At 40.8% G+C, this 128156-nt stretch overlaps 1 protein-coding gene across 1 annotated transcript; it reads left to right on the forward strand.

The window, feature by feature from the left end:
• Positions 1 to 27419: 27419 nt before the first annotated feature.
• On the forward strand, positions 27420 to 119382 carry LOC126278729 (glutamate receptor 3-like). Its single transcript, XM_049979005.1, has 7 exons — positions 27420 to 27569; positions 60382 to 60488; positions 80077 to 80256; positions 92698 to 92900; positions 102543 to 102754; positions 107919 to 108199; positions 119001 to 119382. The coding sequence occupies exons 1-7, from the start codon at positions 27420 to 27422 to the stop codon at positions 119266 to 119268; spliced, it is 1401 nt and encodes a 466-aa protein (XP_049834962.1). The 3' UTR covers positions 119269 to 119382.
• Positions 119383 to 128156: the final 8774 nt, after the last annotated feature.

The following is a 128156-nucleotide window of genomic DNA, read 5'->3' on the forward strand; positions in this document are numbered from 1 at the left end:
TTTGTGGTTGGTTAGTGGGTGTGGCTATAGTATTAGGTCCATAGGAAGTTATAGCACAGAAAATTAGTTTTACAGATAAAAAATGAGTGACAGTGCCTGTCTGGGTGTTCTTCAGTATATTGGGCTGCTAGTTCTGTAGGCAACAGTGACTCATGTTACTGAATGATGTGTAATAAGTTAAGAATAATTGCAACTTTACTGTGTTTATCAGCTCCATATATACATATTGTTGCATTATTTTCTGTTTATTCATTAGAGATTCACCTGGCAGGTGAGTAGTACATTTTTTTTTTCTAAATTTTCATGTCTCATCCAGTGTTGTCTGTTGAAATTCGCTTTCTGTTTGTTTGCTTTCTGTTTGCATTATCATCATTTGACACTTCATATTTACTATTTTTTGTCATTTACTCATGTGTTTCAAGCTCTTGCTATGGCCACCACATTTGTTATGGTAACTGACAGTTCTATATACATAATGCGAGCTAATTGGAAGGTGCTTGAAATCTGTACAGTCCAGTTATTCTCTGCTCAATGAGTATAGAATTTCTTGAAGAAAGCTACTTAATGTTGCAATGGAAGTACCACTTATTTGTTTATTTCTATGTTTCTGTACTAACATGAGAATATGGTTTTTTTTGTTTTGAAGGTTTGACTGCAGTTACTCTGATGAAAAGGTTATCATCACACCTCATATTTAATCAGTGGTATGAAGTTAATAAAGGTTGTAGTATACATATGATTGTAAGTGGTATCACAAATCTGTATATTCTACTATACAAGGGAACCAGGGCACAAAATCATTTCATCAAAGAGGTATGACAATTTTAAAATATTAGATGAGATATATTAGTGTGGCCATAATATCACATCAATACTTGAGATAATGATGTAGCTCAAAATTCTTGTAATTTAGAACTTACACACAGTTTTTTTCCAACAGTGTGCAGCTAAAAACCACTTTAGCTATCACAAATACTGGCTCTTCCCGACAACAAACAGCCATGAACAGGAACTTACAGAATTGATTTATAAGACAGAAATTCGATTTGACAGTAATGTTAATATAGCAGCCAGTGATGGGAGAGGAAATGTTAAGGTAGTGTACAAATATCTGCCATGCACTTCATAGTGGTTTGCAGAGTATAGCTTTAGATGTAGATGTAAGCAGACTTATTGATATGACTTATTAAGCAATACTGACAATCCCCGATGTTCAGTCTTTCCTTCTTATCCCATCCGGTAAATTTCCCCTGACCAGGGGCCCTGGCCAACTTTTCCAAGCTCTCCTCATTTCTTAAACCTTGCTGTACCTTTTTCTTCATTGCTATTCCTTCCCCTTCAATATCCTGGTGGAAGAAGGAGCCACTATCACCAAAAGCTTCCAAATTTCCTTAACAGTTATATGTACATTTTCTCCAGCTGCCACTTGGTGAGCATATTTTTTGTCTATTCAGTTACATTATATATTCCATTACTGAGGATTCTTCAGATATTTAACATATAATCTTCATGATTTCAAATGCCCATTATAAAATTTGATCATGTTATTCTTCTTTGACTGCAGCCCAGTTGTCTCATGTTAATTTCAATTTTTCAAACTGTATTTGCAGAATGAAATTTTCACACTGCAGTGGAGTGTGTACTGATATGAAACTTCCTGGCAGATTAAAATTGTGTGCCAGACAAGACTCGAACTTGGGACTTTTGCCTTTCATGAATAAGTGCTCTTCCAACTGAGCTACCCAAGAACAACTCACAACCCTTCCTCACAGCTTTATTCCTGCCAGTGCCTTGTCTTCTGCCTTTCAAACTTCACAGAAGCCCACCTATGAACCTTGCAGAACTAGCACTCCTGGAAGAAGGGATACTGCAGAGACATGACTTAGACATGGCCTGGGTGTTGTTTCCAGAAAGAAATTTTCATGCTGCAATGAAGCGTGCACTGATATGAAACTGCAAGGTTTGCAGAAGAGCTGTCCAATACACTTGTTGAAGTAACCTGCTGCTACTACTACCTGATACTAAGGTGGGAGCAGGGTATGGGGCATCAAATTGAACATAGTTTTCCTGACAACTATAGCCTGGAAATCCACCAATATGAAGAACCAGCCATAAAATGTTATCCAACCAGTGATGAATATGCTGAAGTGTTTACATTTAAACTAAGTTGCCCCAGCTAAAACCTGTTACACAGAATGGTGTGGTTATTATCTAAATTAGCTGAAGTTGTTGGTTTCAGACAAACAGTAAAAGCTATGCAAACTTTACATTACTATTCATGGCTGGCTACATTAGATGCAATTTTTTTGTGTTGTTTACTTGTCGAAGCTTGAATATTAAATTAAGAATGTAAAAAGTACTATAATGCCATTAATTTAGAAACATAATAAGCTGCACTGCAGAAACAGCACTGCAATAAGATAGGCATGTGGTACTGTAGGGCGAAATGCTATTAATAATGAAATCTAAAGCCATATATTTTAATTTTTGCTAACACAGAGAGAGCATGAGTGAACATTTATTCTACCAAATTCAGGGGATCAGTAGGGATGAGGTGAGGCAGTAATGAAAAATAAAATAGGATTTCCATATCCCACAAGTGCATTACAGACGCATCATAATTCAATAGCAATTGGTCAGACAAAAACATGCTGTCAGACATGCCCAAACAAATTCAAACATCAAAAAATTTCTATGTACTCACCACTGATTAGTTGTCATGTTATGGCCACAGCTCTACAGTGGCTCATATCTGCCCTATGGCTTGAAAAATTTTGTTCAATTTGTCTCCCCATACCCTTGGTCTTAGGAGCAAGTTATTTTACTCCAGCCTGTATAGTTGGTTCCCTCCTTTTTCAACAACTGAGCCTTGAAATATCTGATATTGACTCCTAACTTTTCTCTAATGTTGACCATGTTTTGAGATGTAAATCTGAATATAGGACAGATGACTGGACTGTGGTCAAACCTGCAAACAAAATGGTAATGCACAACCAAACTAGTTTTGAAGAAGATTCTTATTTCCAGGAAGCATAACTCAAATTTTGACTGGGTTTTTATATGTAACGAAATTTAATAACCAGGCATACATGTCAATTTGATGTTCTGTTTATTCTTTCCAGTTGCACCAAAGTATAACAGCAACTTTGTACATTAAATGCTACATGCTGACAACCTTTTACATAGAGTAGTACTGCATTGTAGCTATTATGAACTTCAACTAAATGTAGACTGATCTGACTGGCTTCTTCACTGGCATATAAACTGGTTACAATAATTAAAACTGCATGTTGTACTGTTAGTACATACACATAATTAAACTTATAATTAAAGATTACACTTGTTCCTAAGTCAAAGTATTGAGATATGTTCGGCAAAAAATGTAAATTCCCTTGACATAAAGTGCATCATTGTTAAATTTGATTTTATGTACAAAATTTTATGAGTTATTTAATGTTGACAGTTAGTTTCGAAAAATATTGATTTGTTTATCAATTATGAAATTATTTTTATTTTCAATACTTTGTCTGAATCTTGACTTTGTACTGACCATTATAAATCTAACATTTCCTACCTAAACAACTTGGGAAAGCAATTTCTGGAACTGACATCAAACCAGTTTTCTGGATTTTTTTGTGAAACTAAATTAATGTAAAGTAATGATAACTTGAAATCCAGAAAGTATAAAGGTAATTATAGAAGTATATTCAAGTGAAATCAAGAATGGTCATATTAGCAGTCATCTAGAAACTATAAATTCCATACACAAACTGTGTATCACAGTGCTCATCAGTCCCAGTATCTATAATGTCACAATATTTTTTCCTGATAAACTGCATCACAAGGTCCAAGAGATGCTGCAGGACTGCTAATATCAGTTAGATGCCCCAAATACCTTCACTTCTCTAGAAACTATGAACAAAAAGAGAGCAGTGAACCCAAGGACACTAGAGGCAGTCCACTCAGACAGAGAAAAGAATCCAAGTTAGGACTAATAACAGTCAGAGGCTCACAACGACAAAAACAAGTCCTTCTGCTATGTAGCAGTCAATGGAGAGGAAAGTCAGAACTACTACAGAGATCTATGAGTAGGGAATATTAAGTAAATAGTGTTTTTAAACCAAATGATGGTCTCAGTGATGTCGTTCATGATTTAGGCATTCCAGAGTAAGGAAGAGCATGCTGTGATTACCTGGGTGGAGGGTGGTGGTGGTGGTGGTGGTGGTGGTGGTGGAGGTGGTGGTGGTGGGGGGGGGGGGCTATTTTGAACTGTGACCAAATACATGCAATTAATGATAACATCAGTCTTCACACACAAATCTGAAGACTGTGTCACCATTTGAGAGATGCAAAAAGCCTTTGATATAATGGTCCATCAAAGTGTAAATACAGAGCTTTAGGAATTGCTGTACTGAATGGGTCAATTACACATATGTATGACTGGTGCATCGCCTCTAGCATATTTCCACCACACAGGGCATGGTCTACATCTGAATGTTTTCCATATGAGTTTAACATTCCATCCCTTCTAACTAAACTAAATATAATAATAATATAATGTCAGAATAATAAGATGGTGTGCTGTTATGGATTATTACCAATATCACAGCGCTATATGCTAGAAGAGGAGATAGGAATGGAAAGTTATCGAATTACAATTCACTCAAAATATCTTTCCAGCTCTTTTCAATAGATGAAACTTGCTACTTTTTAACTTACATTTAGTTGAGAAGTGCATAAATGAAACAGTACAGTTTGCTTTATAAATCAGTACTAAAAAAATAGTCAGCCTTGGTCTCTGGCTACTGGACTTGGACATATTTAGATCTATAACAGTCAAATCAGTACTTGTCATTATCACGAAGTTCTTACTGTCAGCTCTACTACATGTCATTAATTTCATATGCATCTTCACATTGAAAGTTGCTTATTTTTTCTTTTACTTTACTCCTATTTAAGTGTCTTAATATTTTATAAAAGCGAAACGTTTGCTATTGTAAATCAATATTGTTTTCATGAGCCCTAATTCAGGTCTCCCATAACTTTCTTTCTCCTATTGGTATTCAGCATTTTTCCACAAAGGTTAAAAAATCAGATACAGATTTTTGTCTATTTACATGGTTGTTTTACTAAATATTTCACTTACTGCATAAAGCATACCAAATTTCATGAATTTAAACAATGGTGTGGACATTATTGATATGGCATTATTTGCTACACAGAATATCAAAAAATATTCTTTCAGGCCCTGAAGCAGACTAATACATGTCAACTGTCTAGTAGTTATAATTTTTTGAAAATAGGATTTTGTTACCTCACACAGTCAGTCAGAAAAAGAAAAAAAACAAAAGTAAAGTTTAAAAATAACACATTTGCAAATATAAAATAGTTCAGCAACATCTGAAGATCTTTCCTACAGGTCTAATTTCCAGAAGCATCAGGAATAACTAGAACACTCTCGGATACAGCTGATTTTCAATATTTTCACCTTGCCTCTTTAGAGCAAATGTTTCTGAAAGTCAGAGCTGCAATTGAAACAGACAGTGCAGAACCAATAACTGACAGCTTGGAAGGTTTAAAGACTAACATTCATAATAGATTTCAAGGTTTGCCTCAAAACATAAGATGCCTATTAAAGAAATAAAGTAATAATAATAATAAAATGAACTTGGCATATCAATACAGGATACTGGTGAATCTAAATATATTTTTGTGAATGTGGAATGTTTAATAGGAGAACATTTGAAAGTCTCATAAAGTGAATATATCGACAAAAATATAATATAATGGGATAGATAAAAAAAATCTATTCTGTCTGGTGGCAGGAGACAACACATACAAAAGTTAGGGAATCATTCTTGTTTTTAGAGCAGTGGCTTCTTCTTCTGGCACAAGGGGTGAAGGAAAAAGGAAGAGGATTGAAGGAAAAGGACTCCCTAGGTTAAGAAATGGGGAAAGTCTGGAAAAATTACCTGGACCCTGGGCCAGGGGTGACTTATTGGATGGGATGAGAAGGAAAGACTGGTTGTTGGTGCCTGGACTGGAAAATATTTGAAAACCTACGAACCTGGAGGTGGAATATAGGTTAATAAGCAAGACAAAGATTACCAAAAATCATCATACCAGCAACAATAAGTGTGGAAATCTAAGTGCATTATACACAGTAGAGAGCTGCAAGATGGAGGCGTGTGTAGATATCCGCGATTTTACTCCAAAAATAAATTACAGTGAAACCGTTAAAAATTTGTGTGTAAGGTGCAAAAGTGAATTCTTAAAGTATAATGAGCGTATTGCTAGTTTACAATGTGTAATCAGGAGTCTAAGAATAGAAATCGACAGACTGAAGTCCAAAAATATGGAACTGAAGTCGAAGCGAAACATGGATCCATTGCTTCAAGACAGACAGAAGGACAAAAACTTTCGCCAGAACATGGCTACATTGCCGCAAAATGACACTGATAAATCATCAGAATGGATGGTAGTATATAACAAGCATCAAACATTAGGCACTAAAACTTCGTCTACAGCAAATGTTTTGAGGTTCGAGAATGTAAACAATTTTGATGTACTTTGTTCTAGTAATAGTCTCACAGAAAGTGAAAACAATCGTAAGAATTGTGTTCCGATAAACTATCGGAAAAAGGTTAGGTTTGATCTTCCAAAGCCACAATGTTCAGTAAACAGCAATGAATGTGGCAGTGGTGTGATCCAGTCTGCTGTGAGTGAACATCAACAAATCGTCTTCACATTTTCACTGATAGTCATGGTAGAGGCATGGCTGATATAGTGAAAAGCAGATGTTTGTGGAATTTTAAAGCCAGGTGCTAAACTTCAAGAAGTTGTAGCGGGCTGTGATCCTGAAAAAGAGTGTGTGATCTTAATAGGTGGCTCAAACAACGTTGCCTGCAACGAAGGGAATGATGTCATACAGTCATTCAGGATGAAAATATCGGCACTTCATCAGTCTAAGGTATTTGTTGTGAACATTCCAAAGAGACATGACTTAAACCCACAGTCCTGTGTAAATGAGGCTATCTCACAAACTAACTCTAAGTTAGCTAAGTTGTGTAAGCATTTTAACAATACTTGTGTTGTAGATATAAGCAGTTTTGGACGAGAATTATTTACAAGACACGGTATGCACCTGAACAGATCAGGAAAAAAACCATTAGGTACCCTCTTAAAAACAAAAATATTGGAAGAAGTCCACAAATGTACCCCAAAGTTGGAACCAATCACACTTAAATGGCTCCAGCCCTCAAGTCAGACTCGGTTTCAAACTCAAATGTTTCAAGAAATTGTTAGTAATGAACGTACTGTCTGTAGTTACAGATAATTTTTTTAGGCAAAAGTTTACATCTGTCTCTAATTCCAAAGAAATGACGATTTTTCACCAGAATGTGGGAGGACTTGGTAATAAAGTAAATGACATTACTGTCCTGTTAGAGGAACCACAAGGAATAAAAGATACTGATGTATTATGTTTTAGTGAACATCATGTGAAAGACATTGAAAGGTTACAGTTAAGTGGTTACTGTCAGGCAGCGCATTAGTCAAGAACCATCATGGAAAAAGGTGGAGTGGTAATTTATGTAAAAAATAACATATCTTACAATGCATTAGATTTAAAGAGCCATTGTATAGAGCAACAAATTGAAGTGTGTGGTGTCGAGATTACTGTAAATGACTTCACGGCTGTAGTGTTAGCACTGTATAGGTCTCCCTTAGGGAATTTGAATGTATTTCTTAAGCACTTAGATTCTTTATTATCCATTCTGTACTCAGAGTCCAAGGACTTGAAAATTACTGGTGACTTTAATGTTAATTTCCTAAATGAGAGCAATAGTAAAGCTGATTTAGTACATTTAAGGGAGTCTTATAATCTGATGGCAATAGTAGATTTCCCAACTAGGGTTACTGTTAACAGTAAAAGTCTTATAGATAATATATTTATAGATAAGTCTAAATGCAATAAGATCACTGTACATCAAATCCCTGGCCTTTCTGATCATGGTAGTCAATTGCTTACGCTCAATTACATCAGTGTGTGCAACAGTTCCGAGCATTCTTGGAAATCTTTTAGGATAATAAATGAACAGGGCCTTAAAAATTCAATGCCAGCCCAAAGGAGATAAATTGGAGCCCAGTTTATAGGGAAACATATATATACAAAAAGTACAATTCATTTTTAGATGAATTCATGTCTGTATTTGAGTCCGTCTTTCCCAAAAAAGTAGTTAGAAATAGTCATATAGGCAATGCCAAGAAGTCTTGGATCATTACAGGGATAATAACATCTTGTAGAACAAAGAGGATGTTATACAGTTCTCTCTGGACTTGCAATGATCCAAAGAAACAACAACACTACAAACTTTACTGTAGTATTCTCAAGAAGGTTATAAATAAATCTAAAAGTATGTGCATAAAATCAGAAATTTAAAGCTCAGAAAATAAAATTAAAACTATTTGGAATGTAATAAAGAGGGAAACTGGCAGAACAACAGGGAAAATGTCTCAGGTAGAGATTAAAATAGGGGACAGTATCATAAAGGAACCTGAGTTGCTTGCAGAAATATTTAATAACCAGTTTTTGGGAGCAGCAGAGAAGACAGGCTGTAATGGTTCTATGGAAGAATCATTGTCCCTCCTATAGAAAGCTATTAGCAACAGAATCCCACAGTTATCTTTATCTCCAGTTACTGTAAGCGAAAAGAGTAATTAGATCATTAAAAAATAAAAATTCTGCTGGTGTGGACAATATTTCTAGTAAAATACTGAAACACTGTTATAAATTTGTTAGTCCCGTCTTATGCAACATATACAATACATCCCTACAAGAAGGGATTGTCCTTGACAGACTAAAGTTGGCTGTAGTGATTCCTCTCTTTAAAAAAGGTGATAAAAGCATTGTTATAAACTATCGCCCAATATCCCTATTAACTACCTTCTCGAAAATTCTAGAAAACTCATGCACAGGAGGATAGTAGACCATCTCAACTTCCATTGTATCTTAAGCAAAAATCAGTTTGGTTTTCGTGCTGAACAGGCAATATTCTCTTTCAGCAACCAAGTTTTAGAAGCCATTAAAAAAAAAAAAAGTCTCCAGTGGGTATTTTTTGTGATCTTACGAAAGCCTTTGACTGTGTAAACCACCAAATTCTCTTGAAAAATGCAGAATACTATGGTTTAGGTGGTACTGTTGGCTTGTGGCTATAATCATATCTACAGGATCGGAAGCAGACTGTAATGCTAAATGGCTCTTCTGGAGAACCTGCCTCGTCTTAAGGGGGAACAATAACTTGTGGTGTGCCTCAAGGCTCCGTTTTGGGCCCACTGCTTTCTCTCATATTTATTAATGACCTTCCTCTTTGTTCTGAGACAAACAGCAAATTTACCCTGTTTGCCGATGATACAACAATTCTAATTGATGATTTGATTGATCAAGATCTTGAACAAACTACAAATACTGTTTTTAATGACATCTTAAATTGGTTCTCCTCAAATGGTCTCTCACTCAATGCACATAAAACTCATTATATGAGGTTCCATACATCACAAAGCAATCTCGATGAAATTAACATAAAATGTAGAGATCAACAAATACAGAAAGTTGAAGATACAAAATTCCTGGGTGCTTACATAGAGAGTAAATGAAATTGGTTAGTTCACATTCTTCATCTATGTAAAAAAACTTAGCTCGGCAACATTTGCATAATGGGTAATTTCTTCAGTGGCCTACTTTGGCTACTTCCACTCATATGCTATCATATTCTGGGGGAACCAACCACTTGCAAAAAAAGTTTTCACCATCCAGAAAAAAGCAATCAGAATAATGTGTGGGGTCCATCAAAGACACTCTTGCACACACTTGTTTCGGAAGATAGGCATCCTAACAACTGCCTCACAGTATATTTTTACCTTGCTGACCTTTGTGTGCAAAAATTATTCTATCCACCAAGACAACAGTAAATTCCATGGCTATAACACCAGAAACAAAAACAATCTACATTTCGAAATGAAACATCTCACTCTGGTACAAAAAGGAGTTTACTACGCCAGAATTAAGGTGTTCAATACTCTACCACTACATATCAAATCTGTTCATACAGAACTGTCAAAATTTAAACAAGCTCTCAAAGATTACCTGACAGAGAAATCTTTTTATACTGTGGATGAATATCTGAAAGAAAATGTATACCATCACTAAACTTGTGTCTAGAAGTAGTTCAATTGATTTTATTGTGCACTGAGCGTTAGCACAGTTTTTGTAACAACAAATTGGCTGTACCTGTATTTACTCTTGTAGGCCTAATATCTGATTTAACTTTGTGCTCTTATCTTTAACCTTTATTTGAAACTCCTTTTTCTGTTAAATGGTTGTTATGTTATCTAGCTGATGTTGTATCTGTATTTATAGTATGTCTTACTTAAACTATGTACAATTTGGCATTGAATTGCCCTTTGTATTTATTGTAAGTTTAAATTGAAACCTGTACAATTTTACACGCTCCATATCCTTGTGATTGACTCACTAACTGGATCTATGGAACAATAAATAAATAAATAAATAAATCGACAGGGGTTGGGGTTAGACAGATCAGAAAATAAAAGATGTAGAAAAAAAACATGAAAGAAAACGAATGGTTATTGAAAAGAGACGCTGAGATCACAGAAATTAATGCAAATTGAGGATAGGTGGGTGGCAAGAACCAAGCACATTTTGTAATGCCAGTTCCTAACTCTGGAGTACTGAGAAACTGGTGTCCTGAGGGAAAATATGGATGGCACATGCAGTGAAACAGACACTGAAGTCACGTCTGTCATGTTTTAGAGCATGCTCTACAACAGGATATTGTGTGTTGCCAGTATACACCCTCTGTCCATACTTACTCATCCTACATAATAACTTGGTGCTGATCATACTAATTTAGATGAACAAACAATGTTTATATAATAGCTGGTAAATGACATGTGTCATTATGCAGGTGGCTCTTGCTTTGATGGTATATGTTTTACAAGTTACAGGGTTGGTATAGTTGGTGATAGGAGTACGCACACAGCAAGTCTTACAGAGGGAACGATCACAGCCATAGGAGCTATAGCATAGGGAAATGGTTGCATCAGGAACATAGGATCTGACCAGGATATTGCTGAGATTGGGGGGGGGGGGGGGGGGGATGAAAAGCCACTCCAGGTGGGGTGACCAAATATCAGACTGAATGGACCTCATTTGAGGAAATGATTTTAGGAAATCATAGCCTTGTTGAAGTAGTTGATTAATACATTGAAGACCAGGATAGCACTAAGTGACAAGTGGTGTATTCTCGGGCTGTTTTTTGGAGGAATCAGAAGCACCAGGATTGTATGTGATCATCCAGGAAATTTGCTTTCGAACTAGGCTGGTGGGGTAATTACATCCAGCTTTCCAGCCTAGTTTAAAAGCAGTGTTCTTGCAGCATCACATCCAATATTGGTATGGCTGATCCCTCCAAAAAAAAAAAAACAATACTGCCTGCTGGAGAATGTATTAATCAACTAGGGTTATGTCACCTAGACACATACAAAACCAACAAACTTTAGAAATTGAACTCACATTTAGTTAACCACTTTTACAGCAAGAGACAGTGTGTAAGTTCTACAGCTTGACTGAAGTGAGAGGTTGCATGAAGTGGGGTGAGTGAGGAAAAAAAGGGGAGAGTAAGTGGGAGAGAAGGTTGGATAAGCGTGGCTGATGGCTGAGAGGGAGGTAGTAGATGCACAGTATAGGAAATAGGAACATGGCTGGGAGGGAATCTGTATGCAAGGACTTAAACCAGTGAGCTTGTGTGGTGCACAGTGACAGACACATGAAAGAGTGAACTGAGAATGAGGTGACAACATAGGAAAAGGAGAGTGTGGGAGAGATATGGGTGCAGGATGAGTGAAGTTTGAGCCTTGGAGGTGTATGCATTGGTATTAGCAGAGACTGAGGCCAAAAGGATTTGGGGATACTTGCCAGTCTCCTATCCTGCATCTACACCCTCTTCCCTGCAGTCTCCTGTCCATTTTCTATTTTTATTTTACACATCTAGTTCCATAGGTCCAACTTGTGGAGCAAATCTCCAAGATCATGGAAGGTGTTAGTACATTAAATTACAACATAAAAGTAGTATCAGAGAAAATAAAATGTTTATGAACCCAAAAAAAGACAAGCCATAAGTTTAAGTAAACACAATCAACAATATAACATAGGAATCAGCTTAATTTTTCAAGGAACTCCTCAACAGAATAGAAGGAGTGAAACATGAGGAAACTCTTCAGTTTTGATTGGAAAGCACATGGATTACTGCTAAGATTTTTGAATTTTTGTGGTGGCTTATTGAAAATGGATGCAGCAGTATACTGCACACCTTTCTGCACAGGAGTCAAGGAAGTGTGATCCAAATACAGATTGGATTTCTGCCTAGTATTATCTCAGTGAAAGCTGCTAATTCTTGGGAATAAGCTGATACTGTTAACAAGAAATGACAGTAAAGAATATATACATTGAAAGTCTAATGTCAGAATACCCAGACTATTGAACAGAGGTCAACAAGAAGATCACAAACTTACACCACTTACTGCATCCTTAGAGAATGGGAAGAGTTACCCCGAAATACACTCCTGGAAATGGAAAAAAGAACGCATTGACACCGGTGTGTCAGACCCACCATACTTGCTCCGGACACTGCGAGAGGGCTGTACAAGCAATGGTCACACGCACGGCACAGCGGACGCACCAGGAACCGCGGTTTTGGCCGTCGAATGGCACTAGCTGCGCAATATTTGTGCACCGCCGCCGTCAGTGTCAGCCAGTTTGCCGTGGCATACGGAGCTCCATCGCAGTCTTTAACACTGGTAGCATGCCGCGACAGTGTGGACGTGAATCGTATGTGCAGTTGACGGACTTTGAGCGAGGACGTATAGTGGGCATGCGAGAGGCCGGGTGGACGTATCGCCGAATTGCTCAACACGTGGGGCGTGAGGTCTCCACAGTACATCGATGTTGTCGCCAGTGGTCGGCGGAAGGTGCACGTGCCCGTCGACCTGGGACCGGACCGCAGCGACGCACGGATGCATGCCAAGACCGTAGGATCCTACGCAGTGCCGTAGGGGACCGCACCGACACTTCCCAGCAAATTAGGGACACTGTTGCTCCTGGGGTATCGGCAAGGACCATTCGCAACCGTCTCCATGAAGCTGGGCTACGGTCCCGCACACCGTTAGGCCGTCTTCCGCTGACGCCCCAACATCGTGCAGCCCGCCTCCAGTGGTGTCGCGACAGGCGTGAATGGAGGGACGAATGTACACGTGTCGTCTTCAGCGATGAGAGTCGCTTCTGCCTTGGTGCCAATGATGGTCGTATGCCTGTTTGGTGCCATGCAGGTGAGCGCCACAATCAGGACTGCATACGACCAAGGCACACAGGGCCAACACCCGGCATCATGGTGTGGGGAGCGATCTCCTACACTGGCCGTACACCTCTGGTGATCGTCGAGGGGACACTGAATAGTGCACGGTACATCCAAACCGTCATCGAACCCATCGTTCTACCATTCCTAGACCGGCAAGGGAACTTGCTGTTCCAACAGGACAATGCACGTCCATATGTATCCCGTGCCACCCAACGTGCTCTAGAAGGTGTAAGTCAACTACCCTGGCCAGCAAGATCTCCGGATCTGTCCCCCATTGAGCATGTTTGGGACTGGATGAAGCGTCGTCTCAGGCGGTCTGCACGTCCAGCACGAACGCTGGTCCAACTGAGGCGCCAGGTGGAAATGGCATGGCAAGCTGTTCCACAGGACTACATCCAGCATCTCTACGATCGCCCCCATGGGAGAATAGCAGGCTGCATTGCTGCGAAAGGTGGATATACACTGTACTAGTGCCGACATTGTGCATGCTCTGTTGCCTGTGTCTCTGTGCCTGTGGTTCTGTCAGTGTGATCATGTGATGTATCTGACCCCAGGAATGTGTCAATAAAGTTTCCTCTTCCTGGGACAATGAATTCATGATGTTCTTATTTCAATTTCCAGGAGTGTATAATACAATACAACATATGCAAATGAAAATGAGCAAAGTAGACTAATTTTCATGTCAAATGGTCAGTTACTTCAGATGGCGTTTGAATAGTAAAAACAGTAGCATTAAGTCTTTGAACAAGATCCTGAATGTGGGCTTTCCATGACAGCTTACTATCTATCTGAACACCTAAAAATTTGAACTGTTCAGTTTCACTAATCATAGGCCCGTTCTGTGAAATTAAAATTTGAGGTTTTGTTGAAATGTATGTTAGAAACTGCAAAAACTGTGTCTTATTGTGATTTAGCATTAGTTCATTTTCTACAGGCCATGAATTTATGTCATAAACTGCACTATTTGAAATAGAACCAATGCTGCACAGAACATTATTTACTACCAACCTAGTATCATAAGCAAACAGAAGTATTTTAGAATCATCTGTAATACTAGAGAGCATATCATTTATATAAATAAGGAACAGGAGTGACCCAAACACTGATCCCTGGGGAACCCCCCCCCCCCCCCCCCCCATTTGACAGTGCCCCACTCAGACCCCACATCATAGCCATTATCAACATTGTTAATAATGAGATTTTGCTGTCTGTTGTTAAAGTAAGAGGTGAACCAATTGTGAGCTACTCCTCGTGTTCCATAATGGTCCAACTTCTGGAACAATATTTTGTGATCAACACAATCAAACAACACAGCTAAATCAAAAAATATTCCTAGCGTACAAAACCTTTTCTTTAATCCATCCAGTATCCAATCAGTTGAGTCTATCAGTAGATCAGGTTTCACTAGGTATGGCCTGCATCTCAACAGATACGAGAAAGGGAGGCTGGCAAAGCTTATAGGTGACAGTTGTGTGGGGGGAGATCACTCATGGAAAAGTTCCTGTAGTAGTTGTCATTAGAGCTGCACCTTTTTTAGACTGAAGTCAGCTGATAGGTATACTTGCTTAAAAGAAGTCCCTCTAACAAAGGATTCCCCTTCAGAGGAGGTCAGGTATCCAAGTAGAGAAGGAATTAGCATATTTCATCAAAATATAATAGGTATTAGGATTAAAGTTAGTGAACTGGTTGTAGATATTGACTCTGACATTATTGGTATTTCAGAGCACCACTTAAATAATTTGACAATTCAGAGCTTTCCTTTACCAGGATACAGATTAGCTGGCTGTTTTTCAAGGAGTTCTTTGCAGAGAGGGGAGAGGACATGTACATAAAAAACAGTATTCCATTTGACTCCATAGATGTATCACTGCAATGCACTGAACAGGTATTTGAATGTTGTGCAGGAACAGTTGAATTTAGTGAACCTAAACTTCTAATTGTTGTTGTTTATAAGTCCCCTAACTCTAACTTTAGAGCATTTGTGGTCAAGTTAGAGAGGGTTCTTGATTCACTTTATATGTGGTGACTTCAATAGTAAGTTTGTGTGTGATTGTGCAAGGCAAAGAATGTTGATAGATCTTCTAAACTTATTTGATCTGATGCAGATTGTGTTTTTTCCAATCAGGGCATAGGGAACACTAGCACAGCTATAGACAATATTTTTTTTCATTCATTACTAGATCGGCATTCAGTTAGTAAAAGAGTGAATGGCCTTTCAGAAAATGATGCAGAAATATTGACTCAAAAAGGTTATTGTACTCAAACAAATTCTACATATAATTACAGACTATGTAGGAAAGCTAATCCAAGGGAAATAGAGAGTTTTTAAAACTCATTAAGGAGCAAGTGTGGCAGGATGTTTATTGTGCCAACAACATTGATGACGAATATAATGCTTTCCTTAACACTTTTCTCATGCTTGTTGGGAGTTGCTTTCCATTAGAATGTTCTAAACTGGGTACTAGCAGTAAAAGGCAGCCTGGGTGGCTGACTAGTGGGATAAGGATATTATGTAGAACAAAGTGTGAATTATATCAAAATGTTAGAAGAAGTGATAATCAAGCTACAGTAGCTCATTACAAACAATATAGTAAGGTGCTTAAAAACATTATTAGGAAGGCAAAGAGGGTGTGGTATGCAAATTGAATTCACAAGATAAAATTAAAACCATATGGTCAGTTATGAAGGAAGTGTCTGCTCAATGTCAACAACATAAAGTCAGTTTGTTGAAAAAAATATTTCTGTTACTGATAACAATATTCTGAGAAGAAAAGTTGCTACTCACCATGCAGTGGGGATGCTAAGTCACAGATAGGCACAACAAAAAGATTTTCACACTTAAAGCTTTTGGCCAATGGCCTTTGTCAACAATAGACACACAGACACAGACAGACAGACACACACACACACACACACACACACACACACACACACACACACACACACACACATAGACACACACACACACATACCCTCATGCAACTCACATGTTGCACATGATTGCATACGCATTACTTCTTATAACTGCCTTTATAATGAATGACTTGTGGCATGGTATGTCCCTATGTACTACTTATTAACCCATTAAATATAATATGTATACTGCTTATGACCCATGTCACTACCTGGCTGCTACATACAGCCTTTTCGTTCTTATTAGTAGCATCGGGTATTTCCCAATTATACACTGCATATTTAATACACTAACCTATGTTCAATGCTGTTTCACAATTTGTTACACATCAAATGGTGTATTCATATTCAAGAGCTTCATAAAGTTTGCATATAATTCCACTGGCTACACTGTCTTCATAATGTTTTGCGGTGCTGCATGCACCTATTATCCGATAAATCCATCACTTTATATGATCTTCTTCCTATGACATACAGCCTACTGGTTTTCTTATGTATTAATTGCTGATCACATGTTGTATATCTAACCACTAAACTGTATGAGACAATTGTCCTTATTATCATTCACACGCATTAATTCTTAGCTAAGTTCACATATTTCAGGCACTGTTAACCTCAACTTATGGCCTTTTTTTTTTTATTAAAAGCTTCCTTTATGCTATATGATGTCATTTGCCTTTCATAGAACTGTAACTTCAGTTATTATGGTTTATTTGCCAGTAACATTTTAAGCTGTTGTAACAAATAATGTTATCAATTAATGTTTATTCTTACTTATGTACAGGACACTTGTTATGTGTCTTTTGCCTTTTATGGAACAGTAATTTCAGTGAATTAGGGTTTTAATGCCATTAATAGTCTGAACTAATCTAATAACCTATTTTCCATAATAATCTCAGTTGACATTTTCTGGTTTTAAGTCAAGATCACTCTGCACGCACATGCGCGCGAGCACCAGCTGAGCTCGATGCATTGCTGCCCACAGCACCCAGTTATAACTCAGCCTGTGGCCCACCTGTCTGGCTCATTGTGTGGCCTATTGTCAAAACATCAGTAGAAGTGACACAGTCTAATGACTATGTACTGTAGTACTAACATTTTAAGTTCGACAAGGCCAGTATTTGGCATGTTTTAATTTTAATTTTATATTGTGACATTTCTGAAGAAGGCTACATTATTATAGCCAAACCCTAGGTAAAGTTTCTTTGCTTATGTAACTGGAGGCTGAAAGTTAATATAATTACATTCTACAGTTGCTGACTGTGTTGCACCATGCTAAAAATATTCAAATTTCCATCTTCTCCCACTCATTGACCAGTCTGTTCTAAGGAAGTATTCAATAGTTTATCATCTAGATGTAGGTAAAGCTCCTACAATGTTCATTGTTGTGGTGTATAAATGCCTCAAGTATCATCTTCTCCCATGGATACTGTGTCATCTACACTAAATACTGGGCCTATCATGAATCATCAACTTCATTGTGAGTTGCATACCATGGAAGCAGTAGATGGGAGGTAGGGACCCGGGAGATGTCAGGCTACTACACAAATTCCTGTAACCAACATGTTTGAGATGCTCTCTCCCACTGAAACTGAAACCAAATCACTGAAACACAAATAACCTGTTGGGAAGTCTGCTGGGTTCCATGTTAGTGTAAGACAAGTGCAGAAGCACCATAACTGTGTTGGAATTTGAAATAAACAGAAAATTATGGTACATCTTAGGGATATGGCCACAAAAGAAGAGAAGGATCTTCTTGTGCACTCACTGTGCATGCATCAGAGCCACATTCAGTATTTTGAAGAACCTGTTCTGCCAACCACTGAGTAAACAGAGTGGCATGGCGGAACAAACAATGTCTGTTGTGTGGGCTATGAGGTCATACCTGCCTCATTCTGATGATTGTGAGCTTTGTTGAAATTCTGTGAACAAGGTCAGTCTTGTCAAACTTCTCTTCAGTCTTCAGCATTGCCCAATGACTGGTCGTGCCTGTTTCATTCTGAGTCAGGTGGAAGGCACCAGATGCTTTGAAGGTTCTGTGACAATCTAGGCTGCCGCTACATAGATTTTAAGTACTTGTTAAAAATGAATTTTGCTTTCTTTTTATTTATTACTAGTTTTTTACCCACAGCTTTGCCCATTCATAAGTATGTCACATATTTTGCAGGAATGTAAATATTTTCTCACTGCTGGCCTCTGTGTCAATTTCCTCTTTCTCCCTCTTTTCATTTACTTCACGCCCCATCTCTCTGTTCATATCTTTCTCCTCCCTCCTAGTCCCTGTCCACCTCCTCCTGCTCCCTCTCTCTGTCGATCTCCTCCTCCCCTCTTCCATTTCCACCTGTTTCCTACATCTCCCACTCCTCCTCTTTCCCCCTGTCCATTTCCTCCATGCCTGCCTCTGTCCATCTCCTCCTCCCCTCTCTCTGCAAATCCGTTCCTCCCCCTCTATCCATCCATCCCCTCCTCCCCTTCTCTCTGCACATCACCTCTCCCCTGTCTCTTAGTCTACTCACTCCTCCCCTCTCTCTATCCATTTCTGCTGCCCTGTATCTGTACCTCCCCTCCTCCCATTCTCTGTGTCCATTCTCTGCTCCCCCTCACTCTGTCAGCTCCTTCCTCCTCTCTCTGTAGTGTTAAAAAATACCATGCTTAAAAAATTGTGCATCAAAACAAGTGTGTAGCAAAAAAGATTATCTAAATGAGGAAAATGTCAGTGGGTGCAAGGAGTGTTACAGTGCTGATGTCTGTTCTACTGTGTCAGAGCAAGTTCCAGTGTATAAAATTAGCATCATTAAACAAGTGGATAATGATGCCTGGGTTGTGGAGCTAGTTGTGGATGGTAAGAAAATTCCTTTTGAGTTGGATACAGATGCACATGACACTTGTATGACGTATCAGGAATGGTGTAAATATATCCTCGATGATAAGTTGTGCAAAGTCAATACAAAAATTATTCACTATGGTAACAAACATGTGAGGCATTCTGTGTATTTGATTAATGTTGCTGTTGAAGTTGGCAAAGTAGCAAGCTATTCATTGCCTCTGTATGTTGTAGAATCATCAGCCAGCTCCACTGTACTGGAAACTGGCAAAGATCCATTCCACTTAACTGGGACAATATTGTCAAAATAAACCAAGTTCAACAATTAGAAGTTATCCACCCAGAGATAGAGTCTGTAGAAAAACTTGTGAAGGCATATCCTGACATTTTCACAATGAAGCCAGGGACCTTAAAAGGTGCCAAAGATACCCTAGTGCAAAAAGAAGGGCCTCGTGCCATTACCCTTCATTCCAGGTCAGTTTCCTTAGCTCACCAAATGCTTGCAGAAAATAAAATACAGAATGTGGCTGAGGGAAAAACCTCATCAGGTAGCCAGATAAGGAGTTAGCGTAAGCCAGATGGGCTACACCTATTGTGCCATCATTCAGCAGCTAAAACTAAACACCTAATTTAATAATTTGTGGGGATTTTAAGGTAACTGTGAACTCAAACCTTGTCATTCCTAAATATACCTCACCAAAGACAGGAGAGATTTTTGCTAAGCTAGAAGGAGGTAAGAAATTCACCAAACTTTACTTAAACAGTACCTATCTACAATTAGAAATGGATGAGCCATCATGGTCTACAAACCACTGTTACTTCTTGAATGATGTATAAGTTTACTAGAATTGCTTTTGTAATTGTTTCTATCTCAGCTACATGGCAAGCAAAAATGGATAACATTCATGTTGATCTTGGGAAAACATATTGTGACCTTGACGATGCTATCATAAGAGGCTTCTCCCTATCAGATCATTAGTTCCATTTAGTTGTGTTAATGGAAAGGTACAGGAACACAGGACTAACTGTGAATATTGAGAATAGTAAGAGTTTTCAAAATTAGGTAGAATATTGTGGTCACATTATTGATAAGGATTGATTGAATACTAGTGATGGAAAAGCGGAAGCTGTGCAAAACCCCCAAAGCCAACAACTGAAAGTCAGATGTTGTTGTTTTATGGTATGATGGACTATTAATGAATATTTTTACCAAACTTGTCTAGAACTCTAAGTCCTCTGTACTCATGTACCAGCAAAGCAAAATTTGAATGGAATGCTAAATCTGACAAAGCATTTAAAGAAGCTAAATGTTTGTTGTTGTCACACAAAGTTTCGTATCATTATGAGCCATCATTGCCACCAGTTTCAGCTTGTGATGCTGCTAAGTCAGGCATGGGTGCATCTCTTTCTCATGTGTTTCCTGATTGAACTGAAAGACCTTGAATGTTTGCTAGGTCCACTAGGAGCAAAGCAGAACAATATTATTGTATCTTGGATAAGGAAGCTAGAGCCATTGTATGCAATATAAAAAAGTATGGCCTGTACCTAAGAGGGTTTCATTTTACTGTGATAACAGATCATAAACCACTAATCTATAATTTCAACCCCACAATTTCAATGACTTCCATTTGTGATTGGAGATGGCAAGGACAGGCTGAATTTTCATCTCAGTATGGTTATGACATTAAATATTGTATAAAGGGTGAAAATTGTAACATGACTGTTTATTAAGATTGTCGTTACTTGGACAGATTGAACCTGATGATCACACTATATGCGTAAATTTTCTCATGCTTGATAGTGCCTCTGTCATTGCTAAGGAAATTTCCAAAGAGACAGTTATAGATAAAATACTAACTGTTGTGTTGAACTATGTCAAAAGTAACCAATGCCCAAATAAAGTGTAAGACATTCTTAAAGAGTATTCAATGCATTGAAATTATCATAGCTGTATCATTAGAGAGGAATAAATGTAGTTCACAGTAGTTTAAAACCTCAGATTTTAAAAGAAATACACTTGGGCCATTTCGGAATCACAAAAATGAAATCTGTAGCTGAAAGCTTCACATGGTGATCTGGACTGAATGAAGAAATAGGACAAATGACAATTGTTTGCAATGGATGTTGTAGAGTCAGTAGGACTCCAGCCAAGGCCCCTTACTACCCATGGGAATGGCGTAAAGAGCCATAGGAGAGGTTTCATATTTATTTTGTGGAGTTTTGTAAGACCATGTATCTAATCATAGTGGATGGCCACAGCAAGTGGCCGTAAGTTATCAAGATGCTCCCTACCAATACTTCTGCTCTAGGGGATGCATTAATCCCTTTCTTTGCTCAGTTTGTTCAGCTTAAGGTGATTCTGCCAGACAGTGGGCCCCTACTGGTTAGCAAAACTTTGTATCATTTTGTGTGAAAAATAAAATTAATGGAAAATCTCATATAAAGATGTGAAACAATTACTAACAATTACTAACAAAGAGATAGAGGGGCTGGCCAGTACTTACCTCAGCTCAGTACAGCCGATAGAAACACAAAAACCAACCGAAAATTTAAGTTCCTAGCTTTCGGAATAAATGTTCCTTCATCAGGGAGGAGAGAGGAGAAAGAAAGGGAAAGTGGATTTAGTTACTCACAACCCAAGTTATGAAGCAACAGGGAAAGGAAAACAGGGAAGGTAGCAAGGATGGAGGCATGGTTGTCAGAGAGAAGCCAAAGATATTCTACTGTAGGTACTGTGCCAGCTTAAATAAATAAATCAATAAATAGAAAACGAGAGGTGGACTATAAGCATTTTGCCATTGCACCTTATGATCCCAATTTGAATGTCCAAGCTGAGTGATATATCCAAACTTTTAAGCAAGCACCAAAAACTAGTATGTTTGATGAAATATCTGACATTGATAAATTGCATATATGATTACTCACATATCAGAATGCAGAACACACATTCACAGGCCAAAGCACTGCCATGCTTATGTTTGGGAAGGATATAAGGACTCAATTAAGCCTGACCAAATCATATGACATTCAACCAAAGATCAGAGCCACATTAATACCCGAGAAGACTTGTACATTCAGTGTGGCAGATTTTTTATGTATGAGGAAAGGTATTGACCCTGATGTATGGGGAAATGGCATAGGTTTGAAAAGAGAAGGAAATGGTATGTAAAATATCTGAATGGTGGTTCATGGTGTGGGTTCCTGTAGTCATGTCCTAGTTCATGAACCATGGGCAACGTATGAGTGGCCAAGTAAGTGGTCCCGACAGTCGGGATACCAGTTACTTTGGAATAAGGCTGGGCATCTCAGACATATTCTGAGTCGTGGTCACCTTTGTGCTCACACGGCAAAGACTACCAAATCCACCGGTTAGTCCCTCAACCGTTAGGGGTAATACCCAATGGGTCTCAGGGCAAGTAAGGCTAGTAACCTGCTTCCCTGGTACTTTAAATATGATGCTGGCAACAATCAGAGCAAAATGCCTCGGACCTTTGGAGGTGACGGAGTCCCACCTCTAACTGATAAATCAGGGGCTCCTAAGATACGACTTGGCAAACAAATGGTAATGAGATGGGGAGCTATTAATATCAATGGGGGCTACTCTGGGAAGAAGGTAGAGCTGACAGAGGCTGCAAGTAAGATGTGGCTGGACGTTTTAGCTGTTAGTGACATTCGGGTAAGGGGTGAGAAAGAAGAGGAAGTGGGAGAATACAAGGTCTATCTGTCAGGAGTCAAAGCAGGAATAGCACAATGGGGTGTAGGGCTTTACATCAGGAAAGAAATGGAACCCAGCGTAGTTGCAATAAGGTATGTAAACGAACGATTGATGTGGATAGATTTGACACTGTCTAGCAAGAAAATTACACTCAGTGATGTAGTTGTTAGAGTAAAGGACAAAGACAGTGTTCTGCTCACAGGTGATTTTTAACGCCAGGATTGGAAATCGAACAGAAGGGTATGAAAAAGTTATGGGTAAATTTGGAGAGGATATGGAGGCCTACAGGAATGGGAAACAACTCTTGGATTTCTGTGCCAGTATGGGCTTAGTAATCACAACCTCCTTTTTTAAACATAAGAACATTCACCGGTGTACTTGGTAAGGTAGGGGAACCAGATCTGTCACTGACTATATAATAACAGATCAGGAATTCAGGAAGGCTGTGAGGGACACACGTGTATTCAGGGGATTCTTTGATGACACTGATCATTATTTAATCTGCAGTGAAATTGGGATTGTGAGGCCGAAAGTGCAGGTGATCAGGTCCATATGTAGGAGGATAAGAGTGGAGAAACTTCAGGATAAGGAAATCAGGCACAAGTACATAACAGCGATCTCAGAAAGGTACCAGGTAGTTGAATGTAGTCAATTACAGTCATTGGAAAAGGAATGGACAAGGTACAGGGACACAGTACTAGAAGTGGCTAAAGAATGTCTTGGAACAGTAGTGTGTAAAATCAGGAAGAAGCAAACAGCTTGGTGGAATGACACAGTCAAGGCAGCCTGTAAAAGGAAAAAGAAGGCGTATCAAAAATGGCTACATACTAGAACTCAGGTAGACAGAGAAAGTTATGTTGAAGAAAGAAACAAAGCCAAACAGATAATTGCAGCATCCTAGAAGAAATCTTGGTAAGACTTTGCAAACAGGTTGGAGACTATGGGTCAAGTTGCTGGAAAACCATTCTGGAGTGTAATTAGCAGTCTTCGAAAGGGAGGTAAGAAGGAAATGAAAAGTATTTTGGACACATCAGGAAAACTGCTGGTGAATCCTGTGGATGCCTTGGGCAGATGGAAGGAATATTTTGAAGAGTTGCTCAATGTAGGTGAAAATACAATCAGTAATGTTCCAGATTTTGAGGTAGAATGGGATAGGAATGATGACAGAAATAGGATCACATTTGAGGAAGTGGAGAAAATGGTCAGTAGATTGCAGTGCAATAAAGCAGCTGGGGTGGATGAAATTAAGTCGGAACTCATCAAATACAGTGGAATGTCAGGTCTTAAATGGCTACACAGGATAATTGAAATGGCCTGGGAGTTGGGACAGGTTCCATCAGACTGGACAAAAGCAGTAATCACACCAATCTTTAAACATGGAAACAGAAAAGATTGTAACTACTACAGAGGTATCTCTTTAATCAGCATTGTGGGTAAAATCTTCTCAGGTATTATTGAAAGGAAAGTGCGAGTATTAGTTGAGGACCAACTGGATGAAAATCAGTGTGGGTTTAGGCCTCTTAGAGGTTGTCAGGACCAGATCTTTAGCTTACGGCAAATAATGGAGAAGTGTTATGAGTGGAACAGGGAATTGTATCTATGCTTTATAGATCTAGAAAAGGCATATGACCGGGTTCCTAGGAGGACGTTATTGTCTGTCCTACGAGATTATGGAATAGGAGGCAAACTTTTGCAAGCAATTAAAGGTCTTTACATGGATAGTCAGGCAGCAGTTAGAGTTGACGGTAAATTGGGTTCATGGTTCAGAGTAGTTTCAGGGGTAAGACAAGGCTGCAACCTGTTGCCACTGTTGTTCATATTATTTATGGATCATATGTTGAAAACAATAGACTGGCTGGGTGAGATTAAAATATGTGAACACAAAATAAGCAGTCTTGCATATGCGGATGACTTAGTTGTGATGGCAGATTCGATTGAAAGTTTGCAAAGTAATATTTCAGAGCTAGATCAGAAATGTAAGAACTATGGTATGAAGATTAGCATCTCCAAAACGAAAGTAATGTCAGTGGGAAAGAAATATAAACGGATTGATTGCCAAATAGGAGGAACGAAGTTAGAACAGGTGGACGGTTTCAAGTACTTAGGATGCATTTTCTCACAGGATGGCAACATAGTGAAAGAACTGGAAGCGAGGTGTAGCAAAGCTAATGCAGTGAGCACTCAGCTACGATCTACTCTCTTCTGCAAGAAGGAAGTCAGTACCAAGACTAAGCTATCTGTGCACCGTTCAATCTTTCGACCAACTTTGTTGTATGGGAGCAAAAGATGGGTGGATTCAGGTTACCTTATCAACAAGGTTGAGGTTATGGATATGAAAGTAGCTAGGATGATTGCAGGTACTAGTAGATGGGAACAATGGCAGGAGGGTGTCCACAATGGGGAAATCAAAGAAAAACTGGGAATGAGCTCTATAGATGTAGCAGTCAGGGCGAACAGGCTTAGATGGTGGGGTCATGTTACACGCATGGGAGAAGCAAGGTTACCCAAGAGACTCATGGGTTCAGCAGTAGAGGGTAGGAGGAGTCGGGGCAGACCAAGGGGAAGGTACCTGGATTCGGTTAAGAATGATTTTGAAGTAATAGGTTTAACATCAGAAGAGGCACCAATGTTAGCACTGAATAGGGGATCGTGGAGGAATTTTATAAGGGGGCTATGCTCCAGACTGAACGCTGAAAGGCATAATCAGTCTTAAATGATGATGATGATGATGGTAATATTCATAGGAAACCTGTGGACCAACTCTTCTCATCCATTTCTAGTGATAAGAGTGCCACTTTTGAAACTAATCCAGTGCCAATACTTGATGATGATGTAGCTGATTTCATCTCTTGTTCTGAAACCAACAACATTCCTGAGAGTCAATGATAACCATCACCATTCCAATGTTTCACCATAGCTCGAGGATTATTACAAATCCCGAGAGACTTAATCTTAAGTTGTCCCTGTCTTAAAAGGGGGAGTTGTTGTACCTGCTAGTTAAGCTGGCAATGATACCCTAGTTTATGTTGCTTTCTTATGTTCTTTGTCATGGTATTATCATCTGTGTTGTAGTGTTTTGTGTGTGTACAAGGATGTAGTTAACAAAACAAAGTGCATGGTTTTTATACCCTTGTACAAAGGTATTACTGAGCAATTCAGTGTAGAACCTAACAGTTACTATGCTCAATTTTCTGGAGAGTTTCTGTATCTGTAGACTCACCATGAGCAGTACCTGTAAAAAAGTGACCTCAAAACCACAAAAGGAAACAGTAAATTCAGGCATAGCCTGGAGTTATATGGTGGCTTCACATTATGAGGCTGGACAAGACTGGAGAAAGAACAACTTTCACACTTGCAAGAAGAGCTATAAGACATATTAGGGACCTACAAATGCAAAACTCATCACATATTGATTGTAATTTTCGTCAACAAGCAGTATATATGGCAGGTGAAGGAACTGTAGTGTGAAATATGGCTCCCAATCCTCTGGCAAAAACACAACTGGCAATGTTCCTTCCGGAGAACCCTGAACTACTGGTTGCAATGTTACAGTTAACATCTACACAGAACAATGTCATGAACAACTATGCAAAGTGTGCACTGGCAATTAATAGCCTGGTTGCTTGAGTGATGGAGATGGTGGAAGACATAATTTTGAAGACACAGTTGATATTGACACTAGTAGGACATAATGGTCCAGTGTATGGGTAACTCTTTAAACCACAGATGCAGGAGGTCCTACAATTTGAATATACTGGTGACAGGATTCCTTCTGAACCCTGCCAGCGTCTCCAGAGTGTTATGGAGGGGGCAGTAATATCAGAAATGACACTTTGTCACATGTGATTCATGCAGCTGTCACTTGTCAGGACAGACAACATTAGTTCTGTACTGTCACTTGCTGACAAGGTGCACATGATAGTGGGGCAGACAAGAACCTCAGCAATATCAAAGACAGCCAACAACTACAACACAGTAGAAGCCACAGCTATATAGCAGGAGCTGAGGAAGTCCATTGATGAGCAACTCTGCAGTCTAAAATTATAGTTGAACACATTACAAAAACATTGATCAGCATTGGAGTTGAACAAACAAGAAAATGTGTGCTGAAGTAAAGTAGAGGGGCTAGATGGTGAAATAGGTTGGTACCACAAAAGGTTTGGTGTGCAGGGCACAAGATGAATAGGGAATTTCCCTGTGCATCGCCAAATGGCCCCAGTGGCCTGCAGCAAGCACAGCAGGCTCTGTGGCTTCACAAAGAATGCCAGAGTAGCTACAAAGGTATGGCCGTTATGTCCACAGACACTGATTGATGGTGGAGTGATAGAAGACAGAGAGGGTGTGGCACTCAAGATCACCCCAGTTATTTTGGCCACTTATATTATGATGCTACTTATATGTGACAGGCAGAAAGGCAAACTGGTGTTAGCCTGTCAACTCAGCCTTGGACATTAGTGCACTTCCATTTCATTGAAACAGGAAAGAGGTGGTGGGTTCATCGCTTTACCTAACGCCTGTTAACGACTTGCCCATCATGACTTATGGTGAGAAGGAGGTGACAGTGGACATGTGTTTCAGCAAAGTTTTTGAATGGATGTTTGTACTGGTTGATGTACATGAACCTACTCTAGGTGCAGATTTTAACCACCACCACAGTCTGGGGTTACAGCTGAGCACAACACAAGTTAGGTGGGAGAGTAAGATGATAACAGGCATGATAGGCAGAAGTGCAAGCAAGGCAGTTGCTTTACCTGTTGGATCAGTTAAACCTGAATCGAGGCAAGAGGTTCCAAGTAGAGGGTAGAAGATGTTGCATACCATGGTGCACTACATCAAGACTACTGCAGGCCAACTGGTCTCCCAATGACTGAGGAGTCTAGCACCCAACCAGTTTGTGGAAGCAAAAGCAGAATTTGGCAACACACTGCCAATAGGAATTGTACAAAGTACCCAAGCACATCACCACTACACACAGATAGGGACAAAAATGGCACATGGAAGACCTGTGGGGATTATCAGCCTCTGAATGCACAAACAGTACTTGAGCACTATCTCATACCTAACTTCCGAGTTTCTACAAATGTCTTAGCAGGGGCTACAGTCTTCAGTGTGGTGGACTGCAAGATGAAGTACAATCATATTCCTGTCACTGAAGAGGGTATCACCATTCAGACTCTTTGAATACCTCCGCATGTCATTTGGAGTGACCTAGTAGAGATTTGCAGTAGTAGTGCTCAGGGGCCTGGATTTCTGCTTTGTATATTTGGATGTTAAAAAATTTCTCTTTATTAAAGAGAATAAGAGAAATTTGTTAACATTGAATGTACATTTAAGTGTTAGGAAATCTTTTCTGAAAGGAGGTATAAGATGAACATCAACAAAAGCAATATAGTCACATTAAATCAGGTGATGCTGAGGGACTCAGATTTGGAAATGGGACACTTAAAGTAGTAGATGAGTTTTGCTATTTTGGGAGTGAGATAACTGATGATGGTCAAAGTAGAGAGGATATAAAATGTAGACTGGCAATGGCAAGAAAAGCGTTTCTGAAAAAGAAAAATTTGTTAACATCAAGTATAGATTTAAGTGTCAGGAAGTCTTTTCTGAAAGTATTTGTATGGAATGTAGCAATGTATGAAAGTGAAACATGGACAATAAACAGTTTAGACAAGAAGAGAATAGAGGCCATGGAAATGTGGTGCTACAGAAGAAAGGTTGAAGAATGCATGAGTAGATTACATAATTGATGAGGAGGTACTGAATAGAATTGGCAAGAAGAGGAATTTGTGGCACAACTTGACTAGAAGAAGTGATTGGTTGTTAGGACATATTATGAGGCATCAAGGTATTACCAACATAGTATTGGAGGTAAGCATCAAACATAAAAATTGTAAAGTAAGACCAAGAGGCGAATATACTAAGCAGACTCAGAAGAATTTAGGTTGCAGTAGTTACTAGGAGATAATGAGGCTTGCACTAGATAGACTAGCGTAGAGAGCTGCAACAAACCAGTCTTTGAACTGAACACCACAAGATATCAGGATTACATTTTAGTATTTCCATGTACTGCTCAGCTATGCGAAGTCAGTATCTGACAGCATAAAGAAATATGGGTAAATGAAGTACAGTGTGTTTTCCACCAAAACCAAGTGACATTTCTTGGTCACATGGTATTGACATCTGGTATCTGCCCACCCAAGGAGATGGTGGAGGCCTTAAGAAAGATTCCTCAGCTGACTGGTTGTGAGCAGTTACAAAGTCTCCCCAGGATTGTCAACTTTTATAGACACCAGCAAACTGGACTTAATGGAGGTGCAAGTACCACTGATGGACCCACTAGCAGATAACAACATTATGGCCAAACAGCCCCTACCATAAACACCCACCACACAGCAAGCCTTCATAAGGGTAAGAGCTGGTTTACAAGAAGCTGTACTGTCATCTCATTCAGTTCATAATGCCCCTTTGGTGATTGTCATAGGTGCCAGCGAATTGTCTATTAGTGCAGCACTTCATCAAAACATGAATGGCAGCTGGAAGCATTTAGGGTTTTTCTCCCTAAAGCTATCAGAAGCCCAGACTAAGTGGATTGTGTACTATCAGGAATTACTGGCCATTTATGAGGCCATGTAACACTTTTCTCCTTATTTCAATGCTCTGCCATTTACGATATACACCAATCACTTTATAAGGCTAGAAAGAAGGTTGTTCTCATTGGCAATTGCACCAGCTGTAAATTATCATACAATTTACTACTGGTATATGGATCACTAGAAGGGTAGAGAACATATAGCTGATTTTTTATCAAGAACTGGTACAATTTCTCTCTTGATGTTTTTTGACCAAGAAGAGCATGACCAATTGAGAGTGGAGCAAGCCACAGAAGGGCAGCTACAACAGTTGTTGCAAAGCAATCCAATATCCCTTAAGCTCAAGTAAGGGCAGTCACTGGGCATACATACACACCATGGTATGACATGTCCAATACCACGCCTAGGTCATTTGTGACTCAGTCATTGTGGAAGTCAGATTTTGTCAGCATCCAAAACCTCATGTATCTCAGTGAGAACACCACTGTGAAGCTGATGATATACAAATTTGTATGTCCCAGTATGAAGAAAGATTGTTGTATGTGAGTGAAGGCATGTTGGACAGATATACACATTGGGTAGAAGCAGATCCTATCAGTGGAGATGACAGCAAGGGTAGTCCTGAATACATGGATTTCCTACTTTGCATGTTCTGCTTACATCACCACAGACCAAGGGTGACAATTTGAGTCAGTGTTGTTTCTTGAGCTATGTAAATTATGTGGGTTCCAGTACCACCATATCTTTAAGGGCTGCACTAATGTGCCATGATAGTTGCTGGACAGTTGCTCTACCACTAGTCTTGGTAGGACTTTGTACAGCAGTTAAGTCATTCTCTGGTTTATGAGAAAAGTTGCATCTGCTGCCGGTTTCTTTTTTTTTTTTTTTAACAGAGCAGGCATAAATGGAGCTGGAACTGACATATATGCTACACTCCATAGGTGAAGCTCCAGGTTGTCAGGCTACACCCGACCCTGGCAACATGTCATAGGGTTCCAAAAGTGTACATAAAGACATTGTGACATGTTATCATGTAAAGCTGTTCACAGATTCTGTATGCATGCTGCTACAACCACCATAGTTGGGACCCTTCTGAGCATTAAAAGCATAATGAACGTATGGTCAAAATAATGTACAATGAGCAGCCTATGATAGTGCCATGGGAGTGGGTTATACAATCATACGTACCTACCATGGATATGCCTATGCAACAGAAAGAGAATATGAGACGTATACCATCAACTTTGAAATCACCTGATATGGAGATCATACATCCTTCAACATGACAAACAAGTCCACAAGAGCAGCCAGAAAGTTCAGTGACTTACACAAGGGCAAGTCGAAAATTATGGCCCAAATTCCCACACCACATGTTCTAGAAGCTCTGCTCTACTGCTACAGAAGGTGATGAGGTGGCAGGAGGGGGGGGGGGGGGGGTTATGTAGGAAGTATCAGTTATGGAAATTGAGTGAAAGACTTAGTTATTCTTTGGCCAACCTGCTGAGTTGTGTTTCTCTATTTATTTCTTTGCTTTAATGTTTTTGGAAGTGTCCATTGCTGAATGATGAGTTTTGTGTAATTAAGAAAATAATTATTACTCAGTATACAGGGTAATTTCTGCATCTGTAGGCTACACCATGACCAATACCTTCAGAAGAAATAAATTAAAACTTCATGCTTGGTGGGGCACTTTTCACACATCTCAGTGTCTATGACATCATATCTCCTGAACTAAGTGTCATCCAATATATCATTCTGCAGGTACATTCAGTGGCATATTTCGATACTGTGTGTAAAATATTTTGTAAACAAAGTTTGTAGTAATGAAGTAATAAATTAAAATGCCATGCCTGATGGGGCTATTTTTGCTGCATGAATAGCAAGAATGTAGTAAGTGATACTTTTTTTTTGTGGTGGTGGGGTGGGATGGGGGATGGGAAGGGTGACAGTGAGAAAAAGTTCTGTAAAAGTTTGAAACTTTGTGTAAAGTTTGTTACAAGTCACTAAGTGCTTTCATTCTCAGATACTGGATGAATATAGCCTGTATATTTGTGTGCAGTTGGTTACTCTTCTATTTCAAACTCACCTCCACCTCATCCCACCTCTTTGAGAGGTAGGTTGTTCTTACTACCATAACGCATCTTTCCAGGCAGTAAGCAATATGTGTACCAAGTCTGGTTAAAATTGATTTAGTGCTTTAGCAGGAGATGTGAATGATAGATATCTAATGATGACAGACCTGATTACAAAAGAACCAACTTCTCTAGCACCGTCTGTCTTTGAAATAATGGAAAGAGAAAAAAGTGTAGTGAGTAATGTAAATAACTCACTACACAAATTAATATAAATTAAAATATATTTTATTTTCATATTCAATATGGCTCATTGTTACATTGGAGGCAGAAGGGAAGATTCTATAACTTGCACTATTGAATTAACAACAGTAGTGTCTCACAGTGAAGCACAACCCATCACAGGCTTCTACGCAGGTAGCTGACTGCAAGTGAGGTGCACATGTTTCTCTTCTTAGAATAGGGGATTCTCCATTCAGTCTACTCACATATAACTGACCCCAGAGTAATTAGTGTTCAGCACTAAACAAATGCTCTGAACAATGGTATTATTAAAATTCTAGAGAACACCTGCTGCAGCATTCATAACAAAATGGCACAGTTTGAAGAATCGCTAAGAAGCTGTGGTAGTACTTTAACACTAACTATAGAAAGGAAGCTAAAACCTGACATTTACAGAAGTGAAATGTTTTGAGTGAAACTAACTGTTTATCAGAAGAATAGGCAAATGGAAAATGGATATGTTATATTTGTCTCAGTAAACAAGGAGCTCAAGTCAGCTGTGGCAGAAACTGATGCTACATGCAATAGCAATATCACAGCTCTCTATCGAACTGAAGAAGATACAATGTAAAGTACCCTCCACCATGTATTTCTCAGTGGTTTGCAGCATACAAGTGTAGGTGTACATATAGTTGATGCAAATGTACTGATAACAGGCTCAAACACATCCATATTGGACACAGGTAGGAGGAAATTGTAGCAGGCTTACTACTGGTTCATGGTAAACAGCTTAACCCTCCATCTTAAAAATGTTCATATAATGTATTTACAAAGAAATTGATTATTTTATTTACAGATCATGTTTTGTATCCTAGCTACAAGTAATACTTTCAACAATGCAGAATGAGTAAAGTTATTCAAAAACAATTAGAAGCAACCACTACAGGCTATTTCTGTAAAGCAGAATATCAACAAATCATGACTAGTAGTAATATATTTATAGTACTGGGAAGTACTTCCATTTGTTTCATGCATAAAATAATGCTCCATTTTGTCTTTACTTTGATTTTAGATTTTGTTCTCACCTGGTGCATGGATTAAGCCTTTTTGGTAATGTCCTGATTAATTTTGCAACACTGCTTTTAGTCCAGCTTTAAGACTTGATCTGGGCTACTGCTCTGCATGAAATAAAGCTCTTTCTTCCTGGCAGAAGATACTTTGATTCAGATGTTACCCACTCTTTCCTCTTGGATTCTTGTGTAGTGCTCATTTTAAAGGAAAACTGGATTCATAGTGTTCCATGAATGTATTAAATTTGTCTTCTCCCTTGTGTTCCTTGTATACTTTTTCCATACCAGTCCATTAAATTCTCTCTAAGTAATGTAACTGTATTTATGATTATGTGAAACTGTCCTTCTTTCTTCTCAGCTGAACCTGACTGATGACCATAATGACCAGATAAACTATTTATTACTGGAATCATCTATTTCATGGAAAACAATCGATTTATAAATATATTTTCAATTCATTATAAATATATTTTCAACTGCTGTTGAGCTGTGCTCTATTTTTTATGGGTATGGTACTGTGAGGACCAAATCTAACCTGGATACCAGGAAAGAGATAGAGGGGCTGGCCAGTACTTACCTCAGCTCAGTATAGCCGATAGAAACACAAAAAACAACCGAAAATTTAAGTTCCTAGCTTTCGGAATAAATGTTCCTTCATCAGGGAGGAGAGAGGGGAAAGAAAGGGAAGAAGGGAAAGTGGATTTAGTTACTCACAACCCAGGTTATGAAGCAACAGGGAAAGGAAAACAGGGAAGGTAGCAAGGATGGAGGCATGGTTGTCAGAGTACCCAGTAGCGGAGCATGCCCTCCAGCATAATTCTAGGGACCTAGGAACCTGCTACACTGTATGTGCCATTTGGCTTCTCCCACCCAACACCAGTCCCTCTGAACTGCGGAGATGGGAACTTGCACTCCAGCACATCCTTTCATCCCGCCATCCCCCTGGACTGAACCTACGTTGAACAACCTCACTCCCATTTACTTTTCAGTCTTCTCCTCTTTCCCTTTCCTCTTTAGCCATTCATGCATCTTTCCATCCTACATCTTTATACTATACACCTCTTTACTTCTGTATGCATCCTCTTTGGTTTGAAGCTGGCACAGTACCTGCAGTAGAATATCTTTGGCTTCCCTCTGACAACCATGCCTCCATCCTTGCTACCTTCCCTGTTTTCCTTTCCCTGTTGCTTCATAACCAGGGTTGTGAGTAACTAAATCCACTTTCCCTTCTTCCCTTTCTTTCCCCTCTCTCCTCCCTGATGAAGGAACATTTATTCCGAAAGCTAGGAACTTAAATTTTCGGTTGTTTTTTGTGTTTCTATCGGCTGTACTGAGCTGAGGTAAGTACTGGCCAGCCCCTCTATCTCTTTGTTAGTAATTGTTTCACATCTTTATATGAGATTTTCCATTAATTAGCTGGATACCAGGAATTCTGTTATGCAGAAACATGCAGTGTTGGGATACTACATCTCCACTAATGATTACACAAACCTTAAACTAGCAGCTTCTGTAACATAAGGGACATAAATGGTTCAATTGACTTTGAGTTAAACTTGGATCTGATATAAAAAACTGTATAGTTCTTGAAGTAATAATTACTATGCAACTATATTGACCAGTGAAAACCTTGTTTCAGATTCAATCTCTGACTATTTTATTTGTGAATAATGTACAGCACACCAAATCCTTTGCCACAAGTAAGAAAATTAATTTATTAAACATAATGAAACTGTGGAAAAGCCAATTCTTCCATAAAATATTCTATCTGAGTCCTATGAATGTTGGTGGAGAGTACCTCTATGAAGTATGGAATGAATGGAGGGAGTTTGTTATAGACTGAGGAGCAGAAGTTCTAGGGCTTAGTCTCTCATTATTGACATTAAAGATGGAACTCAGGTCCAGATAGGTCAAGGACGGGACAGCAAATCAGCCATGGTGTTTCCAAATGAACCATCCCAGCATTAACCAATTTTGGTGAGCTAAATTTGTTTGATTAAGTGGAGCTTTTGTAACCAACTTGGTAACTGCAGTTCAAAATGATTGTGCAGTTAGGTTTGCCAAAAGCCTATGACAAAGCATTGTGAGCACCAGAAACATATTGCTGCACATGTGTTTCATCTTTACATATCTCATTGCATACATCTTGCATTGCTTGTTGTGTTTATGAGCAACTGATCTGCAATTTGTATAATACACCATTCTTTCATTTAAATCGATCGCACCAGTGCTGTGGATTGTGTTCCCTGTTGTGGGGCAGTGTGCCTATACATGCTTTCCTCCATCTGGCAGTGCTGCTTTTCCTGTTTCTTGCTGTGGGGCAGCGGCCATATTCAGACACCTGATGTTACCATTTTAGTATATTGAACTTCCATCCTGGATTTTCCATCTTTAAACTTTTATTTTTAAAACAATAAGAGAGTACTAACAATAATTTTACACTGATTTAATCACCAATTATTTTATTTGTCATTTGTCCAGAAAGCTCTTTTGTGGTAGGGCCACACAAAATTGCATTCAGAGCTATTCATTGTGCCTGGCTGATAGGTAAGACATTACAAGTTACGGTACTGCTGTTAGCATAATTGGTAGACTCAAGTATGTGCCACCAGTGGTATATGCTGGGGCAAACATGTTAATGTTTCCAGAATGAGATTTTCACTCTGCAGCGGAGTGTGCACTGATCTGAAACTTCCTGGCAGATTGAAACTGTGTGCCTGACCGGTCGGTCGGTCACACAGTTTTAATCTGCCAGGAAGTTTCATATCACCGCACACTCTCATTCTGGGAACATCCCCCAGGCTGTGGCTAAGCCATGTCCCCACAGTATCCTTTCTTTCAGGATTGCTAGTTCTGCAGGGTTCGCAGGAGAGCTTCTGCAAAGTTTGGAAGGTAGGAGACGAGATACTGGCAGACATAAAGCTGTGAGTACCGGGAGTGAGTCATGCTTCAGTAGCTCAGATGGTAGAGCACTTGACCGCGAAAGGCAAAGGTCCTGAGTTCGTGTCTTGGTTCGGCACACAGTTTTAATCTGCCAGGAAGTTTCATATCAGCACACACTCTGCTGCAGAGTGAAAATCTCATCCTGGAAACATCCCCCAGGCTGTGGCTAAGCCATGTCTCTACAGTATCCTTTCTTTCAGGATTGCTAGTTCTGCAAGGTTTGCAGGAGATCTTCTGTAACGTTTGGAAGGTAGGAGATGAGATACTGGCATGTTAATGTTTGTTTCGGAGAAAAGTAATAAAGAAACAGGAATTAGGGATGAAACTTTTGCTTACTACTTATTAAATCTTCACTGTTTTGTAATTAATCAAACAAACTTCCATATCATATGCAATGACTTCTGACAGGTTGTTGGTATTTACACCACTGGACGAAAAAATCCGCTCATAGCTGTCAATATAGGTCAATGGTCACTTGAGAATGGGTTTATCAGCCAGAACACTGATTATATCAGAGTAATAAGACAAAGAAACCTCTCTGGATATGAGATTCGTGCTGCAGTTGTATCGGTAATGTAAAGGAATATCTATTTTTCTGTAATACTAAAATTAATATTGCCACTATTAAAATGATAATATTGATGATGTAGTGATTGATATTATTATTATTATTATTAACATTATTATTATTGTTATTGGCCAATTCTCTCCAGAAATGGAAGGCATTGAGCAAATAAGTCGATCAATTTTTCTTGCAGTTCTTCTTGTTCTAATTCTTTGGTATTACTATTACTATTATTATTATTATTATTACATTAAGGAACTGCTGGCATTAATACCTTTTCTACATACACCCCAAAAGGTAGCATACAAGCCATATGTAAGGAGACTGGAGATAATCTCTTTATACTTAGAGATGGGCAACAAGCTAGGAAATCTTTATCTTGTGAGACAGTAATAGTTTTGAGCTAAATGGGAATGTAGATTTTGAATTACAGTTGAAAGAAAACAGTAGAAAGAGCTTGTAATGCCTGATTTCATCCTCATCATAAATATGAGGTCACATTTTGGGGAAACTCTAAATCAATTATCACCACATTTGAACTGCAAAAAAAGAGACTAATGTAAAGCATTGTTTGAGATCTCTGGCATTCCTGCACTACCATTTATCCTGGAAAATCTTTAAAGTCATGTTTACAATGTCACTGCTTTTATTCCACAGAAGAACATTTAAATGTATGAGGTGTATTATATAAATATTTCAGTGCATTAAGTTTTATTTCTTATTTTAAATATGTATGCTTAGAAATCATTTTCACTGTATATGTATAAACTGGTAGGCATGTGCTTTATGTCTATCTTGGCTGCAATAGTGTGTTCACTATGATATTTGTAGTAGCTCATCCATGTTCCTGTTTTTCAATTCATTATTAAACCTGGATAGTGACCACCATTTGTGGTGATGAACCTGAGAGGGACTAAGGATAATAAAGGGACAGAAAACCAAGAAAGACATATAAGGGTATGGAAGTTGAAGGAGGCTGCAGTACCTACAAGAAGTAAAGGAAAGCATCCCAAAGGATGAACCAAAAATGGTAGGAGGGGAATGGGGTAGTACAGAAGAAGAATAGAGCCTTTAGGGTATGGTTCCAAAAGAGAACAGTAGAAGAAAGAGAAGAGCATCAAGCAAGAAAGCAAAAATCAAAAAGAGTGATGGCAGAGGAGAGAAGAACGTGGTTGGAACTGTGAACCAGAATGACGGAGAAGGTTAGTGAAGGTTCAAAAAAGGTGTTATATGGGGTGATTAAAAGTAAGAGGAAGAACAGTATGACAGATTATGCCCAAATGGTGAACAAAAGTGGCCAAGATGTAGAGAATAAGGAGCAACTCAAGAATACATGGAAGGAGTATTTTGAAGAACTCCTGAACCTGAATGGAGACCTGGATGAGGAGGAACAAGCTGAGGAGAAAAAAGAGGAGGAACAGCAAATAGAAAAAGACCTTACATGAGGAGAAGTGGAAGAGGCATTGGGCAAGATGAAGGGAAGGAAGTCACCAGGTCTGGATGAGGTAAGTATAGAGATGGTGAGAGCAGCAGAAAAGGTGGGGGATACAATGGCTATATCGAGTAATGAAAATTGTGTGGAGACAGAAGATGATCCCAGAAGACTGGATGAAGGGAATAATTGTCCTGATCTTTAAGAAGGGAATTAGAAAAGAGTACAAGAACTATTGGGGGGATAACATTGATGAGTCACTGTGCAAAGATTTTTGAGAAAATTTGGGAGTACAAATTTGGGAAAAATTAGAAGGAGGGATGAGAGAAGAGCAACATGGCTTCAGAACAGGAAGGTCCATGGTGGATGTAATTTTTGCTGTAAGACAACTGCAGGAAGAGAACTATGAATATGGAATAGATCTACTAAAGGCCTTCCTGGACATTGAAAAAGTGTATGATAGTATAAGTAGAAGCAAAGTGTGGAAAGCCCTGGAGAACAGAGGAGAAGCAAAACAGATTATTTGTAGGATAAGGGGAATGTACCATGGAAGTGTGAGCTGTGTGAAAGTGGGAGGAGAGAGATCAGCTTAGATTGAACAGAAGAATGGCTTGAGGCAGGGAAGTGCACTTCCACCATAACTCTTCATTGTAGTGATGGATGATATAATGAGTAAAGTAGCATAGTAATTGGTGAAGGAAAGATGAAAACTATGGTGTTTACAGATGATCTGATGATTTGGGGGAACAAACAGTACAAGAGTATGGGATGAAAGTTATTGTAAGTAAGAGTGAGATGATTATCACAATTAAAACAAAGGAGAGAGGAGAAACTGGAATAACAATTGGTGGGGAACAATTGAGGAGAGTGGAGAGTTTCAAGTACATAGCCTGATACAGGAAGACTGAAAAGACGACAGAGAAATGAACGAGCAGGGGAGAAAAGCAGAAGCATTTCAGAAGAGTGTCAGAAGCCAGATATAGAGCAAGGATGTACCACAAATCAGTAAAAAGGTTATATACCGGTCTTACTATGTCCAAGTGTTGACGTATGCATCTGAATCCTGGGTTATGAAAGGAAAACAGAAAAGCAAAGTACAAGCTAGTGAGATGAAATTCTTGAAGAACAGTATTGGAGTGACAAAGATAGACAGGTTAAGAAATGAGAGGATCAGAGAGTTAATGAAGGTGGAACCATTACAGGAAGAGAGAGAGAAACCAAGGCTGAGATGGTATGGGCATGCCAAGCAAATGGATAAGAAGAGGATACCAAGAAGAATACACGAGATGAAACTGGAGGAAAGAGACCAAGAGGAAGACCGAGAGACAGATGGCTGAATGAATCGAGGAATGCATCCAGAAGAAAGGAGAGCAGTGGACCAAGGTGAAGACAGAGAGATGGTGGCAAGACAGAAGATGACGGAGAGGCCTATGTTCCAAATGGACCTGGCCAGAGGCTGGAAACTGTCCAAGATGATGATGATTAAATCTACTCCTGCATTACCCACATTTTATATAGTATATATAACCCTGTATTCACCTGACCAGAAGTCTTGTTCCTCTTGCCACTGAAATTCACTGACTCCCACTATATCTAACTTCAACCTATCCATTTTCAACCTACCTGCCTGATTATAGGACCTGATATTCCACGCTCTGATCTGTAGAATGCCAGTCTTGTTTTTCCTGATAATGACATCCTCCTGAGTAGGAGAAGGAGGGATGAGAGAAGAGCAAAAAGGTTTAAGAACGGGCAGGTCCCACCCCAATATGGATGCCGACTTCCTTGGTCATTACAGTCATTACAGCCTACTGGCTGACATAGTGAAGTGCTATTTAGTTTATGACACCTCTGACAGGACTGTCTGTTGCAGCTCCCACCCTGCCAAATGCTTCACTTTGAAACAGCGAGCAGTTTCCGGCCTATATGCCAAGCTTCTTGCAGAATTCTCCCTCCTCACCCAGCCACCCTGTGTCTGCCAGAAAGTTCAGTGTGACACTAAGCATTACATCGTCACTACCCCTGGTCCCCCGGTGTTCTGCTGTGCCTGCCCCCCACCTCCTCACAAGCACAAAATCACACAAAAGGAGTTTGAAGAGCTGCCCACTTCACCCTTCCAATAGCCCCTGGGATTCAGCTCTTTATCTTGCCCCCAAGAAGGACGGTTCTTAGCACTGTTGCAGCAATCACCATGAACTCAGTGCCTGCACCAACCTCTATCGCAAACACATCCCACTTCTCTGCACCTACAACGATGCCACTTCAGGAGCAACTATCTTCAGTAAGAGAGATTGTACTAAAGCCTACACACAAATCACAGTTGCCTCAGAGGACTTTGAGAAAACACTCATAATCACACATTTTGGCCTGTATGAGTCTACATTCACGACATTCAGCCTCTGCAATTCCACACAAATGTGTCAGCAATTTTTGGACAACATCCTCTGGGTTGCATTGGAGTGTTTCACCAACCTGGATGATATACTCATCTACTCCAGAGACTCTGCTGAGCATCACCAACACCTATTCAAAAATGTTTCCTGCCTACAGGAAGTTGGAGTGATACTCAAATCAGCAAAATGCATTTTTGGGTGAGCGAGGTCAAATTCCTTAGTCTCTGCCGCCTGCTCCCACCCCTTCCTGAGACAATAAAGGTAGTAGCAGACTTTCCATGTCCTACTACCTTCAAGGAACTATTGCATTTCATTGGCACTGTCAACTTTTTCTGTTGCCATCTTAAGGGCACTGCTGCCACCCAAAAGCTGCTTGCTACAGCACTCTGTGATGATAAAAACAAAGGTACCAAGCTGGTTCCTAGTATCAAGGCAACGATCAAGAGCATAAAAAAAAAGGGACCTCATCAATGTGGCCCTATTGGTCCAGCCCCACCCTAATACTCCCCTCGCACTAGTGATGGATATGAGCCTAACAGCCATCAGAGCCATCCTACTCAATACATGGACAACATTTGCCAACTGCTTGCCTTCTTCACATCCAAGCTTTCTGATACACAATACCTCTAGGGTGCCTACGACTGCAACCTGCTCATCGCCCATGAAGCTGTCCACTGCTTCCAATCTTCAGTCAAGGGACTTGTCTTTATGATCTTCACAGACAACTGCCCCCTCACCTCTGGTTTTTGCAGACCAGATCTCAGCTCAACAGTTTAGGTTACAGGAGCATAGTACACAATTCACTACCAACATCCAGCATGTTTCTGGCATCCACAACATTGCAGGAGATTGCCTGTGCCATCACCCAACCCTCAGACTACAGTGCCCTGATAGCTGCTCAATAGGAGGACCCAGACCTGACCCATGCCCTTCGGAATGCAGACTCTGGACTCAACCTCCAGCTAAGATCCATACCTGGTTCCAACCATAAGATCTGATGTGATGTCCTCATGGATCTTTCACGACCTGATGGTTCCAACAATTGCCCCTGCCCCTTTCTCCCTCCTACCTTCCAAAAAGTGCTATTTGACCATCTTCAAGGACTTGAATGCCTACGCATCCTCACTTCTACTAACCTCATGAAGGAGTGCCGTGCACCAAGGTAAGACAACATGTTCACTCCCTTGTGGTTGCCATTCCCCCCACACAACACCTGTTCACACACGTTCACCTTGACGTCGTTGGTCCACTATCCCCTGATAGTTGCTGGCAATTACTGACAGCTTTACTAGCTGGTCAGAGGCCACACAATCCCCAACATTACAGCTGAAAGTGTGGCTGCAACCTTTGTTCAGATCTAGGTGTCTTGCTTCCATTGCCCACACAACATCAATACTGATCATGGGCACCAGTTCACCTCGACCCTCTTCTGATCTCTGACAGCCACCTGTGGCTCCAATTTCCACCATACTACCAGCTACCACCCTGGAGCAAATGGTATGATGGAGGTGTCCACTGCACACTTCAAGCTCCCTTACATGTTATTCTCCTGAATGGCCACTGCCCTTCCCCTGGTACTTCTAGACCTGCAGATTGCACACAACACTGACCTGGGAACTTTTGCTGCGAAGCTGGTTTATAGACAACCACTTGCCATTCCTCATTCCTGGCAGTTTTTGGAAGTGTTCGCACTCCCTCCTCACTGCACCATCCCAGGTTTCACGCAGCAGCTCTAGGGCTACATGGTCCAGCTGCAACCAACTCCTCCACAATGCCATGGTGAGCACAGTACCTTCATCCACCATGACCTCACACAGTGCACACATGTCATGCTATGGGTGGATGCATACCAACCATCACTCTGCCATCAGTATTCAGGCATGCACCAGATGCTGTGACATGGGGACAAGACATTCTCCAGTTGTCTGAATGGGACTGTGACAACCATCTCCATGGACAGGCTAAAGCCAGCCTGCATCCTAGAGCCCCCTTCAACGAAAGAGAAAGTACCATGGAGGAGGAGTTGCTACCACCTGCCACTGGATCCAGCTGCAGGACAATGAGCACCACACCCAATATGATGCAGGTCAACACTGTCCCTTCTGCTGCCCCGATGTGCCACCAGCATTGCCACTCCTGACGCCTTGTTCGACACACTACCAGCCGACACTGCCTCTGGTTCACCACTAACCGACTTCATGAGTGACACATGTCGCACTGCCTTGGACACTGATGCAACATCACATTACCCTTTTTGCAGCTGCCAGCCAATGTAGACAGCACCATGCCTCCACAGGCAAATGCCACACCCAAGAGAGTGTTGACACCACTGACACTAGCACCTGCACCTCTGGGGCAATGATGCTACTTCACACACTCCCCACGCCATGTGCAGGAGTTGCCCATGCCCCTCCTCTCATGTGAAACTGTAGCACAAGCATAAGGATGCCCCCTCCTCGGCAAGCATCGTCATTCGGCTTCAAACACCCCTCTGTGCGGTTTGGTTGACATTGGTGTTATCCTCTCAAAAGGGGGAACTGTGTGGTAACTCCTTCCAATATTTCCATCTATAGCAGCAGAAAGTGGGCTATGCAGACTGGAAACCAGCCCTCCAACATCCTCACTGGTCACTTCCACTGGAGGAAGAACTTAGATGGTCACACTTTCTGGATGTGAGGCATGCTGAATCATTGCTCGAGCATTCTCTTGTTCTGCTCAGATGAGGTAACACCCACAGCTGTGCTCTCAGCATATCACCCACCCAATGTCACATGGTATGTGTTGCCATCTGCCACTTTTTGCCGGGGTATGCATGAACTGCAGAATTCATATCTTACATTTGGTGTCAGTATTCTGTCACACTTTGTTTACCAAGAGGAGTGCTACCATATTTTTACATGACAGCTTCCCAAGTTGCATCTCCTTGAGCTGCTTCTATTGACTATGGGTTTAAGAAGCCTGATTATAACAGGTTTTCCTGGGCCATCAGATGATGCCAAACAAGTACTGTAAAGCATTTGTGGCCTACCCAATCCAGACTCCCCCAGCCATGGTCTTGGCAGCTCGTCCGCCCAATGCCATGTGGCTTGAGTTGTTGAATGCCAAATTTTGTGGCAGTATGCAAAAACTGCAGGATTCTTATCCCATATTTGGTGTCAGTGTTCTGTCACAGTTTTTTTTTAACAAGAGGAGTGCTACTGGGTTTTTCCAAGCCAGCTTCACCAGCTGTGTCTCCTTGAGCTGCTTCTATTGCCTATAGGTGAATGAAACCTGATGCTGGGAGCCTAGTTCACCCTCCCAGTATCAGCAATTGGAATACTTCATGCAGTGCAGTACAAATAATGCAGCGAAGTGCTGTGAGTGCCAGGTGTACCTAGCAGGTTTATTACTATTCTGTCCCCAGCCCTTTTGGCACCCCATTTGCCACTAAGCTCGCCATTGTAGTGGGTTTTCCTGAGCCACCAGATGATTCCAAACAAGGGCTGTAAACCATTAGTGGCCCACCTAGTCCATAGTCCCAAACCTTAAGAGAGTCCTCCTTGATTAAAACACATTACCTTGTTTAATTTTTACTGTAGTCATTAGCTTCTACATATACATCCATACTACGCAAGCCACCTGACGGTGTGTGGTGGAGGGTACCTTGAGTACCTGTATCAGTTCTCCCTTCTATTCCAGTCTCGTATTGTTCATGGAAAGAAGGATTGATAGTATGCATCTGTGTGGGCTCTAATCTCTCTGATTTTATCCTCATGGTCTCTTCGCGAGATATACATGGGAGGGAGCAATATACTGCTTGACTTCTCGGTGAAGGTATGTTCTCAAAAATTGAACAAAAGCCCGTACCGAGCTACTGAGCGTCTCTCCTGCACAGTCTTCCACTGGAGTTTATCTATCATCTCCATAATGCTTTCATGATTACTAAATGATCCTGTAATGAAGTGCACTGCTCTCCATTGGATCTTCTCTATCTCTTCTATCAACTTTATCTGGTACGGAGACCACACTGCTGAGCAGTATTCAAGCAGTGGGCGAACAAATGTACTGTAACCTACTTCCTTTGTTTTCAGATTGCATTTTACTAGGATTCTTCCAATGAATCTCAGTCTGGCATCTGATTTACCGATGATTCACTTGTCTACATTAAGATTCAATTGCTATTCCCTGCACCATGCGTCAATACGCTGCCGATCCTCCTGCCTTTCAGTACACTTTTCCATTGTTACAACCTCTCAATATACCACAGCATCATCCGCAAAAAGCCCCAGTGAACTTCTGATGTCATCCACAAGGTCATTTATGTATATAGCAATGGTCCTACAACACTCCCCTGTGGCACACCTGAAATCACTCTTACTTCAGAAGACTTCTCTCCATTGAGAATGACATGCTGCATTCTGTTATCTAGAAACTCTTCAATCCAGTCACACAATTGGTCTGATAGTCTATGTGCTCTTACTTTGTTCATTAAACGACTGTGGGGAACTGTATCCAACGCCTTGCGGAAGTCGAAAAACATGGCATCCATCTGGTAACCCGCGTCTATGGCCCTCTGTGTTTCGTGGACAAATAGCGCGAGCTGGGTTTCACACGATCGTCTTTTCCAAAACCCATGCTGATTCCTACATAGTAGATTTCTAGTCTCCAGAAAAGTCATTATACTCGAACATAATACATGTTCCAAAATTCTACAACTGATCGACGTTAGAGATATAGGTCTGTAGTTCTGCACATCTGTTTGACATCCCTTCTTGAAAATGAGTATGACCTGTGCCCTTTTCCAATCCTTTGGGACGCTACGCTCTTCTAGAGACCTACGGTACACCGCTGCAAGAAGGGGGCCAAGTTCTTTCACATACTCTGTGTAAAATTGAACTGGTATCCCATCAGGTCCAGCGGCCTTTTGAGTGATTTTAATTGTTTCTCTACCCTCTGTCATCTATTTCAATATCTACCATTTTGTCATCTGTGCGACAATCTAGAGAAGGGACTACAGTGCAGTCTTCCACTGTGAAACAGCTTTGGAAAAAGACATTTAGTATTTTGGCATTTAGTCTGTCATCCTCTGTTTCAATACCATTTTGGTCCCAGAGTGTCTGGACTTTTTGTTTTGATCCACCTACCACTTTGACATAAGACCAAAATTTCTTAGGATTTTCTGCCAAGTCAGTACATAGAACTTTACTTTTGAATTCATTGAACGCCGCTCGCATAGCCCTCCTCACACTACATTTCGCTTTGTGTAATTTTTGTTTGTCTGCAAGGCTTTGGCTATGTTTATGTTTGCTGTGAAGTTACCTTTGCTACTGTAGCAGTTTTCTAACTTGGTTGTTGTACCATGGTGGCACATACTCATCTAACGCATATTGTACAATGATTTTGAACTTTGTCCACTGATTGTCAACACTATCTTTACTTGAGACAAAACTTTTGTGTTGAGCCATCAGGTACTCTGAAATCTGCTTTTTTGTTGCTTTTGCTAAACAGAAAAATCTTCCTACCTTTTTTTAATATTTCTATTTACAGCTGAAATCATCAATGCAGTAACTGCTTTATGATCGCTGATTCCCTGTTCTGTGTTAACTTTTTCAAATAGTTCAGGTGTGTTTGTCACCAGAAGATCTAATATGTTATCACCATGAGTTCTCTGTTTAACTAGCTTTTAGGTATAATATGTTAGAACCAGCCCACACAGCTCGTCCAGCACACTCCACCATTTATTGTCATCTTCCTTAACTAGCACACCACTGAGCCATGTCTGCCCCTTAGGAGTATAGAAGGAAATATAAATCATTCCTTCAATATCATTACTCACATTGTTCAGGATACTACAATTGTCGTATGAATATGGGGTCAGTTGTTCAAGAGGATAATGCTCAGCATCATGCAGAATCTTGACAATCCTGAGCATCTAGGGCAAGAAAGGATGGACACATTGTTTGTTTGGCTGTGTATGACTGTACAGGCACATAACATAACTTAAGTCAGGTAATGAGTTTGCAGAAAGACAAGTACCTGCAGGAAAAGTGCAATGTCATGTGGACAACCACAGGCTGTTAGAACAATGACCACCATTACAAGTTCCCTTGATGCAGCAACAGAGTGTGGTGGGCCAACAGTGGTGCACCCAGAGACAAATCTAGATATAGGAATGGCACCAGTGTCTTCTCTGTTGAGTTCTGATTCTGTATAAACCAATCACAATGGATTTATTCATGTGTAAAAGCCTTGAGGGGAACAAACATGGACAGATTGCTTTAATTGTCATTACACAGGCTCGGCACCTGGCATGAAGGTATGAGGTGGTGTTTGGTGTGTTACATGATCACTCTGGTTCACATAGCTCCTTTTTTTGGCAACAGGCATCATACACTGTTGAGAAAACGAGTTTAGTAAATCTGGAAAGATGATGTTGATTTTAATCCAGAGACAGCAATTTATTTGTACCTGTTAATAGGGAATGCTCTCAGCCAGAAGGCTCCATGTGATGTAATGTGTGAAGGAAGCAGGCAACCATGCCTAGAGATGCACTTGTGCTTCCTACAGCCAACCAAGTGACTTTGAAAATGATCACTTTGTGACCCTCCAAATGGTAGGATTTTCCTTTTGGAAAATTGCCACACAGGTTGCCCATGCTATGTCAGTTGTGCAACAATGGTGGTATCAGTGGTTGCATGAACATTCTCACACCTGCAGATGAGGTTCTGGATGACCACACAGTGCAGATGTCCACCAGGGTCATTGTATTGTAAGGGCAGCAGTGGCAGATTGTACAGCTACCGCAGCACAGATAAGAGGAGTTGTGAGCCCAGATGTGTCAACACAAAATGGTGTGAACTAACTGATTATTAGCAGTAGGACTACTGGCACACACACCTCTAGCTCATGTTCCACTCATGCCACAGCATTGAGATGCACATCTTGACTGGTGCCATTGCAGGATCACTTGGAAGATGAAATGGTGCACCGTGTTCTTCAGCAATGAAAGCAGATTCTGCCTGCCTGCGGCTGTTGGTTGTTTGCATGTATGACATGTACCTGACGAGTGCTGTCTCATAGAGTTCATTTGTCTATGACACACTGCCTTTACCCTTATGGTCTGGGATGTGATAAGCTACAACTCTTTTTCACCTTTGGTGTTCCTGGAGGAGATGCCAATCAGTGTTCAGTATATACAGAATGTTTGTAGATGACATGTTGTTCCAACAAATAATGCTTTCCCACAAACTGCCCATGGAGCCCAGTGTGCTCTGCAAGATGTGCAGTAACTTTCCTGTCCAGCACAACCTCCAGACTCATTTCTAATTGAGCAATGTGAGATACGATGGGATGAGAAGCGCCTTGTGCGACTCGTCAGCTGACAACTTCTACAGAGCTACATGAACAGGTTGAGCAGGCATGGCATAATGTACCCAGGGCAGTTCTTGCCATCTGTATTATCAACAGGATGCTAGAGTCAGTGCCTGAGCTGCCACCCATGGAGGCTACACCACATAATAATATGGATGTTTCAGCATGGGTCGATACCTGGGACGTCAGAACCACTTGTGCTATTGATCTGTAAATGTAATCATTTTATTACACTTAGAGGTCAATAGCACTTCATATATTTCTTGAGTGAAATGGAAACCTCTAAAAGAGTGAAATAAGTTGATTTTCTGACAGTGTATTTTTGATGTGTTAAGGCCAGTCACTGTGCCCTATCTTTAAGGTCTCCGACATCTTATCTTTCCATGAGGTTATACAAGTGTGTGTGTTGCCCACACTGTCATGATCTGCCCAAATGCAGAGGATGTTCAACTGTTGCTGCAGCCAGCATTTTCTCCTGGATTTCCAATCACTGAAGACATCTGGTCATAGCTTCCCAAGAGCATGGCACACCAGTACTTACCAGCCACTATAGCTTGCAACTCTGGCATAGAGTTGAAGCAGCGAATAATAATGTCTGTATCTATTAACTCAATGCTGAGATAAGTTGGAACTATTCTCTATGCCATAGTTGACAGCTGTATGTAGTACATGTTGCACCCTGTATACCCCAAAATCATCTACGAATTTATTCATGTGTCATTCTGGCTACTCTGTCTATGGACAATAAGTAAAATTTTGTAATTTTCTGTTCTTCCTGGTGCTACAGTTTTAATAAATAGTGGTTTATATACATTTCTATAATGCTGAACTATTTTCCATTACCATACTATAGCTAATGTTTTTCATGTTTTAGTAAATATGAAGGATCTTCCAAAAATTGCTAGCATAGAACTCAAAATTGCAGTGGAGGAAACACAGTGATGGGAAGAATGAGCTAGCAGCAAGAACTTTATTAATCTAGCAAGTGTCAAGACATATAAAAATACCAATGGCAGGGATGAAATTGAAACATAGAGCTCTCTCTATAAGAACTGAGTATTATAACTGTTTATGTTAGTGGATTAAATTAACTACAATGGGCTTGAATGACAATCTAAAATGTTTACTTTTGCTTTAAATCCGAACATTTTAGGTTAGCCTTTACTGTGACTGTTATTGACATTAAATGAAACAACAAGTTTACTGTTACCAGTCACCATTTTATTTATTTCCATGATATGTTTCAAAGGTTTAAACATCCATCATTGGGTGAATTTACGTTAGTTAGTATGACATTTGTGTGTGTGTTGTGTTACGATTTTTGGAGGAACTTGTGGCACTGCCTCCAGTGGTCACAGGTTCCTTTCGGTGTCGTAACACATCACATGTATACTGTTACATTTGTAAACAAATATTTACAAATGTGACAGTATACATGCGATTTGTTACAACAGCGAAAGGAACCTGTGACCACTATGTGACCACTGTGTGTAAACAAATGTTTACAAATGTGACAGTGATGTGTTGCAACAGCGAAAGGAACCTGTGACCACTGGAGGCAGCACCACAATTTCCTCCAAAAAATCGTAACACAACACACACACAAATGTCATACTAACTAATGTAAATCCACCCAATGATGGAGGTTTAAACCTTTGAAACGCATTGTGGAAATAAATAAAATGGTGACTGGTAACAGTAAACTTGTTGTTTCATTTAATGGTTACTTTTGCTCACTTACCTTTCACCCTATCTTACCTTTTTCCATATCTCTTACCTTACACTTTACATTATTTAACATTTTATCTTACCTTACCTTTTATGTTACTGTAACTATTACTTTACTTTCTACCTTTTATTTTACGTTTCCTAAGTACTCAGGGATGGTTCTATCTGGCTGTACTGTTCTCACAGCCCTGATGCCAGAAGCTTGTGCCTTCTGCAGTTATGTTTGCCAGCTTCACAGGACGTGTGAGAAATTCTCTACAAGGACAACTTCTCAGAGAGAAAAGTAAAGTAGTGGGCAGTGGAAAGAGCGAAGATGGAACAAGACATCAAATGTAATGTTTGGCTTCTGATGCGGCTATTTAAAAAAAAAAAAATGGTGGATGGAAGAGACAGACAGCACCATGAATTGGCTCTTAGACACTGCCTGCCCCCCCCCCCCCCCCCTCCCCCAAACTACGTCCCAGGCCAGGATCGCATTTCCAGAGATATACAGTTGGTCTGACATATTCGTTAGGCAAAGGAGGAGCACAGTCCATAGAGAAATCTCGGCTTTTCCTGAACACAGAAAGTAGGGAGCTTGTCAAAATATTTTTTCAAGACAATGAAGCAATGATGTTACTGACAATCTGAAAAAGTTTCACTACAATGTGAGCTGGTTTTTAGGTAACTATCATGATGATGGATAGGTTGTAGCCATGTGATAAGAACTTGAGAAAGTATGGTGAAGCAATGCTGTATGTCAAGCACTATTACAAAGCTGGTAAGAGGTGGTCTTGTGTGAGTGGTGCTGTCTCAGACTGTGTTTATGGATGGAACTGTATGTGACACGGTTCAATCTTAGGTCTAATGTTCAAAAGGTTAATTGATATGGTAGAGAATTAATACTTTCATTTGATATTATCTGTTTGGTTATCCCTAGTGAAATTCTCCTATGCACCCTTCTTAAAACTACCTTTGCTCTTTTATGAGAAAAATGTACTATCAAAGGAAGAGGTCCTTGTGAAAAAATCATGTCTTATACCAATTTATGTGTGACTATCATCCAGCATTTTAAATTTCAGTGGCAACCACCAGGTACGTCATGTGCATAACATGCAGGCAGCATATGTATAGAATATATAAACCATGGACCTTGCCGTTGGTGGGGAGGCTTGTGTGCCTCAGTGATACAGATAGCCGTACCGTAGGTGCAACCTCAACGGAGGGGTATCTGTTGAGAGGCCAGACAAATGTGTGGTTCCTGAAGAGGGGCAGCAGCCTTTTCAGTAGTTGCAGGGGCAACAGTCTGGATGATTGACTGATCTGGCCTTGTAACACTAACCAAAACGGCCTTGCTGTGCTGGTACTGCGAATGGTTGAAAGCAATGGGAAACTACAGCCGTAATTTTTCCCGAGGGCATGCAGTTTTACTGTATGGTTAATTATGATGGTGTCCTCTTGGGTAAAATATCCGGAGGTAAAATAGTCCCCCATTCGGATCTCCAGGTGGGGACTACTCAGGAGGATGTCATTATCAGGAGAAAGAAAACTGGCGTTCTACGGATCGGAGTGTGGAATGTCAGATCCCTTAATTGGGCAGGTAGGTCAGAAAATTTAAAAAGGGAAATGGATAGATTAAAGTTAAATATAGTGGGAATTAGTGAAGTTCGGTGGCAGGAGGAACAAGACTTCTGGTCAGGTGAATACAGGATCATAAATACAAAATCAAATAGGGGTAATGCAGGAGTAGGTTTAATAATGAATAAAAAAATAGGAGTGTGGGTAAGCTACTACAAACAGCATAGTCAACACATTACTGTGGCTGAGATAAACACGAAGCCCATGCCTACAAGTTTATATGCCAACTAGCTCTGCAGATGACGAAGAAATTGAAGAAATGTATGATGAAATAAAAGAAATTATCAAGATAGTGAAGGGAGATGAAAATTTAATAGTCATGGGTGACTGGAATTCAGTAGTAGGAAAAGGGAGAGAAGGAAACGTAGTAGGTGAATGTGGATTGGGGGTAAGAAATGAAAGAGGAAGCCGCCTGGTAGAATTTTGCACAGAGCACAACTTAATCATAGCTAACACTTGGTTCAAGAATCATAAAAGAAGATTGTATACATGGAAGAACCCTGGAGATACTAAAAGGTTTCAGATCGATTAAATAATGGTAAGACAGAGATTTAGGAACCAGGTTTTCAATTGTAAGACATTTCCAGGGGCAGATGTGGACTCTGACCACAATCTATTTGTTATGAACTGCAGATTAAAACTGAAGAAACTGCAGAAAGGTGGGAATTAAAGGAGATGGGACATGGATAAACTGAAAGAACCAGAGGCTGTACAGAGCTTCAAGGAGAGCATAAGGGAACAATTGACAGGAATGGGGGAAAGAAATACAGTAGATGAAGAATGGGTAGCTTTGAGGGATGAAGTAGTGAAGGCAGCAGAGGAGAAAGTAGGTAAAAAGACAAGAGCTAGTAGAAATCCTTGGGTAACAGAAGAAAAATTGAATTTAACTGATGAAAGGAGAAAATATAAAAATGCAGCAAATGAAGCAGGCAAAAGGGAATACAAACGTCTGAAAAATGAGATCAACAGGAAGTGCAAAATGGCTAAGCAGGGATGGCTAGAGGACAAATTTAAGGATGTAGAGGCTTATCTCACTAGGGGTAAGATAGATACTGCCTACAGGAAAATTAAAGAGACCTTTGGAGAAAAGAGAACCACTTGTATGAATATCAAAAGCTCAGATGGAAACCCAGTTTTAAGCAAAGAAGGGAAAGAAGAAAGGTGGAAGGAGTATACAGAGGGTCTATACAAGGGCGATATACTTGAGGACAATATTATGGAAAGGGAAGAGGATGTAGATGAAGATGAAATGGGAGATATGATACTGCGTGAAGAGTTTGACAGAGCACTGAAAGACCTGAGTCGAAACAAGGCCCCGAGAGTAGACAACATTCCATTAGAACTACTGACGGCCTTGGGAGAGCCAGTCCTGACAAAACTCTACCATCTGGTGACCAAGATGTATGAGACAGGCGAAATACCCTAAGACTTCAAGAAGAATGTAATAATTCCAATCCCAAAGAAAGTAGATGTTGACAGATGTGAAAATTACTGAACTATCAGTTTAATAAGTCACAGCTGCAAAATACTAACACGAATTCTTTACAGATGAATGGAGAAACTGGTAGAAGCTGACCTCGGGGAAGATTAGTTTAGATTCCGTAGAAATGTTGGAACACGTGAGGCAATACTGACCCTACAACTTATCTTAGAAGGAAGATTAAGGAAAGGCAAACCTACGTTTCTAGCATTTGTAGACTTAGAGAAAGCTTTTGACAATGTTGACTGGAACACTCTCTTTTAAATTCTAAAGGTAGCAGGAGTAAAATACAGGGAGTGAAAGGCTATTTACAATTTGTACATAAACCAGATGGCAGTTATAAGAGTCGAGGGGCATGAAAGGGAAGCAGTGGTTGGGAAGGGAGTGAGACAGGGTTGTAGCCTCTCCTAGATGTTATTCAATCTGTATATTGAGCAAGCAGTAAAGAAAACAGAAGAAAAATTTGGAGTAGCTATTAAAATCCAGGGACAAGAAATAAAAACTTTGAGGTTCGCCAATCACATTGTAATTCTGTCAGAGACAGCAAAGGACTTGGAAGAGCTGCTGAACGGAATGGACAGTGTCTTGAAAGGAGGACATAAGATGAACATCAACAAAAGCTAAACAAGGATAATGGAATGTAGTCGAATTAAGTCGGGTGATGCTGAGGGAACTAGATTAGGAAATGAGACACTTAAAGTAGTAAAGGAGTTTTGCTATTTGGAGAGCAAAATAACTGATGATGGTCGAAGTAGAGAGGATATAAAATGTAGACTGGCAATGGGAAGGAAAGTGTTTCTGAAGAAGTGAAATTTGTTAACATTCAGTATTGATTTAAGTGTCAGGAAGTCGTTTCTGAAAGTATTTGTATGGAAGTGAAACATGGACAATAAATAGTTTAGACAAAGAGAGAATAGAAGCTTTTGAAATGTTGTGCTACTGAAGAATGTTGAAGATTAGGTGGGTAGATCACGTACCTAATGAGGAGGTATTGAATAGGATTGGGGAGAAGAGAAGTTTGTGGCACAACTTGACTAGAAGAAGGGATTGGTTGGTAGGACATGTCCTGAGGCATCAAGGGATCAGAAATTTAGCATTGGTTGTCAGTGTGGAGGGTAAAAATCGTAGAGGGAGACCAAGACATGAATACACTAAGCAGATTCAGAAGGATGTGGGTTGCAGTAGGTACTGGGAGACGAACGAGCTTGCACAGGATAGATTAGCATGGAGAGCTGCATCAAACCAGTCTCAGGACTGAAGACCACAACAAGAACAACAACAACAACAACATGAGTAACCAGTAACAATTTTGTTTTGCTTTACTTTATTGAAACAGCAGCTAATTTAAACATCCACTGTTAGATGTCTTGCATACTTGTTTCAAAACAAATTGTACATTGATTTACATGTGACCTGTCCCATGATCAAATGAAATTCAGTTTGAAATCGTTATTTTTTGTTTATGATAGGGTAAACAACCTGTAAATCAACACATCATGTTGTGGGAACATTTTACTGACAAACATCATCACTGGCAGTCAACCAGGACCTTGCACAAAACTCTCTGACTCTTGCTCACCTTATAAATGTGTTGCATTTGGATGTTCCACTCCTTTTGTTAATAAAAGTATGCTACACTGTATCAGTATTGTGTGATTATTCATCATAACTGCATAACACTGTAGTACTACCATATGATTTATTGGTCCTAGGGCAACACACATACAAATAAATCAAATACAGTGTGCTCTGATAAAATCATGTGAGCCATATGATGACAAATGTGCATATTTGAAACCAGTAATGGTGATTTTTCATTAAGGTAAACCAAAACTAAATTGTGGTTGGTTGCTTCTGTATGTTATAAACACTCTGTGACACATAACAGCACTGGCTCTTCAAAAATGTCACTATTTGACAAAATAATGACCAGCTTGTCTATGATGAACTTGGTGTTGTATTTGTTGACCCAAATAAATTTCTCGATGACAAATGTCTGGGTAGGGATGGCCTGCACCTAAACAGACTAGGTGCAATGACTTTCAGCAAAATGCTCCTGGACTTATGTAAAATTATAAAAAATAAGGGAAACTGATACGGTCTGCAGGGGGTTACTATCCAAGAATACCATATGCAAACAAAAAATGCGGGTGTAATCATAATAAGGAAGCAGTTGAACCAACACAGAACGACATTAAAACCAAAAAAGGTGGGAATGCAAATAGTGTTGGCAAAAATTACTTAACAGTTGTTCACCAAAATACACTCCTGGAAATTGAAATAAGAACACTGTGAATTCATTGTCCCAGGAAGGGGAAACTTTATTGACACATTCCTGGGGTCAGATACATCACATGATCACACTGACAGAACCACAGGCACATAGACACAGGCAACAGACCACGCACAATGTCGGCACTAGTACAGTGTATATCCACCTTTCGCAGCAATGCAGCCTGCTATTCTCCCATGGAGACGATCGTAGAGATGCTGCATGTAGTCCTGTGGAACGGCTTGCCATGCCATTTACACCTGGCACCTCAGTTGGACCAGCGTTCGTGCTAGACGAGCAGACCGCGTGAGACGATGCTTCATCCAGTCCCAAACATGCTCAATAGGGGACATATCTGGAGATCTTGCTGGCCAGGGTAGTTGACTTACACCTTCTAGAGCACGTTGGGTGGCACGGGATACATGAGGACGTGCATTGTCCTGTTGGAACAGCAAGTTCCCTTGCCGGTCTAGGAATGGTAGAACGATGGGTTCGATGACGGTTTGGATGTACCGTGCACTATTCAGTGTCCCCTCGACGATCACCAGAGGTGTACGGCCAGTGTAGGAGATCGCTCCCCACACCATGATGCCGGGTGTTGGCCCTGTATGCCTCGGTCGTATGCAGTACTGATTGTGGCGCTCACCTGTACGGCGCCAAACACGCATACGACCATCATTGGCGCCAAGGCAGAAGCGACTGTCATCGCTGAAGATGACATGTCTCCATTCGTCCCTCCATTCACGCCTGTCGCGACACCACTGGAGGTGGGCTGCACGATGTTGGGGCGTGAGCAGAAGACGGCCTAACGGTGTGTGGGACCGTAGCCCAGCTTCATGGAGATGGTTGCGAATGGTCCTCGCCGATACCCCAGGAGCAACAGTGTCCCTAATTTGTTGGGAAGTGGTGGTGCGGTCCCCTACGGCACTGCGTAGGATCCTACGGTCTTGGCGTGCATCCGTGTGTCGCTGCGGTCCGGTCCCAGGTCGACGGGCACGTGCACCTTCCGCCGACCACTGGCGACAACATCGATGTACTGTGGAGACCTTACGCCCCACGTGTTGAGCAATTCGGCGGTACGTCCACCCGGCCTCCCGAATGCCCACTATACGCCCTTGCTCAAAGTCCGTCAACTGCACATACGGTTCACGTCCACGCTGTCGCGGCATGCTACCAGTGTTAAAGACTGTGATGGAGCTCTGTATGCGACGGCAAACTGGCTGACACTGACGGCGGCGGTGCACGAATGCTGCGCAGCTAGCACCATTCGACGGCCAACACCGCGGTTCCTGGTGTGTCTGCTGTGCCGTGCGTGTGATCATTGCTTGTACAGCCCTCTCGCAGTGTCCAGAGCAAGTATGGTGGGTCTGACACACCGGTGTCAATGTGTTCTTTTTTCCATTTCCAGGAGTGTATATGTTCCCTAGCAAATAAGACCCAACAGCTAGAAGTGGAGCTGGAGTCTACAGAGTGCTCAGTTGTGTGTCTCACTGAGCATTGGTGCAATGAGGCTGAAATTAATCAATTAGTCTTGCAGTCTTATAATTTAGCGTGTGCATACTGTAGGACTTCTATGAAGTGTGGAGGGTGTTGTATTTATGTAAAACAAAATTATCAGTATAAGACCAGAAGCAATTTAGGTGTAATCAGTGAAGAGCAACATTTTGAACTGGTGGCAGTTGAAATCAGGGACCAATACAGGTGTAGGAATTTGATTATCTTATGAATATACAGATCTCCTAATGGAGACTTCAATATCTTTTTCTCCATGTTCTTGATAAGATATCCACTCCAAAGAACCACATTCTCTTATGTGGAGACCTAAATGTAGATAAACTGAATCCTGATTCTACATGGGACTCATTACAAAGTCTTTATCAAAGGTTCAATCTAGTTCCAATGGTTAACAGTGCAACCAGAATAGCAAAATACTCAAAGGCAACTGTTGATCAGGTATGAACAGATTTAGGCAAAGAAAACTGTGAGGTGGTGGTAGCAGAGATAGGATTATCTGATCACTCAGGTCAAATCATTAATATAAAAGTGGCTCCAGAAGAAACAAAGAAAATGCATATTTACAGAAGAATTTTTTCGAAACAAAATAGATATGAGTTTGCCAAACAGATAGCAGGACAAAAATGGGACTCAGTATATTCAGAGGTAGATGCAAATGAAAAATTCAAAAATTTCATGACATTGTTTACATTAAATTCTGAAGAAACATTTCCTGAAGTATTATGTCCATTATCAACAGCAGGAAATAACACGTGGGTCACAAAAGGCATCAAAAATCATCTGAAACACTAAAGTACCTGAGCTCCATTAAACACAGCCAAACTAATTCTGCTTTCTCACTCTTTTGTAAAAGATATAGGAAAATAATATAGGAAAATATTGCTTGCAGCACAGAGAGCTCGTAACCCCAAACTGGTGCTCTCTGCTGAAAAAAAAAAGGCAGTATGGAAGATTGTGAAGCAGGAAACTGGTACCAGGAAAATGAATCTGTCAAACTTGAAAATCAAAGATGAAGGGACTCTAATAAAAGATCCAATATATTTGGCAAACTATATAAATGATTACTTTAATAGCATAGGAATTACAGGAAAATTTTCTAACAGCCCATCAGGTCAAAAAGCCAAATAATGGTGTATCACACTCAATGGTTTTATTCCCTACAACACAGGAAGAAGTCTATAAAGCAGTCAGTAAACTGAAAAACAAAAACTCAGCTGGTCTGGATGAAGTCCCCATTTTTATACTTAAGGACTATATCAAGAGCCTACTTCCACCTTCACTTGATATTATAAATCAATCTTTCAAGCATGGCTACTTTCCAGACTATTTAAAATATGCTAAATTACTACCTCTCTTCAAAAAAGGTGATGCAGGAAAAACTGAAAATTATAGGCCAATTTCTCTACTCTCATGTTCTGCAAAAATATTAGAAACTATTGTGAAAGATAGGCTAACGAATTATTTAAATAAATACAACTTACTGTCTGTTGACTAGTTTGGATTTTGATAAGGGAAAAGCACAGAATCAACAACAGCACACCTCACAAAACACATTCTAGAAGCATTAGATAAAAGGAACTACACAACAGGTATATTTCTTGACCTAACTAAAACGTTTGATTCAGTAGACCACAACATATTGTTAAATAAATCAGATGAACTGGGAATAAGAGGGCTTGTGAAAAAGTGGTTCCAGTCATATCTAAAAAATAGAAGACAGATAACTGAAATCTCACATATTTCAAGTTGCTCAAACTACATTGTAAAGTATACTTCACACCCAAATTGTGTAAAAATAGGTGTCCACAGGGTAGTGTCCTTGGCCCAATACTGTTCCTCATTTACATAAATGACTTCGCACAGAGCATCAAGCATGGACAAACAGTATTGTTTGCAGATGGCTCAAATGTTCTAATCAGTGACAAATCACCAGATGCACTGAAAGAAAAAGCCAAACAAACACTAAACAGTGTACTTGAGTGGGCATCCAATAATAAGCTAATACATAATTAAAAAAAAAAAAACAGATGCTGTTAACTTCTATGTCTGCAAAAAACCACACTATAACAACTTTAAGTTAAACAATGAAACTATAGAATGTGTAGACTACACAAAATTTCTTGGTATGCATGTTGACAGTCAGTTAAAGTGGGAAGAACATATTAAAATACTACAGCAGCTATACTCTTAGAATTCTGACTGCAGTGCGTGATACTACATGTGTCAGATCTGTATATTTTTCTTATATCCACTCTGTTATTACCTGTGGAATAATATTTTGGGGAGTCAACAGTAAAACTATTCAAATAGTTTTCAAATTACGGAAAAGAGCAATTTGTATAATAACCAAGAGTGGCAGTAGGGCTCACTGCCTTGAACATTTCCAAAAGCTGGAAATCCTAACTGTCCCCTGTGAATACATTTTACAAAGTATTATGTATGTAAAAAAAAATATTGACTGCTATATGAAAAATTCTTTAGTACACAGCTATGAAACTAGAAACCAATACAATCTGCATCTAGACAGGAAAAATAAAGTCAAAACTCAGCAGAGCTTGTTGTACAACATCATTAAATTATATAATAAATTACCCCAAAAAAATATTGACACAATTGGACAGTTCAAAACAAAACTATTTTTTTTTATTAAATAAAAGTTATTACGCAGTAACGGACTATCTGAACTAAAACATGTAGTGTAATTAAAGTAGCCTGCATTGTAATGCATGAGGAAATAATTATAATATGAAATCCAGAATTGTACAGTACTATAAGAAAATTACACAAGGACATAAAAGAAATGTAAGATACCTCAAAAATGTGTGTAAATACTAATTTTATGTGTATAAATTGTAGGTATATTATATTGTATATGACTTTGCTGACGAAATCCACACAATGTAAATTGTTACATGGATTAATAGAGAAATCAATCAATCAATTAGGTTAAAAGCAAACTTTCACAGAAATCATTTGGTGCCAATAGACAGCATCCTGTTGCAGCGCTTGTATTAATCATGACTGTGATGTAATGTGTACTGTTTTGTTTCTCACTCCCAATGTCAGTTCCTCAAAACTTTTAAAAGAGACTTGTGTTGCAGCATGTGCTTAGTTCTCAGTGCCTAACTGGCAACATGTAATTTTTTGATCTTATTCTCCTTTTCTTATCTTAGTGTTTCAATATCTTTTCATATCAATTTTTTAAATTCTCTACCTCTCTCGTTCTCCCTCTCTCTCTCTTTCCCGCACTAGATTTGACTCTCTTTTTGCCTCATTTATGATATATTTCCACTCATCTCTGATTTGCCTTCTATGCTTTCTGTTACTTCTAAAGTTTTGGCAAACCTTCTGCAATACCAAGTCATTTCCTTCCATATTTCTTGTCTGGTAAGCTGCCACTTTTCCTCCAGACTTAGGCTCTGTATTGCTAGAAGAATTAGCACTTGGTATTTTGCATACATATTTTATTGTATTTTAACATGATACTACTTGGTGAGTATATGTACCTTCTGTATTATGAACATTTTCACTTATTGCTTACTTCACATATGTGTTGGTGTATATATGGGTGTATAAACCAGTGGCAACAGTGCCTTACAGCAAGATGTACTATCTCACCTTGCTCCCTCATCTGTCTCTCTGTTTTGAAGATGACATTTAGAATCAGTCAACTCATGCAAATACCTTGGTGTAATGAGCACATGCGCTGAGCTGTAGGTAAGGCAGGTGGACGGCTATGGTTCATCAGGAGGATAATGGAAAACTCAGTTACCCCATAAAGGAGACTGCTTGTAGATCACTCGTGCGTCCTATGTTAGAATATTGCCCGAAGAGTGGCACAAATGGTTACAGGTTTGTTTGACTGACAGGAGAGCATCATGTGAAGTAATGAAGAAAATGAAGTGATAGACACTTGAAGACAGATGCAAATTATGCCTCAAAAGTCTAACAAATTTTAAGAATCTGTATTAAGTGAAAAATCTAGAGATAATCTGAATACTATGTTTCCTTGCTGTAGGGACCATTAAGACAAAATGAGACTAATTATCGCACCCAAAGCAGTCAAACTTCCTACACACCATACACAACTGAAATGAGAAAAAACCCTAACATATGGTACCATGCTAAGTATCCTCACTTCACAGTGATTTGCAGATTATGTGTATAAATGTAAATGCAGAAATTAAACTTGATCATCATCACAGTTCCAAGACAGCTCTCAGTAATGAAATCATACATTTTATTCTTAGGTGAATAACTTTTACATCCAAGTTGGACATGAAAATGGAAAGGAAGCAGTCACAGGTGGATTTTTTGGGAACTTGTTCAGAACTCTGATTGAGCTTACAAATTCCACGTAAGTAGTAAAGTATCTATAATATGAATCTGTAGTGAAAATGAACTTTTTTATTTTCTATGTGGAAGGACAATAAGTTGAAAAATGCTTGTTCTATGCAAAGAAGCCAGTAACATAAATATCCTTAAATGGACTAAGATTTACATGGTCAAGGTATTTGTTTTTGCTGACAAACTGAAGCATCAATTTTTGTTTTTTGGTTTTATTTTCTGTAGGTATAAAGTGAATGAAAATTCTGTTCTTCATTCATTTTAGAGTTTAGACTAGTGTGGATGGCATTAGCTTATTGTGCGTAGGCCTTTCCAGATATTTTGTCACTTGGGACTAAGGAATATGCAACCACTTTTTGATTAATCTCTGAAGAGCTCCTTTCTTTCCTTTTTCAAGGGTTTAATTGATTTTTCAAGGGTTTAATGGATTACATCCAACAGGTGATCTATGATCAGAATTTGAACATTTTTAGACTTTAGGAGTACTCTGCATCATGAAAATTAAAATATACAGAACTAAAGTGTAGTAGCCATATAGTGTGAACTGAGTATGTTGATAGGTTTTTCACTTTTAAGCCAAATGTAAAATCACCTGACATCTTGGTTTAATGATTGCATGCAGAAAGAAGAAAATATTTTTATTCTAAATTTATTTTATCCAGACAATGGCAAAATGTGAATGAAATTATGTCAAATCCAAGGAAAGCTCATTAAACCCAGCCTGTTTTAAATGATATGAGTAATTTCCTTTGTTCCAGTATAATAGTGTGATGATGATGATATATTAGTGTGGAACATGAAAACTAAGTCTTAAGTGTCTACAATTACTCTTATGAGTTGAGTGTGATTAAAAGAAACGAAATGATAAAATGGAAAATGGCCAGTAAGAATTAAAATATGCTAGTTCCATAAATACCAGAAGCCTAAAATGTTCCCTCCCATGTACATACACTGTGAAATCAGTTTATTTTTTTAATTCTAAGACTTTGAATAAAAATAGAAATGTACAAAGAACAATCTAAAGTAGAACAGCAAAAAATGGCACTAGCTTATCACTGGACTAAAAAGGATGAGCCAGACAGTCTGTGTGGCAGTAAAAGCTACAGCATATGAGCTTAGACAGGAGCTTAGGCAATACATAAAGTTATATAAATTTTACCCCACTTATCTTGTTTATAAGCAAAACTGAAGGAAGATCGACACAAAGTTGCAGTTGCTCTTTTGTCAGAACATAAATATCAGTCGATTAAAATTCTACATACCAAAATGCATACAACACAGGCAGTACAAATGGGTGGATCCTCTTGCCGGAGCAATAAGCTTTGTGCAAGAGACTATGTGCTATATGTAGATCGATGAGTGAGGCTTGATCTTATTTCTGTAACCAGAAGCAGAAATGCCATGGACAGATACTTAGTTTCACCATCAACAGTTTCACATCCCTCACTCTGGTCTTTCTTCTCCCCAATGATGCATGACCTTCTGGTTCAATAGTGAGTTTACCGTCTGCAAGAGAATGTAACATTGTTTAATCTGTGACTACAACAGTTGTCCTTGGCTGCTATGTCAGTTTGCTCATTTTGCTTTATTCTCACATATGCTGATACCCTGTAGCATTCTACCTGCTTCCAATTTATTGTAAAATGTATCATTTTTTTCTGTTGGATGCAGTTGTTGACGGGCAAAAAGAGTAATCAGGAACTGGAGCATATGAGAAACTGCATTCCTTGGTCTTGTCTTGGTTGCTCCCTACACCATTGCCTTCAGAATCAGATACAAGTCAGTGTATTATACTATAGACATACATGTCAGGTGGTTCCTGAAGAGAGTATCATGGAAAATGATTGTGTTGCCTAAGAAATCTCCTCATGTTGACATGTTTGTATACACAATGTTAAAATTGTGGTGCACAGCTAATACAGGAGCCCCTTAAAGAACAAACGGTGTAACTCACATCATCTTTATAATATAGGGAAACATTTCACGTGGGAAAAATATACCTAAAAACACAAATGTCTGCTTGTGTCTGTCTGTGTGTGTGTGTGTGTGTGTGTGTGTGTGTGTGTGTGAGTGTATACCTGTCCTTCCCCCCCCCTCCCCCCCCCCCCCCCCCCAAGGGAAGTCTTTCCGCTCCCGGGATTGCAATGACTCCTTACCCTCTCCCTTAAAACCCACATCCTTTCGTCTTTCCCTCTCCTTCCCTCTTTCCTGAAGAAGCAACTGTTGGTTGTGAAAGCTTGAATTTTGTGTGTATGTTTGTGTTTGTTTGTGTGTCTATCGACCTGCCAGCACATTTGTTTGGTAAGTCACATCATCTTTATTTTGAGATATTTAATGTTTCATTAGAATTGTTATAAAAAAATCAATGGTGTAATTTTTTGTGTTTTTTATCTTAAATGTCCACAATAAACTTATTTTTAATTTAAATTTACATGTTTTTGAAAATTTACTATGTTTTTGTCTGTGTACAAATGTCTGAATGTAGTTATACCACTTGTGTTGTAACCAGATGGAAGATTTTGTTGACAACAGAAACATTCATGATAGTAAAAAAAATACATTATTGATAAATTAAACACACTCTGTTAACCTTTACTTTCTACTCATCATCATTGCTTTCGTTTGACAATATCATGAATTATGAAAAGGATAATTGTTACTAACTATATAGCAGAGATGCAGATAGGCACAACAAAAAGACTGTCAAACGAGTAAGCTTTCAGCCAAAAAAGCCTTTATTGGAATTATTAGACAACACACACACACACACACACACACACACACACACACACACACACACACATGCAAATACGTATTGCATACATGTGAACACAGTCTCTGGTTGTGAGGCCAGACTGTGAGCAGCTGCACATAATGGGAGATGCAGTCTGAGGGTGGAGGCACGGAGGAAGCCGGGGCAGGTACGGGGAGGGACAGAAGGGTTTGGGTGGGGGACAGTAAAGTGATGTTTGTGAGAGCATACAGGAATGAAGTGGAAAGAGGGTAGGCAACTCAGCATTACTGCTATATGATGAGTAGCAACTATCCTTTTCATAATATTGTCTTTATTCCATCCTGGATTTTTCTCCGTTTTATTCTACTTTTATCTGAGTTGTGCGGTGGGCCCAAGTCAATGGCATTCTCACTGGAAACAAGGTTCTCATAGAAATGGACCAGGGGGATGTATGCGGAAAGGTCTACCATGTCTTTTTTGTTTCCTTTGTGACAGGGTGCAGATCTCTGTACAGCTTCCCCTGATTTATGTTACGAATATTGACAGGTTTCGCTTCTTTAGATCCTGGCATAAAGCTACAAAAAGCTTATAAAATGGCATGTACTGTGAAGGAGTGTCCTTAAAAAGGATCGTGAATAGTTCACTCTTCTGGTACTGAACCTACTGCAAGTTTAACCATGATACAGGATACTCCTCACTGCCTTTCTTCCTCTTGGTAATTTTTTAGTAGGCTCTCAACAGACAAAAAGTCTTTGTTGGACATAACAGTGTTTGGATTATGCCTTCATCTGTAGTTTGAGTGGTAACAGGGGAATGATGAGATGTGCTCCCTTACTAGTACCATTTTTTCTTCAGAGGTTTTGTTTGCAGGAGCTTTCTTGCCTCATCATTCTACCATCAGATATTTTATAAGTTTCCAAGAAATCATTCTCTTACATACAATTTCACTTTTATCATCAATACTATAATGAAATGTATTAGTAGTACATTTTTCCCTTTTGGCATAAACTGCTGGTCAAAGACATTGTGGTGCTTCTTGTTTTACCAGGCCACATGTCTGTGCATTTTGAGCAGAATAAGTTCCAATTTTTTAAAAAGACTCAAACATACATCATTGTGGTTGCTCTTAAATTCTATTGAAACATTTTTTACAGCAGCAATTGGGATTACTAAATTCTTTTCCTGCAATGATGAAAGATTTCCCTGCATTATATTTCCTCTTTCCTTCAGCATGTTTACACTCAATTATTTTTCTTTTTTGGCATCTCTTTGGTCAGCCCTCTACAACTGCTTCTGCTTCATCACCATCACTTTGATTGAATTTGTCATCCTCCGAAACAAAGAAATTACCATAGGTAAATCCTGTAAAATTACAAGAACATTCATATCAGTCACTGATTTTCATAAAGGTACAGGCAATAGAAATACCGGTTCTATTGTACTTTGTGTTTACTTTTACTTATTGTTATGGACTCAGACACCCAGAAGTACAACCTGTTCTACACACCCTAGGCATAAATGTTGACAGGACTAGTAGTGTAACTACATTTTTAGTTTATGCTGTGCACACATTTACTTTCTAACCATATAACATGTTTTGGCTCTTAATTTATACTTAATATACAAAACTATGATGTAATGAAAGCTTGTAAAGTCATTAAACTTTAAATAGTTGAGAGTAATTACTCAAAAAATAAAAGAAACCCAACTCTTGACTGTAGCACTGGATAGGTCTGAGTCTGATGATAAATACACAACAAATGTACTCAGTGTGTCAATACAACTGGATTACAGTGACATGTCTAGTGGTGTAACTTCCAATTAGACCACTTGTGCTGCTACCTGTGCAGTTGGTAGGTGACTACAACTCACACCTTTTGTGTACTTAACAAAATAATTTTTTCTACACATGATCCTGTCACTAACTAAAAAAGAAATGTGGATTTGTGCCACTTGCGCTTTAAAGCACTCTTGTTACAAAACAAGTAGCTGTAAATCATATTTGAACTGTTTAATTTTCTTGAATTGGCCGTACTTTAAATAATTATGGATCTATTAAGAATTCACCCCAACTTTGGCAACATTCAAATATTGTGCAAGTGTGTGTGACCTGTACCAAATAGTGCTATCAAGGGATATGTAACATATGCAAAAAAGGGGAGCACAAATGATCATAAGTTTGTTTAACTCATGGGAAAGTGTCACAGAAGTGCTGAAAGAAACTAACTGGCCAACTCTTGAAGACAAAAGCAAGCTGTCCCATAAACATCTACTAAGTAAGTTTAAAAAAACAACTTTTAGTGATGAATCTAGGGATATACTGCAACCTTCTACATATTGCTACTGTAAAGAGTGTGAAGACAAGATTAGACTAATTACAGTGTGTACAGGGGCATTTAAGAAATCATTCTTCCCACATTCCATATGTGAAGGGAATAGGGAAAGTCCTAATAACTCATACTGTGGGAAGAACCATCTGTCATGCTCTTCACAGTGATTTCCAGAGATTTGATGCAGTTGTGTAAAACATTAATATTTGCTTGACCCATTTTTAAAAGATGGTTCTTTGCTCACATCTCAAATGACCTTGTTGCTCACAAATGCTTACTGAAAAGGTGTTCCATGGGTAGACAAGCAACAGTGTTGTTTGCAGGCCACAGGAGCAGGAGTACAGAATGTAATCTGTATGCTTGTCATACCAAGAGTAGTTGTTGTCTGAGCTGAAGTAGTGGCTCCCCATGCTCAGTGCAGAGGCTTCCGGTCTTATTCTAAATGCCCAAATGACAAATTTAACTCTCTCATGAAACTTACTGGCAGATTAAAACTGTGTGCCGGACTGAGACTCGAACTTGGGACCTTTGCCTTTCACGGGCACGTGCCCTACCGCCTGAGCTACCCAAGCACAACTCATGCCCCATCCTCACAGCTTTACTTCTGCCAGTACCTTGTCTCCTACCTTCCAAACTTTGCAGAAGCTATTCTGCGAAACGTGCAGAGCTGCAGAGTGAAAATCTCATACTGGAAACATCCCCCAGTCTGTGGCTAAGCCATGTCTCTGCAATATCCTTCCTTTAAGGAGTGCTAGCTCTGCAAGTTTCACAAAAGAGCTTCTGCAAAGTTTGGAAGGTAGGAGATGAGTTAGTGGCAGAAGTAAGGCTGTGAGGACAGGTGTGTGAGTCATACTTGGGTAGCTCAGATGGTAGAGCACTTGCTCGCGAAAGGCAAATGTCCCGAGTTTGAGTCTCAGTCCAGCACACAGTTTTAATCTGCCAGGAAGTTTCTTATCAGCACACAGTCTGCTGCAGAGTGAAAATCTCATTCTGTTAATTCTCTCATGTTGGTATGTATCCAATATGTTATATGATGATTTGGTTGATCCCTGTAATATGCATTTATAATGAAGCTGGGACTACACAGAAGCTCTATAAAACTGAATCAGGCAGGCTTGGTTTGTCCCCATGTCCAATGTGCAGTTAATGAATCTGAGGGATTGTGTTATCAGATCCTTCAGGTCTCACAGCCATGTAAGTTTCTGATCAAAAGTGAAGCCTCGAAACCTCACTGACTCTAAAATTTAGTACTGTGTCCCTCAATTTTAATTCAAGAAGATTAAGAGCATGGTGATAACATAGATTTCTCTGTTAGTTTTCAGTGTTCATTCCTCCAGTCTCTTAACAGTCATATGTCAGAATGTCTCTCCTGCAAGACTTGAAGATGAACTAAAAAGTGAAAAGTCATTGACAAATAAAGAGCAATTCAATATAGACATAGTATTATTGATAGCTGTTACAAATACATAGACAACTACTTTGAGGGGCATCCTCCTCTTGTATAAAATGACCTGATAGTACATCTCTGGCTCAATATCTGAAATATCATGGGGAGAAGAATGACCTTAACAAAACAGGAAGACATCTCCAGGAGCCTAATGGTGGAACTGTCTGATGTAACCTTCAAGTCCAAGTAGTGCCAAAAGTCTTCTCAAAGTTGAAAAATTACCTGATCACTGTTAATTGCATAGGAAGAACCACTGCATAGTTTTCTTAATAGGGAAAGGTTATGAACATTGAACAATAGCTCTTGAACTCACACTGAAGGTGATTAGAGAGCTGCCTGAATTCTATGATCCAGATAAGCAGAAACTGACAGCCTGGTCCAAGGCCTTCTCCACACAGCTTGTGAGGCTAACACTAAGTCAGTTACTTGGGCATATGCAATTCTTCCTTGGGTTAATTGAGGAATTAAACTAGATTCACTTCACAAGTCAGGAAATTATCTAACTTTCTATATCAAGTTAAAAGTTTCAAGGAGGATTCCCTTAGCAATCTCAGTGAGGAACTGCAACAAACCTGGTGCTGTGCTAGTTGCTGTAGCCAATGCTGGATCCATCTTATACATACACAAGGGACAGTTGTAAATTTATTATGTTCTTCCCTGTGAATCTAACCAAAAATAAACTATTTTAATAATAATACCAATTTCCGTATATCAATCTCGATAAAAAGTAAATTAACCAATGTACATTATGCGTTAGATGAGTATGTGCCAAACAAGATTGTAAGAGATGGAAAAGAGCCACCGTGGTACAACAACCGAGTTAGAAAACTGCTGCAAAAGCAAAGGGAACTTCACAGCAAACATAAACATAGCCAAAGCCTTGCAGACAAACAAGAACTACGCGAAGCAAAATGTAGTGTGAGGAGGGCTGTGTGAGAGGCTTTCAGTGAATTCGAAAATAAAGTTCTATGTACTGACTTGGCAGAAAATCCTAAGAAATTTTGGTCTTATGTCAAAGTGGTAGGTGGATCAAAACAAAATGTCCAGACACTCTGTGACCGAAATGGTACTGAAACAGAGGATGACAGACTAAAGACCGAAATACTAAATGTCTTCTTTCAAAGCTGTTTCACAGAGGAAGACTGCACTGTAGTTCCTTCTCTATATTGTCGCACAGATGACAAAATGGTAGATATCGAAATAGACGACAGAGGATAGAGAAACAATTAAAATCACTCAAAAGAGGAAAGGGCTCTGGACCTGATGGGATACCAGTTCGATTTTACACAGAATACGTGAAGGAACTTGCTCCCCTTCTTGCAGCGGTGTACCGTAGGTCTCTAGAAGAGCGTAGCGTTCCAAATGATTGGAAAAGGGCACAGGTCATCACCGTTTTCAAGAAGGGACATCAAACAGATGTGCAGAACTATAGACCTGTATCTCTAACGTCGATCAGTTGTAGAATTTTGGAACACGTATTATGTTAGAGTATAATGACTTTTCTGGAGACTAGAAATCTAGTCTGTAGGAATCAGCATGGGTTTCGAAAAAGACGGTCGTGTGAAACCCAGCTCGCGCTATTCGTCCACGAAACTCAGAGGGTCATAGACACGGGTTCACAGGTAGATGCCGTGTTTCTCGACTTCCGGAAGGCATTCGATACAGTTCCAAACAGTCGTTTAATGAACAAAGTAAGAGCATATGGACTATCAGACCAATTGTGTGATAGGATTGAGGAGTTCCTAGATAACAGAACGCAGCATATCATTCTCAATGGAGAGAAGTCTTCCAAAGTAAGAGTGATTTCAGGTGTGCCGCAGGGGAGTGTCATAGGACCATTGCTATTCACAATATACGTAAATGACCTGGTGGATGACATCGGAAGTTCACTGAGGCTGTTTGCGGATGATGCTGTGGTGTATCGAGAGGTTGTAACAATGGAAAATTGTACTGAAATGCAGGAGGATCTGCAGCGAATTGATGCATGGTGCAGGGAATGGCAATTGAAACTCAATGTAGACAAGTGTAATGTGCTGCGAATACATAGAAAGATAGATCTCTTATCATTTAGCTACAAAATAGCTGGTCAGCAACTGGAAGCAGGTTAATTCCATAAATTATCTGGGAGTAGGCATTAGGAGTGATTTAAAATGGAATGATCATATAAAGTTGATCGTCGGTAAAGCAGATGCCAGACTGAGATTCATTGGAAGAATCCTAAGGAAATGCAATCCGAAAACAAAGGAAGTAGGTTACAGTACACTTGTTCGCCCACTGCTTGAATACTGCTCAGCAGTGTGGGATCCGTACCAGATAGGGTTGATAGAAGAGATAGAGAAGATCCAACGGAGAGCAGTGCGCTTCATTACATGATCATTTAGTAATTGCGAATGTGTTACGGAGATGATAGATAAACTCCAGTGGAAGACTCTTCAGGAGAGACGCTCAGTAGCTCGGTATGGGCTTTTGTTAAAGTTTCGAGAACATACCTTCACCGAAGAGTCAAGCAGTATATGGTCCCTCCTACGTATATCTTGCAAAGAGACCATGAGGATAAAATCAGAGAGATTAGAGCCCACACAGAATCATACTGACAATCCTTCTTTCCACGTACAATACGAGACTGGAATAGAAGGGAGAACCGATAGAGGTACTCAGGGTACCCTCCACCACACACACCGTCAGGTGGCTTGCGGAGTATGGATGTAGATGTAGATGCTGATGTTTCATTGTGTAAGAGAGATATTATCACAGCAGCAAATGGGTAAAGTGTTGGATTCTTTGTTTAGTATGTGAAATGATGTGGAAAAATTGTTTAGGGGCAAGATAAAACTTATATTTTATTAATACATGAAGATATTTTACATATAGGCTATGCTGTTGGTCTCATTGTCAATCAACACCCACAGAATATTTCACAGAGGTCTAATGCACTAATCAAAAATTGTCTTATGTACACATTCCTCCAACACTCCCGTTGAACAACTATCTTTCAGATACCAAACACAACACTTCACAGGTTAGACAATGTTTCACCAACTTCTGAAACTTGTCTTTATTGAGAGGCTTGGTTATAAAATCTGATAATTCCTTCTCTGCATAGATAATTGATGGTTATGCTTCCGTGCTCTAGATGAACTCAGATAAAGTAGTAGTTTATGTCAATATGTTTCGGTCTCACACTGGAGGCATTATGGTTGTCAAGCTTAATAGCGCTCATATTATCACAAAATATCACAGTTGGTTTTATTTTTGTAAGACGTTCTACTACACCCATCAGTGTTCTAATATATAAGCTTCTTTGATAGTGGAGGATAAGACCATATATTCAGCTTCCACAGTGCTCAAAGCAACTGCCCTCTGTGTCTTATGTGACCAGGATATCAATCCTCCCATTATTTTAAAGCAACTTCCAGGTATGGAGTGTTTGCTTTCCAGCTCGCTTCCACAGTCTACATCACTGAACTCTTCTAAATTTACATTTCCCTTTTTATAATCTGCAGTTCCTTTTAAATATCTGTACATTCTCTTGATTTCCATCGACTGTTTTTCTCATTGATGATAGCAAAACGTGCTTACAGCATTTGTGGCAAATGCAATGTCTGGTCTGGAAGTCTGGTCCAAGTACAGTAGATTTCCTACCGCTTCCAAATAGGGTACACTTTCCTTACATTTCTTGCCTTCATCAGGTAGTAACAGTTCTGAACTATTTTCCATTGGGGTAGAAATAGGCTTACACTCTTCCATTCTGAATTTTTCTATGATTTTTCTTGTATACAGAGACTGATCAGTCCATAATTCTTCTCTGTTGGTACTTCTTAGAATCTTCATGCCTAAGTATCAACTAACTTCACCCAAGTGATACATATTAAATTCTGACTGTAACTGTTTTTCTTAAAAAGTTCCATTTTATTTTCACTGTTGCTCAAAGTAAAAAACAAAAATCATCTGCTCATATGGCTCTGGTTCTAATTTCTTCCTGCTTCTTTTATAATATATACTTTGATCTGCTTCTGACTGTGGCATGCCTTTGAATCTGTACTTGCCTTTCTTGGAACACTAAACTTTTCTTTTCCATTTATAAGGTCTTTTAACTTCATCAGGTAGGATCAAGTATATTTCCTCTCCCAGATTTCCATTCAGATAGGCTGTTTTCAAGTCCATCTGATGAATTAACAGGCCTTCCCTTACTGAAAGAGTTAAAAGGTATCTTAATGATAAATATTTCACCACTGGTGAGAAGGTCTCATGACAATCTGTCCCTTATTTCTGACAGGTTCCTTTAACTACCATTCTGGTTTTGAATTTCAGTATTGAACTCTCAGGACTTTTAATATTTAATACCATTTTGTTCTTAGTGGCTTTTTATTTTCAAGCAAGTCAACCCATTTATATGTATCATTATAAAAAAATGATTATGATTCATTTTCCATCAACTCTGACCAACTTTGAGCATTGGTACTTGCCAAGGCTTCATTTATTGCAGTGGGTTCACTGTTGAAGGTTTGGGTAATATACATTTTATAGTCTTGATATCTTTCTGGTTTCATTATACAAGTAGAACACTTTAAACTGACTTCCTCTGTTGAATATTCTTCCTCAATTTCACTATCAGGTAGTGTATCAGTTTGATCTTCGTCCTTATCTTCCCCTGTTTTAGTTTTCATATCTTCTTCAGCATTATTACACCTTATATTTTGTTAAATTACTGTATTATTTTGACTTTATTTTATGTTTTTAATCCTCTAAAAACACTAAATATCTATTGCTTATTATTTTCTTAGTCACAGGATTACAAAATCTGTATCCTTCTGAATCATCACAGTATCCAACATAATATATTTCTGTAATTTTGTATCCTGTTAACCTCTTAATGGTTTTAGAATCTGAACCATGGCTTCATATCCAAAGACTTAAGTGCCTTTAATCCAGTTTGTCATCAGTTCATACTTCAAAAAGTGTCATGTTTCCCAACGCTTCAGTAGGTGATCTGTTAATTAAATACACCACTGTTGACACTGCCTCTGCGCAAAAATACTTGGGTAGTTCAGCATCACTTAGCTTACTTTTTTCCTTCTCTGCAACAGTTTTGTTGGCATGTTCACAAACTCCATTCTGTAATGGATTGTAGTGAATGGCAGTCTGAAACCTGATACCCATTTCATTCAACTATTCCCTAAACTGTCTGTTTACACATTCTGATCCATTGTCTAATCTAATAATTTTAATTTTCCTCCCCATTTGTATTTCAACCATTTTGCAATAAATAGCAAATATATCACTCACTTGATCCTTGGTACTTTGAAGTAAGTGTGAATGTATCTTAGAAAAATAACCTATGAATGTTAGGAGATAGTAACTACTTCCAAAGGATTTATTCTCCATAGGTTGACAGAGATATATGTGAATGAGTTGAAAGACTTCTGCAGATCTGATATAAATGATGCTCTGGCCTGCTTCCCTTGCAAACGTACCTCACATTTACGTTATTCTTTCCGGAGTGTTACATCCCAGTTGCCACATTCTTCAATGAGGCCATACTTTGTCATTTAAAATGTCCAAGTCTCCTATGCCACAAGAAACTTTTTACAGTATAAACAGGGTGATTTCCAGTTTCAGCAATATCTTTAACTGTATTTAGTTTGAAAATACATTTTACATTCGTTGCAGCAGCTACAATATTGCCACAAGAATCAATTATTTTGGCTCCCTCCACATCAAAGATAATTGTGTTACCCTACTTTGATATTTCATTTACCAGCAGCATATTAGTTGCAATATTCTTCAAATAATGTACATCATGAGCGGTACCAATTTGTTTTTCCCCACTCACTAGCAAATGAAAGTTCACACTTTAACTTAGACCCATCAACTGTGGAAATTCCAATGTCAGTCCTTGAGTGAATATCATAGAACACTGATGGAGCTTCAATAATATGTAACAATGTTCCTGGATCTAGAAACCATTCTGCATGATTGTCACTTGCTTCACTATAAGAATAAAAACAAATGGGTAATTTTCCTTTCAGAGCTACTAGAATTAACATGCTTCTTTTCATGAATACTCAAACTTTTGTTGCGCTCTGATGAAAAATGTCCAATCTTCTGTCATCTGAAACATTTTATTGGCTTCTTCTTCTTCTTCTTCTTCTTCTTCTTGTATTTATATTATAAATCCAATGCTATTTCTGTCTTAGGATCATAAGAAACTGGCTCGTTTTTCACATCCTGTAGAATCTTTACCTTCACGCTATCCACTTTCAAGGGTATTTCCAAACTTTCCAAACACAGGTGAATATTTCTCTGGTAGTCCAACTAACAACAAAGTGCAAACCCATTCACCTGCAATTCCAAAAGCAATATTCCTCAAATAATTTGAGATTTAAACTATTTTATTCATGTATTCGTCCACATTTATTGCAATTGTTGAATCTTGTAGTTATCTGCTCATGGGTTAATCCTACTTTTCTGGTTAGACTTACATCATCAAATATGTTTTTCAGTCCCATACCTCCTTTGCTGATGTAGCCTTTTCTATGTGAACGTAATTTACTGGACCAGTCATAAGGATAGTTAGTTTTGACTTTTGATCCTTAGAAGAAAAACGTGATTCTGTAGATTTCAATGTACCATTTATGATGTCCCAAAGGTCATTCAAATGCAAATACACCTTAATGGCAAATTTCCTAGTTGCATAATTCTCACAACCTACGAGCTGCTCTATTTGTGGTACCTGTATTGTATTCATCTTAACAGTCACTTTTATTCACTGTACAGACAATGCAACTTTATATGAACTTTGTGTACTTTTGCACAAAAACACATCACCATGAACCCATAAGCTGTAGGATTCTGAGTTTAGCACAGAAAAATGATGTGGACAAATTGTGTAGAGACAAGGTAAAACTTATATTTTATCAACACATGAACATATTTTACATACAGGCTATGCACATGATCTTGTTGCCAATCAACAACCACAGAAATTGTTTCACAGAGATTTAGTGTGCTCAGCATAAAGTGTCCTATGCAAAACTATGCCACTGGAAAAATATTTTGTTCACATTTCCCTAATGGATAGGAAAGTTAGATTATTAAATTCCAATGCTTTTATAAGTACTGTGTGATCAAAAAGTCAGTATAAATTTGAAAACTGAATAAATCACGGAATAATGTAGACAGAGAGGTGCAAATTGACACACATGCTTGGAATGACATGGGGTTTTATTCAAACCAAAAAAATAAAAAAGTTCAACAAATTTCCAACAGATGGTGCTTCATCTGATCAGAATAGCAATTATTAGCATAACAAAGTAAGACAAAGCAAAGATGATGTTCTTTACAGGAAATGCTCACTCAATATGTCCACCATCGTTCCTCGACAATAGCTGTAGTCGACGAATAATGTTGTGAACAGCAGTGTAAAGCATGTTCGGAGTTATGGTGAGGCACTGGCATCAGATGTTGTCTTTCAGCATCCCTAGAGATGTTGGTCGATCACAATACACTTGCGACTTCAGGTAACCACAAAGCCAATAATCTTAAAGACTCAGGTCTGGGGAGGGAGGCCAAGCATGATGAAAGTGGTCGCTGAGCACACAATCATCAGCAAACGATGCGCACAAGAGACCTTTCACCCATCTAGCAATATGGGGTTCAGCACCATCCTGCATAAACATCGTACGTTCCAGTAGGTGTTTATCAGTCAGGCTGGTGATGATGCGATTCTGTAACACATCGGTGTACCTCTCACCCATCACGGTAGCAGTTACAAAACCAGAATCATGCATTTCCTCAAAGAAAAAAGGCCTGGTAATGGTAGATGTGGTAAATCCGACCCATACTGTGACTTTCTTCTCGTCATGCAATGGAGTTTCCACGACAGTTCTAGGATTTTTGGTAGCCCAAATTCTGTAGTTGTGGGCGTTGACAGACCCTCGGAGTGTGAAATAAGCTTCATCGGTCCACAACACGTTACTCAACCATTCCTCATCTTCCGCCATCTTTTAAAACACCCACACCGCAAATGCCCTCCACTTCACTAAATTGCCAGGTAACAGTTCATGATGCCGATGGATTTTGTAAGGATAGCATCGGAGGGTACGCCTAATTGCCAACCAAACAGTAGTGTACAGAATTCCGGTGTGACATGCGACTGCATGAGTGCTGACTTACCCGTGCATAGACGAACCCGCTACAGTCTCCATTTCTTCCTGAACTGTGTCAGGAGCATTACACCTTGTGTTCAGTCGGCCACTATGGGGTCTATCATCCAAACAACCTGTGGCTTCAAACTTCAAAATCATTCTCGCCACAGCTACATTTGTCAAGGGGCCTTTACCTGTTAGAATCCCCTTCCTATGGTGATAGGATTGTAACACTGAACTAGCATATACCCCATTCTGATAATACAGCTTCACAAAAGCGCCTTTTCAGGTAACGTCAACATGCTGCGACTGCTGATGCATCTGATTCTATCTCTCATTACAGCTCCTTTTATACACGATTGTCATGCACAGTCACTGACGTTTTGCTGTCCAGCACCATCCGTCAGATATTTTGTAAACTTTGTTTTTTTCATTCTTATAAAACCCCATGTCCTTCCAAGCATTTGTGTCAATTTTTACCTCTCTATCTACATTATTCCATGTTTTATTAAGTTTTCAAATTTATACTGACTTTTTGATCACCCAGTATATTACTCATCCTTATAGTCCTTGATGACAAGATCCAGGTCCTTTCAACAACTTTTTTTTTTTTTTTAAATCCACAAAACACTCAGAAAAATTTCTTCTGAATATCTGTCTAATAATGCAACCTTCACTAATTAATGTCTATTTTCAAGTAAAACAAAATTTGCACTACCAAACAATTTTTCACAATTTTTTATTACAACATTCTTAACTACACATAATTTGTTCAAAATATTATTTTATATTGTCTTTTGATTCCAATTCAGTGGTTAGCTTAAAACTGAAAACTTTGCACTGAATATACAAACAGACAAGAAAGTGACCTAATAAAAATGTGTAAAACTATGAAACACCTCTCAGGAATGGGAAACACAACTGTGGTTTCAATAAATGCTCAACATTAAGAACCTTCCAATAAGTTGAAAACAATCATGTCCAATTACTTTTGACACTCAATAACAAAATATTTAACTCTTGGACATATTGAACTGACAATTATTAAAATTGTTATCTCTACATATGAAAAATTTTTATCACAGGAAAGGATGATTAAAAATTTTCATCAGCTCATTTATATCCACATTGTTGTAGCTGGTCAATGCACTGAGTTGGTGGAGAATAAATTTACTTATTGAAACAAAGAAAAAACTCTCATGTACTCAATGTGAGGGTAGTTTAGTATCCAAGCTTGTGATATTCAATGGTCAAAGTGTACACCAGTTGGAGTGAGCAAATTCTACTCAACATTTACTGTGGCCTAATGTGTGATGGTACTTTACCAAGTGGCATCTGCAATGGTGTTGTTTCCGTGCTGGATCTGAAACGCTAATTCTCTATACTGGCCTTGACTGAATTCACTCAGTCTCAACTTTCCTGCATTCTGTAGAATGTTAATCTTTCCCTAGTTAAAATAATGGCTGTTGCACACACGCTACATGCACAATTTCTTTGCCCGAAAAAATTCCCGCACGAATAATTAACAACCTCTTTGCTATCTGTCATCATGATACGTGAATCATATCATGCTTACTTTGCAGAAAGTAAAGCTCTCAACACCCTCCTATTTTTCCACACACTTGAGCGGTCCACCATGAGAAGAGAGAGAGAGAGAGAGAGAGATAGCCATTTTATTTCTCAAAATGCTTTTATATAATGGGAATCTCACCACTGTGTTGCATCTGCGTCGCCCGGTATGGATTCAGCCAATCACCGTCTCGCTAGAGTTGAATTTTATTTTTCTTGGTGGGTCGCAGCCTAACCCTGTTAATGCCATGCAGCCACTTACCCTCGATCCCTGCCGTATTTATGTTAAAAGGAATAATGTATTGTTCAGGCCTTATCCCTTTCTGTGCTGAAGCTCGTTGTTCTCTTGTTAAATGGGGTTTTCCAATGCCATTAACCACCTGCTCAGTTCGTCTCCAAAATGCATTTCACTTAAACTCATTTATTCTTGCCCCTATACATATATTGGTAGATATTGTTTTGTTAGTTTTCAGTACATGAGATTAACTGCAATTGCCTTTTGTTTATATCATGTAACTATTATTTGCTGAGGGTCTCATACTTTATCGTACTGTTGTTATGTATCAGTCTCATGTAAGGTCTGTATAATATGGACGCCTTACACCCTTACCAACCACAAGAGGTGTACAGCGACCCCACGCAATTTCAATCGAGAACATCATTCCACTGCCTATTTGTTGCACATGGGTGTTGTATGTTACCAGGTTCCTGGCCAAACATGGCGTCTGCAATTGTCAGGGTACAAACAGGTCCGAGTTTTGTCCATACACAACATTCGACACCAGTCCTGACGTGTTCATTCTGCACAATTTCTTGCCCACCTGTAACCAAGTCGATGGTGTTGTGGTGTACGACGTGGCTCACGCTATGGTCGTCGGGAATGGAGATTCGCATCATACAATTGTCTCCTAACAGTTTGATGCGACACATGGCGTCTTTTGAGCCTAATTAATTTCTGGAGCGCTCAGCTAGCGGTTTCTTCGACTCAAAAGTCGTAGGTACCGATCATCATATGCACCTGTCGAACGTGAATGGTCTGTGCAGTGTAATTCCTCAGTACCACATGTCAGTTGGAAGCGATTCCATGTCTGTACCAGATAACTTTGACTCTAGTAGACACATCGAGCAACTTCCCTGATAGACTATATGTAATGTGATGATGCCAACCTGATCGTTGGTCGCGATTTTTCGTCGTGGCTTGGTCTACATTCACAGCAGGTAATGTTCACGGCAACTGTGCCCATGTTTACAAAGAACATCAGGGTCGGACGTCCGATCGATACAGAAACAGTCAGAATACCAATGCACCAGCATGACATATCGGGATGATGGAAAATGTGCTGTTAAGGTGTGTATTTTCTCACGATTCCGATGCACAGTATTCCCATTTCTTTTGCACTGAAGCGCCAAGGAAACTGGCATAGGCACGCACATTCAAATACTGAGATATGTAAAGAGGTAGAATATGGCGCTGTGGTCGGCAATGACTATATAACTCAAGTGTCTGGCGCACTTGTTAGATCGGTTACTGCTGCTGCAGTGGCAGGTTTTCAAACTTTAAGTGAGTTGAACGCGGTGTTATAGTCGGTGCATGAGCGATGAGACACGGCATCTCCCAGGTAGTGAAGAAGTAGAGATTTTCCCGAGTGACCATTTCACAAGTGTACCGTGAATATCAGAAATCCGATAAAGCATCAAATTTCCGACATCGCTGTGCCCGGAAAGAGATTCTGCAAGAACAGGACCAACGACGACTGACGACTGAAGAGAATCGTTCAACGTGACAGAAGTGCAACTGTTCGACATATTGCTGCATATTTCAGTGCTGCGCCATCAACAAGTGTCAGCATGCAAACCATTCAACGAAACATCATCGATATGGGCTTTCAGAGCTGAAGGCCCACTCGTGTACCCTCGATGACTGCACGACACAAAGCCTTGTGCCTCATCCAACATTGGCTGTTGATGACTGCAAATGTGAGGCGAGTCTCGTTTGAAATTGTGTTGGTCGGATGGACATGCAAGGGTATGGGGACAACCTCATGGATCCATGGACCCTGCATACCACCAGGGAACTGTTTAAGCTGGTGGAGGCTCACTAACGGTGTGGGGCATGTGCAGTTGGAGTCATATGGGACCTCTGATACATCTAGATTCGACTCTGGCAGGTGTCACGTATGTAAGCATCCTGTCTGATCACCTGCATCCATTCATTTCCATTGTGTGTTATGACGGACTTGGACATTTCCAGCTGGACCAGAATTGCTCACAGAGTGGCTCCAGAAACACTCTTTTGAGTTTAAACACTTCCGCTGGCCACCAAACTTTCCAGACATGAAAGTATTGAGCATATCTGGGAGATCTAGCAACGTGCTTTTCAGAAGAGGTCTCCATCCCCTCGTACTCTTACGGATTTATGGACAGCCCTTCAGGATTCATGGTGTCATTTCCGTCCATCACAACTTCAAACGTCAGTTGAGTCCATGCGACGACGTGTTGCGGCATTCCTGCGTACTCGCGGGGGCCTCACACGATATTAGGCACGTGTATCAGTTTCTTTGGCTCTTCAGTGTATGATATTCTTGTGCTGCATTTCTGACATGTATATACATTGATAAAACCCCTTCATGACTGATGGGACACATATATCTCACTAAAGTAATGCGCAGTTTTGAGCGTTGGGTCGTCTACATCTCGCATCTGCCTAGTGCTGTAAGTAGCGAGATGGTTTCGGAACTTGGAGAGAAATACTGCAGACCATGAGCTGGGTGTATAGGTGGCTGTGACCAGTCAAATGGCGCAGCGTATGTTCATAGTGAACCTGTTCCACGAAAATAAGATCAGATCATCATCTTCGCAGTTCCAAGAGTGTCTGCAGTAACAGTGTGTGTTTTCTTAAGAACATGCGGTATGTCAAAACCATCTTCAAATGTTACGTTGAAAACTTGTGTGCGATATTTAATGTTTTTCACTGTCAGTAGAATACATCTCTTTTGGCACTGAGTTGTTAAACTTTCTTCGATACTTCAATCAATCTAAAATGCAGAATATATCTCTGGAAATCCTATGTTCACATGAAAATATCGAACTAGGAAGGTTCGTGTGGCACATCAGCTACACAGAATTTCAAAAACAGTCGCTTAAAATTTCTTTGGTAGTGAAAGTGTATCATTTATTACAAGGGAAGATAGTAATTGACTCTCTCTTTTTTAAATACATGCAAAATAAATTTTAACCGGCACAGTGTTAATCTCCGAAAGATAACCTCCACGACTCCTGAGATGCGGCTGCACTTGCTCCCCACAACCCGTCGCCCATATTTTAGAAATTTTGCGTGACTTGTGATGACGAGCGCGTCACTCTTCCCGCAGGTACAGTCTCTCCATTCTGCGCGGCTACTCCTACGGGCACCGCACGCCCAACTCGACCGAGTGGAGCGGACTGATCGGCGTCCTCCAGAGGAGGGAGGCCGACATCTCTGCCTGCGAAGTCACCATCGGCCTGGACCGCATCGACGCGCTCAGCTTCGCCCAGCCAGTGCGCAATGCTGGGTGCGTTTCCTTGTGGGGCCGACGCATTTCTCTTTTTCATCTTTCTCTGTTCTTCATTTGTCATGTGTTAAGCCTTGGTTGGCCTGTTGCACCTACAAATGGTCCTCCCCTCATATTTCTAGTCTTCCAATGCACCTTTTAACTTGCAGAATAATTGCCAAAAATGTAATGGTAATCTCGACTCCTCCAGTCGCAGCAGATGAGATTTATATTTTGGCCTGTTTAGTTTACGTAAAATGTTTTTAATTCCTTTCCAATATATATATAAATTCCTTTCCAATATATATATATATATGAAAGGCAAACCTACGTTTCTAGCATTTGTAGACTTAGAGAAAGCGTTTGACAATGTTGACCGGAATACTCTCTTTCCAATTCTGAAGGTGGCAGAGGTAAAATACAGGGAGCGAAAGGCTGTTTGCAATTTGTACAGAAACCAGATGGCAGTTACAAGAGTCGAGGGAGATGAAAGAGAAGTAGTAGTTGGGAAGGGAGTGAGACAGGGTTGTAGCCTTTCCCCGATGTTATTCAATCTTTATATTGAGCAAGCAGTGAAGGAAACAAAAGAAAAATTTGGAGTAGGTATCAAAATCCAGGGAGAAGGAATAAAAACTTTGAGGTTCACCGATGACATTGTAATTCTGTCAGACACAGCAAAGGACTTGGAAGAGCAGTTGAACCGTAATGGATAGTGTCTTGAAAGGAGGATATCAGATGAACATCAACGAAAGCAAAACGAGGATAATGGAATGTAGTCGAATTAAGTCGGGTGATGCTGAGGGAATTAGATTAGGAAATGAGACACTTAAAGTACTAAAGGAGTTTTGCTATTTGGGGAGCAAAATAACTATCGATGGTCGAAGTAGAGAGGATATAAAATGTAGACTGGCAATGGCAAGGAAAGCGTTTCTGAAGAAGAGAAATTTGTTAACATCCAGTATTGATTTAAGTGTCAGGAAGCCATTCCTGAAAGTATTTGTATGGAGTCTACCCATGTATGGAAGTGAAACATGGGCGATAAATAGTTTGGACAAGAAGAGAATAGAAGCTTTCGAAATGTGGTGCTACAGAAGAATGCTGAAGATTATATGGGTGGATGACATAACTAATGAGGAGGTATTGATTAGGATTGGGGAGAAGAGAAGTTTGTGGCACAACTTGACTAGAAGAAGGGATCGGTTGGTAGGACATGTTCTGAGGCATCAAGGGATCACCAATTTAGTATTGGAGGGCAACGTGGAGGGTAAAAATCGTAGAGGGAGACCAAGAGATGAATACACTAAGCAGATTCAAAAGAATGTATACGCCACCCATACAAACGGAATTTTTTCGTCGCTCATATCTCAGGTTCTACTGCTGATAGAAAGATACGCTCAAGTGTTTTGAATAGCCCTTGGGCTACGGATCATTTGTATACCCAGCAGGAGGATCGTCTTACTGTAACTATTCTACAGTGCAGGGTCAAAGTTTGAATGTTTCACACTTCCTCTAGCTTGGCAAATTGAGAAAGTCGGTTGGTTCTTTTTGCTTTATATGTGGTCTACGGTGCGCCTTAACTCTTTCAGGCCCTCTGGCTACAACTGTGAACATTAAATTTTACTGCGTCTTAGCTGCGGCAGAGGTATTGTTTCCCAATGGATACCTGAGGTACACATTTATGAATTTTCAACTTTTTCACCATGCGCAAGTGCTGCCATCTATTGATCATCTCTATGAAAATGTCAGCAATTCAACATAGCAGTGTACAGCAAATCCTGTCATCAGAATACACGGACGTGGTTTATTCGCTATATTCCACTAGTTAGTCGAATATTGTTATCGTTATTTTGCATGGTAATTATTGACTGAAGATTTTGGTGTTTAATATAACAGATAATATTTCGTAATTAGATTTTTAGTCCATAAAATAAAGCCAAGTGTACAAAGTATGTTTTGAAAACGGATACATATTTTTGTATAAATCTTGCATCTAAAATCATTAAAAAATCACCTATGAGCATCACCACTTAAAGAAAAATTTTCCGGTCTCTAGAAAACTTTCAGGCCTGATGGATTAAGGCGCTTATAGAGTCGCTTAGTTCATGGGCAGTGCCTAAGAAAACCCTAAAAGTATTGTTTCTGGGAAACAAAACTGAGCCCTGTACAGCAAATGGCTGAAATTTTTAGGCTGTATTCCAAACATCCTGATGTCGAACAACCTTGATTTCTTTATCCATTTTCAAGATACAGAGGCTGAAGGCTACCTTACTTCTACACGTAAAATACGAAAGTAGAATCCGTTTTATGTCAAAAAATAGTTTATAAAATGACGTAGAACTTATAAATATGCTTTAAAGTATCTCTTTTGTCATCAGAAGGGTTCTGCGAACTCTATATTGTAGTACTGGACCACAGACAAAATTATTGTGCACGTAAAATGCGGCCTGCGATGTAAAATTACATATTTCTACGTCATTTCAATTTCACATACGTAAGCTGTCGAAATTGTACTGACCGATAAAGTTCTTTTCATATGACAGACATGCCCAGTTGCAGCAGAGAAAAGAAGGGAAGCAGCGGAAAAATGCTCCTATTGGAGCAGAAAAAGGACTAATATGCTCCTGTTTATTAAAAAACTCTGAACTGAAAAGTTGGGCACCAGCTGCCTCATTACAAATGTTCCTAAAAGCTTTGGAATGCGAACATATTAACGCTTTTTTATGCCAAGAAAGAAGGAGTCAGTTTCGGTGGGAATGAGATAGAAAAGAAGTAAATATCGAAGGTAGTAGACAGTGGTTGTGTTATAGAAAGAGTGAAGGAGACAGTGGCAGTGTGAGATAAAGGGACACAGTGGCAGTGGAATACAGTTGACAGTGACAGACAGTGCTGGAAAAGAGTGAAAGAGACAGAGCCAGTAGGACAGGAATAAAGAGAAGGAGAAAGTGGAAGTGGGTGAGAAGAAGCGATAATGAGAGACAGAGCCTCTGACAATAACTAGGGGCAAAGAGATCGTGATAGTGAGAACAGACAGCAGCAGTGGGAAAGAACGAATGAGATAGTAGCAGTGAGAGAGAGAGCGAGAGGGAGAGTGAGGGGAAACAGTTAGTAGCAAGACAGAATGAAAGGACTGTGGCTGTGAGACGGGGGACAGTGACAGTTAGTGACACAAAGAGATAATGACAATGAGTTGGGCTGAATGAGTAAGTGAGAATGGGCAGCTGGAAGTGGATGGGTATGAGCGACTAGAGCGATGGACTAAGGGGTGTGAGCGAGCTACAGTTAGGGTAGGTTGGGGAAGTGAGAGTGAGTTGTGCGTTAAAAAGATCGCGAATACGTTTGCACGCCAAAATTTTTGGGAACATTTTTAAAGCTGCTGAGGAAGGTAGAATGAGGCAGCTTTTCAATCAGAGTATTTTGTTTAAACAAGAGCATATTCGTCTTTTTTGTGCTCTGACTGAAGCACTTTTCCACTGGTTTATTTTACTCTCTAACTTTGTGTATCCTGATATCTTGTTATTTGCCTTTTCCTGTGTCAGTACGGGGTCGACATGTTAGTTTGGTTTCGGCAGTGTTAGTGGTAGAGACTGCCCAGGTGATCTTCCTGACGCCACACTTCCTCGTGGGCGAAATTCGTGTACCCCATCAGCCTGCGTCTGGAGTAATCTCACGTTCGAGTGTGAGAAGGTTGTCTAAATATTTGTGTATCGTGTATCTGTGGCGAGACGTGGGGATCAGCCTGGTATTTACCTAGCTGGATGTGGGAAATTCCCTTACAACCAAACACTGACTGGCCGGAAAAATGACCTCCGTATTTATATCCCGGGCCCATTCAATCCTCGGTCGGCGCACTTCCCCGTACCTCAGAAGTGGACACTAGAACGTGCTTGACTATCTGAGCGTGACTGTGTATTCTCCTAAGTTGGTGATAAATTTCATTTCCTTGGCCTGTAATCTGGTTTTTTTCACTACCCCTACATTTACTCACATAGAGAAGTGTTGGTACCCACATAAATATACAAAATTTGAAGTCATCTTCTAATGGCACCGTTTATCTAACTGAACTTCTCAATTTCATCTTTTTCATTTAGGTCTCCTCTTTATGCTACCATGGTCCCTAAATCTACCTCCTTGCTGTGTAATCTTGTTTTCATTTACTGTGTCTGCACTTATGTTTTTTGCCATAGAAAGCAATGGACCTTGTTTATTATATTGGTACTGACATGTTCTACGTGGTGGTCAGGAAGAGCCTGAAAAGCTTATAAGGGTGTTCAGGTTAGGTTGTGCTGAGAAACTGCACCAGTTCCTAGTTGATTAGCACTGAAGTTCGCCAATCATGCAATTGCACGCTCGTTTCCAAGCGACCCACTGGAAACCGTGTCACCAGATATGTTCTAAAGCTTAACAAGAGAGCAATACAAAAATTGGACCATAGGGAGGTAGTAAGGATCAAACCGGGGCAAAGGCTAAGCAGTGTCTGCAATATGAGAACAATTAAGGGGGGGTAGGACGTCAAACGGAGCGACTTGGAGCAGGAGAGGTACCACTGGACATTTCAATTTCCACTGTCTATACTTTTACAAATAAATTTATAAAACTTTGTCAGCATAACCAAGAACGATTCAGAATTCGCACTCACAGCAGTGGAAGTTCGAAAACATAACAAAATAAATTTTTTTCCAAATGTGAAATTTCATCATTTTTTTCACTTACTAATGACAGCATTTGTTGTTATAGGTACACTTTTCTTCATAAATAAGAGAGGTTCTTCGATGAATTTTGCACAGCATACAAACCAAACTTAAAGGTGTATGAAACTCTAGAATTTTCCAAATCTATTAAAAACTGTGGTAAAAATTGAGGTAATTAACTACAAAATTTGTGTTTATTTCTAAACATGAAGTTTAAAATACAACAGCTCACTCGTTTTTTCATAAATTAAATAAATTCTAGAGTTTCATGCACCTGTAAGTATGGTATGTTTGCTGTGCAATATTCATCGAAGAAACTCTCTAACTTATGAAGAAAAGTGTACCTATAGCAACAAATGCAGCCATTAGTAAGTGAAAAAAATGATGAGTTTTAACAAGTAAAAAATTATTTTGTTATGTTTTCGAACTTCCACTGCAATGAGTGTGAATCCTGAACCCTTCCTGGTGATGCAGTCAAAGTTTTATGAATTTATTTGTAAAAGTATAGACACTGGAAATTAAAATGTCCTGTGGTGCCTCTCCTGCTCCAAGTCGGCCCGTTTGACATCCTACCCCCCTTAAGGCTAACTGTATTTGCACGTGCAGTGGCCCAGATGGCTACCTTCCGTGGAAATCAGCTCGGAAAGGACGTAACGTATTGAATTTTTATTTCTTAAAATTTACACCGGTCTCCAAATTTAAAGCAACAACGGAAATTTTGCAAGGTTGCGTTTGTAAACAGTATAAACAGGCAAAAGTAAAGTAGAAACAATGTAAAGAAGGCAGAACGTAAACAACTGCAACATGCATAACGGCAGACAAAAATGTTCTTCGCTTCTTCCAACTTAAGGATTTGCACACACATTCCGATAACTGATTACTGTGCTCAGTTAGGTGTCACCGCCTGCGGTAGGAAAACAGGCTTCACAACGACGGAAAATGCTGTGAATGACGTCAACAATCTCATGTTTGGGGAATAACGCCCAATACTGCTTAAGAGCTACCAGAAAGTCTTGGATGGTTGGCCAATGCTGACGTGATGTAATCCGTCTCCCTAGTGCATCCCAGACGTACTCTCTTGGATTCATATCGGGAGAGCGAGCAAACCATGCCATGCCTACAATGTCTTCCGTTTCCAAGAAAACGTCAATTGCCCATAGTCTATGAGGTCGGGCGTTATCGTCCATCAGTACAAAGACTGGGCTACAGCACTTCGCAAAGACAGCACATGAGGTCCCAAGATCTTGTCACGATACCTGACTGCAGTTAAACCTTCTCGATTCACTCGTACAATTTCATAAAGAGGTAACTGGGTGGTCAACATAATCCCTGCCCACACCAGTAAGATCCCCCTCGATATCGGTCACTTTCCACAGTGTTTTGGTGTCAATGTATTGCATGTTCCCTCCAAATGCGAATCCGTCGAGAATCATTCTTCAGACCAAATCGAGGCTAATCTGTGAAACGAACATTGGCTCACTGTTCGACTATCCAGGTGGCATTTTGACGACTCCACTCTGGACGTTCCCTTCTGTGAAGTCGTGTCTCAGGCACACATACAGCAGGTCTCACAATAAGGGCCACTCTGCCGAAGCCTTCTGTACACCGTTTGCCTCGATAAAAAACGTCCAGTGAATACTGCGAGGTCAGGCACCAGTTGCCGTCCTGTACTAAGGTGGTAACTGTAGTGCCCTTACAGCCAAATTACGGTCCTTTCTGATGTCACGCTTGGTCGGCTCTGTGCTGGTCTTCGGGATACTGTTTCGGTCTCTATGAACTCTCGCCACATCCGAGAAATAACAGAATGGTTCTCATTAAGCCATCTAGCCACATCATTTGCGACTGTCTTGCTTCCATTCTTCTTATGGCCCTTCACCGCGGAGAGCCTAGTATGCTTCTTCTCTGTGCCATACTCTACCATCTTTCACTTTGTACACTGCGATTGTGGATGTGGGGCTACCAGGCAAACATCGCAAGAAGAATTGTCGCTGTCCCGAGTGCACGCCCGAAAGATGATGGAACATTATGTTCGCCGGGAAAACTTCAAGAATCACAAAACACTAACCCGTTTGATAGGTGCTCTACGACATCGTTTGCGTGGTTGTTAGTTGACCGGAATGCCGTCTTCCGTGCAGAACACGATCCTATGGACAACTTTGGGAGTTTGTATGATTGTAACATGAATTAAACGAAGGACGGGAAAACACAGATTTGTTGCTTTAATTTTGGACTCCAGTGTATTTCTCAGCACAACCTACCCTGCAACACCTTTACAAGCTTTCCAAATTGTTCCTGACCACTCTGTATATCTGACACATTTTGTGTAGTTCATGTTCGCTGTTCGAGATTAAAAACTGATCATCTGCAAGTAGTGTAGTCATTATACAATCTTGTTGGATGAAATCATATTCTCATTAAGAATATAATCATCGACACGATATATATGGAGGTCACCTCCTGTTCTCGTGTACCGTATCTATCCTAACCTAAAACCTATTCGATCACTAAAGGACGATATTTCGACTGTGTCATAAAATGTAAAAACAGAAACGGCCAGCAAAAGGCCAGTGTGGCGCAACATTTAAAAAAATAAAAAATAAAAAAATAAACTGCATGCAGCACTTTGAACACATTGTTAGCTACCTGCCCGAGAACAGGTAGCATTTTTAGCCCATGCTTTGAGAATATATCTTTTGACCAATAACGCCTAAGACACTGCAGTTTTATTTCAACACTTCCTAGCAACAGGCCAAGCAGTATTATAAATTACTTTCATTTACCTACGATAGTTTAGTAATTAGGACAATTTGTCTGCGAGATGAATTCTTAACACACGTTTAGTTTTTGGCATCGTTGTCTACGCTTTCATGCATGTAATATCTTTCAAATTGTTGTAGGCTTGTCTCGATGGAAATGCTGTCTATTAAGCCTCGCCTCTTGTAATTTTAGTATAGCTGAGGAAATAATCTACATCTACATCTACGTAGATACTCCGCAAGCCACCGTACGGTGCGTAGCGGACGATATCCCACACCACTACTGGTCATTTCCTTTCCTGTTCCATTCGCAAACAGAGCGAAGGAAAAACGACTGTCTATATGCCATCGTATGAGCCTTAATTTCTCGTGTCTTATCTTCGTGCTCCTTATGCGCAATGTATGTTGCCGGCAGCAGAATAGTTCTGCAGTCGCTTCAAATGCCGGTTCTATAAATTTTTCAATAGGGTTTCTTGAGAAGAACGACGCCTTCCGTCCAAGGTTTCCTATTTGAGATCCCGAGGCGTTGGGTGGTTGGTTGGGTTGGGGTATAAAGGGACAAAACTACAGAGTCATCTGTTCCTTTTCCCTGATGCAAACAAAGCTCAAGGTAAAACAACACCCAAATTTAATTTGTGGGGGTAATAGGAATGAGGAACTACACCGAAAGAAAAAAACGAAAGAAAGGAACAAAAAAGGGGGAAAACGTACACCACAAGGAACAGTAGAAAATGGTTCAAATGGCTCTAAGCGCTATGGGACTTAACATCTGGGGTCATCATTCCCCTAGACTTAGAACTACCAAAACCTAACTAACCTAAGGACATCGCGCAAATCCATGCCCCAGGCAGGATTCGAACCTGCGACCATTGCAGCAGTACGGCTCTGGACTGAAACGCCTAGAACCATTAGGACACCGCGACCGGCAGGAAATGAGGGTATTAAAACCATAGAGCAGATGGTCTCGGCTAGCTTACCACGATAATAAAAGAGGACGAGCCAGTCACTCTGAGACACACGAAAATGTCCAGCAAAAAGACAAGGCGAGATTAACACATATAAGGAAAAGACGAACAACAAGTCATACAAAATGCAGAGAAATGATGACAGAAAGTGAAAACGGAGGGAGGGTGGAGGCCTCGAAGAGAAGTCCAGACGCCTACCCTTAGATGGTACGATAAAAAAAAAAACCCTCACGAATAAAACGTAAAACTAAATCTGCTGTTGAGGCATTGTCACCCAATACCATAGGCAGGGTGCAGCGAAGGTTAAAAGTCTGCCTCAGAGCGGCTAAAATTGGACAGTTCAACAAGACGTGGGCGACACCCGTAGGGGAGCCACAGTGACACTGGGGTACGTCCTCACGACGGAAGAGGTGAGCATGTGTTAGCCACGTATGGCTGATGCAGAGCCAGCAAAGGACAACAGATTCCCTACAAGTGGCACACATGGATGACCCCCACACATTTGTTTTCTCCTTGATAACTCCAAGTTTATTAGTCTACTGAGGGTGCGCCTCTCGGTATCCCAGATCGTGGCAGAAGACCAATCACATATTGGTCTCTGTCAGACCAATCTCAAGAGTTGGTTTACTGGTATCCTATTTGGCCAGGTGATCAGCAAGTTTATCGCCCAGTATCCTGACATGTCCTGGGGTCCAGATGAAGATCACTGAACGTCCACTGCTCTCGAGGGCATAAAGAGACTCGTGGATGATCATTACCAAAGAATGTCGAGGGAAGCACTGGTCGAGAGATTGTAGGCTGCTTAAGGAGTCATTACAGATAACGAAGAACTCACCACCGCAGGAGCGAATATGCTCAAGAGCGCGATAAATGGCTACCAACTCTCCAGTGAAAACACTGCAGCCATCTGGCAAGGAGCGATGTTCATATGTTCAACGTGATTGTAAGCGAAGCTAACAAGACTGTCGACCATTGATTCATCGGTGTAGACTGTTTCTGAGCCCTGGAAATCGCTTACAAGAGAGAGAAATTGCGGGCAAAGGCCCTCAGGTGTAACGGAGCCTTTTGGGCCGTATGATAGCTCCAGGCGAAGCCGTGGCCCGAGGTATGGACCATGGAGGTGAGCCCGCAGGAAAGGTAGTAGGGGGAAAAGCGTCGAATTCATTAAGAAGTGACCGGACACGGACGGCGACGGGATTCCCAATGGTGGGCCGCCGTTACGGGAGATGGATCGCCGTGTTAGGACAAAGGAGACGGTAATTTGGTTGGCGAGGTAAACCGCGAATGTGGGAGGTATAATTTGCAAGCAATAGCTGCCACCGGAGCCGCAATAGAGGAAAGCCAGATTCCACAAGGAGGCTGTTCACGGGGCTCGTTCAAAAGGCTGCCGTCGAGAGCCGAACTCCACAGTGGTTGTAGGGTCCAGCAGACGCAGTGCGGATGGCGATGCTGAACGATGCACCACGCTTCCACAGTCAATACGGGATTGTACGAGGGCTTTGTACAGCTGCAGCAATGTACGACGGCCGGCCGGGGTGGCCGAGCGGTTCTAGGCGCTTCAGTTCGGAACCGCGCGACCACTACGGTCGCAGGTTCGAATCCTGCCTCGGGCATGGATGTGTGTGACGTCCTTAGGTTAGTTAGGTTTAAGTACTTCTAAGTTCTAGGGGACTGATGACCTCAGAAGTTAAGTGCCATAGCGCTCAGAGCCATTTGAACCAATGTACGACGATCAGCACCCCAGTTGGCCCCGAAGCATCTCCGTAACACTTACATGATGTTCAAACCTACCGGCAGCAAATCTAGCAGCCCGACTCCAAACTGCTTCAGTATCTTCCTTCAATCGGAATTGGCACGGCTCACAAGCACTCAAGTGGGGTAGTCAAGAATAGGTTGCACCAGCCTCCCATTTGCTGTCGCTTTTACGGGTGAACCACTCTTTCCGAAAATCCTCTCAATAAACTGAAGTCGACTATTCGCCTTTCCTACTACAGTTCTCACATACTCGTTCCACCTCACATCGCTTTGCAACGTCACGTCGACGTGCGTTTTGTTCTGTGTCACACACGCCATTTCCCCATCACACACAGAGACATAAATGCGGAACAGAAGTCGTCGTAACTACCGTTACAGTTTTTATAGCCTTCTCGCAACATGCGATACATCTCTCGCGGCCGGCCGCGGTGGTCTCGCGGTTCTAGGCGCGCAGTCCGGAACCGTGCGACTGCTACGGTCGCAGGTTCGAATCCTGCCTAGGGCATGGATGTGTGTGATGTCCTTAGGTTAGTTAGGATTAAGTAGTTCTAAGTTCTAGGGGACTAATGACCACAGCAGTTGAGTCCCATAGTGCTCAGAGCCATTTGAACATCTCTCGCGACACACGCGAACAGCAAAATGGCGTAATGTTCTGGATTACAGAGTGCGAAAGTTTTGTTTGTCCGTGTACATAATCTGCTACATGTTGTCCAACGAATTACTAAGTATCAGCCCAGTACACACCGACACTGTGCTCCACAACACTACTTCAACCCCAAGTGTATAAGGCTGACATACGTCAAGTTCACATTTTTTTACTGACAGCCGCACACACAGTTGCATATGACGTGATGTACGCCGAGAAAAAATTGCAACAGAAAAAGCACAGAAAATATGCCGCACACAGCGACAACAATTCTTAAAAACATGCCGTAACATACAATAAATAAGGTAGTGTGAAAGTGTCCACAGAAAACTATGTTTGAAAAAACTAACAGTAAAAATGTAGTAATGTGTTACTGTGTTTGTATAACTATGCTATTTTCTGCATGTTTTAGATTTAAAGAACCCACTGATGATGGCGATATCTGTCGCCGAAACTAGTTTGGGGAATAAATAAGTAAATAAATAACAAAGCGTTTTGCATCAAGGCGGACGCACAATTCCCATATTGTTGTTTTTTCTATCAAAATACGGACCAAATGGAAGAGTTCCAAGATAAAGTTATCAGCCCTGTAGGAACAAAGAACTATGGTACCATACATGTAGCTTATTTGCCAGAAATGTCAATTTTTGGGAGTTTCATTCGTGCTGTACAGTGACATTTGCAACCCTCAAGTGACCCTGAACATTGTTATCAAACGTTAGGACGCAAAGATTTACATTTATTACATCGCAAGTGAAATGCATCATCAAATGCGTCAGTTCTTAATTGCAAAAATAGGCAAACCTGACATTTGTCAATTACAGACCGATCTATCACTAATGGGTAACAACGGTTTGCTAAACCGTACGTATTTTCGTCGTAGCCTCCGAAAATGCAATAAACACAAAGTTGACACGCTCATGCAGGAGGGTTGGTTATCAGGTGGCCAATTGTAACACTGATAGCTGTCCTCTTTACTAATAATAACTTTTCACGTTTAACATTTTTTTCGTACGACACGTAGTTTTCAAGATATTTAGTTGTCTCACATTTAAAGAAACACCCTATATATCGGTGGATAGAACATCTCTCCAAGTTTTTATCTAACATTGCAGGTGCTGAATATGGCAACATTCGTGACGTGGGAACCGTCAAAACGTGCATGAAATTTCTTTGATGTGGCTACTGCTGCTACCTGGGAAGGCACTAGCAGCAGTCCGCTTTTGAGTTCTGTTCATTCGTGATCTATCTGCAGGTGTGAACTAATTCGATGCGACAGCACGGGACGCTCGATTTGTCTGCGTACTGCGCTCTACAGCTAAGGAAACGATTTCGGTATATCTCGTAGTTTTCGCGCAGTGAACTTCTGAAAACTTAAAGATAATTATGAAAAACATTGTACTTTACTCTGCTGCAATTAATGTCGTCAGATCATCACTATCTGGAGTAAGTGTTACCGTGCCAAGTGCAACAAAGACACAAAATTAAATGATTCGTCTGAACATATAATAAATTTACTTGGTTGTCCTTCTCGTCTGAGACGGAAAAACTCGCTTCATAGTAAAGCTAAAATCAAATAAGTTGGTAAGTAGTGGGTATAGATAATACGGGACATTTCGAGGTTAACATGATAGCGTGTTGTTTTCTTCCAGGTGCAGGTTTTACTTTCAGAAGCAGTTCCAAGAGATGATGTTCAAGCCGTACCTGCAGCCGTTTGACGGAAGAGTCTGGATTGCCCTGCTGGGGTACGTGATAGCGACGGGCATCCTTAAGTGGTTCCTCCATTACTTGCTGCGCGAACGCGCGGACCCAATAACAGCAACGTTCGCCATTGTCGCAGCGTTGTTAAACCAAGGTAAACGCCGCCTTTTTAATTTCATGAATGCGTCATTCATTTCATGTACATAAAATAGCTCTATTAAATTACACAAAATTTAATATCCAGATATGGACAGAGATTAGTAACTAGATGGACCAAAAATAAATAGAGAGAGAAAGTGGGAGAAAGAGAAAGAGAAAGAGAGAGAGAGAGAGAGAGAGGGAGAGAGATAGGCGACAAGAACTGAAAGACTGATATGACCGGACATGATGCTTCAAATGTTCAAATGTGTGTGAAATCTTATGGGACTTAACTGCTAAGGTCATCAGTCCCTAAGCTTACACACTACTTAACCTAAATTATCCTAAGGACAAACACACACATCCATGCCCGAGGGGAGGATTCGAAACCCCGCCGGGACCAGCCGCACAGTCCATGACTGCAGCGCCCCAGACCGCTCGGCTAATCCCGCGCGGCCATGATGGTTCCTACAGTTTCTAGAAAATATAGAACAGACATTTTTCAACTAGTGTTATCAAAAAGTAAATAAATTTGAATGTGAGATGCTGTATAGCAGCTTGCGCTTTTTATTCTGAAACAACTCAGTTATCGCCATTACAAATGTCTAATTTGTCGTTTTCCTGCGTAATAAGCTCACCCAACAATTATAGCAGGTTTCTGTTCTTGGGCCACAGATTTTTCTTGATAATTCGGTAATTTGCCATTAAACTGTATATGAGCTGTGTGGTAGTGCTTAATGTTAGTAGTTGTATAGCAGCTTGCGCTTTTTATTCTGAAACAACTCAGTTATCGCCATTACAAATGTCTAATTTGTCGTTTTCCGGCGTAATAAGCGCACCCAACATTTATAGCGAGTGCTCATTGTATTGTTAAGCGCTAGCAACAAATTACGTGAGCGCATCTGTAAAGGTAGATTTGGCACATGAAACAGGAATGGCTTCACATTAATGTTACAGTGGTATTCCAGATGAGGGGACAGTTTAAAGGAAGATGTGGCAACGTCACCGTGGGATCTATTAAACAGCAGTCCACTACCGTTCATAAATACATGATATGTTTGATGTACTAGTGTATGGTCACAGCAGACCAGTGCTATAGTTAATGGTCTAAACGCAGAGTACAGCCTGCCATTACCGATACGAATGAATGTAGGGATCTGTAATATAATTACAGTTCATGGGCACAGAGGCTCAGTAAATTCAGTTGACATGAAAGCTGTCTCACAACTGGATACATCTTATCGAACTGTTGGATCTGAACAAATAATTCTTGGTTTTGACACACTGTTGCAACTCAGCCGCTGTTAGAGTGGCACTTGTTTGCCGGCCATTACTAACTGCTAAGAAATCTTAGTTGTGCCAGGTAATGGTTTTGCAACGGTTCCCACACAATACGGATACTCACAGGTGGTGCAGGTAGCAAGTAGTTTTATTTGCACCAGGAGGTTGTCGTCAAGGCACGTGGTTTCCTCGCAGGCAGCAGTATAATAACGGGTGTGCGGGAACTAAGGACGAATTTGAATTTTGCACCATTTTGTCATATGACGGTTGGCAGCCGTGATTTTTTTAATGCTTGTTACCTGCGGCCCTTCCCATTAATAGCTTTTAGCTTTTGTATGGCGAGCATTGTTGTTTAGTGTTTATTTTTGTCATAAAGCAGATGACAACTAAGCAAAGTTAACAAAGAAATAGTGGAAGTTCCAGGGTAGCCCTTTGATAACTGCATGTGACAGTCGGACGTAATGCTCCTTCAACCGAATGTTCAGTTCGGAATTGATACGGAAGTTTGAGACGTGTTCTGTTTCAATTGTTAAGGAAACGGGACGACCGTCTTCTGTTTAAGAACACACGAAAAACTTGCTGTCGTGCGTGACAATATGACCGCAAGCCTCAGGAAATCGGTTCGCCGACGAGCTCAAAGACTGAATTTTTCACCAAGTTTACTGCATGAAATCCTTTCGGAAGATCTGAAATTGCATGCGTACAAGATTTAAGTTAAAGCCTGCAAACCATGGAAAGAGACATCGATTTGCTCAATGGGTCTTGGTTCCACAAGCAGAGAACGAGAACTTCACAAAAAATAATTTTCTCAGATGAGGCGCTCCTCCACCTCAACGGTTACGTCAATAAGCAGGACACCAGAATTTGGGGTAACGAAAATCCGCGAGTGACTGGAAGATGAGATGTATCCACAACACACTACTGTTATTGATGATAATGACGATTTTTGGTTTAAATAAGATGGTGCAACGTGTCACACATCCCGTGAAATGACTGCTCTGTCTGAATGAAAAGCCTTCTCAAAAAATTATGTCTTCGCTTGGCAACCCGGAGTGGTCTACGAGATCATGCGATCTTATGCCTTGTGATTTTTTTGTGGGGTTTTGTGAAGTTATAAGTGTAAATAAACAAAACACGAAGAATACACCAACTGAAGGATAAAATTAAAAGGATTGTAAAGGTATCCCACCAGATGTTTGTGCACATTTCTCATTGCTGCGCGAACTTGGGATATGGAGGATATAATTTTTCAAGCATAAGTGGAGAAATTACTTAATTTGTTTATAAAGAAAACGTTACATTTTAATCAGTTTTGTATGTTCTATAGCACTTCAATATTCGTTCCTACTTCCCGGACATCCTCTAATGAATTCTGCTACAAGGTAAATCATTTGTAAAGGCGCCACAAGGCGAGTGGAGACATTGGTTATTACAAGAAAGGAAAAATCAACAGACAAGAGGGAGGAACTCAGTTTATATTTTAAACCTAGGTTTCAACGGGGCGGGAAATAAGTGCGGTTGAAGATTTCACACAAATGTACATATACAAATCTTCGTCAAAAATGTTAGTGGAAATTTTGGCTCTCACGTAAATCTCAGGGGATGATTTCCATACTTGGTGCATTAGTACACTGTTCCACAACCGCCCATTAGTTATAGTTTTTGAATTAATATTCACTCAGACATGAGTACAGTTTATGCTAGGGAACAAAATTTAGGCGATTATTATACAAAAATCATTTTTCACGACACAGTTCAATTAAGTTTTTATAATCACTGTTTATTGGCGTAGTCCTTTTCTTTAATGCAATGAAATTAGCACTGGTGAGACGGTTTAGTTTTACTTTAATAATAATTTCACTCCGAGCCCCCAATAGCAGTAATGTAGGTCGCTATAATCGAAAGTTATTCAATCAACTCGAACAGAGCCACAAGTCCCACTGTCCTCTTTGTTCTAACAGTTTTGGCGCGGAATCACAGATCTCCACATGTTTACTTACGCCGATGTATACCTCGTAATTCGTACTCACACAAATAGTCGCAGCACTTCCAGTTCACCAAATATACGCTTGCGCACTTGCACTATTAAGAAATACTCTTTGTGGAAAAAAATCGGCGCGAAAAATTCTTACTCAAACGACGACATGGGCCACCCACAAGTGGGGCTTGCTTGCCGCGCACCGGCCAACTCCGACACGCACTGACTGCCGAACGACAGACCCCCCTCCCCCCCCCCCCCCCCCCCCGGTAAAGATGGCCGCTCGCTAATATAGGCTCGGATGTTTACCCACCCTGGCTATGCAAGTACCAATCTCACCAGTTAAGGTTACAAATTTTGACACATGCACCCCTCAACAGAAATAAGTGACATTGAGCAGAACAGCAGGTTAAGTGCAGAACACTATGTAAATTTACATTTTTTTTTTTGTAAAACGCAGTGCAATAGTTTAAGGGGGTGGGTGACAAAGAAGAATGCGCTAGAAATTGCGTTCAAAAGCATGTGGAATTTGAAAAGTGTACTGGAAAATGGTGGGAGGAAGTAACTAATTACTTAATTTGGTATCAAAGGCGGTACAATAATTTAAGGAAATGGGGGTGATATGGGAAACCACTTAACAGAACAATAGGTTAAGTGCCAACAAAGGGTCAAACATTAGGTTAAGACACCCTGCTATACATTAGGTTATGCAACATGTTTGCTCCATGTAATTACTTCTTACAAGACCTACATGTTTCCAAACAGCAGAGAATGATGAGCAAGAAAAATCCCCCATAAACTGATTTTTTTATAAATAAACAATATACCCTTGAATTTCCTGTTATGAGATCCTTCCTCTCCACCACCACCAGACCGCCATCTTGGATTACGTCACAGAAGGGACGACAGTGCCATCTGGTGGCAGTACTAGGTTAGCTGGGAGTCTTTTTCCCGCCAATACCTAGGAAGAGGTGGCGGTCGGATGACGAAGGTTAGTGGAGTTAGCCATAGTGCTCTTTTCCTCGCCATTTTCATAGTTTAGTGGAGGTAGCCATGGTGTGTTGCTTTGTCCTGATGGATTTTGAACTTCCCGCCATTTTATGGGGAGGAGAAGGGAGGGGGGAGGGGAGGGGGTCTACCAGCAGGTGAGAGATTAACTAATTGATCGATTTAATTGAGAAGTTAATCAAATTGATAAGATTGAGAGGGGCCTATTACAATAACTCAGACGTGTGTTTCTGTGGCAGCGAGGGGGGGGGGGGGAGGGAGGGGGTTTGGGGAGAAAAATAGGTTTGCCCCTAAGTGCATACCTGCCTTTATGTACGCAACCAGCACTAACAAAATGCGCTGATGCTCTTCTTGTTCCCCACTTGTATCATGCTTTTGGCGACAGTCACCTGGGCTTCCATAGGATCCGTGTCAGTAGTCGAAAACGGCAACACAGCTCATGAATGTGAACATTATTGCGCACCAAATGCATCCCTTCAGGCTTGGTTTCTCTGCTGTTGGCGATGGCAACTTCCACAAGGGCAGAATTGTGTTACAGTGCATTGACAAACGTAATAGGAATTCGCACTGACATTATGACTACCAAATTTGCTTGCTCTTAACCTCACGGGAAATGCCATCCTGATTTAGTTTTCCTGCGATTACCCTAAATCGCTTCAGGCAAATGCCAGGATGGTTCCTTTGACATGGCATGGCCGATTTCCTTCCCCATCCTTCCCTAATCCAATGGGACCAAAGGCCTCGGTGTTTGGTCCCTTCCCACAAATCAGCCAACCTATACTCCGTCGTGAAACTTTTGTCCATGTTCGGAGTGATATCGCAGGGGGAGTACCACGTTGAAATTCTCTCCTAAATATCAATCAATCCTGAAGAACGCAGTCTCCTCACTCGTGCTTAAGCTTGAACCAGCCACAGTTAATTGATGACAGTTCCCTGTTCTCAAACGACAACAAGGCAGATATTTCGCTCTAGATTGCTTATGAGATCAAATGCCAACTTGGATGTTTTCAGACTGCCATAGTTGTGATGACTTCATTATTGGTGAAAATATAGATTTGTGAAATGGTCCTGTAACCTACAATCACGTCTGGATGGAGTTAAAGCAGTTATCACAATGTTGTTTGAGTGCCTACTCTACATTCACGATAGATACATTCCCACAATACGCAGTCTGGAGAGGTGCTGTAGACGACCTATCTCTATGTAAGAGGTTAAAAGTCTTTTATCAAAAATTAATTATTATTATTAGCCCCGTGAAAGATATACAGAAATTTGTAAGGCTCTATCTCTGACAATATTATCGTTACCTACCTTTTCTCTAAAACTGCAAGGCAATGTAGTGAAACTTCATTATCGTTATCAAAAAGTACGATGTATAGGCGTACAACTTGTGTTATGAAAACCCTTATTCCGACATGTCAGTAGTTAAAAATTTTTTGGAACCTCCTATATTCGGTCATGTCAGTATTCTGATTGAAAACAAAAACAGAAATAAATTACTCTTTCTACAAATCATGAAAAAACAATTCTCTAGTATCTGAATCCGAATTTCAAAATATTCTCTAACTTTTCCTAACAATTATACTGCAATACTGCTGTACGCAACATGCATCTTACCTAGTCTTGCCGCTGCAACTGCATGGCCAGCAACATGCTAAAATAATTCAAAAGAAATACTGCGATCCCTGCAGAGACAGTGCATGGTTACAACTACTGATCCAACTACTCTTATGTTTTTTTTTTAATATAGAAATTGAATGATAAGGAGGGGTTTGGTCAACAAGACTTAATCGGTGTAAAAAATGAAAACTTTTAACTTTGCTTTATTCTGAAAATGAAGATTCCTCAGAAACAACAGCTGCGTGCAGCAAAAAGGCCAATTACCAACCTGGCCGGGCTGTGAGCTCTCATGTCCCTCGGCTTCTCTCCCCAACAGGCTGCGACCGATTGATCTCAACAACTGTTCTCTCTCTGCTAGTCGCGGTAATAATATATCAGACTCAGAGGTTGTGAATGTACTCAACAGCATAATCGGTGGCCAACTTTCCAAAAAATAGGAACGTCCAACTTTCAAGGTGGACTTAATATTGCCGCAATGTAGCATTCGAATTACTTCCTTTTTTTTTAACCATGCGAAATCAGAAATGGGTTTTAATCAGAAGCATTTGGTCTTAACGAAAGTACTTTCTGGTAGGCTACTCCTGAGTACACAGCAGTTTTTTGAATATTTTGGAAAAAGACGTCAGTAGGGAAAGTGATCGATGATAATTTTAGTCTTTCTTGTCATCTTTCTGGAAATATGTTTAACAATTGCTAACTTTAATTTCCTGGAAAAATTCCCTGTTGCTACGACACATTACATAAATCAATAAGTACATTACTTATTAAGTTGGAACAATTTTTCAGTTTTCTTTTGGAAGTCGCATCAACGCTATATGAGTTTTTGCTTTCAGAATTTTTGTAGTTCTGTTAATTTTAGTGAAGAATATTGCTGCTACTTCTAGCTGCTTGAAGTTTTGTGGAATTACGTTTTCAACATATTAGCTTGCTTCTTCAACCCATTTAATCGTGTTTCCGGTGCCACATTTAGAAAAAGATTGTTAAAAACTCTTGAAACTTGTTAATTATCGGTCACAACAATTTCATTTACTTCAACTGTGATGGTATCTTCTCCACTGACTGGTTGTCGTATCTCCTGTTCCAGAACATCCCACATAGTTTTACTGTTATTGGCTGCATTATTAATTTCAGTCAGTGTGCCCATTTTTATGGGCATTTTAATGACTCCACTCAACATCTGACCTGTTGCCCGGAGGAAACTAAACATCATCCTTGCCATATGTGCTTGGAAGTGTTACTCAACCTAAAAACGTACAACTTATAATTTGTAACAGCAATAATTATTAGTCTGAAAGTGACGTAAATACTAATGTAATGTTGTTCAGTACACTATCCTCAGTTACCAGTACAAATATCTGCACCCATACCCTTAAAATGTCCATGCCATCTCTACTGACTTATTCTTAGAAGTTGTATTCTGTTCTCGTTAGTAAACATCGCTGCTGTGTACAGACATCAGGTAGCCCACTAACAGTGTGGTACATATTAACTGTTTCAGCAAGAGCATCGTCTATTCAAACGTTATCAGTCAGGAACGTGCTCTTTTGATGCATGTGAGTTGGAAGACTGGCTACTGAAATGAGGTTGAAACAAGCAAATAATGATCGCAATTAATTTTTCTCTTCAGAATGTTTTAAGAAATCTGCACTGAAATCTCCACAAATTACTAATTCAACTCATAAGCAGCATATCGCCTGGTAATGAAATGTCCCAATGCAGAAATCGACATTTGCCCCAATTTATTAACTGAAAAACGCGAAAGTAACCTTGATATAGTCATTCAGAGAATGGATATGTCATAGTTTCTTTTTGATTTTAGTGTGTAACGGAACAATATTAATTTTTTTGGTTCAGGCGCTACTGACTTATTTATTTAATAGTTGTATAAAGGATAACTAGGCGCATTAGCAATGGTCCAAAATAGTTAAACAGTATGGAAATAAATGCAATTTGATGTATTTTAATTACATTCCTTCAACTAATAAATCAGAACCTTTTATTTGCGACTGATATAAATACCAGATTTAAGAACACTGTTAAAATTAATAAATGTATTTCATTTAAAGTAGCTTTTCAAGGAAGATAACTTTAGACCATTACCACGTGAACGTGCACTTAACAAGAAATTTTTATACATCTTACTGTAATATTTCTGGCTTTACAGCCATCATATTCGGTTACAAGGAGCTCTTCTTAGAGCACTTGACAAGGCAGCAGTGGCAAGACGACGTAATGTGGTGTGAGGTACCGACGATAGATGGTTTGTTCAGTACGGGTATGTGGCGAAGACCGCTTAAATTGTGGTCCTCCTCCACGATTGGCTGCTGCGTTTGGAAGTTACTTGCCAAAATGATAGTCTTCTGTTACTAATATTAGAAAAACTAAACAGCGTATTTACTTGCATTTAATATTAAAGCATCTCTCAACAGCGTGCTATCATTGCATTGTTTCACACGTATTAATAACCAGTTGAATAATAAACAACTGACAAACGAAAAGGCAGACGAAGCACTTCGGAGATCTGAGGATAGCGTCAAACTTGGTGGACGAAGTGGTTCGGTTGTGACATCAGAGCTGGTGGGGCAGCGTCGGAGGACAGACATTTTGTCTGCCGCGGTCGGTGTCAGTTAAGACTTTATTAGCAATCTGTGGTTTGTAAATGTCAGGGCTGGACAGACAGTCTTGGAGGACAGACATGTTTTCTGCCGCCATCGGCATCAGATTAAGACTTTATTAGCAATGCATGGTTATTTGGACACGTAGCTCAAAACAGTGTATAGTAATTATGGAAGTACAAAGTTCATTATATTGCTGAAGGATGGAAAATATTTTTGACTCTAAAGTGGCTTGTAACCTTGGAATTTCTCGGGTTCTGCTAATAAAAAGCGAGTGGCATCCCGTACAAACAAAGTAATTGAAAATTTAGTTATTCACATAATATCAGTTCCTCGCTAAGAGTCTCTTACAGCCTCAAGATAAAGGATTCACTAACTACGCGCTGTTCTCTGCGCAGGAGATAACAACTACAGAAGACTGCAGCTTGGTGAATATTAAATGGAACTTTGGCATTCCACTCAGGGTGGTGGGAGCAAATAGGCACTTTCGCATCTACTGCAATCTTAGTATAAATGAGATGAATGACACGTCATCTGTGATAGCACAGAGGAGGTATGAAGGAGACACACTTTTGAGGGAACGGTTTTATCAGACGCAGGTATATATCCCCTTCTCTCTCTCTCTCTCTCTCTCTCTCTCTCTTTTTCAGCTTGCCGTACTACAAATAAAAAATTTACTGTTTCCTTAACCATAGGGTTTACTTGTTGCTTATTCTTCCAATCCATATGTGGCACAACAGCAAACCACTGATTAACAGTATTGGTTAAAAACAGTCTTGGTTGCAATTTCAGTTTTTTTATTTTTCAACGACGCGTTTCGCCTTATTTAGACTTCAGGTTATCTTTTCTTGATGGACGCGAGAGGCATCAAGATCTGCATAACGCGTTCCCGTTCACAGGAGCGAGTAACAGTAAGCCCCCATCTTACTGTTACTCGCTCCTGTGAACGGGAACGCGTTATGCAGATCTTGTTGCCTCTCGCGTCCATCTTGAAAAGATAACCTGAAGAGGCCTAAATAAGGCGAAACGGTCGTTGAAAAATAAAAATAAAAAACTAAAATTGCAACCGAGACCGATTTTAGCCAATACTTATTGCTTTATTCTCTGTTCTACCCCATTTACGAAGATAAGATGTGTCGAATTTCATCTGTTACAGCGTCAGGGGATTCTCGTAGATGTGCAATCCGAGTGCTGTACTTCTGGATCTGTGCCCTTTTCCTCATCCTAAGGATCGGATACGGCGCAAGGCTAACTGCCACGTCCACTCTAAGGCAGTCTACTGTGCCTTACCATGGAATGGAGGGCATCCTCGCCAGTGACTGGAGCGTCAATGTCATCAGTAACAGCTTTGCGTTGGAATCACTGCAGGTACACTGCTGACTTCATTAATAGAGCTTTAATTATTTATCTGTTTCAGTAAGCCCTACTTTAATGTTGCCTTAACGTTTACAGAGTTTGCTGAAAGGCAACTGGAGCGGTTGTAAACCCTGAGCATGAGGCGCATTTGTGTGGTATGATCAAATGAAAAGGTGCTACCCACTTTCACCTAGTAACAGAATGAAAACTGAGAGTTTAAGAGACAACTGATATAGAACATGTTGTTGATGTTGGACTGCCATATTTCAGTTTCCCAAATGTACACTACTGGCAATAAAAATTGCTACATCACGAAGATGAAATGCTACAGACGCCAAATTTGACCGACAGGAAGAAGATGCCGTGATATGCAAATGATTAGCTTTTTAGAGCATTCACACAAGGTTGGCGCCGGTGGCGACACCAACAATGTGCTGACATGAGGAAAGTTTCCAACCGATTTCTCATACACAAACATCAGTTGACAGGCGTTGCCTGGTGAAACGTTGTTGTGATGCCTCGTGTAAGGAGGAGAAATGCGTACCATCACGTTTCCGACTTTGATAAAGGTCGGGTTTTAGCCTATCGCGATTGCGGTTTATCGTATCGCGACATTGCTGCTCGCGTTGGTCGAGATCCAATGACCGTTAGCAGAATATGGAATCGGTGGGTTCAGGAGGGTAATACGGAACGCCGTGCTGGATCCCAACGGCCTCATATCACTAGCAGTCGAGATGATAGGCATATTATCCACATGGCTGTGGATCGTGCAGCCACGCCTCGATCCCTGAGTCAACAGATGGGGACGTTTACAAGACGAACAGTTCGACGACGTTTGCAGCAGCATGGACTATCAGCTCGGAGACCATGGCTGCGGTTACCATTGACGCTGCATCACAGACAGGAGCGCCTGCGATGGTGAACTCAACAACGAACCTGGGTGCACGAATGGCTGAACGTCACATTTCGGATGAATACAGGTTCTGTTTACAGCATCATGATGGTCGCTTCCGTGTTTGGCGACATCGCGGTGAACGCACATTGGAAGCATGTATTCGTCATCGCCATACTGGCGTATCACCCGGCGTGATGGTATGGGGTGCCACTAGTTACACGTCTCGGTCACCTCTTGTTCACATTGACGGCACTTTGAACAGTGGACGTTACATTTCAGATGTGTTACGACCCGTGGCTCTACTCTTCATTCGATCCCTGCGAAACCCTACATTTCAGCAGGATTATGCACGACCGAATGTTGCAGGTCCTGTGCGGGCCTTTCTGGATACAGAAAATGTTCGACTGATGCCCTGGCCAGCACATTCTCCAGGTCTCTCACCAAACGAAAACGTCTGGTCAATGGTGGCCAAGCAACTGGCTCGTCAGAATACGCCAGTCACTACTCTTGATGAACTGAGGTATCGTGTTGAAGCTACATGGGCAGCTGTACCTGTACACGATCCAAGCTCTGTTTGACTCAATGCCCAGGCATATCAAGGCCGTTATTGCGGGTAGAGGTGGTTGTTCTGGGTGCTGATTTCTCAGGATCTATGCACCCAAATTGCGTGAAAATGTTATCACATATCAGTTCTAGTATAATATATTTGTCCAATGAATAACAGTTTGTCATCTGCATTTCTTCTTGGCGTACCAATTTTAATGGCCAGTAGTGTAGTTTCTATTACATATCCTCATTTTCTTGTGTAGTATTCGCTATCCTGAAGCCTTGCCATGAAGCTGAAGTGACGCCTTATGATCGTCCCCTCTAAAACTGAGTGGCCAGCGCGTCTGACTGCTATGTGAAGCACTTCTGGTACTGGCAGGGATGTTTAGTTGGTGTGAGGACTGTAATGACGTCCAGTCAGTCTCTTAATGTCAATTGAGAATCTACTTGAATAAGAAGCAGCAGCTCCAATGCCTGGAAAATCCAAAAACGGCGGGGAGAGCGACGCGATGACTCTCTGCCCCTCCATACTGCATCTGAGTGGCACTATATGGCAGAGGATAACATGACAGCCAGTCTGAATCAGGCGGTTCTCTGGACCTGATTGTGGAGTTCTGTCATTTGATACCTTATGAGGGGAAACGTTGTGAGTGGGGCCTAGGCAGTTGTACTATTTTTCTGGAACTTATCACTTCTTTCTCTACTCACAATAACCAGTGATTTGTTAATATAAAACTGCAAAGTTATACCATGGTTCAGAGAACCATGCCTGGTGCTATAATGTTCATGCCAACCTTCAGTTGAGGACAACTTAATCTTCATTTTTCGGCTTTCTAGGTAGACAAGTCAGGGAATCACAGCTCACGATAAGGTGTTGCCAAAGACTTTTGGCAGGAATCTCCGAATTGCTATTAATACAACAGTAACATCTCTGTCATTTCCCCCACAAACTAATGTCTGATCTTTTTACTGCTCCATACTTCATGTACCTTCTGTAACATGTCATCTCAGCTGTACCACTGCAATAAAATAAAAAATATTAATTTGGGTCACAAAATATAGTTCATTTCACAATATGTTATTTTTGAGAAATCTTGTAGATCGTTTTCCACACTGATACCTTTTTAAACCATCAGCGGTCTTAATGACTGGCTTGGAGCTACTGAACAGAATAATAAATACTTCCGTAACGCAGCCTTCAACATCTTCATTTCTTCTTTAACAGGGAATGCATTGACAGTGGCCTATTAACAGGGTATTTGTTGATGATTACAAGTTAAGAATAGACCAGATCTGCAGCTGAATGACCGGTTGTTCATACGAACTGCTGCAGCTTTATTCTGTTTCTCCTTTGTGGTTTCTTTTTGTAAGGGAAGTAAATTCATCCCTCTCATAGATTATAACTTTATGTCGCCCGTATGGTTCTTGGACACGGATCATTCATCACAATTATATTAAAAAGATGTTCCAGTTGCATACAAACTACGTATTTGCATGCCTGTTTTCAGTTCACATGTCATGATCAAATGCTGAATTACGAATACAAAAACAATCAACAAATATGGTATCTTAAAACTAGGAAATAACAGCTACAGATGGCATAGCTATGAATAATGTTCCAGTATACTTACAAAGAAAAGTACCTCATCACAAACTTAATAATAATCACTTCTGCATGAAATGTACAAAGGTGTATTTATGGGGATCTGTGAAGTTACTGAAATTGCAAAGAAGCGTCCGACACCAAAAGAACGAAGCTTTCAATAAACAGAAAGTTTCTTGACACCTTTCAGAATGTAACAAATTTCGATGTATATCTATCCCTCTCCATCATTACCTACTGTTAGCACAAGTGAACCTGACACACAGTGCACTACATACGCCCTGCCTGTAAACAGTGAACCACACTACATGCTTCCATACTTGTCCCAAACGTCCAGTAAACTCGAAGTTTATCTGCATAAGTGCATTGCCTGGACACCACGTCACCTGTTATCGCTTGCTGGTTACTTCTTCAGTGCTGTACCCTCAGGAATATCTGGCAACAATGCAGTCTGCATCCGAACTGTCTTTGTTCCATTACTAATGAAAACAGACCAAGCAATGCATGGAGGCATGTGATTAGCTAGCACCTACAGCCTCTAAGTGTACCCTACCAGACATGTCATTGCTCGATTAGTCAAAGACTGTGATACCTTAAGTAATCAGTCACCTGGTACAGAACAACTTTTCGGCACACTTGTGATTCAGAATCCGTAGAAGACTCAATATTTTTATTGTAGACATTATAACAGCAACTTTCACGTTTGTAAACAAAGTTTATACCAAATAAGTCAGTAAATTATCTTTTAACAGCCATTTATAGCTGCTGCTACGGAAGATGGAAAATGCACAAAAATAGAATTACTAGTTTCTTTCTGTTTTTATTTTTCATTTAAAATTTGGTTGCCTAATTGACGTCACAAGGAGAAGATGGTTTTAATAATGCACGGTTTTTCAGTGCAAGACTGTCCGTGACAGTACGCAAGATATCCAACCACTGTCGACATCTGAAATGAATGAGTATACAGCAATCTCCTTGAAAAACAGGAAATAAGTAACCTATACATGCAGCAGGTGTGGCAATTTCTGACGGTCTACCAAACAAACGCCCAGAAGAGGGTTTCAATTCAATGTTTGGCAGTATTTAATAGGAGTCCGCATGCCATTATGTTCCAGTCTGTCACTCTCTATGAATTCTTGATCCATCATTACGTACCAGCACTGAAATAGCAGTCAAAGCAGTGGAAACCAATGAGGTGGTGCAACGGCTGCTCTAGATCTCATGTAGAACATGGTTAAAAATACACTATCCCTTCATCTAGATCTGGGGTTTTTCTGGCTAAACATAGCGCACTAAAGAATGCAAAAAGCATTTTGTCAGTAGAGAAATTCCTCGGAGGTAATAGGATCCTCTGTTGGGAAAGGGAATAGAAACAAATTGAGCAAGATATGTCCATTATTGTCTCACGAGTTTAATAAGACATACTCTAGATCAATACACCAAACAGAGGGCTTTTGCCAGAAAAATCCGCTGTCTCGCAACGTGGAGTGTGAATTGGTCATTGTATTTGATTCTCATGCACATTTTTCTCCAAATTTGTCTCGAACTGTCTTTTTCCCCAAATGGAAAATCTGCATCATTAGTAATAAGCCTGCTCCAAATGAGAAAGTAACATTTGATATCAGCAAATGATTTACAGAGCCTCACAAAACGGAGATTTCCGACGGAACGAAGAAACTGAAACATTTCAGACTAACTATATTACCATGAGAGCAAACTATGTTGAGAAATGAAGCTGATTGTGAAAAAAGTTTATTCGCCTCTTTACTAAATGACTTAAATGACTTGCTCACAATAGTCTTAAGCTGGTGAAAAAGGTCTTGTGCGAGAAATTTTTCATCTACGTAACATATTAATTTCTTGTGTGATAATCACAAACATACACAATAAAATATATTTTCTACATTGCTTACAGATGAAACAAAATCTTGTTATGTATTGCGAAGCTGGGTCTGTTAGTTTCACGAGGTTACATCACAGTTGTAATACGTACGTCCTTACGGCCGTCATCAGTCTCTCTTACAATTTTTTTCATCCGACAGATATTCTGAAACTGCTTTGATTGATATACGTCCTGGAATTCATGTACTTTATTACTTTCATGAATAGTATCTGTGCTTTGTGTCTTACAGATGTCACCTTCAAACAGCACTGCATGGAAATTGTGGCAAACAAAAATTGACAACAATCCTGGCAGCATGGTGGAAACTGTTGAAGATGGTTTGAAGAATGTTCTTGACCAGAAAAATTTGGCATTTCTGGGCTTTGAAGACTCTTGCCGTGAGGTGCTGCACAGCAGATTTTCACCTGATCAGTCGTGCAAGATTTCGGAACTTGATGGAGTTTTCTTTAAAGCACCGCTCTCATTTGCACTACCACGTGACTCTGAGTTCTTGGTAATTATTAACTACTGGTAAGTTTCGGCGTATGTTATCAAGTATAAAATGATTTTTCATTATTTACGTTCACTGAAACAAAAGAGTCGCTGAATCCCGAAGAATGATTCGTAATAGAGTGAAATATGACATGGAGATATAAGTGTGTAACGAAAATATAACGAAATTTGATGGATTGTAGAACGTGTCCTGAGTCACAGGTAGACGATAGGAACCGATGTCTGGAAACGGAATCCAGCAATGGCACAGGGCGTCGAAATTACGGAGGAGAATGGTCAGCTGAACCTACTGACACCAGATGTTGTGTTCATATTGTAACTTAATAGCAAATTGGTGTGTGACGTTATACGGTCACTAAGAGGAAGGAAACAGAACACTGACAGTATTTTGTTGCTTCTGTAATAGTTTTTGGTGCGTAGGTTGCGGTTACAGATTAATCTGTGGCGTAGCCCGAGGTCTCAGGTAGTTTGGAACGTGACAGGTTGGTTAAGGAGTTAGCGACGCCGAGGAATGTGAATGCGAAATATTAGATCTGTTGACATACTGATACATAGCGTGACCCGACAGCTAGGTCAGGCTGAAAGGTGTCAGTATGGATATAAGTTGTCAAAGCAATATCGAGCTTCAATTAGTCCCAGGTGTCTTACTGCACTGGCTCTTCAAATTGGACCCTCTGTAACGCCGTTGGATGACGTTTCCGAACAAGGGTTTCTATACTTAATGCATTCTACAGGAGACATTCTACAAGCACTCGAAGATTGTTGAATATTTTTGTTACACCTTGTGTAGCACTGAGGATGATGAATTGTGATTACAGTGAGGAGCTTTCAGTGTTTACCGCATCTGCATCTTCAATTGCTGTTCGCTGTAGGTAGAATTATTTCTTGTGTTATGAAAACAACTACATTCATGTTCAGAAAGAGAACCAGAAAACCTTTAACGATTAGAGATAGGACGTTCATATCCACACGACACGTACAATAGTATCTTCTGCAGAAATGATTAGCATTTGAAACATGTTGAGTCTTGTGTTCAAAGTCAATATTGATATCGCGGAGCAACACCACGCACCGGTAAAATGTGCCTACGGCTCTCGTTGTCGCTATAAATCGGAGATAATGGATCACTGTGGCTTTAGCAGACGTGCAGGATGCCTCACAAACGTATGCGCGAACTGTACCGTCAAATCAGCCAGTTTGAAAGAGGGCGCATTATTTGCATGATAAAATATGATGCATCTATCCGGGAAATTGCTACTCGTGTGAGACGAAGTATTCTAGCAGTGCAACGGGTGTGCGCAGAATGGTCCGTAGAAGGCCGTAGAAAACAATGAGATGGATCAGGATAGCACCACCCAGGGCACTCCCTGAGAAGACTGACACATCCAAATGGCATTGCAGGTCAGATCTGCATCCTCCTCGGCTCTGGCGCAACATTGGAACGGTGGAACACATCGTACACTATCAGGGGTGAGAGTCCATTGTCGCTTACTTTATTATGGCAAGGGTTACGTGCGCATCGTCCACATCTCTGGCTACCTTTGACGATGAGACCTGGTTGGTAGGTAACCAGAGAGCGCACAGGATAAGGTTAAGGTTGTGGATGGGCCGGTATACAGTCACTGTGACTTGCACAATCAAACACACAACTTTATTTTTCTAAGAACCACTTATTTACGCATTGGCTTAAAAGATCACAGTTAAACAATACGGCTGAAGGCCTAGCTAAAGAAAACTTACGATCCTTTCTGGGCTGAAGGCTCAAAACCACACATCAAACATAACAACGGCTGAAGGCCTGGCTTAGAAATCAAAAGCAATTAAAAATAGAAGGTAAAATTTAAAAAAAAATGCAGTGAAAACAATTAACAGCTGAAAGCCTACACTACATGTCTGAAGGACAAGTATAATTAAGGCACATTATTAACATTTTCTTTTTAAGCAAGAAAATTTCCTTTTAAACTTACAACAGAACAGCCGGAGCCTGATTAAGAGAATATTAACTTATTGCATGGCTGAAGGCCACAAACAAATCTGAAACAACGGCTGAAGGCCTCGACAACAAGCCAGATAAATAATTTTGAATTATTAAAAAAAAATCCTTTAAAGAATACACACGGCTGAAGGCCTTATTAAGGGCTTCGCCCAAATCCTTGGCTGAAGGCCACACATAGCACATGGAACAACTAATGGCTTACGGCCTGGATTACAAACAATTTCAGATAGAACAATTTCTAAGACTAGAATGTTTTTAAAACAATTAATGCTCAAAATTTTAATTTAACATGGCTGAAGGCCTTCATGTAAAATTAAAAAAAAAAACTGAATTAATACATGGCCAAAGGCTTCGCACAATACTTCAGCTAAAATGAAAATAACAATTTAAAACAAACAGAACAAGTGGTGCTCAGAAGTGTTCCAAGGGTCGGCCTGGGAAGGTAGCTCAAACGTAAGGTGAGGTGAGACAGGCAGCCAAGAGTTGAAGTTAGGTAATTGGATGGCAACCCAAGCTAGGGACGGCCCAAGGACCGACCAACAATTTAATCAATTGCCTTATGTCCGACCAACGGCACAACAAAGGAGAATATTGGCTGAGGACGAAAATACCAACAGCACTACACATCCAGAAATTGGCGCCTAAAAACAGCCAGGGGAACAATAGCCACTCTAAGCAAATACGAACCAAACAACTTAAAAGGCTGTCGAACTACACGCCGTGCTGCACAGCAACAACACGACGAGGAATACGCACACTGCCTACAAACTACTCTAACGATCAGTACAGTTAACTGGAGTGTCAACGGCCACAGGGCAGACAATACCGCTGGTGCACTTCACTGATAAGTGACAGTCAAATTAATAATTAATCGCAACATAGGAAGACGGCTGCAAGATTTCACCAACTCCAGCACATCATACGATGCTGCTAGCCCAAATGGTCAAGGGGGCAACAACCCACAAATGAACGAAGAGATGTCACAACAGTTGAGGTTTGATAACAGATCAACTGATCACTCAACTTCTGCGTCCAGGTTCGGTGGGCAACGAACTTGTCGCTCTCGCAGCTGGCGCCTCACGATCCGACAGCGCGTGCACGCCGCCAGCAGCCCCGGCCTGGCCTTGCGGTGCGGAGACTTGCTTGCTGCTCCGTCCCAACGGACCGACACAATCCAGCACACAGGCAGCATTAAAATAACTGCTCAGTCAAAGCCACACAAGCTACACACGGTTCCACAAAACACTTCCACAAACAACTCGAACAGTACTAAAACCAGTCACTGTGGAACAAACAGGAGGAATCACAAGTGGACACACACAGAGAACCCAGAAACGGTCGGCGACCAAATGCACGTCGTCCGATAAGACGACCGACCGAACGACCGACCAAGGTCGTCCCACTCAAGTGATGTGTGTCGGCAACGGTCGGGCGGGTCATGGCTGTCCGGACCTCACTGCTGTTGCGTCCTGACTCCCTTTGGACGCACGCCGACCCGAAGACACTGGCTCGGACCCAGGCAGGGGAAGCGGCATCACAGTGACTGCATTTGCACAAGACATAAAGCACCAAGTTACGGCCTTATGGCGTGGGGACATGTCGACGCCACTGTGACCAGTGTGACCAACGTGAATGACATCCTGTGACCTATACCCATATCCTTTCTGCAGAAAAACCCAGACGTCATTTTTCAGCAAGACAATGCACGACCACATGTTGCTGCACGAACACGTGCCTTCTTGGTATCACAGGATTTCAGCCATTCTCCTTGGCCTGCTAGATCACCAGACTAATCGTCGCTGCACGGAGTAGCCGCTTGGCCTAGGGCACCTTGCCACGGTTCGCATGGCTGCCCCCATCGGACGTTCAAGTCCTCCCTCGGGCGTGGGTGTGTTGTCCTTAGCGTAAGTTTAAGTTAGATTCAATAGTGTGTAAGCTTAGGGTTCAATGAGCTCAGCAATTTGGTCCCACATGAACTTACCACAAATTTCCAATTTTTACTAATTGTCAATCGAAAATGTGTGGGATGTGGTGAAACAATGGGTGACTGTGACCAAAAGCCAACCACCACAGATGAACTTTGGAGCAAAGTAAACCATCATAGTATTAACGTGCTCATTGCATGTTGAAAAGAAGTATGCAAATGCATATTGTGTGGGTTCAAGCCTCCGATCAGTCCACAGAATTCGCGCCTTGTAGTATAGGGGAGGCATCCACGACTGAAGAAGAGAAGTGTGTAAACGAAATAATCCATGTATCGGATACTTGAAAACAGTTATGTTCACTGAAAATGGTTCAAATGCCTCTAAGCACTATGGGACTTAACATCTGAGGTCATCAGTCCCCTAGACTTAAGACTACTTAAACCTAACTAACCTAAGGACATCACACACATCCATGATCGAGGCAGGATTCGAAACTGCGACCGTAGCAGGCGCGCGGTGCCGGACTGAAGCGCCTAGAACCGCTCGGCCACAGCGACCGGTTGTGTACACTGAAATGTCGTTAATTAAAACTTGTAGATCAAAAGGTGCGCATGAGATTTTTATCCTCGATGTTTATGTTCATAAAATAAAATAATGTTCACTTCAGATTCTCACGTATTGATAAAAGAAATGTATACAAATGCTTTGTTTTTTTCCCTTCAGTCTCCTGACTGGTTTGATGCAGCCCGCCACGAATTCCTCTCCTGTGCCAACGTTTTCACCTCAAAGTAACACTTGCGCTCAACTTCCTCAACTACTTGTTGGATGTGTTCCAATCTCTGTCTCCCTCTACAGTTTTTATTCTATACGGCTCCGCCTAAAACCACAGAGGTTATTCTCTGATGTCTCAACAAATATCCTATCGTCCTTCCTTTCTTCTTGTCAGTCCTTTTCATATGCTCCTTTTCTGACCGATGCTGCAGATAACCTCCTCATTTCTCACCTTATCTGCCCAACTAATTATCAACATTCTTCTATGGTACCACATCTCAAACGCTTCGATTCTCCTGTTCCACCTTTCCTACGGTCCATGATTCGCTACCATTCAATCCTGCACTCCAAACGCACATTTCCTGGAACTTCTTCCTCACAGATATGACCTCTTTACCTGTGTTAGTTTGCTTTTTTATGTTCTCCATGCTTTCTCTGTTGTGGGTTATTTTGCTCCCAAGGCAGCAGAATTCCTTACCTCCGTCTACTTCGTGATCATCTGTTTTAGTGTTAAATTTCTCCCTATTCTCATTCGTGCTACTGCTCATTACTTTCGTCTCTGATCGGTTTACTCTCAGCCCATATTCTGTACTAATTAAACTTCTTTCCATTAAACAGATCCTGTGGTCTACACTTAATGGCATAGGAATCTAGCATAGGCATGACTTGAATAACTGGTCTTTAATGCTCATCTCAGCAAAACTGAATAAGTGACCTCAATGAAAGTACACTATTCTTGATTGTCAAAAATGCCCTTCCATATTTCTTCCTCTATGACGTCATCAGACAATTCCTCCCACTTGTAGTGGTCTTAAATGTACTCTTGCCACCTGTTCAGTCTTTTCTTTGCGTTTAGCAGTGAAATTCCTATTATACTCTTAACGTTACCGCCCTTGCTTTTAATTTCTCCAAAAGTTGTTTTGACTTTTCCGCATTCTGAGTCAGTCCTTCCGACGATCATTTCTTTTTTGATTTCTCCATTTCGCTTTGCCCCCCCCCCCCCCCCCTCCTGCACTTCTTATTTGTTTGATTCCTAAATGATTTATCTAGCTGTATTCCTGTCTTTCCTCGAACGTTTCTGTACGTCCTCCTTTCGTCGACGGTATTTCTTTTGTTATCCACATTTCTTTGCATTTACCTTCCTTGTACCTATATCTGGCCATCCAACTTCTATGACTGCTCTTTACAGAGATGACCACTCCTTTTCAACTGAACTGCCTATTTTGGTATTCCTTATCGCAGTTACCACATCTTTAGCAACCTATATATGAATATACACTCCTGGAAATTGAAATAAGAACACCGTGAATTCATTATCCCAGGAAGGGGAAACTTTATTGGCACATTCCTGGGGTCAGATACATCACACGATCACACTGACAGAACCACAGGCACATAGACACAGGCAACAGAGCATGCACAATGTCGGCACTAGTACAGTGTATATCCACCTTTCGCAGCAATGCAGGCTGCTATTCTCCCATGGAGACGATTGTAGAGATGCTGGATGTAGTCCTGTGGAACGGTTTGCCATGCCCTTTCCACCTGGCGCCTCAGCTGGACCAGCGTTCGTGCTGGACGTGCAGACCGCGTGAGACGACGCTTCATCCAGTCCCAAACATGCTCAATGGGGGACAGATCCGGAGATCTTGCTGGCCAGGGTAGTTGACTTACACCTTCTAGAGCACGTTGGGTGGCACGGGATACATGCGGACGTGCATTGTCCTGTTGGAACAGCAAGTTCCCTTGCCAGTCTAGGAATGGTAGAACGATGAGTTCGATGACGGTTTGGATGTACCATGCACTATTCAGTGTCCCCTCGACGATCACCAGAGGTGTACGGCCAGTGTAGGAGATCGCTCCCCACACCATGATACGGGGTGTTGGCCCTGTGTGTCTCGGTCGAATGCAGTCCTGATTGTGGCGCTCACCAGCACGGCGCCAAACACGCATACGACCATCATTGGCACCAAGGCAGAAGCGACTCTCATCGCTGAAGATGACACGTCTCCATTCGTCCCTCCATTCACGCCTGTCGCGACACCACTGGAGGCGGGCTGCACGATGTTGGGGCGTGAGCGGAAGACGGCCTAACGGTGTGTGGGACCGTAGCCCAGATTCATGGAGACGGTTGCGAATGGTCCTCGCCGATACCCCAGGAGCAACAGTGTCCCTAATTTGCTGAGAAGTGGCGGTGCGGTCCCCTACGGCACTGCGTAGGATCCTACTGTCTTGGAGTGCATCCGTGCGTCGCTGCGGTCCGGTCCCAGGTCGACGGGCACGTGCACCTTCCGCCGACCACTGGCGACAACATCGATGTACTGTGAAGACCTCACGCCCCACGTGTTGAGCAATTCGGCGGTACGTCCACCTGGCCTCCCGCATGCCCACTATACGCCCTCGCTCAAAGTCCGTCAACTGCACATACGGTTGACGTCCACGCTGTCGCGGCATGCTACCAGTGTTAAAGACTGCGATGGAGCTCCGTATGCCACGGCAAACTGGCTGACACTGACGGCGGCGGTGCACAAATGCTGCGCAGCTAGCGCCATTTGACGGCCAACACCGCGGTTCCTGGTGTGTCCGCTGCGCCGTGCGTGTTATCCCTGCTTGTACAGCCCTCTCGCAGTGTCCGGAGCAAGTATGGTGGGTCTGACACACCGGTGTCAATGTGTTCTTTTTTCCATTTCCAGGAGTGTAATATCTTGATAAGGAATTTAATTGTGGCTGATACGTGATTTACATTGACAATGACCATGTCTTCAAGCCTATATACAACTTAAAAGTCAACCAAATGAATAACGAATAAGAATAACTGCTACCTAATCTAGTGAAACACTTAGCGTCGAAATCACATTTTAGAAACACACTCGATTCTCACCTTTACTAGCGTTAACTTGACGTTTGGATTTTTGTGACACTACAACAATATATAAAAGCTAAAAAGTAATGTTTAGTAAATGAACAATAAATTGCAGTGTTATCTTTATGAATAATAACAACAATATTATCCTGATAAAACTATATAGGTTATTGGAAATAGGAATGTGACCACTACACAAAAGTAGAGGTATTGATTTAAGGTTACATTTAAATAATTATCAGCGAATTTCATAAATAGATCCACTTATAAAAATTATATCGATATTGGGAAAGGTGCGCCATGTTTGGCACTGAAAAACTGGGAAAACAGTTGTGACTACATGAACTTCCTCGGCGTAAAAATTCTCAATAGTCATCTCGGGTTTGCTGCAGGATGCAAATCAGCATGACTCGATATTTCGGCGATCCTTCTGTCTGCCATTTTCTGCAGAAGCTACAGGATGCTGTAAACGGTTCTGTAAGTATTGCCCAAGGCACTCCGTGAATGACTGTATGCCTTCCTGGATATTATCATATAAATCGTACAGCCTGTATAAATGTGAAAGAAACTTCATTGGTTTGTGACCTTTGCTTGACGCTTCTCATTCTTTTATTTTCCGTGATGGTGGTGTCCATCAAGAAAATTATCTTGCGCTACTTCTTCTCATTATCGAAATGAACCAAGTTTTAAAGAGAGTAAAAAAGAAGGAACGAACAATTATTGTATTAGGGTTTGCCAAAAAAATAAAAGTTTCAGGTGGAGATGAATAGCATGGACTCTTAACGAAAATGGATTGTAAAATCAGAGACGTCACGGCGGTTGGTTGGTGTTGAGCAGCAACTCTCCGGTAGTCTCTCTGAAAACTGTAATGATGAGATTACTATACTGGTCAACTTCCAGTGCTTGGTTACGTTGTCTCCTCAGATAATACCACAAATAAAGATATTGGGGCAAAATACAAAAAGAATCTTCGAAATTCTGTCTTGCGATACGTCTGAAACTTTGCAATAGAACATTTCTACCAGCTTCTGAAATCAGCCTGTAGAAACTTACGCCATACTTAATACACACACTAGGAGCACTGACAATTACCGGCTCCATGCAACAAAAATAAAGTTTATTCTTTCCTGTATTTTTTTAAACTGCAAAATAAAGAATGAGAACACACAGCAGCAGCTAAGATACGAAAGAATCGTGGTGTAAACACTTGAACAGAAACGACTGCACTGCCACGGGAAAATGAAGGAGATCTGTTGTGTTTACTTTGGCCATATTGTATCAAAGACGACACCAAGCAAAGACAGCATTACAATTGAGAGAAGTTGTTCGTCTCGAAGCTCAAAAATCGAGGTGAAATTACTGTGGAAGGGCAAAGAAAGTTGAAGGACGCTTGTCGAGAACTGCAACCGGCTTGGTGGAAGGGAATCTTGATAGTAGTGGTGGTCCTCGTGATAATGTGTACGTGTTATTGTATACATGACTCTTCATTTGCGTGGAAATTCCCAATACTTCAGACATGTAGTGTGGAACGCTTTTAAGGATGCTTACTGAATTAACTGCTTGCATGTTAACATTATTATTCGACTCAATTGACCTCTAGAATGCAATACTGGAAGGCTTTAAAGGTATCATATCACCTTTTTAAATTGTAAACCAATGAATGTCTTACCAAGTTGTGCACAAACTTTTGAGTTCCTGTACCATCTGCACCAGTTAGAACCCAAAATACGATGGACTACAGTTATTGCTGAACATTCTGGATTTCATTAATCGCTTGTCTGCTATTTTTTTGAATGCGATATTATACCTGCGCCGGCGAACCACTGCACTTGACAGTTCGCATTACGTCAAGTTAGGTTGGCTATAAAGCAGTAGCGATGTTACAACAGCAGCCTTTATACACTTAGCAGACGATATGGTTTTCTGTTTTATCTCGTAAATTTAAGCTATTGAGGAATAACATATATTAGAATTCGTTTTTGACTTGCTGCCACAATGACAGCAAATAAACAACCCCATAATAATGTATATATAATCACAATGAAGCACCCGCTTTCGACAACGGAGCAAAGAAATACAGGAAATAAGCATATGATGACAACCGATATCTTGAAAACAATGCGGTACATGGTTTACAAAATAAGTAATATCCTTGACTGTAACTTCACGCACTACGTCTTGTAATGACAATGATACAATAAACAGCAGATACTCGTTGCTCTTCACTCACCATTTTACGGCGACAATGACGCAATTCCATCCAGTTATCCATCCTCACTTTAGTCGGAATCAGCGCCAGGACCGTCTTCGTAGTCGTCACCACAAACTGAAATCGAATGAATGTGCTTGCTCACGATTTTGTGCAAGAATGTGTTACGAGCAGTAACAATATGTACCTTTTCTAACTGAACTTTGCGTTCGTCTAGCGGTTTTTAACAGAAATCCATACTTTTCAATACTTTTCAACACTGTTTTTAGTGACGTTTTAAAACCCCTGGAAAGTTCACTTTCTTTTAACAACATTAGTAACTTTGCTACTGTGGGATGCTCTTTCCTGCTGTAGTAAGCTGGTTGCGAATTAACCAGTCTTAAAAGAATCTTAAGCCGGTGACGGTCAGGGCTGCTTTTTCTTGTTCCCGGGAATCGATAAAAATATAGTAACTGATCCAGACAACTCGGAATCGTTAAGGCTCACATCCACATTTCTTAATTTTTGCAATAATACTCCCTCGCTTGCTGCTGTTCTTGCACTAATTTCAAGAGTTGTTCATGTGTGTTACACCACTTTATCGGCAGGAACTGTTGGCTGTCCATGAATACTTGCGTATTCTTTTTTCTGTTCGTAAAAGTCAGTAGTTCTGGTTAGTAACTTCAATGCCTCGCTGCCTAACGGCACGCCTCGACACAAAGGAATGTCACTAGGCGAATGAAATCTTTTCGAGTACAAGAATTTTCTAAATCACTGCGAAGTAAAGCACAGTCCAACGCAAGCACACCGTAGAAACAATAAACAACTCACGTTGTTTACTTTCACACCAAACAAAGCCGGCAACGTGGGAGTTTTGACGTAAAGCCCGACGGCAGTTACAGCACTGGCATTGGTTCACGCCCCACACCTAGCGCCTCGCGCTTCTCGTTCTTCACTTGTTACCTTGTTAAATACACATGTCAAGTGCAAAGTTTCACCGGCCTGGGTATAGTAGTGTTGTAACCTAGCGCAAACTGTTATGTTGACGCTAATTCTAATAATGATTTCTTCCGTAGGTTACTGAGACTCTTTGAGAACGGCGTCATTGATCGTCTTTCCCGGAAGTGGTTACCAAAGCCGTCCGTGTGCGACGATAACAAGTTTGAAGCAGAAACCTTCGACGACTTCTTGCCTATGATCACTTTGTTTGGATGTGGCCTGTGTTTGGCAGTCGTCTTTCTGATAGGAGAAATATGCATATACAGTTTCAAACACAGGAATGTTAAAGTAGTTTCGAGAAAGCGAAAGGCAAGGAAGGCACAGAAAATCGTTTGTATTCAGTGACATAATATCGGTTGCACATAGCGCCACTGCATAGCTGTTTTCATCCTAATTTGAAAACAATTACTAGGGCTTGGAATAATGGACATTTATTAGACTGCACCTTAGTGTTAAAGATATGCTAACTGCAAACATAATTTCTAGTAATATGTGCAGTTTTTTTGTTTTGTAACTGTTCTGTATTGCAATTAGGAAATAAATTTCTGCAAGCGAATAGCTTATAACAGGGGATCCCAACAAAATTTTCTCGAGGACCCCTCATCGAGCAAGATTGTTACCTTGTCATATCACAGTATCAAGAACCTGAAAAAGCCAAATTAAGAGTCTTTTTATACGTTTTCTATTTTTGGTACTTGAAAAAACACTGACATATTCATTGTTGAAAAAATATTGAGCTTAAAACTTTTTCAATTTAGACATAATTGTTATTGTCAAATTTTGGACTGTTGCTCAAAATCTTTGTCTTCAAATCTGGGTGTTTAGTATAAAAAACTCCTTTAAAAAATAATGGCGGATTATTGTCTGAAATGCGAGTTTGTGTGTGAAGTGACTGTCAGTTGTCTGCTTCAAAGAGGCAGCGCGCGCAGTCTAACGGCATACAGCAGAACTATTTGCCTCTATGTAATTCTAGTTTTGCGCTAGAGTGTGCTAATGTCAGTTGGCTCTAGGAAGACGCTAGACGCAGAAGTTAGCGTTCGCTAAAGCTCTGCTCATGCAGGAAGCGGCCAAAAAAAAAATCTGTTATCATACGAAAGATATTTAATATATTTTTTATCCTAATAGCATGTTGCGGACCCCTCTGGCATAGCTCGCAGACCCTTGGGGGTCCGCGGACCACATGTTGGGAACCACTGTCTTATAAGAATCCCTCATACTGTAATGACAGAATCGTGAGAGGTTGCCAGAAAAAAGAAGCCATCTATGTATAAGTATTAACTGTAAGCCTTGTAACTTAGAGATGTTCAGCGCACGCCGCTTTCATCAGTTCATTAAGAGGTCACATACGAGGAGGAAGCGCTCATTTCACGCTCATTGATTGCGAATTGGACATAGCAAGTGACGCAGACACGTCCCATCTGTAAGCAAACAGCCCCAGACGCCATATGCAGAGGCCCTCAAACGCCAGGCAATGCAGAGTTCAGTTCAGAGATCAGATGAATGCGATATTGCAATGCCTGTGTCGTTCCGAATTACGATTTGCAGTGTAATTCGGAACAATACAGGCACTGCAATATCGTATTTATCCGACGGTACCGGCCAAGCGGCTTTCAATTAAAATGTATCCCCTGAACGGCAATATATATAATGAATGTACGAGTACAGGCTGTAGGCACCTGGTTGATGACATGTGGAGTTTGTGTCTGGCCGTAAGTCGTGCTCGGATAGCTTAATCGTTTGACGTGGATCAGCGGCCACGCTGTTCACTACCTATTCGGTAATGGCGAAAAGACAGTACCCGATTTTTGGTATTACCTCAACGAACGACATTGTGCGATCGTCAAGAACCCTAAATATAGGCAATATTTTTCTAATTTTCTTTGGAGCGCATTCCACAATCCGCCTCGCAGCTGGATTATCGATGACAGAAGAAGATAACCATAGCACCTCTTCCCAGTTCTTTTTTTTTTTTAATGAGATTGAACAAACAACGGAAACAACACAGCAACGAGACGACAGTCATCGAAAAAGTCGCAGCGGGCTATAGTATGGAGCATCCTTTGTCGTAACGGGACGACTTCCTATTATGCATTTGTATAAAAATAAAATAAAAATAAAAAAGCAGAAAAACAAACCTTCCAAAATCCTTTTTCCTTTTTTTCGTTTTTGTTAAAAAAAGTGGCTAGGATAGCTGACTATTAAAAAAAAAAATGCCCATTTGTGTTACGTACGCATTTTGTTATTTTAATTAGTGAAGGTTTTGAATATGAAAAAAAAAACAAAAATCGTAAAGCGACCGTTCGCTATGAGCGAGAAATCCGGGTTCGAGTCCCTATCTGGCTCAAATTTTAATTGTCGTCATTCCATTATACAGCTGATGCTTGTCCAAATTCGCAACTACCGATGCATTTAATGGATCGTCTGAGTTCCAGCCTGGAATGGCCGACGGCCTAGAGTGCATTCCATGTGAGTGAGCATTACCTCCAGTTAAGCTTGTACACTGAGAATGACGTGCAAAAAGCTTCCTGTGCGTACTTTTGCATCGGGATTATTGGTTTCCATCGTACATTTGTCTACTTGTTCCTATATATTTCTGTGTATCACTCACATTGTAACGAATATTTGAATCTAAGGGTTCGATCAGAGTAATAGTCTGGCACTTCCATGGTTTGTGGTCTGTAGAACCAGACATTACTGTGTATACCCAAATCTTCGTAAAGTTATAGGTTAGTATGGTCTTTTTTCTGGTACTTTATTGTAGAATCTATAAACCTTATCTACGATTTACATTGACAGAATTTATAAGCCTGTGTCTGCACTCTTCTGCATGTTCATTGGAAACAAGCGAGGAAGTAGGACCAGTAAACCAATACAGAATCTCATTTCCCCTCATCTGTATAAGGCAAACTTATAAATCATTCTGTACCGTCTCCAACCGCAGATACCCGAAAAACCTCAGCTTCAGCCTCTCGCCGTTTCGCTCCTATACGCAGCCGCTGGTGTACCAAGAAATGGATGACCTTGAATCCAGCTTCACTTGTGAGCTTTTCTCCTGCTCTGAGCGTGGGCTACGAAGTGAGTATGTCGTGACCCACTCTGGATTATCTATTTTCTCTATAAGCATATTATGGGGCTTTTCCTTAGAGCGTGCAAAAATTTAACAGGACATAGAGGATGGTCCACCGAACAGTTTAGGGCAGGGAACCTGGCCTCGGAAAAGCCAGCTTAAGGAGATAATAGGAATAAAATCACGTCACTATGTACTTTTTTATTTACATTAGTTACAGTTAACTGCAAATACCATCACTGACAGAATGAATGTACCATTTGCACTATATCTTGCAAAATGTGCTCAAAGTGACGGCCATCAACCACGATGCTGACATGAGATCGGCGAACAAGATTCTAACGCTCCCTGACAGATACTGCTGGTGTGTTTCGAATCACATCACAGGCAGTTACAAGTTTGGAAACTAATTCCACCTCGCTATCCACTGTGGTCTCATGCACAAGTGATTTCTTTAGACATCCTCTTGGGGAATAATCAAGAGGATTCAGATCAGATGACCTCGCAGGCCATGGAATAGGACTTCCGCTTGCAATTCAGCGACCAGGTAATGCAGCATTGAGATGGTTGCAGACATCCACACTGGACGGAGGTGGCCGGCCGCTGTGGCCGAGCGGTTCTAGGCGCTTCAGTCCGGAACCGCGCTGCTGCTACGGTCGCAGGTTCGAATCCTGCCTTGGCCATGGATGTGTGTGATGTCCTTAGGGTTGTTAGGTTTAAGTAGTTCTAAGTTCTAGGGGACTCATGACCTCAGAAGCTAAGTCCCATAGTGCTCAGAGCCATTTGAACCATTTGAACAGAGTCCTGACCTGAATCTTATAGAACACCTTTGAGATGTTTTGGAACGCCGACTTCGTGCCAGGCCTCACCGACCGATATCGATACCTCTCCTCAATGCAGCACTTCCTGAAGAATGGGCTGCCATTCCCCAAGAAATCTACCGGCACCTGATTGAACGTATGCCTGCGAGAGTGGAAGCTGTCATGAAGGCTAAGGGTGGGCCACCACTATATCGAATTCTAGCATTACCGATTGAGCGCGCCAAGAACTTGTAAGTCATTTTGAGCCAGGTATCCGGATACTTTTCATCACATAGTGTATGATCTTATTGTCACTACTCATGCTAAGAATTTACTGGGTATGGACGGGCTTCGCAAGGAATGTTATGTGCGTTTTTGACCCATCTTGGACGTCACATTTACGTTCGTCCTCTCACGTCACTGAACACTGATTGTAGGGCAGTGCCGAAGCGATGAATCGCATGACGTCTGCCTTGCTGGAGACTGTCGTCGGCGAGTATCAGAGTCGTCTTCCTGGTCGCCCTGTTCTCACCCCTGTAGCCAAATACTGTGATGTGGTTTCAGTTGCTGCCGTTACTTCTGTCCACTGTGCCTTTGCATTTTTTTGATTTCAGTAAGCTTTTCGATCAGGTAAATCATGAATTTCTGCTTCGGATCTCGGAGATGATTGTGTTTACTGTTGAGGCTCGTAGAGTATTGTTAATGGGCGTTGCAACTTCGGTAGTTGCCAATGAGGAATTGACGCACCGATTACCATCCATCTGAGAGTGGCAGAGGGGAGCCCGTTGTTGATGTCTTTGTTTGTCTTATCTCTGCAGCACGTTCAGGGTTGGACGCGTTTTTGGAAGGACCCTAGCTGTTTTTTTTTCCTTTGTTTTTTTTTTCATTGTTCCGTGGGACCACATTAAGGAGAAGTCACCATGGTCATGGGACGAGTCAGTACATGAAATTGTAACTCGATTGTAGAAACAGATCAAATGAATATAAGAAACATATTCAGTTGTAGATTGTACAAACAGATAAAATGAAATATAAGAAACATATTCAGGTGACAAGTTAATTTAAATAAAGAAAATCAAAAATGTAACACTGGAATTTGCTTAATTTTTTAGCTCTTCCAGGAGCTCCTCGACAGAATAGGAGGAGTGAGCCATGAGGAAACTCTTCAGTTTAGACTTAAAAGTGTTTGGGCTACTGCAAAGATTTTTGAGTTCTTGTGGTAGCTTATTGAAAATGGATGCAGCAGAATGCTGCACTCCTTTCTGCACAGGAGTCAAGGAAGTGCATTCCACATGCAGATTTGATTTCTGCCTAGTATTAACTGAGTGAAAGCTGCTAACTCTTGGGAATAAGCTAATATTGCTAACAACAAACGACATTAAAGAAAATATATACTGTGAGGGCAATGTCAAAATTTCCAGACTATTGAATAGGGGTCGACAAGAGGTTTTCGAACTTAACAACACACATAGCTCGAACAGCCAGTTTTTGAGCCAAAAATACCCTTTTTCAATCAGAAGAATTACCCCAAAAAATAATACCATATGACATAAGCGTATGAAAATATGCGAAGTAGACTACTTTTCGTGTTGAAATGTCACTTATTTCAGATACTGTCCTAATGGTAAATAAAGCGGCATTTAGTTTCTGAACAAGATCCTGAACATGGGTTTTCCACAACAGCTTACTATCTATCCGAACGTCTAGGAACTTGAACTGTTCCGTCTCGCTTATAATATACCCATTCTGTCTGATTAAAATATCAGTTCTTGTTGAATTGTGAGTTAGAAACTGTAAAAACTGAGTCTTACTGTGATTTAGCATCAAATTATTTTCCACAAGCCACGAACTTATTTCATGAACTACATTATTTGATACTGTTTCAATATTACACACAAGATCCTTCACTACCAATCTGGTGTCAACAGCAAACAGAAATATTTTTGGATCACCTGTAATACTGGAAGGCATATCATTTATATAAATCTGCGTATTCTGATGACGTGATGTGATGTGTGGTTGGCACATTGGACTCCCATTCGGGAAGATGACTGTTCAAACCCATTGGGTAGGGGTTCTCTGCCCCAGCCCGCTTAACAATTACAACTGCCAATATCCTGGAAAATTGCCTCCGAGTTATATCAACGACAGCGGCCTCCTCCTGGTACAGGGTGGTCGACAATTAGTCACTACTCCTGATGCAACATAGACTCTCGCTGGTGGAAATCACGGATAAAATGCAGTAGATGTGCGTCCCTAGATACGCTGCAGTAGTAGTTTATTTGTCGTGGCTACCTAGCAAAGTGGTCCTGGCTCAGGAAGCAGTTGGCTTTCCTCACTCGGTATGCTGAAGTTGCATACTCCATTGATCTAATTCTGCGCCCAGCTACTTATTTTTTCCAAGGACAAAGACCAATACAGCAATTTGGCTGGTTGGTCGAGTTTGTACATTTTGTCGTTGCTGGTGAGGGTGACGATGACCTTTTGGCTTTCCGCCAGCTTACGTCCACGGCTTGCTGGTCCTGCTTTCAATATCCCCGCTTCTGAGAACTCTTTGCCAGTGTGCTGAATCCTACCTTTCGAAGACAGGGAGTCGGATTGTTCTGAGAGCGGCTGCTGCCCCATTGAGCTACATCATAATACACTTCATTACCTTAGTAACACCAGCTAGGATAAAGACCACCCTCTTGGGGCTTTACGATGCCTTGACCCTGTACCATTTTGATTAAGGGATCATGGCATATAGTTTGGCATTGTCCTCAGCGCTGCAGTCGCTGAACTCAGTACACCACTGTGGGGTCCGACTTGCAACAGGACCCTCTCGAACTAGCTCTGTGAAGAGCCTACTCACAGAGGCTGGAGTCCCCCCAGTATGGATCAGGCATCAACAACAGATACTCAGTTATGCTGTACACGTTGGCAGTCACCTAAGCATCTCTACTACCATGCCCTATTTTCCACAACAAAGACCCAGAGCTGGGGTTACAATTCCAGTTCGACTACAGTGTCCTTGCACTGAACTCCAACTTCCTCCACTGTCGCCTCTTGTCAGGGACCAATCACATACAGCCCTATGGAATGTACTCTGACCTTGGATTGGTCTCGATTTATCCTTAGGGCCCAAAGATTCAGTTGACTCCATGATTTTTTGGGGCCTGTTCCTGACTGTCTCAATGAATTTCTGGTTTTGAAAGTGATATACATTGAAATCGCAATGGTCGTTGGACAAACAGATTTGCATATGCATATGCAAGGCGCAGTGAACTATGCTCCCTGCCAAATGGATACAATGCCTTCAATGATGAACTGGTGGTCATCAAACGAACCCTTAGCCATGCTCGTCCTTACACCAGCAAGATGTTTCTGCAGCGACTCCCCAAGCTGCCTCCAGAATATTGCCCACTAATACTGCCATCACTCATTAGTCATGGTTATCCAGTATCTTGTTTCTGATTTCCACCAAGCTGGACAGCTGGTCATCTTCGTTTGAACCCCTGGACACGTTGGAATCCAAGGGAATGAACATACCAATCAGTTAGCAAAGTTGGCTACCAGGAAGCCGATTTTGGAAACGGGGGTCCCAGAACTGGACTTTCGGTTGAAGTTACCCCATCAGTTGTTGGATATCTGGAACTCAAAATAGTCTGTCTAGGACTCCCCAAAGAAATGCAGGGTAATAAAGAAGACCATGACCATGTGGCAGTCTCCCCTTGCACTTCTCACAGGGAATTCACCGTACTTTGCCAGCTATACATTGACCACACTTTGCTGACCTATGGCCACATTTGCTGGTAAAGGGCCCAGCTTCCTCCTGCTGTAAAGCGTGCCTGATGGTGGCTCACGTCCTACTGGATTACCAAAATGTGGCTTCTTTGCAGTAATATCTTTAACTTCCTGACATGCTACCTCTGGTGCTACCAGACGATGACAAAGCAGCTGACTTGTTTTTACGTTTCACACATGAAGGTGGTTTCTACTCGTCTCTGCGAGGTGGGGCACTTTAGCGTCATTGACTACCTGAGGGTTGGAGGGGCACCCCTCACCTACTGTGGGCATAGGAACCCAAGGTGGCTTTTCTCGGTGTGAAGGTCTGGCTCTTATCCTTCCCATCTTTATATTCTCATTATACGAGGGTCACTCCAAAAGAAATGCACACTATTTTTGTAAAAATACAGATTTCATTCTGCATGTGTGAAAGTTTACAGTGTGTAGATACAAACTTCCCGCTTGTTTTCAAACGTAGTTCAACCTGTTCCCGTGAGTGGCGCCGTCACAGCATGTGTTCAAGATGGCTGCTTCACTTGACGCTCGTCAGAAGCAATGTGCTGTCACAGAATTCCAGTACTGTGAAAACGAGACAGTGGGAAACATACAAAAGAGGTTGAAAAAGGTGTATGTAGATGCTGCTGTAGATCGCGGTACAGTTAGTCCGTGGGCAAGCAGGTTACATGATGAAAGCGGGCACAGCAATATTGAGGTTTGTCCTTGCAGTGGCAGGCCTAGTACTGCACACACTCCAGACAATGTGCAGAGAGTTAACGAATTGGTGACTGCTGACAGACGCATCAGAGTGAACGAATTGTCACGCTACGTTGGGGTAGGGGAAGGAAGTGTTTGCAGAATACTGAAAGTGTTGGTGTTAATAAAGGTTTGTGCCAGGTGGGTTCCCAGGATGTTGACAGTGGCTCACAAAAAAACAAGAAAAGCGGTATTCGACGAACTTTTGGAACATTATAAGAATGGTGAAGATGAATTTCTTGGAATAATTGTGATGGGTGATGAAACATGGCTCCATCATTTTTCACCAGAGGTGAAGAGGCAATCAATGGAGTGGCATTATGCAAATTCACCCAAGAAAAAAAAAATCAAAACCACACCTTCTGCTGGAAAAGTTATGGTTACAGTGTTTTCCGATTCTGAAGGACTCTTGATTAGGACATCATGCCAAGTGGAACCACCATAAATTTTGATGCATATGTGATGACACTGAAGAAACTTCAAGCTCGACTGAGTCATGTTTGATCACATTTGCAAAATTTTAAAAGCAGAATGTTTTGCTGTTGCACGAGAATGCACTGCCACATGTCAGTCAAAAAACCATGAAAGCAATCACAAAACACGGATGGACAACACTGAAACACCCTCCTTGCAGTCCTGTCCATGTGACTGTCATCTCTTTGGGAAACTGAAAGACTCTCTTCGTGGTACAAGGTTTGAAGATGATGACTCCCTTGTGTATGCTGCCAAACAGGTTGGTCCAGAATTTTACCGTGCGGGTATACAGACGCTGGTTCCAAGATGGCGTAGGGCAGTTGAGATGGATGGAAATCATGTGGAGAAATGAAAATATTGATCCTAATGGATGT

This window comes from Schistocerca gregaria, chromosome 6 (genome assembly GCF_023897955.1).
Source record: "Schistocerca gregaria isolate iqSchGreg1 chromosome 6, iqSchGreg1.2, whole genome shotgun sequence".
In the NCBI taxonomy this organism is placed as follows: Eukaryota; Metazoa; Arthropoda; class Insecta; order Orthoptera; family Acrididae; genus Schistocerca; species Schistocerca gregaria.

What these genes read in the sequence shown, in the direction of transcription:
- LOC126278729 (XM_049979005.1), top strand. Translation starts at nt 27,420, where the DNA reads ATGACTTATGGTGAGAAGGAGGTGACAGTGGACATGTGTTTCAGCAAA. An exon ending in CGCAGCGTTGTTAAACCAAG is followed by an intron (nt 92,901 to 102,542) that starts GTAAACGCCGCC and finishes CATCTGTTACAG; the next exon opens with CGTCAGGGGATTCTCGTAGA. An exon ending in TTGGTAATTATTAACTACTG is followed by an intron (nt 108,200 to 119,000) that starts GTAAGTTTCGGC and finishes TTTCTTCCGTAG; the next exon opens with GTTACTGAGACTCTTTGAGA.